Source organism: Natrix helvetica (assembly GCF_964273705.1).
Source record: "Natrix helvetica genome assembly, chromosome: 3".
Lineage (NCBI taxonomy): Eukaryota > Metazoa > Chordata > Lepidosauria > Squamata > Natricidae > Natrix > Natrix helvetica.
The window spans coordinates 32,064,238-32,186,133 of NC_138549.1; the positions used below are offsets into that span (position 1 = coordinate 32,064,238).

Sequence of the window (121,896 nt, forward strand, 5' to 3'; positions counted from 1 at the left end):
ACATCAAGGGATGTAATCAGTTATGAATAAAGGTGTATAGCAAGGGTGTCCAAACTTGGGAACTTTAAGACTTGTGGACTTCAACTCCCAGAATTTTGGGAGTTGAAGTCCACAAGTCTTAAAGTTCCCAAGTTTGGACACCCCTGGTGTATAGCAAGAACCATTCTGTTCCAGAGTTGAAGGGAAATCTAAGAAACAGAGGAGGGATGTCCAACCTTGGCAACTTTAAGACTTGTGGATGGCACCTTCAATGGACACCCTGCAACAGAGCATTTCTAGCCCAGGCTTCTATAATATACAGATTTTCCTTTTAAAAAAACTTATTAGCAAAAGGTTTTGAGGAAACACATTTTGGATGTGTCAGGTTCAATAGTTTATCTTCAATGGGGCAGTTGGGAATCTAGCAATAATATCTCTTGGAAAACCATTCTTTGAGAATGTTGTGTCTCTGATATATCTCTGATTTATATTTCTAGATCTATTCCAGGAATCAGTTCTTTTGCAAGCATTATTATATTCTTCATTGCATTTGCTTTGTTCACATTCTGTGCTCTTATGCTATAAATTCAGTAGGACAGTGGTTGTCAACCTTTTCTTCACCACAGACTCCCCTTTAAATAGCTTTTGTGGCCATGGACCATGACCATAGACCCCCAAGATTTAACCCAAGATTGAAATCATAACATTTCTTCAAGCCTTTGCAGACCCCCTATGATGACATTACGCCCCACCCCTCCCCAGGCGTCTGCAGACTACAGGTTCAGAACCACTACAGTAGGATCTTACCACATGATTCTTACCATACTGATCTCCCTGATTTTCCTTAGTTTGGTTGTGTCATCATCATTTCTAAAGCTTCACCCGATGCCTCCAAAACAAAATTATTCTTGTTTGTCAGAACCTATTCTTTCATCTGAAAGGTTAATAGAGGTTTACCAATCTTGCTTTAGTTTTTCCCTAAATGCTTGTAATTAACTGCTAATTAATCTTCATTGCCTTTTGCAGCTTTCTGAATAAAGTATGTCTTTCTTGTGTTCTTTTTCAGTCTTCCAACTCATTTCCATATGCTAATGTAATATATTGCAAAAATATATGTAATTTTGTTTTACATTTTCCTGACCTCTAATGTATATTATTTTTTATTTTATTTTTTTGCAGAACTTGAAACTGCCCTGTTTTCATTCATTAGCCATGTCAAAGAGTAAGCCAAACGTCACTGGACCCCCCAAATAAACTTGTATATATATTATTTATAACATAATTCAATATAGTGTAATATAGATACACTATGAGAGACTTAAGAAAGTCCTATAATTGTGTGCATCCCAAGTATAAATATTTCTATTTAAATATATTAGGAAAATAAAATGTGTCTTCTTTTTGGACACATTACAAAAAATAAAAATAATTACAGTGCTAAAGTGTAACACAAACACCATCGAAACTGAGCATAAGCATGTTTTAATACCACAATGTTCTACAGTTTAGTGCTCTTACTCTAACTTTTCATTTTAAAAAAGCACCCTGATAATTGTTTCCTGAATAGTAATTGCAGATGCATATCTTATTGTACAGCAATGAAAAGATCAAGAAAACTGAACTTAAGAACATTTCCCCTAAATTACCGCTTACATTTTCCTACAAAGTAGTTTCTGTAATTGATTTGACTTCTTTTGAAAATAATTATTAAGAGAGTAGAAAATAGAGTCCCAATTCTAATATAAGAAGTGAATATATTTCCTTATTCACCAAATAACATTTCTGTTATGTTGTATAAAGCATTTTAAATCCATACTGACCAACAGATTAACCAAAGAAATGCCCTACAGCAAGAAGGATTCTCAATGCACGTAACAGTTTTGTTGTGAGATGATGAGTTATATCCAAGTCTTACAAGATTTACCACTCCAGATCAATCTGTTATACACCTCAGATGTGAGGAAGGGCAAAGCAACCATGATGACTGTTTCTGTTCGCATAATTCACTATTTAATTTCTTAAATTTACACATATATCTAGAGTCATAAATAATCAATAGGCTGTCTCATATTCAGGTTTGTAGAATTTAAAAATTAACTAAAATGTACTCAAAAGCTTAGAATTGTGAAATGTTGAAATCCAGTGACAAAATGGAAACATTCCATTATCTGTAACTGTGTTATTTTTGATATATAAATCACATCAACACACCTAGAACCAGTAGTTCCCACTAAAATCAGGATGCAAATACACCCCAACCCCCGAGCAGCCATGTTTTTACTAGCTTCTGGAAGCCATAAAATGGAATGCTGTGTGTTAAGTAAGTAAGCTCCCCGTTAGGAGAGCGAGTGTGCAGAGAAGCGTAATGAGAGTGGTATGGAAGAACACGCACAAACCAGCAAACAGGGACACCGAATAGTATAAAAATATAGTAGTTTACTATGTGGAAATATAGAGGTATTCAGAGTTCAATTTACAGTCCAAGTCATACACGGTTCAATCAGTCAGTTATCAATGTTCTCAGTTAAGGAATGATCCTTCGAACACAGTCCAGTATCAAATAATCAGTTTAGCTCACAAAGCAGCTAACAGTAGCAAAAACACAGTAACTCACGATACATCCAATCAGCATCTAACAAACAGAGAGCTAACAGTCATTCTGGCTCCCTCTTATGGCTGCGTGGGGTAACAGCAACCAATCACATTTTACAGCAGTACTTAAAGAAACAGTACTACCATCCTGGTTTATATATTGCTGACCCAACTGTTAGCTTACATTCCTAACACTGCGTATTTGTGTTTCTCAATTTTGACAACTGCTCTATACAGAACAGGAGCTCTCACAGAAAATGTCCCTTTTGGGCTTATCTGCTGCCATATTTCTTGTAAGGTGGAGTCCTTCCGTATATGTCTGTTTCCTTGCAGTACATGGTAAGAAGAAAGACAGTTTAGTCTAGTGGTTAGGGTACCAGATAGAAAGCAGGAAACTGAGTTCAAGCCAGGAAAACTAGTTGGGTAAATTTGAGCTGGCTACAGACCCCCATGGGGTTTTTTCCCCCTTCAAAACATTTTGCTCCTTATTCAAAAAGTTTATCCAGTTCTTCAGTTCAGAATTGAAGAAACTTCTTGGATGTGAAGCAAAATGTTTTCACGGGGGGGTGGGGGGGGGACCCAAGAAAGTCCTGTTTCCTTTTGAACAGCACTTTTGAGACAACCATAACATGGGTGAGTGTAAATTTCCATAGACATTTGGGCCAGTCACTCTGTCTCAGGAAATCCACCTCACAGGTTCTTGTGAGGAAAATAGGAGGAAAGCATATTGTGTGTGTTTTCCACCTTGAGTTATTTGTAAAAACAATCAAGGCGGAACTTAAATAAATAACACTCAGTCATGGGAAGAATCTGGCTGGAACAGTTGGCCTTGTAAATATCCAGGTCATGAGCAATTTAGATTTTAGAAGTACTAACAGGCTCTATGACGGCTATCTTTTTACTTTTGACAAATAACTGCAGAAATATTGGGAAAGCCACTCCAGCACAGATGACCACTTGAGGGACCACAGTTAGAGGTAAGCAGCCTGTCTTCCTTCTTCATGGTCTCTGTGCATTATATATATGGATGACTGATGAGTTTACTGATGAATAGTGGTGGTTGGAGCAGGAATCTAATCAGATGGGAATAGAAGATAGCCCTGCCCTGCCAATAAAGGCAGGACTCATTGCTGTGACATTCAAACAAAGATGCTGGACAATGAAATGTTGTACTCAAATGAAGGCCCCATGCAAATCATGTAAATTAACATCAATAGCAACAAAGCTGAAAGTGTAATTGCCCTGAAAAATGGGACCTGATCTGAAAGGAAGATTCACAAGCATGAAGACATCTTTTTTTTTGTACAAAACACTGATATCAGGACTTTCCACTTTAAAAATGGACAAATTGATTAGGGGTGCAACAGAAGATAGCAATACAATCCATGTAGAAAACTAACCCACTGTAAACATAAAGTGGGTACAAACAGCATGTTCTATAAATAAGGTAATGGCTAGATAAAAGAAGGTAAGACCAAATATTTATTAGCAGAAATGTCTCAGACAAGGTTGGAAAGAGTTCATACAGGCTTCAACACATTGTGTGAAGAAGGAGATGGATGAACACTCTTTTGATTAGCAGAAATGATGACTATCAAAAAGGCAACTATGAAAAATAGGAAATGATAATTTGCCTTTGCTAGAGGCTCAAAGGTCTTACTGTTTTCCCGGTCAGGGATGCAAACTGGTTTGATTACAAATATAATTATTCCAAATATACTATATTTATGCATGATGTGCAGACAGAATCCCATGTACACAGAATTTCATGTATACACATTTAAAATTTAAATAACTGTATATTCTGTATTAACACTGAATGAAAGGTGCCAGGTTTTTGTTGTATTTAACTGGTTGTGTCTTATATAATCCTTTAAAATGATTTTACATACCTTTTAATCTTTGATTGGGAGCCAACCAGATTTGGCTGAAAGAATGGTGTTTAACTCTCCAATTGTTGTAATCTTATTTAAATGATCTCAGATTTGGAAAACATAATAGAAATTAATTTAAATCAGCAAGACATAAACTCTTTTAAAAGGATGAGGATGATCTGTGGTATAATAGCTGTCTTTGGTGACATGGCACAGATGTTAACAGATATTGGATACCAAAGCAAGGATAGATTTTCATTCTATTTACCGGACTTACAATATAATTTAATATTGCACAGTATTAGGGTATATTGATAGAAATATTCAATTACCCTTAGATGTATTGTTTTACATTTGCTTTGATTGTTAGAATCATATAAATGAACACTGAATTCTGGAGTTTACAACACAATAGCAGAGTTGGAAGGGACCTTGGAGGCCTTCTAGTCCAACCCCCTGCCTAGGCAGGAAACCCTATACTGTTTCAGACAAATGGCTATCCAGCATCTTCTTAAAGACTTCCAGTGTTGAGGAGTTCACAACTTCTGGAGGCAAGCTGTTCCACCCTTTGATAGACTCTCTGTTGTGTCTCTACTATAGCTCTGAATTGTATTTCTAGGACAATTTTAGAAACCAATTCTTTTGCAAGCATTATTCTACTCTGTGCTGCATTTGGTTTTTTCACATTATAGACTTTCATGCTGTAAATGCAGTAGGATCATCCTTACCATGCTGCTAAAAATCCCTTGATGAGTTTTACTCACCGTAGTTTAGTTGTGACATTATCATTTCTAAACCTTCATCTGATGCCTTCAAAACAAAATTACTGTTGCTTATCAAAATCTGTTCTTTCATTTCCGTGGCCTTTCCATGGCCTTTTCCTACTTTCCTGACTGGAAATATATGTCGTTCCATCTTGCTCTTGCTTTTTTTCAGCCTTCCAACTCATTTTATAATTCCGTATGCCAGACCAGTGTTGTGAATAGATATAATGAATTCTAACAGACTAAGAGTTAAATGGTTTATGAATAACTGGTCTCTCAAACTATAGGTTTCAAGGATGGATAACTCAGATATTATGTAATTCTATATTACTTTATTTATGTATAAATCTATTGTTTAGAAGTGCTGGTTAATGAATTGGAACTTTGTTGCTGCTTGTACATCTCTAATTAAAAAAAGAGAGAACAAGATGCTGTCACATGTGAAAGTCAGTTGGATGTTTTGGACCAGGAGCAGGGAGATTCAGGTTCTAGCCCACTACAGTTATCAAGTCTTACTGGGTGACTCTGGGCCAGTCTACTACACAGAATATTGTGGGGGAAATATGCCATCTATGCCAGGCATTGTGGCACAGTGGTAAGAATACAATATTGCAGGCTAATTCTGCTGACTGCCGGCAGTTTGATCCTCACTGACTCAAGGTTTGACTCATCCTTCCGAGGTCAGTAAAATAAGGGCCCAGCTTGTTGGGGCAATATGCTGACTCTATAAACCACTTAGAAAGGGCTGTAAAGCAAAGTGAAGCGGTATATAAACCTAAGTGGTATTTCTAGTGCTACGTTGAGTTCCTTTACAAAAAGCAACATATCAGTATAAAAAATAATTGTGTAAATGGCTGTCTATGTGTTAATCTGTAACATTTTAATCTTATATTTTTATGCAAAGACCTTGAGAATATTATTGAATCACGGAGTTCTCATCTTCAACTTGCTGTGATGGTTCCATTGTGTTATTATCTTTATCCAATGAGCCAAAGTTTATTGAATAAACATCTCTTTCCAGAATGCATACAGACAAAAATGGTCTCTAGAGCACAAGGAGTATGTAGGATTTGAGAGCCAATGAGTTCCCAGAACAGGAGGGAGATAAAACCCAAGTACTGCAGTCTTCTCTCCAGTTTATTCTTAAATCTAAAGCAAGAGTCTTCATAAGACCTCTCCCCATTGGTTTGCAATACTAATACAATATTAAGGACTTATCCTTTACTATAGCTCTGAAGGAACTATTTCACTATTATTTGAAAACTCTCTAGGTTCTCAAACTATAAAATGTAGCCCAAGCCTGAGGAAATATTTTTATGGAAAAATCATATTTCCCTTTCCATTAGGGATTGGGACTGCTTTTCAGATAGGCATAACTCTGCAGGGATAGCATATTCCCACTACTACATCTGAGACTTGTAGGACATCTCATCGGATGCTACAAGAGTGTGGAAGAAGGTTAATAAATCATAAGCAAAGATTACAAAATCATACAGCTGGAAGGAGATCACTGAGGCTACACTCAGAATAGGACTCTAAAAGAAAGTATCCCTGACCTATACCTGTCTGGTCCATCCACCACTTCTTTTTAGTTTCTATGTTTTTTCTAATGTTATCCATGAAGCCTATTCTGTAACTTAAACTATTTCTGGAATAATAGCAAATAGGTTATGGCCTCATTTTGTGTCATACAAAATTCCTTATATCTGATAAGCATAGTCTTATCCATTCCCGAGACTTTTCTTCTCATACCTTATACATACACAATTCCTTCATTCTGACTTTATAGTGTTTGCTTTTAACCTCTACTTCTCCTCAGGGACATTCTCTGAATCTGAACTATCACCACCATCTTGTCTGGATTTAATTTCAACTTGTTTCCTTTAATTTCAAAGAAAAGGAAGAATAAAAGTGGATGTCACCAGGAATACCGATGGGATCTCAGTTCAAAGATCTGATCAAAATCCAATGTGCCCTAGACATTTTCTTATAGATGTTAAACAGTAATGAAGGCCAGACATTGCTATGGAATATAAAAGGACAGAGATATAGATGCTGAATTTTAATTCTGGGTATATCCCAAAATTAAAGACCAGGTTCATTTCAAACAAAGTCCCAAAGACCAACCCTACCTGAACATCCAGAGGGATTCATGGTTCATGGTATTGTAAGACACCAAGAAGTTCAAGAGGACTAGAACAGTAGGGTCACATTCAGCCCATCTTGTTTCCAGCAAAGTCATCCAGAAAGGCTACTAAAGCAGCGCAGTACCCTTGGAGCAATGAAATGAAAATGCCTTATTTGCTCAGCTGACTGCCAGTGATGTTCTTCAGGTTCAGAAAAAAAATCTACCTTGGATCCCAGCCAATCATTCAATTCAATTCAATCTCGAATTGAAAATAAGCATGAATGAAATGACTGAATGGTGAACTCACGGTTATGTTGCAATGCGCTATTTTATAACAGGAATTCAAGTTTTCCAAACCATTTAAGACATCAACTATTTCTGACAAAAGCTTAGAATTTGACCATTTAGCATTCTATCATACCTAACTGTGTGGCCCTGAAAAGATGAGATCTTTTTAGTATCCAGCTGTCAGAGATGCACTGTGACAGATGCCTTGCTAATCTTTATTTTCACCAAGAATGAAGAATTCAACATTACATCTTATTGGGAAGAAGCTGCCAAAGTCACACACACAATACCCTGATGGACACTAGGGAATTAAGTGAAGTGATTTGTGTTTCATTGTTCTGTTTCGCTCCTTGTACTATGTGAGCATGAAACATTTATTAGTGATCCCACAGGAAGTTCTTTAATAGTTAGTTTAAAGCCAGAGGCAACGCATTCATATGGCCCATTAGTTGAATACTGAGCAACTAACAACATGCTCATTAATGTATGTATAAAACACACGCAGATCATTTTATGGCGAAGCAACTCATTCTCAGCAGGTGAAAATACAAAATTTAATCCCAAAAGGAAAACAAAGAGATGCATGTAGTTTCATATGTCACCCACTGATACATGGAGTCTATGCTCCTTAGGTTGTACATAAAAACAAACAACCAAAACAAAGAGAACTCCATTTCCTAATCTGAATGTGAGCTGGAATAAATACTTTCCACCATCATATAGTAGGTAGGACAACCTCACAAGTTTTGTTGAATAGGAAACCAACAGGCTGAAATATACAACACACACAAACACATGGACACTTAAAGTTATTATAAATCATCCTCCCAAGACTTCATTTTCTATGTAGATTTCTACCTGTTTTATTCTCATATAAGAAATATCAAATTGGGTTAATCTAAGTATTTCTATGACTGTGACAGAGCATGTCAAGTTATAATTTACATAACAGAGCAGAAAAGGCAACAGAATCTATTTAATTAATTTTTTTTTATTTTTTGGCTCATTCCATTGCTTTTTAAAATTCTTCTCATGCTATGTATGTTAGCTTGTAATGAACCTTCCATTCCTTTTAGTGGATCCCTTTCATATCAATTGCTATTCTCAGATATAACTGAGAATAATGTTTCTATTGACTTTCAGAGAAGTCCTGTGATTTGCTATTGTGACTCTTTCTTCATTTTAACATGAGCTTTTTACACACGTTTTTTGTTATGTATGTATTTACTAACTAACATGAATTCTTTTAAAAATCATTTTATTTTATTTAATTCTTATTTTAATTCTTGCGTATTAATTTCCCTAGGATTTATTTAATGTTTACCACTATTTGTACTTGAGAAAAATATTTGTATTAATATTTTAATTTAATTTAAGTAATAATCAATCAATCAATCAATCAAATCTGTAATATATTAGTGTTTGCATCATTGCAAACATGTAAATTGTTTAAGTCAACCAACAAACTCTATGGCAAATTATTTATGACTGCATTAAAGTTATTGGATTTGAATTTGTGGCAGATTTCTTTTATATTTCTAAAACAATAGTCCTATTCATAAGAGCTACTGTAGGCTGGAAAATCTGACTTATTAGCATAAAATGAATGTTATCTGAAATGTTAGCTATGCTCCATTCTATAAATAGATTAATAGCCTGTCTTCCTCCCTCTCTCTCTCTCTCTCTCCCTTCCTTCCTTTTTTCCTTCCTTCCTTCCTTCCTCTCCTTCCCTCCCTATATACACATTCAGTGATCACATTTTGCCTTCTTTAAAACAAATGTAGCTAAAACTAAGTCTTTCCAATAATGGCAAATATATTCTCGAACATTTTTCCACAAAGATATTTCTACCACCTACTATTTAAACGATTGCAGTGATAAGTATTGATGATGAGCTGCCTTTCAAAGAGTATTTCAGTCTGAAAGAATTTTATCATATACCTTAGGTACTCTTCAGTGTTTTCTTTTTTGTTTCTTCTATCTGCTCACCCTCAATGAAATGAACGACTATTTTGTGCAGATCATGTTATGACTACATATTTTAATAAGCACTTTTAAAATTGACTTGTAAGGCCTTTGCTGGTTTAAGAAGCAAGATAAAAACCAATATGCAGCATAAAACATTATCTGCTCTGCCTGGTTTTGATGGAACCAAGGATAGAGGAATGGATCGTTGGAAGTAACCTGCAGAGCATAGAGCTAAAAAGAACCAGTAATCACAGCAGGAGTGATCTTGTTTAAGTAAATGCATGGATTTGTTTTTATAATAGGGAAAGTGTGAACCATAATCATGAAAGTCAACTACAAAATAAGACTCCTGCTGTGGACTTTTTCACTGTGAAGAAGAGACCTAACCAACTTCTTCACTCATACTGAGTTAATTTAGAAATTCCACACAGCTTTGAATTAAGCAGATGCTCACTTATCACAAGATGTGGGGCCAATGGCTATGTTAATTGAAGTTTCTGTTTTCTTCCAGGACTGTAAACTTCCAATAAATACTTTGCTGCAGTCGGTTTCCTCGAAACAAGGTTTCACAGTTTGTAATCAACAATATATTTCAAAAGTACAGCTTGAGTGGATAAGTAGCATGAAAGCAAGCAAGCAAAAGGTGAACAGATACAAATAGTCTCAAAACAATTATAACCTGAGGCTCAACTTCCTGTATTCAACCATGTTACAATTGTTGCTAATTTTTACATACCATTACTACCTTTGTAGCATTTGTTATCTTGGCTGTTCTGTCTGGGATGGTCACTGAATAAAAGAAAGGAATCTAGTGGATTTAAAATGCATTCTGAGAAACTAGCATGCGTGTGTAACTAACAATTATTAGAACCTTGAATTACAAATATTATGATTACTAACTTCCTTCAATTTGATTTCTTAATCTAACTTTCAAGGGTACAAAGCAGAAAACGAATGAATAACCTTGTCTTGTTTATTAGTCTTACCAGTACAGCCTGGCTCAGGGATAAATTCCTGTTTCATCAGAACAGCAATCCGTGAAGAAATTTATAACGTTTTAACTAACTGAAGGGAGAAACCGAAAGGAGATTTAGGTTGTGTTAATAGAAAAGGCACTAGGGAATAGAAATTTTCCTCGTCATTCAGCCTTCTCAAGGAATTCAATTACAAGTATGTAACAATGATCTAGAATCTATTACTTGGATAGTACAAAGGCAATCAATAAAATATATTAGAGAGTATCCACACTATGTCATCATTTCTGTAATAGACAAAGCCTCATTATTCCACTTGTTTTGCAGCTGCTGTAACCTAATTTTCAAGAGTTCCATTGTGGAATCATATCAAAGATTATTAGGTTTAAATCTCCAGACATGGGTTATATCCACAGAAAAGGAAAAAAAAAGATCAAGCCAATTATGTAATAGCAGAAACCTGATTAGGTTGTGCTCAGAGATCAAATATATCATCTGAATCTGAAAAGGTCAGAATAGCCCCAAAGTGACCTCTACATTTTATGACAAAGAATGAACTTGTTACTCACCCTCTAATGTGCATATAAGTTCCACTGGATAGAAGTAGATGACTGGATGTAGATATAGGATCTATACTGCAGCCAGACTTCCTCTTAGAAGCTAACTGTGCAACTTCTTGACATGTTATACATGGAGAATTGTCCAGAGCTATTTTATAGAGATCAATATTCTACATAATATTTACTATTTGCAGAATGTCATCATATCAAATTATCATATGAAAGCTATTAAACAAACTCTGGGGTTCAGCTCCTTATTTCCATATTTTCTGCAATCTACTGTGGTATCTATTTCTATTAAGCTTCTAATTACTCCAATCCCTCTTTTACTTTTTAAAAAAAATTCTACCTTTTAAATGTTCTTATGTGAAGATAAGAAAATTTCTCCAGCATTCTGTATGGTAGTATCTACAGCAGGGGTATCATGTTGCATTATCATGTTGTCATGTGACATATTGTAACTTCCCCCCCTTCACTAACACAGGTGGGCGTGGCCAGCATGTCACACATCTGGCCCACACACTGCAAATTTGACACCTCTGATCTACAGTATATTGACAACAACATAGAGACAAGCTCATATTTCTTTTTTTCTCTACAATTAAAATCTCTTCATTTTACAATAGAGAATAAATTTGTCCAGTTATTTTTTTTTAAAAAAATGAATTATTTACTTTGGACCTCCTACATCTATGCGTGGATCATCACTTGCCATTCAAAATCTGCACTTTGGAGAATTTATTCTGCCTTTATAAACTCTACTTATGGAATTTCCCATCTTTGTGGTATTAACATCTTAATCCTTTTAAAATGATCTCAACCTGAAAGGGCTGCTGGTTTTAAGTGAAAATTGAGGCCCCCTCCCCTTCAAGGATTGTAATGTGCAGCTTTTTGTGTAAAAATGAACCAATCTATATTAGAGGGATACTATAAAGCCTTGCTATAACTCATGGAGCACAGATTGCTTCCTTTCCACTTTATTTTTTTCCCAGGCCATAAATCTGTTGCAATTTATGATCTGTGGGTATCTCTCTGCAGCTAAAATTGAAGCATTCTTTCACGTTAGTGCTGCTTTATTATTTACCATTTCCTTTGCTCTTTTTGTAGCATAAAAATCTGGCTCATTTTGTTTTTTATGAATATCCAAGGATATCTCCTTCCACACATTCACTGTCACGTCTTTCATAAATCTTGGCTTGTCAACCCTTTTGTATTTCTGGATTATGTGCTTTAATTCTGATTTCCAATGGGTTCATGGGGAGGGGGAGAGAAGAAAGAGAGACAGACAGAGAGACAGAAAGACAAAGGGAGAGAGAGAAAAAAACTGATATGTTATCAGGCTTTTTCAGATCTACCCTATAACCTTGTAGAACTGCTAGAAAGTTTTCTTTCTCCCAGTACATAACACAATCAGAAATATTTGATGGAAAGCTGGAAATGTTATATCACAAGTGCTTCAAAATTATTATTTTTCCTTTATATTCCCTGCTGTAATCTTTGATCTGTGACTTATGTGTATAGATGCATCTCACATATGGGACTGTGGCAGAAGAATTCTCTTTGATGCTAATTCATGCCTTTCCCCGTTCTCTTTTAAAATTGCTGGATTTTGTGCCTTGTGGCTGTCTTCCTTAGGCAAAGGAATCCGTGGCTTGGGTAAAAAAAAGCAAGAAGTTGGCTATCACTATTTGACTTATGATCCATCCCTTTTTACATGCTTATGATTATCATGAGATTTAGTGACTTCAAAACAACACAACACATCGTATCACAAATGTAACCATTATCTTTTTAAAAAATCCTAGTTTAAAATAAATGGATTAGGCCCCCTGGGCAGACATCTGATAATAAACAGTTGTGCTTTTTGGCTTCTAATCCTTACCATTTTCGGCCTCCAAATCATTTGAAAACTGAAAACTTTTCCTTATTTCCTTTTTAAATTATTTATGTGCCTTAAAACACGAGGCCACGCATGCTTCAACTTTACAACTTCTATCCCATTTTAATTTTTTTCAATTTGGAAGTTGGCACACTTCGGCTGTGCTGCTTGGTATTAAGCATATCGCCTATAATGTAAAACATAATGAAAATTAAAATTGCCCTTTCATCAAAGAAAAAAGACAGAAGCTGTACCTGCTAACTACAGCTGTAATATGTTCTGTGGAATTATAAGATATGGTAGTTTTCAGAAACATAAAAATAGAATTTAGCATGCTTAAGATTACTTTTCAGTTGTTCCATGCTCTGTTCTACATAAAGCAAAATGAACAGTGCATGGCATGACAATCTTATAGGACTCTTGTTTGGTTTCTCCTGTCCAGTTGTGTCTGACTTCTCGAGTGCAGTGCTCATCTCTGTTTCTTGGCTGAGAGAGGCAGCATTGTCCAAAGACATTTCTGTGGTTATGTGGCTATGATTATATGCCGAGGTGCACAGAATGCTGTTAGCTTTCTACCAAAGTGGCAGGGATGAAATCCAGCAGGTTCTGACAGGTTCTGGAGAACCGGTAGTGGAAATTTTGAGTAGTTCAGAGAACCGGTAGCAGAAATTTTGAGTATTTCATAGAACCGGCAAATGCCACCTCTGGCTGGCCCCAGAGTGGGGTAGGAATGACGATTTTTCAGTATCCTTCCCCTGGAGTGGGGTAGAAATAGACATTTTGCAGTATCTTTCCCTGGAATGGGAAGGGAATGGAGATTTTGCAGAATCCTTCCTCTACCCCACCCACCAAACCATGCCTACCAAGCTACACCATGCCCACCAAGCCCCGCCCACAGAACCGGTAGTAAAATATTTGGAATTTCACCACTGCTAAGTGGTACCTCTTTATCTACTGGTGCTCTTCCTGTCAAGCAGCATTCCGGGTCAAATGACTGTCAGCTTTTCCGCTGATAAGCTGAGCATCTTTGAATGCTGAGCCACCACTCCCCCTACAGGACTGTTATAGATGCTTAAAGTAAATGCTTGCTTGTTTGAGCATCTGAGGTCTGAACCATTCAAGTCGTGAAGAGTGAAGGCAAAACTTAAATTTCAGCGACATTCTAAAAAGGGTGATTTTATCTGCTACTGTTGTTTGACAAGCTATATTGTAATTCTTACAGATATACCAGTCTTCATTTTTCTAAATGTCCGGTTAAAGAAAGCAACAGAAATATATATTTCTCACTCCAGTATCTTTTGCTGTACCATTAGCAATGCAAAACAATAGCAGTATTGTGGACTCATAGTACGTCTTTTAATTTTTCCTTAATTTTGGAAGTGAGAAAGGGCATTAAAAAAAAACTTGTGTAAACAGGGAGATTAATGCTGAATAATGCCAATGAATAAAGATAAGGAGAGAAAGAGCACAATGGGATATCTTGTGTTATTGGAAAGATTAATGTATTTGATAGTGCAACAGATAATTGATTATTGTACACAGGCAGACTTGAACATTTTGGATGCAGATGAGATGGTTGCTGTAAAAAATGAGTCACGTTTAACTGTGACTCTTTAGTAAGCAAAGTAAACTGCTTATGTGCAGTTTAAGTACCTCATGAAACCTCTCAGACTCCAGCTCTGCAAAATTAGTTAAAAGAATCAGAAATATTTTCCACCAAACTCTTAGTGATTGCAGAATGTTTCAGGTTTCATAGGAAAAGACAGATTCCACTGCAACATACCTAACAGACCTTAAAGTGATGTTTTAACAGATCCATGCAAAATGGAGCTACTATGCAACATTACTTGAACACTTTGTTATAAGTAGAAAAGGCCTTGAAGGGGAAGAGCCATGCAAACAAGTTTTCACAGAAGCAAAAAAAAAAAAAGATGACATCAGACATTCCACTTATCAATCAAACTGGAATTGATGAGGCTGTGGCACATGTCACAAAAGGCCATAGTGAACACCCAGAATGTTTGCATCACATTCACCGATAGCTGAAGAGTAAAATTATGCACAAATAGATAGGAAGCTGTAAGGTTGGCTCAGGATGTGAACATCTCAACCAGAATCTGTTTAATTTCATCACCGATCACCACCTACCAATAGATTAGCTGAAAGGTTTGCTCAAAGGCTCAATGACATGTTGCAGTTAATGATTCAAAAGCTTGCAAATTGTCTATTTGCATATCACAGGGCAGGAGGCACAACAACAAATCAAATTCCTTAGGCTGTACTTTAAGTTCACGTTTGCACCTTCTCAAACTTAATTTGAGAAGAGGTGATCAGGTCAAGCAATAGAAACAAGCTGAGTAATCTTTTCATGCTGAAATTTGACATTTATCCATGGACAAACTGTGCTAGCAAGAGACTACAAAGGGGAATAAAAGTGGATAAGTGTGGATCAAGCAGATCAAAGAAAAAATAATCTAGATTATTTTTCTCTGTTGTCAAGATTGCCCATGATAACATTTGGTAATGACATATTGACCAGTTGAAGAGATCAGAAGAAAAAGTTGTGCCTGGTGTGATAGGAGATAGTACCTGGTTTTGCTTCCTTTTTCTAATCTGATTACATTGTTATTGTAAGTTTGACTTCTATGCAAGCTGAAATAACTTTTAGAAAGTTATGTTTGCACAATTTTGTTTTAATATTTATTAAATTGCTCCAAATTGCCAGCAATAGTGTCTCCTATTGTAAGTGGCAGACCTTAGCTGCCCTAAGCTCCCCTTCGGGGAGAGGGGGCGCTCTATAAATTCAATAAATTCAATTAAAAAATTCAAATTCAATTATAGAAATGCTGTAGAGCCCTTTCTTATGTAAAAACAGCTACAGAAAACTGCAGAACAGATTGCTTTTCAATTATACATTTGCCTTATTTTTCATTAGAGAAAATTATACACTGCTGGATATTTTTCAGATTGGATCTATCATTCTGGTTTTCAGCACAACTAATCAAGGAAAAAGAAAGTTTTCAGGGGAATGCACCTGGCCTTATAGTCTCTATTTTATCTGTGTACAAATCTGTCCATTCCCTTTTATAATTATCCAAGATAGTTAAGTTTTGTGGCCTTAGAGAAATTTCCTGTTAGCTCATGGAAGAGGGATAGGCCCATAGAAATATAAAATTAGCTGGATATGCCAATTCATGGCCATGTTAAAAATGATTGAATTGAGATTTCTAGTTGATTCTAAATCTCTTTTCATTGATACACATTGGCATAGCTTGTTCATAGAGAAGGTTTCTCACAACATCACTGCTACAGTCCTTGGAGATGCAACAAGGTTATTCTGGTGGCATACATTTCATGGTTCTAAAATTATTTCAATTGCTCCATAGTAAAAAGGTGTTTTCATACAGCAGTCCCTTCATCCTATCTCTAAAATGGGATTTCAGGCTTAGGGTAGGACTTTGGTTAGCATCAAAACCATAAGTCAAGGGTTACCTTAACGTCACAAACTTGAGACTTAACAGCAGTTGTCTTTTTGTAAGTCAACAGTTCTCCTTTTCATAATGATATCTGATTGAGTCTGGCTGAAAGAAAAAGAATCATAAAAAGATATGGTATTGGTAACATTTGTGGTGTGTTCCTTTTGTCTTCTGTTTATTGATGGTGCATTTCCTGGGAAGACAGAATAGTTAAAGGCAAACTCCAGACTTTTTCTAGCAGTCACCACCCAGGGCAGTAAAAGTAGTTTTAAAAGACAGGTGGCAATCAACCAGGGCAGAGGTATCACAAACAGAGCCATTTATATAAGAAAATTATATTGTGCACAATTGGCATGAAAAGTATTTGGAACATCGCTTGCACTGCTCCAGCAAAATGTAACACAGACATGATAATCATTTTCTGACCTGGATGTAGTCCAACACAATATTATTTCACTTAGCTGAACATAAATTCTATTACACTCAGTGGAAGTTAATTTGGGGCCCATATAGTTTCTCTGAAATGAAAGCAATCAAATTGAGTATCCACCTTGCCAAGGAGACTAGGTAAAGGTTCCCCTCGCACATATGTGCTAATCATTCTCGACTCTAGGGGGTGGTGCTCATCTAAGTTTCAAAGCCGAAGAGCCAGCGCTGTCTGAAGAAGTCTCCATGATCATGTGGCCGGCATGACTAAACACCGAAGGTGCACAGAACGCTGTTACCTTCCCACCAAAGGTGGTTCCTATTTTTCTACTTGCATTTTTACGTGCTTTCGAAGTGCTAGGTTGGCAGAAACTGGGACAAGGAACAGGAGCTCACTCCATTATGCAGCACTAGGGGTTCAAACAGACGAACTGCCGAACTTCCTGATCGACAAGCTCAGCGTCTTAGCCACTGAGCCACTGTGTTAGAGATATCTAAAATGACATCCACATTATACTTGTAAAAATATAAAGAATTAATATTGCAGAAGTGAGTTCCTACCGGTTCAGACCGGTTTAGTCAAGTAGGTAGTAACTCAGCTGGTCACGATCCCGAACTGGTTTTATCGGCACTGCCATAGGCACTGCCATTTGTTTTTTGCTTCTATGCATGCGCAGAAGCAATTTTTCACTACTGTGCATGTACGCATAGCACACATCAAGCGCCTGCGCGCTCAAAGTCCCTGAGTGGACCAGCAGTAACAGAAACCAGAACCCACCCCTGTAATACTGGTTCATAGATTATCATGTATTTTTGTTTCTCTCACTACCAAAGAAAAGAACTGCTCTGATTTTCCTCCAGATCAACTCCCCTGCCTCTTTCTTCTTTGGCCCCTCTTCAATTCACTCCAGATTGCTAATCCCAATGTAGCTTTGTGGGTCTTTGCTGCCTTTCTTTCTTTGCCCAGTTGGTCCTGTGCACAGCAGCCTTTGGCTGAAGCTCAGTTTGGCAACGTAAAGGAGCCCTGCGCTCCAAATGCCTGCAGCTGAGCAGGTGGAAGGTCAGCTTGTGCTGCCAACACTGTAAACAGTTCCAGCATCGGTGCCACTTTGAATAAAGACGTCAGTTCCCATGCCTGTATCTCAGAAGGCCATACAATTACTGGATTCTTCCACTTTCCCCAACCACTCTGTATTAAACTTGCTTTAAAAGATACGCTTTCTTTTTTAACAGTAACACTGATGAAAGGGTTAGTCCATTGGGGGTTCAGGATGGTGATGTTTTAAATAGATTAAAACTTATTTCCATATCCGTTTTCCGTCCACAGTCTTTCCCGGTGCAGAGATTTATTGAATGCAGCTTACCCTCCTGTAAGCACTTATTAATATAAATTCCCCTTTTTTTCAAAAGATTTCCCACACAGGCTTCTTTATGAAGCCTTTTAAAACATAAATTTCCCCGGTGTTATCTCTCTTTATTATGTCAACACCCTGCTTTATATGCAATGTTCTGCGGGAGGCTCTGTGCAAAGGAAATCGCTAGCAGATTCCATGCAGAGCTGCTGCTCATGCTGTGGGAGAGACGATTCTGGCAGGTTTTGAGAATTAATTCGGTGAAAATCTGTGGAGGATTTCTTTTTCATCCATGCTTGCAACTGCACAACTCTCTGTACACATATAGATCAGTGACGTGCAGTCAGGTGAGGCAAGTGAGGCACAGCCTCACCACTCTCATCATGAAAAAAAAAGGAAAAGGAAAAAGCTGAGCTAGTTGCTGCCTCACCGTGGATGACTCTGCTTAACCTCACTGGTGCTCTCCCTCCCCAAGTGTAGTGACTTCCTCCCCAGGCCCCCATTCATTTCTCTCTCTCACACACACAGCTGGATAAAACTATATAAAAATCTAGCCCAGCTTCACTGATTACAAGTTTGAAAAGGCAACGTGGCTCCGCCTGCAATCAAACTATACTTGGGGAGGGAGAGCACAAGCGAGCACTGAGGAGACCACAGGAGGAAACAGGAAGCCAGGCAAAGAGCCATGCTGTAGTACACACACTTCCCCCCAGCCTCTTTCTTTTGGAAAGCTCGGCTCGGCTCCCCTCCGGCTTCTCTGCCTCTCCTCTCACCCCAGCCTGCCAGCAGGAGGTGGTGGGTGGGCTTTATTGTGTTCCAGGCATTTCCCACCCAGACAGCAGGCTGCATTTGCAATGGTGGAGGTGTTTGGGAAAGGCAGCAGGGGAATTGGGGGGGGGGATGGCAGAAGAGCTGCTTTCAAGCCACTGGAAAAGATATCCAATCCAACTTTTGTGTGTGTGTGTGTGGGGGTTTGTTTGAGAGTGAGTGAGAGAGGGAAGGGGAGGAGAGATAGTCCAATCCAACTTCTGTGTGTGTGTGTGTGTGTGTGTGTGTGTGTGTTTGAGAGAGGGGGAGGAAGGGAGAGAGGGAGGAAGGAGGGGAAGGAGAAGAAAAAGAAAAAGAAAGAAGGAGCAAAGGAGAAAAACAAATGCTGTCGCTTTAAATTGGAACTGAGCATGCCTGGCTGTGGAATTCTGGGAGTTGAAGTCCACAAGTCTAAAAATATTTGAAACCCAGCACTGTGTCAGTGCCTCACCAGTCATAAACCTCACCGCACGTCACTGATATAGATAGTCCTCAAGTTATTATCATTCATTTAGTAGCTATTCGAAGTTACAACTCAAAACTTTGCTAAAAAAAATGTGACTCCCAACCAGTCCTTGCACTTACGATTGTCACAGTGTCGCCATGGTCATATGATCATGAATTGGCTGCCTGGCAACTGGCATGTTTCACAACAGTTGCAGTATCCCAGGATCATGTGATCTCCATTTTTTTAATCTTCTCAGCCGCCGTCGGATAACAAAGTCAATGGAATACACAAGATTTGCTTAACGACTGCAGCAAAAAGAGTTATAGATTTGGGGATAACTCGCGTAACAACCACATTATTTAACAAAAATAGTATTATTTTGTTAAATAATACTATAAATAAAAATAGTATTAAAAATAGGAATATTTTCCTGGGCTCCACGATCACTGCAGATGGGGACTGCAGCCAAGAAATTAAAAGACACTTGTTTCTGGGGAGGAAAGCTATGACAAATCTAGACAGCATACTAAAACTCAGAGACATCACCTTGCCAACAAAGGTTGTATAGTCAAGGCTATGGTTTTCCCGGTTGCAATGTATGGCTGTGAATGTTGGACCATAAGAAAGGATGAGCGCCAAAGAATTGAGGCCTTTGAACTATGGTGCTGGAGAAGGCTCCTGCGAGTTCCTTGGACTGCAAGGCAATCAAACCAGTCAGTCCTAGAGGGGATTAACCCTGACTGCTCTTTAGTAGGCCAGATCCTGAAGATGAAACTCAAATATTTTGGCCACCTAGTGAGAAGGAAGGATTCACTGGAGAAGAGCCTAATGCTGGGAGAGATTGAGGGAAAAATAAGAAGGGGACGACAGAGAATGAAATGGCTGAATGGAGTCACCGAAGCAGTCGGCATAGCTTAAATGGACTCCAGAGGATGGTAGAGGACAGGAAGGTGTGGAGGAACATTGTCCATGGGGTCACAATGGGTCAGACACGACTTCGCAATTAACAACAAAAGTTCCAGGTCCAATTGTGGTTGTATGTTGAGAACTACTATACTGTATATAAGAAAACTAGCACTGAAGATAAAATGCTTGCTCCTGAGTAAGGTCTGAGGAAGAACCTTATTGTTTGCAGGATCAGTAAGTCTTCTGCTCTTTATTGTATCTTAGACATTTAGGAATAAATGTAGCAGAAAAGTGACAACTACAAGCAGAAAATTATTTCCCCAGTCTCTTCTCTTAGATCTCCCAACTTCCCTTTGTTATATATCTATCAGTATTATTAAAACCTGACTGAGACAGGTAACTTCTGATCTTCTTAGCAGCAAAGTTCACTAGTAAGTAAAATATAAAACAACACTTCTATTATCAGAGGGGAACTGAGCGGTTTAAAGAAAAACAGTTTCACTCAATTTTACGCTTTGTACCCACCCATAATTTAATAAACTATCTTATCTCACATTTCTTAGTTCCTTGATTTGCAATGATTAAAATCCCTTACTAAACATTAGCATTACAATACATGCTGGTATCTGTATGTCAGAGCCAAAAAGGAAAGAAAGGAAATCATATTAACAAACAAAAGTCAACTGGTTCCAGGGTGTGAAGTGGGAATGAAGCTGCCACTGTCCCATTTTAATAGCTTTTTTGGTCTTATGACCTCTAGATGGCGCAGATTAGTTTTCGTGTAAGAAAAGCCCCTGATGAATTTTCTACTCTTCAGATCTTTCAAACCGGTTGGGAAACAACTCAAGACAAAGTTGCAGAGAAGACTTCTAAAGCTGAGAAGTTGACGCAAGATTAGCAAAGTGGAGCCTACAAGTGGACCTTGGCTAAGCTAAAATACTTAACGCAATAGATATTATCTACTTAAAGCAGCATCTGACAATGAAATGACCAATGTCAGCTGGAAATATGATTTCGGTAGCTTGAAACTGGATATTCTCCACATGTTTTTAACCTACTGACTGCTCAGAGGAGTTGAAGTGCTGGCGTTTAGTTCTGTATAAGGTAAGGTGTTTTTTTTTTAATGAAATAAATGTAATGTTTGGAGACAATCAATCATATTCAGGGCAGAACTGCGTTTTAGCAATCTAGTAAAGTTTTGAAAATATTAATATTTCGGGGTGAAGAAAGACTATCGTGTGAGGACGTTGCTCTGAAAAGCATCATGTATCTCCTGTTTTCACTTAGACAACTGTCTTACTATTCGCAGTTGAGGACTTGTTCAGGATGAGTTTTTTTTTCTTTACAGCACATGTAATAAAGCATGAAATTTATATCAAATCTGCTTTCTCTTTGCCGTATAGGTTTTTACAATGGTGTGCAAGTAGCTTTAGTGGACTTTAGTGGACCGTAATTTCAGGGCTTCTATGAAGGAACTGCGGTTTAATTATTTGGATTGTACAGAACAGTAATTTAATATTTATAGTTTTTATGCCGCCTGGAACAAAGAACATTACTGCGAGGCAGTAACTTGCTGAGATGAGGTTGATTGAATGTGGGGAATTACATGCCTGTAAATACAAGTTTAGCAGCTTGCACAGTTTTGCTTCTAGAGAAAACTTTCTAAGTATTGCTCATCCGGAGCAATAGAGAACCAATCACTGGTGATAAGAGTCTATGATCACATTCTGTGGATCCCTGAGTGTATCAATTAACTTAACTGGTGAAACAGTGAAAAGATATATGGGGATATTTATGAGTTGAACTGGAAATATTATACAGTCATTCAGATTAGCGAAATGTCATTAATTTCCTACCATTTCACTAGAAAGGATGAGAACCCAAACTTTTGCATTCAGCAGCCTTGGTTGAGGCTGAACATTTTTCAAGGTAAAAAAACATTAGAAATTTGTGTGTCTCTAAGTGACTGGCTTTTGGATAGCAGTGGTGATTACATGACTGCAAAATAGAAGGGGCAGAACCAGATTGAAGTTTGTTTCAATCTCTTTCAAGATTTAATTTGATATTGATCATGAGAAACGAACTTCAAACAGGTAGGCTCCATGTTGGTTATTTTGGAGTGTAGCTTCCATCTTTTCTAGTTGTTGACTGTTGATTGTTACTTAAAATTGGTAATCCCTTTGGAAGGAACCGTGGACCGTATCCTTGATATGAAACACGTCTCTGAACATTAAGAGATTGGACTTTGAATGCATATGTCTAATAATTTGTTTGAAGTACTTGATTAAGAATAGTTTTCCTTTGCCATCTCTCTGACAAAACTATAAAATTAGTTTTCAATATTTTTGATGGCTGTGTGTTTTTCACAGCATATACTTCCATAAAAAAGAAATGCGTGGGTCAATTAATCTCCTAGTTTATGCTCTGTCCTCATCCTGAAGATACAAACAACCTAAGTTATTGGTAGATTTCAGTCTTAATAATTGAAAGCTTTCAATGTTAACATTATTAGAGGCCTTAGTCAATGTAACATAAAGAAAGGTGCTATCCTGATCCCAAGTCAATCAGATTCTGGTCATAAAAAAATTCTTCCTGATGTCACTGAACCCCTTTGATGACAATGCCAAGAAGTTCAGGTCCTCCTTAGTCATGACTGTGAGGTTGGTTGTGAGAGCCTATTATAATTTTCTTCCAGACCAAATGGAGAGAAAACCATTTTGCATGTTGAAATAAATTATCCTTAATTCTATGACCTAGCCTACAATACCTAAAGATTTTCTTTTGCATAGTCCCAGGTTAATTTAATATTTCAATTTCTGCAATATATTATTTCTCTTTTTGTTTTAATTATTGGTATTTAAGGTATTTTCTGCTGCTAAAACAATTGCAGTATTTTAATATTCCTTTCAAATCCGCTATTTTTATTACTCACTTAGAATTGTTAGATTTTTTTTTATTCTGTCATGGTTGACTGCAATCATTTTGCTCTCTCAGATGGAACATCAACTCATCTCACCAGGTTTCCTCACAGGTTAAGGTACACGGTAGCTAAGACATGTCATATTATTCTGATGAGTGAAGTATCCCAGAATTATATACTGTCCATTCTAAAATGAATAATAGATTTTAAAACTAAAAATGTGCTACTTTTTATGACATTGAAAAGAGGTAAGACGACTGCCTCAAATGATGGCACTGGATCCTCTTATTAATCTTGTTTTTCTTCCAATCTTTCCTGAGAAAGATTAATTTTGATTTCTCTGTGGGAACCATCAAGCTTTTTCTAAATTGTTTTCTGTTCAAATGAAACACTGAACGGGGTGACTTCAATTGTGTAAATGTTGGCTTATGCATGGACATTATGTACATCTGAGCCAATGTGGTGTAGCTTTTAATCGTTAGACTTGGATTGGGGGGACAAGGTTCTAATTTGTCCTCATCCATGAAAGGTTGGGTGATTTAATGTCTATCAGATTAGCCTACACATCAGATTTTGCTTAGTGTAACAGCATATATACACTGTATACATATTACATACACACACGCACACATACAATATCTGAAGCTCTTGTGGCAAAAAAAGAGCTAAAATCTAAGAAATAACAAATTCTGGCAATTTTATTCTAAGATAAACCAAATGTTTTTAAAAGATCTGTTAATTGAATGATGTTAATTAAATAATATTTATTCTTCAAAATCTGGATAAAAGGGGTTCCATATTTTTTATGCACCTGGGAAAAGCAGTGAATGCTATTATAGTCAGTTAAATTAAAGGCATGATGCTGTTGGAGAGTTTAATTGTTGAACTAGATAAAACTATGAAAACTACAAAGTTAATTAGTTCAGGGGATGATATGAACTTTGCTAAATGACTACGATTAGGAGTATTTAATGTAATCTTTCTTGGCTGAGATATTTTGCAATCATTCATTTAAAAAGCAGCCAAAGTGAAAATAATTATTAAATGTTAATCTTTCCAAATATTTCCCCAAGGCATTTTTTAAAATTCCTGAGCACACAAGCAAAAACTCTAAGCAAAGCAAATCAATTACCCCTAGCACTAGTCTCTCTGGCTTCAAACTGTATTCTTTGTGCCAAAGTCTGACCCGAATTGAACTGATGTAAATGAAACCTGGACTTCAGTCAGTCTAATAGTCCAAATGGGAAAAGCCATAATTTTTTGAGTGGCAGGAGGGCACAGCAAACAACAACAACAACAACAACAACAACAAAAGTATTTGTGAACGTCAGAAGCTGCACAAGTTATTCAGAAGTAGCCCACTCTGCTCACTAGGTTTATTCATATGTGTATTATTTCATCATTTTGGATTTTACTAATACTCAGTGTGATGTTGTAATAACGTGAACATGGAAGAGTGTGTTAAAGAGCAAGAGTGATGCTACCTTCATGTGTCCAATTTGTTAAAATACTGTAGAAGAAGAAAAAGAAGAAGAAGAAGAAGAAGAAGAAGAAGAAGAGGAGGAGGAGGAGGAGGAGGAGGAGGAGGAGGAGGAGGAGGAGGAGGAGGAGGAGGAGGAGGAGGAGGAGGAGGAGTTATTAATGGACTTGCTGCAATAATCTAGGCTTAGTTTTCTAGCAGAATACACTAATTAGGAATACATCCATGATACAGGCTTAGAAGATTAATATTAGATGTATTTTTAAGATGAATGCATTCATTTTCCCGCAAAGCAGAATATTGTTAACATTCTTTGCTTACTGATTCCAGCATCAACTAATGAATGGGCTTTATAAATGGGCTTTACGCAACCTTCGTTTAACATCAAATCATCTCAAACACCATGCTGTTTCATGAAACACAACATCCGGAAAAGTATCAAATAGCTATTTCAAGCACATAGACAACATGAAACCAATAAATATGACCCACGATATTTGTGAGGCCATCTCCACTTTTGATCAAGGGAATATAGGCTGAGTCACATTTTCTGGGATTCTGTTATATTCATAGGATCTTAACAGATTTCCAACCATCACAAGATGCACAAGAGGATTCAACAGGCAGCACTGAGAATAAATTCTAAAAGTGTTTCTTGGCTCTCAAGAACTGGAGACATTTGTGTTAAGTGCAAATGTCAAACATTTCAGAAGTCCACCCACTACCTGTCTGATGAAATAATTTAATCTCATTTATCACTCATGTAATATATTTCCTGTTTCTTTTCTTAACAAGGAATTCTAATTAGAATATAGTTATATAGGAAGTGGGAAGGAATGAAAATATTGCAATCTTTTCACCAAAGATCTGGGCAAATGAAAGAAAGTTTATTTATTTCATGTAGAACAGCCTACCCTTTTCATCTGTCTTCATGCCCTTGACATGTGTTGGATTGCAGTTCATATAATCTCCATCCAAGAGACTAAGTACATCTGGAGGGCATTGGATTAAAGAACCTAGCATACAGGTCTCCAAACGGCAACTTTAAGACTTGTGGACTTCAACTCCCATGCTGGCTGAGGAATTTTAGGAATTGAAGCCCACAAGTCTTAAAGTTGCCCTGGAGACCCTGACATAGACCTACATCTATAGAATTGCTAGGATGTCTACAGTTTAAACAATTTAGATTAATGATCACCAGGGATATAGATTATTTTAATGAACGCACACATCCCTCTGCCCACACCAACAAATTGTTTTGAGGAACCCTTTTGCATTGAATGTTGACTGCTCAGATAGATTCTGAAAATGTTTTTATTCTGATTAATTTTTAAGATTAAGGTAAAATTAAGATAATATTTATTGTCATTTTTACTATCAGCACCCTGGCACACATTTAAAATGAAATTCTGTTGCCTGCTCTCAAAAGAAAGTATATATCTACCCATACACATACAAAGCAGACATATACACTTGCTATATACATACATAGTCTGACTCTCTATGTTTTAATCTATATTATAAATCTTTTAATCCTAATTCCTTATTTTGTAAAGTCTCACAGAAAATCAGGGTAACAACTGCATAATAATAATTCAGAGATAGATGTTGTAAATGCTGTTCTGGAAACATATCTGGGTTTTATTGTTCCTATTCAATAATTGCTGTGATGTGCTGTGTTTCTGTATCATCTTTAAATCATCTAAAACCACCTTCATCAATATGGACCATCCAGATAGATTTGCGAAATCTCTCATATTATGCAACGACCAGGTCATTGTAGTTTAGCACATCTGAAGTAAACTGAGTTGGGAAAAACTGCTTTTGGTATTTCGATATAAGGGATTCTGTTTCAGAATCATTTTTCAATAATGCCATTAGAATATCACTTGTGTCATCTTTACTTTTTATTTTTAAACCACACAAATGCTCAATCCTAAAACAAGTCATCCCAGTTCTTGAAATAAATAAGAATCCTTGTTCTCCTTACTTTGAAATAAAAATGAGTTGTTTGTTCAAATGATTGCACAAGATTATGGAGTTTCTATTCAACTAAATATCTGCTATCAATAGGTTACATAAGCCAACATTCCTGGCTGATTCTATTAAGGCTTTTGAAAGAGGCATTTTATTAAAGGGATGAAATATCCCATTTTGCCTTAAAACTCTTTTATACAAATCCATTATCCAGACAACTCTCTAGAACTATATATTGGTTTATGACGCCTTGATAAACATATTTTCAGTCTCTCTCTCTCTCTCTGCACCCTCTCCTATGCGACAATAAAATCATGCAAATTTGCATAATCCTTCCCAAATTGCCTTGAAATTATCAAATGGTTTTACATGCAGAAATAATCCAAAAACAACTGAGTTATTTGATAATTTCCATTATCCACAACTTAATATCAATTATCTATTAATAATCGTGCGAGTTTAATTTTGCTTCCGCTCATCATTGTTTCTAAAGCATATTGTCTATTGTCTTTTTTTAGAACTAAAACTGGAAGCATTTTAATAAATAGAAAAAAGGGTTAGCTGTGCCTCTGATAATTTGTCCAAAGTATATCTCATTAGATTGAGGTTTAATCATTACAACAAATGGAAAATCCTGAATAATAAAGTAACAGTTGGGCAATTGGTGTAGATTTAAATGTTACAGAATAATTTAAAAAATCGACTTTCAATGTAAATAGAATCATGTCTGCAATATCTGTTGTGTATCCACACAGTCTTTACATAAAGTTCCCTCATATTACTCATGTATTCCATTCTCTTAGGACTCATTCAAGGTATTTGGATATGCATATATTTGTCACACACTTCACCTAACAATTATTTATTGTTTGTAATTTTTCTCTCAGGCTAGAATGTTAATGAAAATGCATAATCTTCATAGCTGTTCAGGCAGGACAGAATGAAGGATTTATTGTTTCAGCAGTATGAAATCAGGTCTCCTGCAGCCAAAAATATAGGACGTTTACTGATAATGTAGCCTTCATGTTTTTAAAACTTCAGCTTGAAGTTTTAAAAAGTTGGATTTCTATAAGTTGAAAGTGTGACTTATGACCAGTTCTCACATGTATGGCCATCACAACATCCCCACAGTCATGAGAACAAAATGTGGGTGTTTGGAAACTAACATGTAGTGTCCTGGGATCATGCAATTATTTGTGATTTTCGCAGCCAGTGTCTGATAAGCAAAGTCAAAGGGGAATCCAGATTTACTTAATGACATGGAAAAAAAGAACATAAATTTGGGTGTGACTCATTTAACAACTGTTTTGCTTAGTAATGGAAATTTTGGTTCCAATTGTAGTCATAAACTGAGGATAATCTGTACATACACTATTTTATATGCTCTTACTTTGGCTGTAATTGTGTCTTGCCCATACATAAGATAGCATTCTTACATTGCAGATATCACCTTTGTGCGAAGTGAGGTCAACCCATCCAGGTTAAAGTGTCTGTTTGAAACTTGTATTTTTTACATATAATAGAAACTAAAATGTTTTCTTTAATCAGTGTGTTCTAATCTCAGTTCTGACAATCATTTATTTTTGCCAGGGTCTAAATTTTGATCACTACTATAATTTCCGAAGGAGCCAAGTTCCTGATTGCAGTTCCATTTTCCCCCAATTTAGAAACAAAATGTTATTCAGGCATTCTAAACATTATTTGCTTCAGTGTGTGATACTGAAAAACAAGAAAGATAGCTCAATCATGCTCTCTTCTTTCATGCTGCTATCCTTGTGTATAAAGCCAGAATTTAAAGCAGGGCATTTTTTATCCATGTCAGTTCTCTGTCAAGTGTTAAACTGCTCTCAAACCACATTTTACACAAGTGTTTCTCAACCTTGACAACTTTATGGTGCATGGACTTCAATTCCCAGAACTCTTTGGCTAACATGAATTCTAGGAGTCCACACATCTTAAAGCTGCCAAGGTTGAGACAGACTAGTCTACACTATACAGCAAATAACAGAGACAAACACTGTGCTCTGATTGAACTGTTAGTCTTCACAAGAGAAGGGCAACAAGAATGGGGAGCAAAAGGCCTTATTCTCTGCTTTACACCTATGGGAATAATTTTGCAAAGCCCAAAAGATTATGGATCAATATTATTGTGAGATTTACGCCTTATTTGAAAAGTATCAAACACTGACTCCACTAAGATCTTCTGTATGGTTTGCAATTCCTTAACAATTTAAGATGCTAGTATATTGCTTTGTTGTCTTGTTTTTGTGGCCATGTGCTGTGTTGTCACATGTTGCTCAGAAGAACTAAAAAAAATAAGGCCCATCTAGAACATGAATCCTGTCTGATCTCCGCCTCCATGAGAAGTGGTATATCCCAGAATCAATTTTTAGAGATAACTTTCCTATTGACATCACCATTTGTCCATGCTAGTTTGCATCAGGGGTGTGTGCAGGATGACACAGTGGTGAAATGGGGGCAACAGAGAGGCAGAGATTGCAGCCATGGCAATGGAATGGTAGCTTTTACAAAAAGAAGACAATTGGGGAATGTTTTATCCATATCTTCTCTGTTATGTCTGATGGTGTGAAGTAATATTTTGCATAATTGTTCTACCCAAACAGAGAAAAAATATTTTGCAAGATTTAATGTGATCCACTTATTTTTATTGTCCTCGGTGGTAAAATGAATACCTAGACACCAATGCAAAACAAAGACAAACCTACCCAAAAGGAACTATAGAAAGATGTGTTTTTAAAATCCAGCTCATAGGTGTCCTTAAATCAAAGAAATACTGTCGTTTCTTCAGTTTTGTGTTGTTCCTTTGACAAAAGCTAAAGACATTCAGAACACCAGATGTGCTTTAACAGTAAAATCAGTTCTATGTAGGCTTTTAAAATTATTTGTATTCATATTCGTAAAAGCTTCCTATAATTGGTATCAAAGATGCAGTTTTCTGATAAGGCTTCTAGCAGCTCTAAATTAGGGAAATGTCACCCCAGATTTGCAAGGAGAAAAATCCTAACAATTTCCTTATTTGTTCATAGCTGGAACATTCACTTTGAAAAATAGAGAAGCTGACATAGCATGACACATCTAGCCACCAACACATAAATAGAAAAAAAAAAGAGAGAGAATTGCAATATATAAAGTTTCAAGTGCTGCTAGAAAAGAGGTCAAAGTACTTTATGAAATTATAAGCCTTTTGTAGGAAGATTGGAGTTTTGATTACTTGAGATGGAGAGAATCATACTGAAACTGCTCAAATCTATTACAATGGGACTCGTAATAAGGTAGAAATATTACAAAGACTCCTGAAACTCCACCATCATCCCTTCTTTTCAAATATGCAATTCTATTTTTTTTTAAAGTACCGGTAGGCTTGTTCATCCCATCTACAACCTAGAATGAGAGTGCAAGATGAGTAATGATTCAAGGAACAGCATATGTCCACAACTCAATTGAGGGTATTGAAAAGGAGGTTAGTAAAGGGCTACAGTTGAGTCCTGCTTAAATATTATTATTTTTTTAAATATTTTATTAACAAACGTATAAAATACACACGCACAAAACTTAGACGTAGAACACATTTACACAGTACAATACAAACAGGAGCTTCCTGTTCTTTCTAGTAGCAATTGTCAATTGATAGCATTCACCTTATATTATTTCCCATTCAATTGTATTTTATTTGAGTTTCACCATTCTTAACTTTCTTATTTTACTCATAACTATTATTTTTGAGTTTTGTTACATTCCTTCATTGATTCTTGTTTCTTTCCTCCATCCTCCTATATCATTTATCCCATATCTGGTAGAATTCTGATTCTTCTTTTCCCTGAATTTCTTTAGTTAGTTTGTCCATTTCAGCACAGCCCATAACCTTTCTTATTATTTCATCTTCACTTGGGGTTAGTTTGTTTTTCCATTTCTGGGCAAAGGCAATCCTTGCCGCTTAAATATTATTTTTATTTCCAAAGAGAACAATCCAACAGTATCTCAAAAAGAGTTTATTGTTCTTTCAAAAATGAAGCTGCTCCCAACCATTAGGAAGTAGGGAATGAACAACACCTTTTGGCTGTCAACTTCAAATCATGATTTGAGAGCTAGAGAATAGCGTCTTGTGCAGGTATAGTTTTCGTGACCCACACAGTTGCAGGCAAATCTTAATAAAGTTTGGGATGAATGTATTTATTTATTAGCTTTATAGATTATTTGGACCTGAATGCCTAATTTTACACAAGAACCCCTCACCCACCCTACTTGGATTTCCTGTAACCTTAGATGTTACTGCAATAATTCTTATAGCCTTAGTTAAGACTTGAATTAAATTTCTACTAGTCTTAAACTGTGAATGAAATTATAGATCACCAGCACATAATAATACAGGTAGTTTTCAATTTTCATCCCGTAATGGAGACTGCCAATTATTGCCATAAGTTGTGATATTTTACATCCTTTTACATCCTTTTTTGTGGTGGTCGTAATGCAAATACTGCAGTCGTAAAGCAAAAACTGTGGTTATAAAGAAAATGTCATGGTCATAAAGCAAACCCATTGTTTGCTATGGGGTATTTTTAGGCAAAAAAATAGTTTTCATTAAAACTATTATAAAATGTGGACCCTGAACAACTGCAAACAGCTGCAAACAACTGTAAATGGAGGCTAGTTGGTGAGTGCCTAATATGTTGACACATGACCACGGAGGGGGGGGGGCGGCTGTCAGAACCTTGGAACCAAGTCTGAACTTGGAGAGTATTGGAGAGCCAGTTTGGTTTAGTTGTTAAGGTGGCAGGCCACAAAGTGGGAGATTGGGAGTTCAAGTCCCACCTTAGCCATACAAGTCAACTGGATGACTTTGGGCCAGCCATTCTCTCTCAGACCACTCCACACCACAGGATTGAGGAAAATAGGTGGTGAAGAAAATAGGAGGAAGACAGAGTATATGTGTGTTATTTGTTAAAATAATAAAAGTGGAAAATAAGCAAGCAAGCAAGCAAACAAATGATGCAGGCTAGTCCCAGCATGCGGTCACATGACCATAAAGGTAATGGCTGTGGCAACTTCTGAACCAAGTCGTAAGTACTTTTTGGGGGGAATTGTAACTTCAAATGGTCACTAAATGGCCAGTTAAAAGTCAAGGACCATCTGTAATAAATTACACTTGAATGCTGCCTGAATCTCAACATTGATTAACAGGGGTGTCCAAACTTGGGAACGTTAAGACTTGTGGACTTCAACTCCCAGAATTCCCCAGCCAGCATGGCTGGCTGGGGAATTCTGGGAGTTGAAGTCCACAAGTCTTAACATTCCCAAGTTTGGACACCCCTGGATTACAACAATCAAACAAAGAAATTACAGTAAACATAAGGACCATATCCAGAAAATAAAGACTATTAAAAAAATTAAATGCCGCTATCACAAGCCAGCCTGCATGACAAAATCTGTTTCAATCTGAAGGCAAATCAAACTTGGCATCTTCTAAGCATGATGGCAAAAAAAGCTGAGATTTTTGCAGAGGTTTCAATAGACGGGTTTGTTTGTTTGTTTGTTTGTTTGTTTTATTGGATTTATATGCCGCCCTTCTCCCAAAGGACTCAGGGCGGCGTACAACATTAAAAAACACCTATCGCGAAAGTTAAAAAGAAATTAGATACATATCCAAAAAACAAATCCAATTAATAAGACAATAACATTTTAAAATGAGATAAAATTTGTTATGTATATAGTTTTCCCTCTGGTCCGCTGCACTAGGGGGCGCTGTGCTAAGCGCTGATTGGCTGACTGCTCGGACAGCGGCATATATAAAGGCTGTCAGAGCAGAGCTCAGCTGTTGCCTGTTAGCGAAGCGCGTGTATTGTGAATTGCCGCGTTGGCAACCAGTTAGCAATAAATTGTTAGCATTCTGTTAAGTCCTGGCTCGCCTCCATTTGTCCACCTGTGTTCTCCGCAAGATAGAACATTTGGCGACGAAGGTGGGATCCTCTGGAGGAGCCCAGGCAGAGCTGTGAGTCACTAACCACGAGCTGAGTCACCAAGAGCTGAATTCCCTCAGGGGAATCACTCGACGAGAGGTCGAGTGAGTCATTGTCCTCGCAGACTACGTTGGCTGAAAATCTACAGAAAAAGTTACCTCAGAGATGGCATCCATGAATACTTTTGCCGCCTTCAACGCGGCCACAGAGACTTGGGTCTCATATATTTCGCGTTTTGAATGTTTTTTAGAAGCCAACGGCTTCACAGATTTAACTGAGCAGCGAAAAAAGGCTTGTTTTTTAAATTTGTGTAGTACTGAGATGTTTAATTTGGCTGAAACCTTAGTTGCCCCACACTCTGTCCACGACATAACCTGGGACGTGTTAATGACCAAATTAAAGAATCATTACGCCCCATCGCTTTCCCGCACTACACGAAGATTTGCCTTTTACCGTAGGGTCCAGCGAGAAGGAGAATCCATAAATGATTACGTGGCTGCGTTACGAGCCGCAGCTATACATTGTAGATTTAGAGACCTAGATGAGGTTTTAACAGATCAGATTGTGGGAGGTGTTAGGGACCTCCGCATACAACGCCATCTACTGGCCAAACTCGAACTTGATTTGCAAACAGCCGTTGATGAAGCCAGGGCTGTAGAAATGTCAAATAAGTCCACAAACGAACTCCAGAGATTCTCAAACCCTCTACCTGTTGAAAAGACTACCGAGGTTCACCATGAAGACACTCTCGAGGACGCCGGAGCTGTCGGAAACGATGAAGTACATCGTCTGCGTGGGGAGCAACAAAAAGGGCGCCAGGGTAAGGCTGCATTCCGTGCAAATTGCCCTGGGTGTGGGGGTAAGCATGATAGGGCAGACTGCCGTTTTAAGAACGTTGCCTGTCTCCGTTGCGGGAGAAGGGGCCATTTGGCAAGAGTTTGTAGGGCAGCGGCGCCTTGTGCAAGCGCGTTAGAAGGGAATTCTCCCAGCCCTAACCAAAGTTTCAAGAAGCCCTCTAATTTTAGCAGGAATGCTGGGTCTAGGAAACAAGATTCTTGTTTCACAGTCAATGATGACAGGGATGAGTCTGCTGTAGATCAGATCATCCATGCACCCAGGGGGAAAATATTCCTCAATGTCAGGATAGAGGGTAAACCATGTCAGATGGAGATAGATACTGGCTCAGCCGTGTCTATCATCTCATGGGCAGGAATCAGGAAAATTGTGCCAGGTATTTCACAGGCACGTCTATCCCCGTGCCCATTGAAGCTGAGGGACTTCCAAGGGAATTCCATTCCAGTACTAGGAAAGTTTTACTGTAAGGTATCATTTAAACAGTTTCACAAGAGGCTTCCCCTCATTGTAGTCAAGGGCCCCAGGCCAAGTTTATTAGGGTTGGAATGGTTTGAAGCTTTAGGTCTAGCCATAACTGGTATAGATCAGATTCAGACCACTCCACACCTTGATGCACTGATTAAGGAATTTCCCGAAGTTTTCGGGGAAGGTTTAGGAAAATATACTGGCACACCCATATCTTTCAATTTAGACCCCCAAGTGCCACCACGGCGGCTCAAGCCGCACAGGGTGCCGTTCGCGTTAAAATCTAAAGTGGACGCTGAAATAGATAAGTTAATAGCTCAGGGGGTGTTAGAACCTATTGACCATGCCCGCTGGGAGACTCCCATTGTCATACCAGTGAAGCATGATGGGTCTGTGCGCATATGTGGGGACTTTAAATGCACACTTAATCGCGCATTACAGCAGAGTGCATACCCCTTACCAGTAGTGCAACATTTATTGCACTCACTGGGACAGGGAACAATATTTGCTAAACTCGATCTGGCTCAGGCATATCAGCAGTTGCCTGTGGATGAGGCAACTGCTGAAGCCCAGACTATAGTTACGCATAGAGGCGCTTTTAAGTGCCACCGATTGCAGTTTGGGGTCAGCGTAGCGCCAGGGTTATTTCAGAACCTAATGGAAAGGCTTTTGCAAGGGATACCAGGCGTCGTGCCTTATTTTGACGATGTCCTGGTATCAGCCCGTTCGCTGGCGCACCTTATGGCCCGTCTACGAACCGTACTTCAGCGTTTCCGCGGTGCTGGGTTAAAACTAAAAACTACCAAGTGCCAAATCACGGTTCCACAAGTTGAGTTTTTAGGTTTCTTAATCGATAAGAAAGGAATCCGTCCTACGCCTGCTAAGGTGCAGGCAATCAGCCAAGCCCCCTCACCAACAAACAAAGCCGAACTCCAAGCTTTCTTAGGGCTGCTCAATTTTTACAATATTTTTCTGCCTCATAAAGCGTCTATTGTGGAGCCCCTCCATCGATTGCTAGACCGTTCCGCAAAATGGTTTTGGGGAAAGAAAGAGGCCGCTGCTTTTGCTAATATCAAAAAGTTTTTAACCTCTGAGACTGTTTTGCACCAATACAGCGAATCCCTCCCGGTGACTCTGACTTGTGACGCATCACCCTACGGGGTCGGAGCGGTTTTAAGCCACCGTCTGCAGTCTGGTTTAGAAGTGCCGGTCGCATTTTTCTCCCGCACCTTGTCTTCGCCCGAACGAAACTATAGCCAGCTCGATCGTGAAGCTTTGGCTATAGTAGCTGGGGTGAAGCGCTTTCATTCCTATCTGTATGGCCGTCATTTCCAAATAGTGACGGATCCCAAGCCCCTGTTGGGCATCATCGCAGGGGACAAGCAAACGCCCCAGATCTTGTCTCCACGATTCACGAGATGGACGGTGTTCCTGGCAGCCTATGACTACACCCTGCTCCATCGACCCGGGAAGCACATCTCCCATGCTGACGCGTTAAGCAGATGCCCTCTACCCATTGCTGTCCAGGATCCTGCTCCTGCCTCCGACGTGCTCCTGATCGACGAAATGCAGTCGCCCATCACAGCAGCTGACGTGGCCTCACACACGCGGCGAGACAAGCTGCTCTCCAGGGTGCTGGCTTGGACTGAGCGTGGTTGGCCAGCCAAACCTCTGGGCACCGAATGGCAACCTTTTGCAACCAGACAACACGAACTCTCTACCCAGCAAGGTTGCCTCCTGTGGGGAAGCCGAGTGGTCGTTCCTGTTTCGCTCCAAGACGCGGTGCTGACTACGCTTCATGAAGGCCACCCCGGCATCGTCAGAATGAAATCACTCGGCCGCAGCTACGCTTGGTGGCCGGGCATGGACCAGGACATTGCACGGTGGGTCTCTGGCTGTGAAAAGTGCCAGGAGTCCCGACCTGCGGGTCCCAGAGCTCCCATACAAAACTGGGAGCAACCCAGAGCTCCGTGGTCCAGAATCCACATGGACTTGGCGGGCCCAGTAAAGGGCCAGGTTTTTATTGTTATTGTTGATGCTTATTCTAAGTGGGTAGAAATTGCTTTATTGTCTAGTACTACTGCCCCTGCCATTATTAAGGTTCTCAGAAGGGTTTTTGCTACCCATGGGTTACCGGATCTGGTGGTATCTGATAATGGTCCCCAATTTACTGCTGCCCTACTCAAAAAATTCTTTGACCAATTGGGAATCCGACATGCATTTGTGGCACCCTTCAATCCGGCGGCCAATGGCCTAGCGGAACGCGCTGTCAGATCTGCTAAAGAAGCGCTGGCTAGGTTCGGTCCACTCAACTGGCAGGAGGACATAGACACTTATCTCTTTTGGCAACATGCCACCCCATGTGCCACAACTAATAAAAGCCCCGCTGAGTTATTAATGGGTCGGCGCATCAGAACAACACTGGACAGGCTTCACCCTGAATATGCCCCAGCAAAACCTCTTGACTCACACTGTCAATTAAAGGGTTTCTCTGTAAACGCTACTGTATATGCCCGGAATTACACCGGCCACCCACTTTGGGTAAAGGGAATCATTAGAAGAATCACGGGTCCCTGTTCGTACTTAGTAGAACTAGAGGACGGCCGAATATGGAGACGCCATATAAATCAATTGCGAAATCAGCAAGGGGAGGCAGACACAACTGGGGAACAACCAGGCCAAAATTCCGAAAACACACAAACACCTACTTCCAGGCCTACCACCCCAGAGCCACCTCAAAATAGAGCAAGGAGACCAAGGGACCTACCTTGTCTTCCCTGTGAACTTCCAGCGGTGGCTGAATCAGTTGGGATAAGGCCCGGGCCGTTGGAAGCCGCGGCCACTAACTCTGAAGCAGACGTCACTCTGCGGAGATCAGGGCGGGTCCGTCGCCGCCCAAGGTATTTGCAAGATTACGCATGCGCCTTCTAAGTGTGAAGGAGTGTTATGTATATAGTTTTCCCTCTGGTCCGCTGCACTAGGGGGCGCTGTGCTAAGTGCTGATTGGCTGACTGCTCGGACAGCGGCATATATAAAGGCTGTCAGAGCAGAGCTCAGCTGTTGCCTGTTAGCGAAGCGCGTGTATTGTGAATTGCCGCGTTGGCAACCTGTTAGCAATAAATTGTTAGCATTCTGTTAAGTCCTGGCTCGCCTCCATTTGTCCACCTGTGTTCTCCGCAAGATAGAACAAAATTAATTTGATTGGGATAATTTCATGTGCTGCATCTGCTAGAAAGGAAAGACATTAGTTCTACATATCAGACAATGCGCAGAGGGCAGTTTAAGAAAACATGTGAAAGTGATTCCGCTTCTCTAAGGATACAAGTATATGTTCCTGGGAGGGGATATCATTGAATGTTGCTTCCAACACTTTAAAATAGAGCATCATATCTTATTGAGGTGAAAGGTCTTCTAGGGGGAGCAGAGGTAATATTATAAATTTATATGATTTAATAATAAATGAGTTTACGCTATAAATTAATTATAAAAATTTTCAGGGATGATGTAAAACGGGTGCTAAAGTTCAGGAAGCAATAATAAAAGCTTTTTGATCTGTTGTTTTGTAGCTATCAGTCTCTTTGCTTAATTTCTACCAAGCATTGCCCAACATAAGTAGAGAGCGGGTCGACAATCCTAATACACAATACTGGTTAGAGACTATGCCCTTCTTCCAGGAAGAAGTATTGCTGTCAATCAAGATAAGCTGGACCAGGGACGCAGTCCCAAATGGTTGTTTCTTTCAGTACTTCTTAGAGCAGGGGTCTCCAACCTTGGCAACTTTAAGACTTGTGGACTTCAACTCCCAGAATTCCTTAGCCAGCTTTGTTTCTTTCAGTACTTCTTAGAGCAGTACAAAGCTTTGCTGGCTGAGGAATTCTGGGAATCGAAGTCTAAAAGTCTTAAAGTTGTCAAGGTTGGAGACTCCAGTCTTACAGCAAAATTTCATGCAGGTTACAATTAGAGTTGCAGCCAAGCAATTAATCTTCTGTGAGTGGAGAAGCTTGAGCGTGGTTCTCATTAATTTAAACTGGATTACTTCTGAATGAGTTAAGTGCAAAATGGGTGTAACACTTCAGCCTTAAATAAAGTGTCTGCTGCAGGCACAAAGTTATTGCTCATAACATTTGCAGATCTGATTATTGCATTGATGGACGATGTTGCGAATTCACAGGCTTCGTGTTTCTAGGAAGCAGAAGACTGGAAATTGATACCTAGATATTTAAATACTGTGATCTGCTTGATTTGGTTTTCATTATTTTTCTAGTTATAGAGATGATGATTGTGATAACTAATAAATGCTATCACTTTTTTAATACAGTTCATTTGTGACTATAGTAGATTACTAGCCCTTGAAATCTTTACTGAAGGTGAACCTGATGTGTAATGGTACCATCAACATATAAAAGGGTGGGAGTTGGACAGTGGGATTCACATTTTGCAAAGAATGACAATGTTATTGACATAGAAATTAAATGGCATAATGCAAGTGTCAGGTCATCACTAACCATGTTTTTAACATATATGAAGCTGTTCTCATGGAGAATCATTATTGTTGAAGGAGGAGGTGATTGATAGATGAAATTGCTAATTTCTCCCAGAGAATTGAATCAAAAGCCATTTTCGGATCGATGAAAGCAGCATAGAGAGAGAATCTACAGAAAGCTGGAATAATATTTTATCAAATATTTATTTAATCATTCAACAATTTTTATAGCTACTTGAGTCAAAAGCTTCTGGCTGGGTTACACATTTATGTTGTAATGCCATTAAAAAATTAAAAAGTGATAAAAACAAGGGTAACTGTAAATCAATAAGGTGGACATAAAGCTTAATGCAAATAAAATATACATGCATGGTAAAATATAACCATTAACATTTGTTTCCTATAAAGACACACGAGAGGGAGCTTTATGACTTCTGGTGGTAAGGAGTTGATATAGGTAATACAACTGAATGGCCTGTTTAGTAGCCTAGAACTTGCTTGTTCCATGACTAAAACAGTCTGATCAAGGCCCTTGGCATATTGCTTGTTGATGATACTTAAGTTGATTGTTTCATAATTGGTGGAGTAGACTTACATTATACAATGCAACTTTTTTGTATATTGGTGCTGTTATGAAATTGTTCCTCTCTTTAGGTATCTGCAAAATGTCTTCAGTGTGAGTGTCATCAAAAAGAATGTCAACAAAGATCCAACATTATGGATTGGATTCAGAGGTGGGTTCCTACCAGTAGTGGTTTGGCGGCTTGGGTTGCTGGAACTGGCAGCGATCCAGGCCTGCCATGCCCCCAAACTGGTTCTCCGGATGGCGCCATAGGTGCTGCCAGCTTATTTTTTGTTTTTGCACATGCGCAGAACAAGTTTAATTGTACTGCATATGCGCACACAGCGTGCATCAAGCGTGCATGCACCCACGAGGGAACCAGCAGTAGTGGCTGCCAGAACCCACCCCTGATTGGATTAAAGGAATTTTGATGGATTTAAGCCCACCCAGATACTTTGCCACTCTCCAATTAGGCAATCAGTTTATTTTTGTAGAGAGCCAAAGAGATGGTCTTAGAGAAACTATGCAGAAACAGTTATGGAAACAAAATCACCTGTTAAGCCTACGTGAAAAAGAGAAAACAATTATGCATAGTTTGTCCAGAGTCATCCTCTGAGGTTATCTTTCTTGATATTGTGATGTTTCTTTCTTTTAATTTTCAAGTTGCCTAAAGTTGTTCTGGAGTTCATTTATATAATATAAATGAAATACACAAAACAAATGAAAATGATGGATAACATCAAGGAAAGAACATTTGAGTGTATGTAAAGATGGTGGGTTTGACTGCCAAACACAGAGCATATAAGAAGTAGAATCAGAAAGTTAACTGGTAAAAATAAAATATAGAATGCTGTAGACTGATCAGTTGGAACAAACTAGCAATTTCCAATCAATTTCAAAGTAGACAAGATCTTTATTGATCACATGTGAAAGCAGTCTTTTTTATTTTATTGCAGAAAGAAATGAGATCCTAGAGTGCAGGATCCAGAATGATGGATTTCATTTACAGGGCAGCAGATTCTGAATGAATGGTAGAAAACCTTATTAACAGTAAGAGAAGCTTAGTATTGGAACTGATTATGCAGGAGGAGACAGGCTGCTCCCCTTCATCAGCTTTGTTCAAGAAGAAGAGACTAGACAGTCATCTGTCAAAGATGCCTTAATTGGATTCTTGCACTGAGCATCAAGTTAGACTTAATGACCTCATAGTCTTCTTCCTATCCCTTCCTTACTACATTTTATTCTGTGGTTCAAGAAATTGCCTTTGATCTTTTCATTTGTAGCATAGACTGTACCATCACCAATAATAACAATATAACTTCACCATTTGTGTTTCTCATAGTGTTTGTTATTGCATATCCACCAATGGAAAGCACATTCCCATTTATATTTATTCAGGTGGAAACTTCAAGATATTCAGTGGAAGTTATTCTCTAGTGAGCAAGCGTTTAGATGTGTGAATAGGCCTATTATTCAAGTTTATAATCGTATCCTCAAACAATCATCCCAGAGGGTCAAAGAACAATTTAGAAACATAAATGTTCAGAGATTTCACTTTCTTTGGAAATGCATCCTTTACTTTTGTCTCTTCTAAAAAAGATTATATTCCATATCTTTATAACATAAGTATCTGCATTAAAAAAAAAGATAATGTCGTAGGGACCAGATCTGAAATGGAACCAGCCAATTATTCTTTTGTTGTTGCTTTTGCAGTTGTTATTGTTGACAAAGAACATAGACGAGGCTGAAATACATCACTGTATTTTATTTTACCCTTTATGTTATGTTAGCGGAAGCTTTGAGGTAAGGTTTGGGGTAAAAAAGTTCATTTATGAAACAAGATGAAAGTTAAGCAATTAAAGGATAAGTCTGATATTTAATTCCACCACCACCCCCAAGCCTCTGAAAGTACCATTTTTCATGCAGTGACAACCTCAAGCTCTTTTCAAGTTTTATGGCAATTTCAGATTTGGCAGAAAGAACAGGAAGCCATCTGTAGCAGACCAAGATCATTGTAGACCTATGCGCAGATGAGGGGGTGGGATGGTGGAGATATTAAAAGCAGAGAAATGTTAACTTTAAATGAAGGCTTTGAAATTGTGAGAGCTAGGATGCTTTTTTCTGCCCAAAGCCATGAACTTTAGAAAGAACAACAACAACAAAGAGAAATGGCGTAAATGTTTTTAAGCGTTGTAGTAAAAGGAAACAGTCAAAATATCAGGACTAAATGAAATTTATCCTTTTGTAGCACATTTCTGTGTATGTTTTAGTAGCAAGAACAAGGTCAAAGATACTGCCAGACATTGATCAGTAGATCTTCCATACACATTTGGCAGAATGTTCCCTTCTACTCCTTCTTCTTCCTGTTTTTCTTGCCTAGAGGCTCTTTAGAGAAAGGAAGAGAAGAAAGAGTAGGTGGAGAGGGGGTTATAGTGATATTGAAATTAGGAAACTTGAGTATAGAGTGCATAAAGGAGTGTCCATCTTGCCTTCCAAATGCTAAGTGCACCATTGGGCAGAACAATACTAATATCCAAAGATGACCATCAGAACACTGGTTCAGGACAGGATGGAAGAACTGCCCATCCACTATTGAACACATCAGCTGCAGATGTTTTCTGGACTCCCATGGGAAGAACTATGTCTTAAAAGTAGAGTCATTGGTGTTTCTGCCAGGGGTGGTCTTTGGCCAGGTTAAAAGAAGGAGAAAGTTTTCAGATTGAGAATAAACAGTGAACTAAATGGCTACGATCCCATTGTGTAACTAAAGAATTATCTTTTCTCTCAAGTGGCTTCATTTGCCCACATGACATTGTCACTTAGCCAAACATTACAGGCTGTGTATGTTACCGACTCTTTCCTCATTCACTCTGAGATTCAGATTTGGCTAATTACTCTTGTAAGATGTCAAATGTTTCAAGAAAAAGAAGCACTGAAGCAGTTTCAGGGAGTGGAAAACATAGTCTTGTCATGTTCACAGTAGGAGTTCCCTCCGATTATGTTGGCTATGCATTCTCCCAATATGGCTTCTGCTGGATCTCCAAAATGAAGCCTTCTGCATTGTGCCAGCAAAATATTTTGTGGCCAAAACGTTTGTGTGTGTGGCTCCTCAAGGAATAATAAATATAAATGGGACTTTTAAAAAGTAAAAACTTAAAAAGAGATTGGAAAATATTTTCTCCTAAGCTCAGAGACAAAAGTGGATCATAGGAATGTTGGTACAGAGGTCACGTCTTTTATGATAAGCAGTTGGAGAAGTTTGCTCTACTTGGAAACATTCCATATTTTAGGAGTGAAATATATTTTTCAACCACAAAGTTGAATGTGGATCTTGAATGAGTTAGACTCCAAGAAAAGGCAGAGACAGAACAAAAACTACCTTGATTTAAGAACTAAAATTAAATGTATTTGTTTATTTGGAAAACTTATTTACGGCCACCTGTCTTATACAAAAGAATCCTAATAAATTATTATTTTGGTACAGCAGATTTTAGGACTGGGTCATCAACTTTGTGAATGTGACATCTGGTACTAAAAATCACATTCTGCTGAATTGCTTCCAGGGGATTCCACATCTAAACAAAACACTGTTAATTATTTTTAGTTGCTTGCAATTGGCAGTTTAGCGGTTGATGTTATTATGGGTGTCATTCTTCTAATTTAGAAGAGTAAAAGTTTATTAAGTAAAAAGCACGTACTTGCTAGGTTTACATGAAATATTATGTTCCTAAAAGTCCAAGTAGCATACCAAGTAATTCTCCTAAAATGAGAATGACACCTGTAATAATTCTTTTCTTCATGCAATTAAAATGAACAGAACAAATGTAACTTCAGGGTAATATTGAACCTAATCCTTGCCTCAACTCACAAGGGGTCAATGTAAGTGGTACTAAAGCTGAGAGAAAACTAAAATGTTTTTGAATTGGTCATGGTTTTAGTAAATTTACTGAAATTAATGGAACCCATTATTTGTAACAAACCTTAGTCCCCCAGTTTCAGTTGATGAAATGACATAGTAAGGTTGGGACAAAAATGTAGTTTTCTTCTCTTCTTGCTTAAAAAGAAAGCATTATAAAGCAAGACGATCACATCCACCATTTCTTTAGAGACGGGTACATAGTACAAGGTGATAGTGGGAATGGAGTGTGTCTTGTTATTAATGATGTAGATTCCATGTCCTGCCTGTCTTTGAAAAACAATATATACAGATTCTCAAGATGGCAAAAAATAAGACTAAAAACTTTGAAACATGAATAAATTCTTTAATACAAGGCAGCCTTGATTCTGAATGAACTAATATTTTGGAAATCCTATGAATTGTTATCTTAATTTCTGGGGCAGATTAATACAACATGAAGACTGTTTGATAGGCATTGATTTCAATGAACTTTTGATTTTCGTATCTATAACAGAGTCCCTAGGTGAGGGAAATGGACAGTAAATAAGTTTGATATATAAATGAATACATTTTGTATCTGGGGCTTTCAGAAAAAGCAACAAGCTGAATTCATTTGTTTCATTAGAGATTGCTACTACTGTTAAAGATGGCATTCAGTTAAATAAAGCAATAAAAACGGGGATTGAAGATGTAATATGAGGGAGGATTCCTTGTATGTTTTATTTATTTTCAATTTAAAAGTAAAACAATTTATTTTTTGCAAGTTTTTCATTCAAGTTAAGAAAAAGAAATAGCAACAAGTCATTGTCACAGTATTTCTGAAATGTCTGGAATTTAGATTTATTGATAAATTGCAGCAGACAAATATATTTCTCAGCATATATAATGTGATGAATTGCAGTCAGGGAGTTGAAAGGAGTTGTGTTTTCTCTAGCTTGTCACAGAAATTGGGTAGATATTTAAGAGTTTAATATCTTGGTACTAGTAGTTGTATAGAACCAAGATTGCATCTGAAAGGCATTGTTTTGGTGATATCAAGATCAGATTGATTCCAATAATATGCTTACGTTACTTTTGTATTTCATTCAGCTATATGTTATTGATCAAAGAAAAAGCTCAAAAGCTGTTATAAAGTCTTGTAGACGTTTAGCTAAGGTATTGTTTTTACTTGTATATTGTTTTTCAAATAAATCACAAAATAAAGGTTCTGTTGCTTTTGTCAATAGCTCTCCAAAATTATTTGAAATCAATCCTTGCCATAAAAAAACTAGACAATACATTAGGATCCAATATGTAATATCTCTATACCACCTATTGGTAATGATTTTTAAAATGCAAGTATCTGCTGGCAAATCCTGCAAAGCCAGTCAATTTTCCTTTGTTTATGCTTGCAGAAGTCTATGTTTCTCTGCAGGGTATAATTTCTTATTGCAAAGTGGCCAGATTCATTGAAGTCACTGCCAAATGCTTACTGATTTCCACAGATTACAGTTGTCTCCCTCAAGCATACTGGAGCCTATATCCCCATGGCTTTTAATAAGAAATGTCTTTCTTCTTGACCTAAGGCTCAAATTATTGAAGTATTATGTCACCCTATCAGAAGATTTGCACCCTGAAAAATTGGATTCAACGTGAAAGATAGCAGTTCATGCCACAGAACTGTTCCCTCAGATGACACTAACCAAGGGACATTAAAGAATGCAGATTATGAAATAGTCTCTCTTCATATGATGATATATGGAAAATCTATATTATTCGGGGAAGTATTTGTACTGTATGTATTTAGTGAGATATGCAGCATAACAATTTAATAAATAAAAAAATAAAATATACCAAATTCTCTCAGAAATACATGCTAAGTGCCACATGTGGTGGTACTTGGGGGGAAAAGTCTACATATAGAAGACATTTTCACTATTTGCCTTGCCAATTTTGATGCCAATAATTTTCTATTGGGATTTAAATAATTCTAAAGTGTATGCATGCTCTCTCTCACACACACACACATATGTAAACATCAGCTTAGTCCTTTCCTTCTTCATATATTATAAATGAATACATTCCAGATCTTACATGAAGTATTTTTCAGTCAGTGAATGATCTATGTATATTTTATCCAGGGATTTCTGAATTCAAGTAAAAAATGCAAAATATAAAGTGACAGTTGCTAAGACACAGTTTTGTAAAGTTAGCACTTAACATTATAATAGCACGTGAAAGAAGTATTCTTCTTCCAGGGAAGATTGCCTTGATTGTCATAGATTGTGTAGTACAAAAAGAGATATGTTAAAACTAAATAGAGCAGCAGACAAGACATTTCAGTAAGATATAGCAAGAATTATCAGTTAAGGACCATATCAGGCCTTGAGCCAAAATTGAGATTTTAAATGGTGACTCAAAACAATCCATGGAGACCATGCTATGCTATGCTATGCTGGTGATTTTGGGCTCTCCCTCAGTCCTAGAAAGAAGGTAAAATAATAATAACAAATCACTTTTGAAAATGTTGTTAAGAATAGTGCATGGATTTTCCCATGTGGCCTCCAGGAATCAAGACTGATTGCAAAGTGTGTGTGTGTGTGTGTGTGTGTGTGTGTGTGTCCTCACCAAGAACCGGTTATAGAAGAATGCAGATATTCTTTTTATGGTGATTATTTAGCATATATTTCAAAGTTTCCATGACCTTGGGATTCTAAACCAGTAGCATATAACATGCTTTACATCACGGGTCGGTTCCAGATTCTTTTACTGATGGTTCGCTCAGGGACATGCTTTGGGCATGATGCGCATTAGGTAAAAAATTGCTTATGTGCATGAACAGAAGAAAAAAACAAGATGGCAGCGCCTATGGCGCCATTGATAGAACCGGTTCGGATGCCTGAGCGGCCAAGTTACTACCTATTCAACCGAACCAGTTCGAACCGGTAGGAACCCACCTCTGCTTTACACTTTCACATCAGTATTTTGTTCCACCTTGGGATCAGTTTTGAACCCAAATTGATCTGTCAACGTTGTTTGGGGTGATCTGTTTTCCCATTGGTGAGATTCCCATTACTTCATTTTGTTTTGGTCTTGGCCTTAGGACACGAACAAAGTGGCTCAGTGGCTAAGACGCTGAGCTTGTCGATCAGAAAGGTTGGCAGTTTGATGGTTCGAATCCCAAGTGTCGCATAAGCTCACAAGTAAATGGTAGTGAGCTCTGTTACTTGTCCCAGCTTCTGCCAACCTAGCAGTTCAAAACCATGTAAAGATGCAAGTAGAAAAATAGGAACCACCTTTGGTGGGAAGGTAACAGTGTTCCGTATACCTTCGTCGTTAAGTCATGCTGGCCACATGACCACGGAGACATCTTTGGACAGTGCTGGCTCTTCGGATTTGAAACAGAGATGAGCACTGCCCCCTAGAGTCGGGAACGACTACCATATATGTGCTGCTTTTTAATGCGATAAAGGAATGGTGGCTAAGGAACTTGAAAGCCTTTGACAGATTCCAATGCTCTGGTTCATATTTTACAACTAAATCCTCCTCACATAGTTTCCCATCACATGAGCTGTCCTGATTTGTTTTGTTTTGTTTCTTTAAACTGTCAGACAAGGCAGATGGGCTGTTTGCTTTTGGCTTTAGTTTTGAGTGAAATTGTGGATTTTTGTTACTACAGGACCAATAATAGCGCAGGAGACTTGACATGATTGATTGCATTCTTTGCACTTTCTTTGGCCATTTGGGAAGAGAATGACCATGAGCACCCATAATAAGTACTCATTATTTTGACACAAGTGAAGATAACTATAATTTAGGGTCCTTGCATCAGCATGCCAATCAGATTCTACAGACCGTAAAGCTCTGGCCAGCTTCATGACTGGCAAGCTCTATAGATACTTCCTCTATTTTTGACATATCCAAAAGTTTTATTAATGCAAATTGTCTTCCCATTATAACTGCACTTATTCTATCATTTGGGAAGGAAAAAGAAATGAGAAACATACTCATTTTTAAAATTATCTACAATGTACCTGGATTATTTTTTTAAAAAAAGAATGCATTCTTCGATTACATTTCTTGGCACAAAATGTAAGCAATACCATACAGATTAACAGCACACAATTTACCTCTGTCTCCAGTATTTTAACTGGTATGAGTAGGTATGTGAATAATAACTTCACTGGCAAAATATTTACAATAGATCATCAAGAATATTTGAATATTTATGGATTTAATTAAATGTCACTTGCAATATAAGATGGAAGACAGAGAACCTCTGTCAGGCTTTCAGTTTTCAATTATTTTACTCTTTAAATAGTGGTGTGTTGGTGTACATTTTAGAAATGACTCTGTCAGCTTCATTTGCATTGTCGCACCATACCACTGAATAGCCATGGAACAGCTCATTGATGTGCAAGCCATATTATCACAGTTCTTCTCTCAATCAGCTTGAAAAGTTCCAGAAAATTAAAAAACCAGCTCTCATGAGTTGGTTAACTCCAGCACACCATGGCCTATAACAGGGGTGTCAAACTTGTGGCGTTACATTGTCATGTGACTTTCCCCCCTTCACTAAAATGGGTGGGTGTGGCCCATGGGCCATGTGTTTGACACCCCTGGCCTATAATAATCAAGTTCCAGTAGTTCATGTGTTATCTATTTCCTGCCTTGGTCTTCCTTGAAGAACTGATGAGCCCCTGTCCCAGTTAAAGGGAAGAGAGATTCCATCTGAAAAAGCATATTGCAGCAATAGTAAGTATTTTTTTTTAAATCCAAATTCAGTTTCATCTTATTCTTCCAAATCTAACCTCTTATGGCCTAGAAGCTAGGCTCACAAAACATTCAACCTATGATTTGGGTCATTAGCATATCATTAGCACCTGAGTAACATTGCATCATAGCATCAGTTGAGTCCAAACCTTCCCATATGACTACATATAGATACCATACATTTTAGAACTCTGGGTAGAACTCTGGAGAATCCTTCCAGAATATTCTCAAGAGGTCTAGGAGATACCTCCTAGTGCCATCTTCTAAGAATAGCCAAAAAACTAAGAGTAGAATCTCAGCAAAACAGATCTTCCAGATCACAGCTCCCTCAAGATTTCAAAACAGTATTAACTGTCAATAGGAGAAGAGAATTACATTGCCCACCTCTCTCTATTTACAGAAACGGCCATCAACAAATCCCTAGCGGTTGTTTATATAAAGATGTGCTTATTGCTGATGGGGGCGAATGGAAGTTAAAAACTTTGGAACAGCTGTTGGAAGAAGGAATTACTTTAAATTGGTTACATTACATACAGTTACAGAAGAGATGGGAAGAAGATCGTAGGGTCGGTTTTATGGATAAAGAAGTGGAACTGATTAAGCAGATAAAAGAGACTGGTCCAAAACAAGTTAAAAGAATATATAATGTACTGTTAGAAAGAGACTCAGAAAGTGAATTGGTTAAGGATTGTATGATTAAATGGGCTCAGAATTTTGGTGAAGTGGTTATGTTGGAAACGTGGGAAAAAATATGGGTTCAGAATGTTAAATTTACACAGTCACAGAATTTAAGGGAGAATTTTTATAAAATGTTTTACAGATGGTATTTAGATCCTAAAAAATTATCATGCATGTACCCAAATGTTCAACCAAAATGTTGGAGATGCGGGTGTCTAGATGCTACCTTTTTTCATGTTTGGTGGACTTGTAACAAGGTGAAAGCTTTTTGGTTAAAATATGGTGGGTTATGCAGAATGTATTTAAGAAAAGAATACAATTCACTCCGCAAATGTTTTTATTGGGTATAGCTAAGGATTTTACCAAAGGGGAAACAAAATTGGCCTTGTATATGGTCACAGCAGCTAGGTTGTTGATTGTGCAACATTGGAAAAAAGATTTTTTTACCGACAATTGATCAATGAATTCAGAAGGTGGCGGGGTTCGCTGAAATGGCTAAAATTTCAGCTTTCTTAAAAGCTCAGAAACAGGAGGATTACACACAGGAATGGGCAAAATGGATTGATTATATACAAAATAAATACCAGACTAGGAGTTATTATGTAGCCTTTAGGTAAGAATGTTTAGACCGATAGATGATCAGAGTAAATAGTATATGGGATGTTTGGAATTGTTAGAGTGGTATACAGCGGAAGTCAGGGGGGTGGGTTTGTGTGGGAGGTGGGGGAGGGTTAGGGTGGAGGGTGGGGTAATATATATGTATGAATAAATTAGAAGATGGGATTAATGAAACATTGTTATGCTAGGAGAAATTTATATTAAGAGTTATAGATGTTAAATTAGCTTAGAAAATGGGATCAATGTGTTATTATTAATCTAAGAGAAATTTATATTGTGTTTGTTGGGAGGAGAGGGGTTACGAGTAATCTATTTTAAGATGGGGGGGAGGAGGGGGCAAAGTATTTGGTATAATATTTGAAAGTGAATTTTTGTGGGGGGGTTGGGGGGGTATAGCATTTGTATGAGATTTATATTGTATGGTGGGGGGGGTGAAAAGGGGGGAAATTGTTTGTACAAAACTCTTTTAATAAAAAAAAAAATCCCTAGCAAAAATAAATAGATCATTTTGAATAGGATGGCCTCAAGGAAACAGTTGATGTTGCTGGATAGAAAACAATTTTCCCACAGGTTGAGGCCTCTCTTCAAAGAGGGCAAATGGTAAAATCAACTCCAACGGTCTTCCACCAGATCATATAATCTGCTAACCTACTCTGTGATGTCTTCTAAAACAAGTACACAACATTGTAGAATGGGATGTATGCAGAATGTGGCTTGATCAATGTTATGAACATATTGTCTTCTCCCTTGCACTGGAGAAAGAAAAGAGGTCATCATGAATGGAGAAACTGCATTACAAAGAGTTATCCTCTGGTAAATTGCATCATGCAAGATGATATTACCAGTTCTCCTCAAACTCTGTCAGGCTATTATTAATATATTGCTTGAGGGTTAGGTAAAACATGTCCAGAAAGCACATCGGTCAGGACTCTGTAACTAAGCATTATGGGCCAGAGGTAAAACATCAAATCTTCCATCTCTCCTTCCACTTTAGAAACAAGTGGTCTAGTGACTGAGAGTAAATTCCTGTATTTTGGCAAATATGCCATCCTTCCCCTTAAGGGGAATTTGCTAAAAATGGAAAGTATTTTTTCTTCTCTCCATCTGCGTAAAATCAACAATTAATGTGCTTTCAGAAAGAAAGCCATTGTTTTCTGTGTTTGTCAAAACAGAGGCATTAGGAATACACATAATTACTTCTCTTTAAAGATCTGGTAATTTCCAGCAATTTTTGTAAGGTACCGTAAAACCTGAGCCGTTTGAAAGGAAGTTTATTTATTTATTCTTCCTTCTTTAGTTGTTATAGTACAATCAATGAACCACTTTTAAAGGGGAAAAGGTTGTAGTACATTTTCTATAAATATTTTTTAAAAACCCTGTAGCATTTCATATCACTGCAAATATTATAACACCACAGAACAGCAAAGGGTTGCAAATGAAAATTGCTATTTTCCTGCATTCTTCATCTAGGCCTTGGGGGAATATAAGCTGAGAAAGGTATCTGTTGCTGCGTGATTAAAACTAATGCCGCCTACTTAAGATCTGTTCTGGCTCAGAAGCAAAAATATTATTTTCAAGTTCATACATAAAAGTAATAGCAAAAGAGGAAGTGTAGTATCATATTATCTGTTACATTATAACAATTATGTTTAGACCACTAAGAATTCTATAACTCTTTTCACGTCAGCATCATTTGGAGTGCAAATAGCATGGAGTTATCTTTGTTTCAGGTGTTTAGTTAATACTTTGTGAAATAATGCTGTGTTAGTTTTGAAAGCTAACATTTCTTTTCTCTCAAGTTTCCTTTGGATGCTAGATGACAATAAAAAAATTGTATCCTGTAATTAGAATTTCTCCCATATGTGGAATGTACTTGACAGAAAGATTGTTTTCATAGCCAAAATTGGGTACAGTTGGATTTATTTTAGATTGCTTGTTTCACTGAATACATCACATATCAATTGTATAGGCCACTTTCTTCTTAATCAGTGCTTTTGAGATAAATGCTGGCAATTCATATCATTTTTTAAATGTGGAGTGGGTCTTGGCATTTTGCAAAATCCAGTATGGATTTCCTTTGTAGGTATACAATGGGAGAAAAGATTATAGGAGTAGAATAGAAAAAAGTTCAGTCTTACCCTATTGATAGATTATATCATTTTGTCAATTTTGACAAATTATAAGTACTTCTCATATCAAAAACTGAAAAAGGATTCACTTCCAAATCCTTGTCTTTAGTCTCTGAAATTGAACACCTTCATCACCTGCAAAGTTTATATTCTACCTGCCAACTGGATTGCATTTTGTGAAAAAATAGAAACAAATTGCCATAGCCCATTTTGTGTTTCTGTATTCGTAACAGCTTCTCATATAGAAGAGAATTCTTTATTGGCCAAGTGTGATTGGACACACAAGGAATTTATCTTCAGTGCATAAGCTCTCAGTGGACATAAAAAATACATTCATGAAAAATTGTAAGATACAACACTTAGTGACAGTCATAGTATACTAAATAAGCAATCAAAATCATACTAGGAAACTAAATAAAAAATTATCAATTGTAAAGATATAAGCAACAAGGTTATAGTCATAAGTAGAAGGAAATAGATAATATAAAAGATGAGAAGAAGAATAGTAATACAGTCTTAGTAATTTGACAGTTATGGGAATTAGTTGTTTAGCAAGTCATGTCAAATCTTTCTGCTTCTCGATCACCACGTTGAATCCATACTAAGCCTAGTTTGGGCTAAATTCCATGTAATCTGTTTTAAAATGTTTTTTATGATATCACAATAGTCTTGAAAAGTTACTGCATTCTTTTTTGAATACATTATCCACCATATTGGGTTCCAAAGTGTAATGGACATGCATGACTAGAAGGTGGTGATATAATACCTCTGGCTTTGTTGATTGGGAGTTCTAATCTTCTATTTCATCTTCCCGCACTTTTGAAAGAAGCCTACTCAGTCCACTTGATTCTCCCCATTCAGTGCACATTATGAGAAAGATGGGGCAAGATGAATCAAAAGTTGGAATTAAGATTGCAGGGAGAAATATCAACAATTTCAGATATGCAGATGATACCACTCTAATGGCAGAAAATAAAGAGGAGCTAAAGAGCCTCTTGATGTGAGTGAAGGAGAGTGCACAAGTTGGCTTGTAACTCAATATTAAGAAAACTAAGATCATGGCATCTGGCCCACTCAATTCTTGGCAAATAGATGGGGAAGAAATGGAGGTATTGACAGATTTTATTTTCCTGGGCTCCAAGATCACTACAGATGGGGACTGCAGCCAAGAAATTAAAAGACACTTGCTCCTGGGAAGGAAAGCTATGGCAAATCTAGACAGCATTCTAAAAATCAGAGACATCACCCTGCCAACAAAAGTGTGTATAGTTAAGGCTATGGTTTGCCTAGTTGCAATGTATCGCTTTGAAAGTTGGACCATAAGAAAGGCTAAGCGCCAAAGAATTGAGACCTTTGAACTATGGTGCTGGAGAAGATTCCTGCGAGTCCCTTGGACTGCAAGGCGATCAAACCGGTCAATCCTAGAGGAGATTAACCCTGACTGCTCTTTAGAAGGCCAGATCCTGAAGATGAAACTCAAATACTTTGGCCACCTAATGCTGGATGGAGTCATTGAAGCAGTAAGTGTGAGCTTAAATGGACTCCAGAGGATGGTAGAGGACAGGAAGGCCTGGAGGAAAGTTGTCCATGGGGTCATGGTGGGTTGGACAGGACTTCACAACTAACAACAACAATAACAACATTCAGTGCATAAACATATCCATGTCGACTTCCATCTGAGGTCAATGAGTCTAATTTCTAGAATAGTGTTTAAAACTGCAAAGTACAGTGTCCTTGATGGGATCACAGGCATAAAAAAGTGATATTTGCAAAAATCTATTCAATTACAGGTCCTATAATCTCACTGTTTAGTCTTTATGAAGATACTAAGAACTGAACTATTCAAAGTTTCACATGCAGTTTTATCCATGTCCACCGAGAAAAAGAATATCCTCTTAAGTTAAGTGGGACTTATTCTAAGTCTATGTGCAGAGGACTATATTCTAAATACACTTTTCACTTGATGAGACCCAGATTTTCTATTTTCTATTCTATTTTCTGCTATCACATTATGGAAAGTATTTTTGGTTTATCTCTTCTAAAGTAAAATAGCCCTTATCTCTGAATCACCAGCATGCTAAAAAAGAACAGCGACAAAAGTACAGGAGAGGATTTACAACAAAGTGTATTCTAATTCTTTTGAAAATGTCTTTCCATTGAGAAAGGTAGATTGCTTTAGATGCTCTCATGTCCCTGATGGCATGCTGCTTTCTTGGTGGCATTATAGAATCTTTCTGGATTGATGGATGGATGGATTAATTTTCCAGCCTAGCTAATAAGAAACGTAATATAGTGCTGTTCTCCTGGACTATGATAAGCCATTTTATCTTCTCCTATGCCACAAAAAGTAATCCTAATGTGAAACACAGGTAGCAGTCCATGTTTATAAGGGTATTATTTTGCAGCTGCTGTCTTTAGGGCATTCCACTATGTGAGATGATCAAATGTTAATAAACGCCTATCCCTACCCAGTGAGAAATATCAATTGTTACCACATTCGGTTCATACTTTGAGGAAAACTCTTCCCTGAGGAGAAAGCTATGTTAGATCTAGTTTGGTTTGCTCAAACTTTGGCTTGTTTTTGAAGTGTTGGCTATTGGGAATCATTTCCATGGATATCCTGAAAGTCATTTGTCCTTGAAATAACTTGTATTATCTTGAGGACCTCTATTTATGTGATAATAAAAATGAAATTATCTTCCAAAGACCAAAACTACTACAGCTCTCCTAAAGGGGATAATCCCAAAGTTTACATATCTAGAGCATTTCACATCACTGGATTTTGAGCATTTGTGACATTGTAAAGTTTTCTGTAATTCCACTAATTACTAAATGATATGACTGTTAATCTGTTACTGTGGTTACTGTGGTTTCAGATATAACACAGATGAGCCAGGAAGAAATTGGCTCCACTTCTGAAATGGGGTTGACCTCATGGGTCACAGTGATCTCTGGCAAAATCTGCACTTGACGTGCCATGGGTCAGATGTTATCTGCATGTGGGGATGAGGAGGATAGTCCCAGGTGGAACAGTATGGACTCTATGAAATAGATCAAATACATGATTTGAAATGCAAAGTTCTCTTCTGAACAGCTATAGAATTACTGCAAAATATTGTCTGTAGATGTTTACATCTCCAGATTTCAATATCACCAACTAGGATGTTAGGTTGTAATGACTGATGGGAGTTATAATCCAAAAGATGACATTTGGGGAAAGCCACTATAGCATACCTTTGTTTTCTCATAAAATAAGAATGAAACGCACAATGCAACTTATTATTCCTCACAGTTTCTAGAGTGTGCCCAATTGCAGCCATTCTTTCTAACTATTTATATTTGCCAAAATTGACAGGTCTGTGGTCAATGAGAGTCAGTTTGGTCTAGTGATTAAGGCAGCAGGCTAAAAAGCATGTAACCGAGTTCAAGTCCCTTAGTCATGAAAGCCAGTCAGGTCACTCTTTCTCATCTCAATCCATTTCACAGGGTTATCGTTGTGGGGAAAACAGGAAGAGGAATTTGTGTTGGGTGTGTTTGTTGCCTTGGGTTATTTGTAAAATAATGAAGGCAGATGATGATGATGGTAGGTAGGTAGATAGATGGATGGATGGATGGATGGAAGGAAGGAAGGAAGGAAGGAAGGAAGGAAGGAAGGAAGGAAGGAAAGAAGTTTGTAGGCTCCTTCCTGCTACCATTGCCTCTTTCTTTGCATGTTCTATTTACCTTTCTTTTACCCAAATTCGTTGTACTTATGAACTGTGTTAGGGACCCAATTCCTCCCCTTCCGTTCATTTTGCCACACACACCTTTTCCTAACCTGAAAAGTTATCCAGGCCTTGTGCGTTTCTCCTGGCTTATGCGGTCGTCATAAGATGAAGTACTTCAAGCAGTCAGTCTGCGGTTGATTTGAAAACAGACGAGTCTCAACAACAAGCTTAGGGAAAGGTGTCAGGTATAAATCAAGTCTTCAAACAAGCAGGGTGCATTCCAAACTTCAGAGAGATTTCTTTGTACAAAGTGATTTCTCTCTCTCTCTCTTCTGCTTTTCCTTGTGCCTGGAAGAGGATGAAAGGGCAAGGGTGGGGGGTATCCATTTAGTCTAATAATGAGGGTGAAGCTCACAGGCACAGTAATTTGGCAGCTGTTCTGCTTCCTGTAACAGTTCAACTTTGTCTCTCTCTCTCTCACACACACACTCTTTTTAATCCAGGGACTTCTCAAGAAAAACACCTTTTGTTGTTAACCTGCTGGTGGTTCATTTTATGTAGGAACCATGCAATTAATCTTGTTTGTCTTTAAAAAGACAGCTTGCCTCAGAGAGCTTTCTTGACCTATAATTAAGGAATATCAAAACTGTTACAAAGATGTAATGTTGAATGTGGTAGGGAAGGTGAGTTACGTTTTTACCATGGAAAAAAGTTCCCATTATATTTCATTTGACAACGTGTCTTATATTCTTTGCTATATTGTTCTCTTTGTTTAAAGGAGAAAGATAAAGGTTCCCCTCACACATATATGCTAGTCGTTCCCGACTCCAGGGGGCAGTGCTCATCTCTGTTTCAAAGCTGAAGAGCCAGCACTCTCCAAAGACGTATCTGTGGTCATGTGGCCGGCATGACTAAATTTCAAAGGCGCACGGAAGGCTGTTACCTTCCCACCAAAGGTGGTTTCTATTTTTCTACTTGCATTTTTACCTGCTTTCAAACTGCTAGGTTGGCAGAAGCTGGGACAAGTCGCAGGAGCTCACTCCATTACACGGCACAAGGGATTCGAACCACCGAACTGCTGACCTTTCCGATCGACAAGCTCAGTGTCTTAGCCACTGAACCACTGTGTTCCTTGTTTAAAGGATAGAAATGCCTAAAGCTCTAGTCTTTGTTACAGAAGAGTAGAGCATCAGATGTTATTGACATTCATTGGTTTGATCCCATGAATTTATTTTGGTTTCATTTGGCTTGTTTTGCCTTTTTAAGCAACATGTTGCATTTTTCTTATTGTCTATGAAAGAGTTTGTTGATATTGAATGTTGGGGACTAAGGATAGACTGTGTTAGATCTGGGCAACGAGAGAACAGACTGCGGACACGAAGTGACTTAACAGCTCTTTATTAGTAGTAGTAGTGATCCAGCTTGCTCTGTGGTCGGAGGGTTCCCCTTTTATAGGGATCGGGTACGCCCCTTGACCAATCAGAACGATACCTGTTTCCCGCTGTAGCAGCGGACCAGAGGGGAGACTTACTACGATATATGCTAATATCTAACACCCCTCCCCTCCTAGATGGAACGTTGCGGTAGGTAACATAGTCTTTTAGGTATGTTGGTGTTTGTCTTGCTCGGGAGGAGCGTCGTAGTTCGGGTTGGTTAGAAGTGGTTGCAGGATCGGGTGCTTTTCCTGTTTCACGTTCGGGAGGTTTTGTGCCTTCGTTGCTAAGGCGTTCTGGAGTCTGCTCGGTTGCGTTGTCTGGGGTTTGCTCTGCTTCGTGCGTGTTTCCTTGTTCCAAGCTTGGTTCGCAGGTGTCGTAGTTTTCTATGATGGGGCTCTCGCGTGGCTGACTTTCTGTAGGCAGGGAAATCTCATCTTCGTTTCGAAGGTCTGAGTGTGCTAGGTGACCCCGAAGTTGATCGATGTGCCTTTTCCAGTTTCGCCCATCTTCTAGTTCCAGCAAATACGATCGTGGACCCGTGATGCCAATGACCTTTGCCGGCATCCACAATGTTCCCCCTGCATAGTTGTGGGCGTATACGGAATCCCCTATGCTAAAAGACCGAATTTTGCTTGTGGAGTCTGGGGGAGCTGTGGCAGAGTAATTAGGGTGAAGACGGTCCAGGTGAGACCGTAGACGGCGGCCCATGAGTAGTTCAGCGGGACTCCTACCCGTCGTTGCGCTTGGGGTAATATGCTGAATTAGGAGGTAATGGTCAATGCGTGTTTGCCAATCACCTGGACCCATCCTAGCGAGGGCCTCTTTTGCGAATCGCACCATTCTCTCCGCCTGTCCGTTTGATGCCGGATGGAATGGCGCGACGAGGGCATGCCAAATTCCCTGACCTGCTAAAAACGTTTTGAAATGCATGGCCGTGAACTGGGGCCCGTTATCGGAGACTAGGAGGTCGGGCAGGCCATGAGTGGCGAAAAGTCGCCGTAGAACCTTAATGACTGCCTCTGCCGTGGTTGAAGTCATTAGGACTACATCTAGCCATTTTGAGTATGCATCCACAACTATAAGGAAAGTCTGACCTTGGAATGGCCCTGCGAAGTCGATGTGTATTCGCGACCAGGGTGCTTTAGGTTTCTCCCATTCTGTGGCGGGTGCTTCCGGGGGTGCTGGTCTCGATTCCTGGCATGGGTCGCAAGTGGCCACCCACTCCTCTATTTCTTTGTCCATGTTTGGCCACCAAACGTAGCTTCTTGCTAACGCCTTCATTCTAACAATCCCCGGATGACCCACATGTAAAGCATCTAATACATTCCTACGTAAAACATACGGAATAACAACTCGATCCCCCCACAATAAACAACCTTGTAACACTGAGAGTTCGTCCCGTTTTGACCAAAACATTTTGAATTCCGGGCCCACGTTTCCTTTCGGCCACCCCCTCCAAACCCAAGTTTGAACTTGCTTTATTACATTGTCTTTAGAGGAGAACCTTGCAACGTCGTATGAAGAAACCGGTCCAGAGTCCAAACAGTCAATGAGCAATACCGGTACTTCTGGAGTGGGGTCTGGCAGAATGTCAGGTAATGGGTAACGGCTGAGTGCGTCTGCGTGTCCAAGAGTGGAGCCCGGTCGATGAATCAATTTGTATGAATACGCAGCCAGGAAAACAGTCCACCTGGTCATGCGTGGAGAAAGGGAGACCGGGGTGGGGCGGTTTCCCGCCAAAAGTCCCAACAACGGTTTGTGATCTGTAATTAGTTCAAAATCGCGGCCGTAGAGGTATTCGTGGAAACGCTTTACTCCAGCTACAGCAGCCAGCGCTTCCCTGTCCATTTGGCTGTAATTCCTTTCGGCCGATGAAAGAGTTCTGGAGTAGAAGGCGATGGGTGCTTCTTTTCCGTCGGGCATCCTGTGGCTGAGGACTGCTCCAACTCCGAAGGGTGATGCGTCGCAGGTCAACACCAGCGGTAGGGTCTGGCTGTATTGCACAAGCAGTGAGTCAGTGGTGAGCAGGCGCTTTACCCCGGCGAAAGCTGCAGCTTCGGATCGTCCCCATTTCCATGGTGCGTTCCTCTGGAGTAGACGGTGTAGTGGCTCAGCAACGGTCGCCTTCTGCCTCAGAAAAACGCTGTAGAAGTTAAGTAGTCCGAGGAAGGCCTGCAACTCGGTCTGATTTCGTGGTGTGGGGGCGTCCTGGATCGCCTTAATTTTCTTTGAAGTGGGGTGTATTCCCTGACCATCGATTCTATAACCCAGGAATTCTACGCTAGGCACGTTAATTTGGCATTTTTCCTTTTTAAGGCGGAGACCCTTTTCTCTGATTCTGGCCAAAACAGTTCTGACTCTTTTATTTAATTGCTCCTCGTTTGCAGCGGACACCAAGATGTCGTCAAAATAGGGGACGACTCCCGGTATCCCTTGCAAAAGTCGTTCCATGACGCTCTGGAACAATCCTGGGGCAATGCTCACGCCGAATTGTAGCCGGTTGCATTTGAATGCTCCTCTATGCGTCACTAGAGTTTGGGCCTCCGCTGTGGCGCTATCCACTGGCAGTTGCTGGTAAGCTTGTGCCATGTCTAACTTAGCAAATACCTTTCCTGGCCCCAACGAGTGCAATAAGTGCTGTACTACAGGCACAGGATATGCGCTCTGTTGTAGCGCGACATTAATTGTGCATTTATAGTCCGCGCAGATGCGGACTGATCCGTCTGGTTTGACTGGGGTCACGATGGGTGTTTCCCAGCGCGCGTGATCCACCGGCTCAAGGATTCCTTGCTCCACTAACTTATCTATTTCCTTATCTATTTTTGGGCGGAGTGCAAAGGGCACTCGTCTCGGTTTAAGTTGGATTGGCGCCACTTTGGGGTCTAAATTGAATGATATCGGTTTACCCACATACTTACCAAGACCGGGGCTGAACACATCCTCGAACTCCTTAAAAATCTGTTCAGCGCTGCTGTTTCTCACGGCATTGATTCCGGTGACTTCTAACCCCAGGGCTTCAAACCAATCAAGCCCCAGAAGGTTCTGTAATGGCGCGCTGGCGATGGTCACGGGCAGCTGGGCTTCGATGTCCTTGAAACGGATTTGGAATGTGCCTTGGCCCACGATGGGGACTTGGTTCCCCTGGTGATCTCGTAGCAGGACGTCTGGAGTGCGTAGTTGGCTCTTCCTGAGGCTAGGGATAGCCTGTTTCATGGATGCCCATGAAATAATCGTCAGGGTTGATCCTGTGTCAACTTCTAGCTCGCAAGGTGAGCCCTCCAAGAGGACTGTGACTCTCAGCCTTTTTGGCCGCTTAGGGCGGACCTGATGTATTGTGGTGAGATACGTTCGCAACTCCTCTCTCTGGGTCAACTCTATCTCATCGTCTACATCCTGAAAATACTCTCGTTGAGCGTCTTGATAGAACGCTCTTTCAGCTCTTTGTGTGTAATCTCTCTGGGGATACGTTCGCTCAGCTCCTTGTGAGTAATCTCTCTGGGGATACGCTCGTTCAGCTCTTTGGAAATTGTCTCTCTGGGTAAACACTTGTGGATTTCTCTCTGGGCGCCCTTTTTGATTTCGCCAAGCCCCTGGGTTGGGCTTCTGTTGGCGGTACATGGGTGGCTGCCGTGAGGCAGGGACTCCGCTCCGGCACACTCGTGCGATGTGCCCAAGTTTGTTGCATTGCGAACAAACAACGTTCCTGAACCTACAAGTAGACCTGGGGTGATTCCCTCCGTAACTTGCGCAGGGCGGCAAACGGAATCCGGGTCTCCCCCCAGGCCTCAAGTGACTGCTCTGCATCATGTGACTGTCCTTGAACTCGGGATTCTCGTAGTCGGGGCTTGTGTCCTTGTAGTGTACTCTGGTTTGCCTTGGTGCTGGCTGGTTTACGTTGGCCCCTCGTTGTATGGTCACCGATGATTTCTCTGCTGACTCTGACGCTCTTGCTTCGTTTAGCGCTATCTGTAGGGTTAAATTCGGGTTTGCCAACAGCTTCTTCTGTAGTGAAATGTCTCTTAACCCACAGATGAGCTGCGCTAAGATGTGCTCGTCCAGATCCCTGAACTCGCAGTGAGTTGCTGCTTTTCGCAGGGCTGCAACATATTGATTGATGGATTCTCCCGCCTTCTGGTTCCTCGTGTTGAATTCCTTGCGGCAGACATGGCGGGAAGGTTTTGGCGCGTAATGAGTTTGCAGGGCTTGTTGCAACGCCGTCCACGATACTGCCTGTATTGGAGTAGGCGCGGTGAGGTCTCTGGCCGTATTGAAGACTTCCTTTCCGCAGTAGCCGAGGAAGATGTTTTTCTTCCTCGCGTCGGTGATCCCCGTGTATTCGTTCGCTTCGAGGAAACACTCGAAACGAATCATGAAGGCTTCCCATTCGTCGTTTGCTGGGTCGAACAGAGCGGGGGGAGCATGCATCGCCATCTTCTCTGTTTGAATTTACCGCGCTGCGGTGATCTGAGATGGCTGCCGGAATTTCTGCCGAATTCCTGGGCTGGATCAAATCCGGAGATTCTGGAGGTAGCGTTCTTCGTCCTATCTGTCTCTCAATCCCACCTTCGTCGCCAATGTTAGATCTGGGCAACGAGAGAACAGACTGCGGACACGAAGTGACTTAACAGCTCTTTATTAGTAGTAGTAGTGATCCAGCTTGCTCTGTGGTCGGAGGGTTCCCCTTTTATAGGGATCGGGTACGCCCCTCGACCAATCAGAATGATACCTGTTTCCCGCTGTAGCAGCGGACCAGAGGGGAGACTTACTACGATATATGCTAATATCTAACAGACTGAGGTTCCTCTTACTATGTCATTGTTCTGTCAAATAGTAGAGCTAAAAGTAGTCTCAGAGCTGGTCTTGAAGTCCTCCAAAAAACATGGCATTAGACCTGGTTTAAACTGAGGACTTGGGCTAGAAAGGGCCCAAGTCCTTTTTTTTTGATGGGTGACACATTTTTTTGATGGGTGATTGATTTATCTCAATGTGTCTCCCTCTGCATCCTTTAATATTGTTTGCATTATATTGCATCATTTTATATTTGCTTGTATTGTACCCTGCCCAGAGTCATGGTGGACTCATGATGGATTTAGTCAATGAATAAATAAATGTTTGGAGTTCGGTGACTTCAAAATACAATTTGAGGCAGATTTCTTTGGAATACCTCAGGGGTTTATCCCAACCAGGAGAACTATGGGCATGTCCCAACTGGTTTCAGTGCCAACAAATGATGTGGATCATAAACTCAGTGTGGTCTATTTTGATAAACTATTCTGTAGTAAGGATGTCCCAGGTTTTCTCACTGTTATGGACTTAATAAGATTAGTGCCACGTCTCACCTCTTTAGTGGTATTGGAATGAGCTTCACAGTTTAGAGAAGTGGGATGTAAATGTTCATTTTCTTGCAAAAATATTTATATCCAGGACAACAATCTTAAAATGGCTTACAAGCAATAGAATTTAAACAAAGCACAATAAATATTACTTCAAAACAACCAAGTTCTGTTTTAAAGGGCAGTTGATAATAATCACCTACAGTCTTAGGAGGGAAGAGAATTCAGCGAAACAGATATCTGTGGTGGTTGTATCATAACAACAATATGGAAAAAAATTGTATTGGAATCTACAGAACGTGAACCTATTATGTTTACAAAGTCATATTTATTTTTTTATTTTTTAAACGAAAAAGAATACATCAGGCTTTGCCACTCCACATAGTTTTGTGGGTTTCCATTACTTTGAACTTGTTTTAGAATGATTACTTCCAATAAAATATCAAATCAGCAGGCAACCAGCATGTTCCTTACTAATGCACTTTTCAAATGTTATGCAGTACTTATCTCAGTTATTTTTTTTTAAAAGAAGGCATTCATAGCTGAAAAGTTGGGAACTGATACTTTAACTTTGTTCAGCTAAGACGTGGTGATTATGAGGCAATGCAAATTTTATTATTTTAACATTGTGATAAACTCTGTTTTTCTGAAATGCTAGAATTGTAGCCCAAGTCTGAGACCCAGATGACAGAGAAAATTACACTTAGGGCAAATTCATTTGTGTGGCTTCTTATAGCTTACATATATGGTAATAAGGCAATTATCTGAGAATGTTTTACCTGTTATTTTGCTGCATGGTGAATAAAGATATATGGTCCTCTATACTTGGAACTGGTACAAGTGTTTTTTTCCCCCAAGTGTTGCTTCCTACAGATATTGTTTCATAAAAAATGAAAGTCAGATTTACAGGTAGTCCTCGTTTAGTGACCAAAGTTGGGACTGGCAACTCAGTTGTTAAACAAAGCACTCCTAAGTGAAACTATGACTGCGCTTATGATCTTAAGGTCATAAATGTGGGGATTGGTTCCAATGTTATTTATTTATTTGTTTGTATCAGAGGTGGGGTGCTGCCGGTTCACCCCTGATCAGGGGAACTGGTAGTGGCGGTGGTGGGAGGCTCTGCCCACCCGCCGGGACGCTTCTGCACTTGCGCAGAAGCATCATGCGATTCCATGAGCATGCACGCGCACACGAGCAAACCGGTAGTAAAATAAATTGCAACCCACCACTGGTTTGTATCCTGGCCTTCATTATTTCTATAAACAACACAAGGTGATGGACATATTCAACACACTTTCCTCATCCTATTTTTCCTATAACAAAAACCCCGCGAGGTGAGTTGGGCTGAGAGAGACTGATTGGTCCAAGGTCACCCAACCAACTTTGGGTTGGCTAAGGTGGGACTTAAACTCCATGGCTCCTGCTTTCTAGTCTAGTACCTTAGCCGCTAGAAAAAAAAGGTGCCTTTACTGTGTAACTATGAATAGTCATGAAATGAAGCAGTTCATAATGAGGACTGCCTATATAGTTCCTACGATATACAGGACCATATGGTATTTTGTATAGATTCATGAATAGGAACTAAGCCATTGTTTGTTGATCAAGCCGCAGTTAGTTGGGTTTAGTTGGGGTGGGTAGTTTGTAGACTCAATTTTGCAATCTCTTTTTTTCTCCAGGTTTTCCTGATTTGCATAGTTAAAAGACAGTCATTGAAAAACGGCAGCAAAAATTTGGTGCATCTCTTTATTCATGGGATTTTTCATCTTTTTGTTCATAAATTAACCCCCCCCCCAAAAAAAAAGTGTTCTAAGCACCTGTGAAGATGAATGTACATTTTCTGTGCAATCTTCCAGTTTCCAAAATAGAGACTAAAACGTTAACACTTCCTCCTCTGCTCGTTGCCACATTTCAGAGGTGGGTTGCAAATCTTGGCGCTACCGGTTCACTCGAGTTTGCTCATGCTCACTACCGGTTCGCTCATCAGGGCCGATCCAGGAGCTACCTATCTCTGCCATTTCCCCTGTAATTCTTGGAAGACAAGGAGCAAAACATAACTGCAGCTCATAACTGGAAAAAAAGTTGTTTATTCTCGGGTAACCACATATTAAGCCAATATATGAGAATGCAGCTTTGAATAATCAATGAAACCATTGATCAAGGTAGCACCGTGTCACTTTGTCACTCTGTAACTTAGTTGGTCGTATGAACCCACAAGAGTGTTTTATAAGCACCTATGATTTCATATGTAAAATTCTTTCAGTAAGGTATCTTTTCCTGAGCCTAAAAATATGTAGCTAGTTTACAAGTCAGGAAATGAAACTCCTTTTGCTATATGGTGATCAAAGCAATTGCCAAGATCTTAACAGAAATAAATAACAATTTTCCAATAAAGCCCATAAAGAATGATATACAGTTAAATTCTCATCCCATATACACATGGACTATAAAATAAATGCCCAATGATATATTTGAAAGTCTGGCAAATTAAAATCTCCTTCGTTAAAAGATAATCTCATTTTAGCTGATGAAATTCTTGGTGGTCTATCTTCCCATTTACATTTCCTCGGTAGTGTATTGATCTGAATAAAATACCTATTTGGAACTAACAGTAAAATGCATCTTAAAATATAAATCATTTGAGGTTAATATTCATTTTAATAATCCCACAATAGAACGATAAGACATCTATTAATATCCATTACAATCTTATCTGAAATACTTTTGTTTTATATCATCCTAAATATTCAATACGTTGCGTACAGATCCCAACATCTTACATTTATCAGTTGACCAGATCCCAAAGGAAGTAAATTAGATTTTCCCCAATGAATCCTATAACTTGAAAATTTACCAAATTGTTTAATTGCCCATTTTAAGTTATACAAGAAAACAGAATAAACATTGCCAAAAGATCACCCATCCATAATTTATATTCAGAATCACGAATAATACAAGTAATATCATAAGATTGCCTAATACTAAAAGCCATCTACCACAGATGAACAGCCAGTAATTGGATCCAAACATATATTTAGGGAAGACCTTGGAAGATGAGAGGAAGAAAATATCTACAGAAAATAACTACAGACCTCTCACATCCTGAATGTAAACTGTTTCAACTCCTCCTCTCAGGATGCCATTATAGAGCACTGCATACCAAAACAACTAGACACAAAGACAGTTCCCTTTCCCCACATACAATCATACTTCTAACCACCTAATTCCCACAGCACCATCTTATACTATTTACCCATGTTGTATGGCTGTAGCATTATTATTATACTTCTTATTTTTCCTATTTCTCCTATTTATAACTTATGATTATATTCCTTTCTTGTTTATATGTACACTGAGAGCTTATACAGTGGCAACAAATTCCTTGGGTGTCCAATCACACTTGTCCAATAAAGAATATTCTATTCTATATTCTATTCTAAAGAGATGCTGCCTAGGGAATGGTTAGATAAGAGACAGTGTAGCCTTCAGCTGGACAGCGGGCAGGGAAAGAGGCTCACGTCATGTCCCCTGGTTTCTCAGGCTATAAAGGAGATGGCACAAAAATTATACTTTCAGATTTGCAATATTCAGGGAGCTTTCATAATTTGGAGTGGAAATGGCCCTCCTGTGGGTAGTGCTTGTTTATGTGTGAGATTGTTTTTGTGTTGCATCAAGCTGTTCATGATTAATATTTACTGTGTATTGTTTTGACCTTTGCTAGGAAGCAATGTTTGCTACTTGGATTCAGCAGTGATTGAGGAGGCCCACGAGTTAGTTAGATAAATAAATAGAATACACTAACATTCCTTGGAGAAAACCTCCAAGGAAGGGACCTTGGAGGTCTTCTAGTCTAACACCCTGCTTAGGTAGGAAGTTCTAAACCACTTCAGAGAAATGGTTATCCAACATCTTTTTAAAAATTTCCAGGGTTGGAGCATTCACAACTTCTGGAGGAAACGTGTTCCACTGATTAATTGCTCAACTGTCAGGAAATTTCTCCTTAGTTCTAAGTTGCTTCTCTCCTTGATTAGTTTCCACAAGGGATGTGCGGTCAGGGGAGGCAGGGGAGGCAGAGCCTCAACTCTCTTCATGAAATAATAGTATATAATTATACTATTATACTATTATAATATTATATACATCCGTTCAGCTGCGCCCGGGAGCTGCGGAGGCAGAAATGTTGTCGGCGCTCCCGGATGACAAAGGCACGAAAGCACTTTCGTGCCTTCGTCATCCGGGAGCGCCGACAACATTTCTGCCTCCGCAGCTCCCGGGCGCAGCCGGACAGATGTAGCCACAGCGACGCCGAGGCGGTCCGGGCGGACGAAAGAGTGAGCGAGGCAGCCTGATCCTCGGTCGCTCACCGGCCGGACTGCCTCGGCGCCATTCTGGCTACTCCGTCCGGCCGCGCCCAGGAGCTGCGGAGGCAGAAATGTTGTCGGCGCTCCCGGATGATGAAGGCACGAAAGCGACTGGGGAATGACGAGAACGTTCCTGCCTCTGCTGGATTTCGTGCGCTCCTTGCGACTGTAATATGCAGTCGCGAGGAGCGCGCAAAGTCCAGCAGAGGCAGGAAGGTTCTCGTCGTTCCCCAGTCACTTTCGAGGACTGCGGAGCGTGAGCCGGCGGAGCACGCTCAGGAAGGCGGGGAATGGGATCACGTGTGCTGGAGGCTGAGGCAGTCTAAGCCTCCAGCACATGTGGTCCCATTCCCCACCTTCCTGATGACGTCACCAGCCTTACCAGCCATAAACCTCACCGCACGTCACTGGTTTCCACCCATAGCTTGACTCCCTCTTCTTTGGGGCAGCCTCAACAAACAAACAAACAAACAAACAAACAAACATTTGTAAGATTTTTCTTTCTTTTTCCATAGGAGCATTTAGGATGTTTCGGTTATGGAAATTTGGCATGTATATGTTTGTATAAGATATAAGATTGTGGCCAGAGTAACTGCTTACATCACATGGAGGAATATATTTATTTGTGTAATTTGTGCATTTAAATTTTCCACATAAAATGCCTGCTGAAGATCAAGTGAGGTACATATTTAAAAAATAAACATGCCACAATTCTGTCAGAGTCCTTGGGGGAAGCACATATAAACTGATTCTGAAGATGTGATATTAGCCCAGCCAAACTGGTATTCTTTGAAGGTTAAGGAGTAAAATCTAAGACGGGATCTTAGGTTAAGGAGTAAAATCTGAAGATGGGATCTTAGCCCAGCCAAACTGGTATTCTTTGAAGGTTAAGGAGTAAAATCTAAGACTGAACCAGATGTTATAAGCTCCTGTTCTATGTTTCCTAGAGTTACTCAAAACCATCTGATTTCAATGAGAACCTGTTAATGTGGAACATGTGGGTAATAAATCCTAAAAGTTGTACAGATTATAAAGAAAGATTCAAAATTGAAGATCTAAGGGCCAAACAAAACTCAGAAAAACTGTTCCTTTTTCATCCCTTATTCAATTGCTCCAAGAAACAACAAATACATCTGAAGTTGGACACATAAAATTGGTCATTTCTCATGTAAATAAACTCCAAAATAAGCCCTATTGGATCCACTGGGACCTACCGCTTGGTAAGCAAGCGTAGTATTGCAACTTTGACAATTCTACATTGGATTTTTGAAAGCATTCAATTTTTGTTATATTTTACCTCTTTGTTAAAAAAAGAAGAAAATCATTCACGTTGATTTTGACTCTGACTTATGCCAATAAAACCATTTTTGTTCTTTTATCATACCTTTGCATTATTCAACACAGCAGTGGAAGAAAATTTGTATTATCAGAGTTAATGGGCCCCTGTTAAGAAAGGAGTTATTCTCTGCTTTCTGTATTTGATTTCACTGATTGTAATTATCCTTCCAATGTGAATGTATTCTGAAAATCCAGGAAAAACAGTTCATGGATTTGACGAAACAGATTCTAGTCCACAAACGCTGATACTACAGCAACAAATCTTTTGTTATTCTTTCTTTCTGATAGTGCATTAAAATGTCTTTATTTTTTACAACCTGAATTTTTCAGATCTCATGCCCACCCCAGTCATATCACTCCTTTGATGTTTTTCAAAAATAAGCTTCAAATATATATTTATGACAGAAAGAGACTACCATGAAACTATTAGTAATTACTATAAGAAATAAAAAGTAGCCTCTTTTTATATTGGGGCATTTACTATATTTAGTAAAATATACTAAATGCCCCATTGATATGCCGATATAAAAGCATTCCTACTTCCCAGTATGAACTTAGCACATCTACTTATTAGGTATAACATCGAAGCATAAAAGCAAAGTTTAAGTTTCCTGATCCAAGCATTTTTAATAGTGCTTTGGATATGAAAATAGAATTATATTGCCATTCAATGAAAAGAACTTTAGCTGTAGGTCTGAAAAGTACCTGGGACTAGAATCTATGTATCACCTCAATCCTTTTTTTTAAAGGTATACAATAGGTATACAATATACAATACCCTGTTTCCCTGAAAATAAGACCTCCCAAGCTAATAAGCCCAATTGGGCTTTTGAGTGCATGCGCTAAAATAAGCCCTCCCCTGAAAATAAGCCCTCTTCAAAAATAGTGCAACACAGCAGCAGCCATGAGGTAACCATGCTCGCTGCCTCTTGTACCCCACCAATAATAAGACCTCCCCGAAAATAAGGCCAAGCGCTTATTTCGGGGGCTAATTATTTTTGGGAAAACATGGTAAACTCAAAAGAACAACATTTAAGAACCTTTTAAAGCAGGTGCAATGAGGGCAATTACCTCAGTTCACAGCCTTGGATAGAGCCGCATCCAAAGGAAATATGGTAATTGAAATAAGAAGGATCCATGTTCTTTCATTCCAACTAACAACATTAATCATGTAAAAAATAATGGCAAGGATTGTTTCAATATTACAGTTTCTGTATTGGGGTATTACAGTCGCAAGGAGCGCACGAAATCCAGCAGAGGCAGGAACGTTCTCGTCATTCCCCAGTCGCTTTCGTGCCTTCGTCATCCGGGAGCGCCGACAACATTTCTGCCTCCGCAGCTCCCGGGCGCAGCCGGACAGATGTAGCCACAGCGACGCCGAGGCGGTCCGGGCGGACGAAAGAGTGAGCGAGGCAGCCTGATCCTCGGTCGCTCACCGGCCGGACTGCCTCGGCGCCATTCTGGCTACTCCGTCCGGCCGCGCCCAGGAGCTGCGGAGGCAGAAATGTTGTCGGCGCTCCCGGATGATGAAGGCACGAAAGCGACTGGGGAATGACGAGAACGTTCCTGCCTCTGCTGGATTTCGTGCGCTCCTTGCGACTGTAATATGCAGTCGCGAGGAGCGCGCAAAGTCCAGCAGAGGCAGGAAGGTTCTCGTCGTTCCCCAGTCACTTTCGAGGACTGCGGAGCGTGAGCCGGCGGAGCACGCTCAGGAAGGCGGGGAATGGGATCACGTGTGCTGGAGGCTGAGGCAGTCTAAGCCTCCAGCACATGTGGTCCCATTCCCCACCTTCCTGATGACGTCACCAGCCTTACCAGCCATAAACCTCACCGCACGTCACTGGTTTCCACCCATAGCTTGACTCCCTCTTCTTTGGGGCAGCCTCAACAAACAAACAAACAAACAAACAAACAAACATTTGTAAGATTTTTCTTTCTTTTTCCATAGGAGCATTTAGGATGTTTCGGTTATGGAAATTTGGCATGTATATGTTTGTATAAGATATAAGATTGTGGCCAGAGTAACTGCTTACATCACATGGAGGAATATATTTATTTGTGTAATTTGTGCATTTAAATTTTCCACATAAAATGCCTGCTGAAGATCAAGTGAGGTACATATTTAAAAAATAAACATGCCACAATTCTGTCAGAGTCCTTGGGGGAAGCACATATAAACTGATTCTGAAGATGTGATATTAGCCCAGCCAAACTGGTATTCTTTGAAGGTTAAGGAGTAAAATCTAAGACGGGATCTTAGGTTAAGGAGTAAAATCTGAAGATGGGATCTTAGCCCAGCCAAACTGGTATTCTTTGAAGGTTAAGGAGTAAAATCTAAGACTGAACCAGATGTTATAAGCTCCTGTTCTATGTTTCCTAGAGTTACTCAAAACCATCTGATTTCAATGAGAACCTGTTAATGTGGAACATGTGGGTAATAAATCCTAAAAGTTGTACAGATTATAAAGAAAGATTCAAAATTGAAGATCTAAGGGCCAAACAAAACTCAGAAAAACTGTTCCTTTTTCATCCCTTATTCAATTGCTCCAAGAAACAACAAATACATCTGAAGTTGGACACATAAAATTGGTCATTTCTCATGTAAATAAACTCCAAAATAAGCCCTATTGGATCCACTGGGACCTACCGCTTGGTAAGCAAGCGTAGTATTGCAACTTTGACAATTCTACATTGGATTTTTGAAAGCATTCAATTTTTGTTATATTTTACCTCTTTGTTAAAAAAAGAAGAAAATCATTCACGTTGATTTTGACTCTGACTTATGCCAATAAAACCATTTTTGTTCTTTTATCATACCTTTGCATTATTCAACACAGCAGTGGAAGAAAATTTGTATTATCAGAGTTAATGGGCCCCTGTTAAGAAAGGAGTTATTCTCTGCTTTCTGTATTTGATTTCACTGATTGTAATTATCCTTCCAATGTGAATGTATTCTGAAAATCCAGGAAAAACAGTTCATGGATTTGACGAAACAGATTCTAGTCCACAAACGCTGATACTACAGCAACAAATCTTTTGTTATTCTTTCTTTCTGATAGTGCATTAAAATGTCTTTATTTTTTACAACCTGAATTTTTCAGATCTCATGCCCACCCCAGTCATATCACTCCTTTGATGTTTTTCAAAAATAAGCTTCAAATATATATTTATGACAGAAAGAGACTACCATGAAACTATTAGTAATTACTATAAGAAATAAAAAGTAGCCTCTTTTTATATTGGGGCATTTACTATATTTAGTAAAATATACTAAATGCCCCATTGATATGCCGATATAAAAGCATTCCTACTTCCCAGTATGAACTTAGCACATCTACTTATTAGGTATAACATCGAAGCATAAAAGCAAAGTTTAAGTTTCCTGATCCAAGCATTTTTAATAGTGCTTTGGATATGAAAATAGAATTATATTGCCATTCAATGAAAAGAACTTTAGCTGTAGGTCTGAAAAGTACCTGGGACTAGAATCTATGTATCACCTCAATCCTTTTTTTTAAAGGTATACAATAGGTATACAATATACAATACCCTGTTTCCCTGAAAATAAGACCTCCCAAGCTAATAAGCCCAATTGGGCTTTTGAGTGCATGCGCTAAAATAAGCCCTCCCCTGAAAATAAGCCCTCTTCAAAAATAGTGCAACACAGCAGCAGCCATGAGGTAACCATGCTCGCTGCCTCTTGTACCCCACCAATAATAAGACCTCCCCGAAAATAAGGCCAAGCGCTTATTTCGGGGGCTAATTATTTTTGGGAAAACATGGTAAACTCAAAAGAACAACATTTAAGAACCTTTTAAAGCAGGTGCAATGAGGGCAATTACCTCAGTTCACAGCCTTGGATAGAGCCGCATCCAAAGGAAATATGGTAATTGAAATAAGAAGGATCCATGTTCTTTCATTCCAACTAACAACATTAATCATGTAAAAAATAATGGCAAGGATTGTTTCAATATTACAGTTTCTGTATTGGGGTATTTTAATTGGTTTTAATTGGTTTTAATCATTAGTTAATTTATGACTATTGTACAGACTTTGTGCTTAATTTGTTTGTCTGGGGTTTTGTATCTTTGTTGTTTATTGTATATTTTATTTCTGTCTGTATACCGCCCAAGTCCCCTTGGGGAGAGGGGGCGGTTTATAAATTTAATAAACTGAAACTGAAACTGAAACTGTATGCTTCTGATTACTGACCACAATCAACAAAATAATAATGGAGAAAAAGATGGTTTTTTTTTTTACTGTAGCATGTAGCAAGAAGACAGTGTAGAAAGTGTTTCAATGAGAGTCATGCCGTGTGAACCTCTCAGAGTTTTTAAAAGTAATGCTTATAAACAATGTTAATATAATAAACCAAAAGAAAAAACATTCAAGATTGTAATCTCACTGTACAGGATTGTAGCATCAACAGATTTTAAAAGATTTATTCAACAGTTCTCATCAACAGATTTATTCTAGAACTGAGCCTGGTATGATTTAATGGGGGAATAACCTATGTAGAATTGCAATATGACCCTCTACAGAAGCATAAATAATAACACATTTTCCTTTTTGTCCAAATATAGGCTATATTCCCCACCAGGGAGAAACAAACAATGGTTTTAAGATTTTTCCTAGAAGCTATAACATTATTGTACGCTAATTACAAATCCTGCAGACTTAAAAAAAATGTTTGGTTTTGTCTCAGATACTGTATGGGCCCCTAAGGCCATAATACTCAATAAGTTGGTAAAAATTCTGTAGCAGAACAAACTTCTCGTTCATTGTCTACACTTAGGCTTTGTGCATTGCATTGCCTTGCCTAAAGTGGGCACAACAGGCAATCCTTGATTTCTAACCATTTGTTTAGGACTGTTCAAAATTGCTATGGCACTAAAAAAACTTACAACCGATTCTTGCACTTACAACTGTCGCAGCCAGTCATGTGACCAAAATTCAAGCGCTTGGCAACCAGCATGTATTTACTAATGGTTGCAGTGTCCCAGGGTCACGTGAATACCATTTGCAACCTTCTCAGCTGGGTTCCGACAAGCAAAGCCAATGGGGGAAGCTGGATTTGCTTAAGGACTGCATGGTTCACTTAACAGCCACAGTGATTTAACAACCGTGGCCAGAAAGGTTATAAAATCAGGTGCAACTCACTTGATAATTGCCTTGCATCGCAAGGGAAATTCTGGTTCCAGTTTTGTTCATAAGTTGAAGTCTACTTGTAGTGTAAAGTTTCTAAGTTCATAGATGCATCTTAAAAACCCTGCTTTGGAGCAATGCTGAAAGATATTCCCATAGCCACTGTCAAACTGCTCCTTATGTAGAGGAATCAGATATTCTTCTGGTAAACATCCCTATGTTTTTAATCATGTAAAAGAAGCATCCCACACTTTGAAAGACTCAAGTTTGAGCCAGGAAAGGAAGAATACATAAATGGGAGCTGGGGTATAAGTTACCTGGATTTCAGTTGTTTGAGGGCCTCTGAGTTGTTATGAGGAATGGAATAGTCCACAAAGAGTAGGGAGAGTGAGAGATTGAGACCCGAAGTAGATTCTGCAGAGATTTTGGATCAGAGATTCCAGTTTATCTTAATTATGGAACATAAGGGTGATTGCCTTAAAAAAAATACTGTCAAGAAGACATTTGGGATCTGAAATCTTCCTTCAAATATAATACCCATTGATAGTCCCCTCCCCAAATGTTCTTCCCCATTCCATGAGTGAATTAGATATAAAAAGCAAGCTCCCCTGAGATCAGTTGATGGACAGATGTGCTGAAATGGGGAAAGTGGCTATGCTAGGGCTATATATTACTTGGAGGTAAACAAGCATATATCATTGTTAGCATGGAATTGGACTCAGACTCTGAAAAGAGATTCTGAGAAGAAAAAGGGACACGAAGGAAAGTAATTATCAGGAAGATAATGTGGAGAACTGAAGTAGCAATAGCATGATTTTTCTCAGCCCAATGCGCAGCAAGATGGGTTTCATGTCCACTCTTGTGGTTTAAAAACTCATTTTCCCATCTGCAAGTTATTGTCTTATTTCATCTACTCACTTTCTTGATTAAAGATCCCGTTGTTTAAAAGTGTTCCTCTTACACATTTTATTCTTAAAACTTAATGAAACAATGTTTATTTGCACACTGCTCCCTCCCTTAATGCCTCAGGACAGCTGAGCTATTAAAGGAAGAACCACTGAAAGCAGAGAAATACAATTAAAAGGAACCATAAAACATTGTAGAAACAACCCATTTAAAGCCATGAAACAGTAAAAATTATTATCAGAAAGTTTAGATAAATAAGTATGCTTTGAGCTTTCTCCTAAGGTAATTAAGAATGATGTCGCTTGACATCACCAGTGGCATTTTCTCCCACAACATAGTGCTTGCAAAATGTCAAATGTATCTATGGTGGTACCCAAAAATGTTATTTTATTGAACATCAAATAATGCAGAGCAGAGCAAACAACAGTACATAACTTGCTTCCTTCCTATTCTCCTTTAGCTGAAACGTTTACAAATCATTGGCCAGCTACTTATTGTTAGCTCATGGGATTCCTATCAGGGAAGGAATATCTCTATAACGTTGCAATAATTGTAATTTTATCTTTATAGGAATGAATGGCGCTTATTCCATTTTGTGGAAGCAAAGCAGTTAAACAAAAACATATTCAGTGTTTCAATTTCAGGGGTGTCTCACGCAGAATGATTTTTAGAAAGGCAATATGGTGACTACGATAGTGCAACTAAAACTTTGCCTCTGGTTTATCCATGTCAATTCCCACCATTGTGGCCACCATTTTGATTGTTTTTGTTACAGCTTGAGGTTATCCCAGATTAATGTTAAATTCTCAGATGAACAGTTTTGCAAATCTGTTTACAACTTTCTTCACTTGGTTCTGTCGACATGCGTTGAACTCAGTTACTGCCATGTGAGTAAGAAATGGCAGCTATGAAATTTGTAATCTCTAATTGGCCTTGGGTTGGGAAAGCTACGTTATGCCAGGGATGACAAACCTTTTAGGCACCAAAGAGTGCCCAAAGTGTGGGTGGGCACCCAAACTGCAAGGCATGGGTACCTGCGCATGTTTGCCCTGCACATGTGCCCCCACCCTGCCTAAACTGTAAGGTGTGGGTGCATGTGTGCCTGTTCCATGCGTGGCAGAGACCAGAAGACCAGCTGGCTGGTGGGAGACACATGTGCATGTGCAGCAGAGACCCAAAATAGAGCTGGGGCAACAGCGCACATGCCCACATAGAGGGCTCTGCGTGCCACCTCTGGCACACATGCCATACGTTCACCACCACTGTTATATGCAGAGCTGCACTCCATAAGGGAGTGAGTCCATATACATCTGATGAAGTGAATTGTAGCTCATGAAAGCAAATTCCTTTTAATAAAATTCAGTAGATGGATAAGTGCTACCAGACCTCTTCTGTTTTCCAATGATGTATTGTTTTCTCAACTAACAATTGTTCCCTATTTATGCCTCACTGCTAAATGTTTGGATTGAATCCATATAAAAAACTGCATTTGTGATGATACAAAAATCCCATATGCTGTATATATGATTGTTTATTATCCACTTGTTCAAGCTACCACTTGATCCTGCAACCATCAGGATGTTGAATCTGCATGTGAAAACCAGCCCTATCATTATTTCTTCTGCTCCGTAAAGTAGATTATTTTTTTAAGTTGCCAAGAAATCTCTCTCCTTACTCAGTGACGAAACACCTGAGGACAAACATTATTTGATTCTAGCAATTCTTCCAGAGTTCTTTATATTAATGCCGCCATGAAATCTGCTTGCTTTAAAATAATGCTTATTCCTTTAAAAATATCCATATTATGCCCTTTAACTGCATTTGTAATACTCAGGCTAACTTGGAACAGTTTAAAAATCAATACAATTAGTGAAATAAAATCAATAGCAACAAGTGAGCATGAGTAAAGGGAAAGACAGCTCCAGCAGACGAAAGAAGTCTAAAAACAAAGGGGCAAAGATAGGCCACGAGAGGCATGTGCACTAACATTACAAGATAGTGTTTCGGTGATAGCAAGATATTTTCTACCAGCTTGATATGATCTTTGGAGCTTAAAGGTTTTTAAAACAATAGTAATGATCATAGGCAAGAGAAAGCAGAGTAGTAATGGGTGCCATGGATGCAATCCCAAAATAACTGGAGTACCACTTGCACATCACTGGCATTCACAAAATCACTATCAGTCAATTGCAAAAGGTAGCTTTAGTTGGAACAGCTTACATCCTGCAATGATTCTCTTAATACCATCAAATAACAATATCTACCTATCTCACATCTTTGGGAAGGACTCGGTAGATGCCAAATCCAGTCTAACCGTCTGGCTGATCATAATAGGAATTTGTCCAATCAATCCTACTTCAATTATCCATGTAATAGGAATATTTCTGAATGAAAGCAAAACTTTCACTGCCATGGCCAATACTCTATGTAACAATTACTTGTTGAATGAAATGGAATACCTGTTAAAAAGGCCTTTTTGGACTTGCTGGCATATAGGATACATGCAACGATACATCATTACATTTCAGAGTTTTAACTTTTCATGAGTGACCATGAACATATGCATCCTGATGGATCCAATTTAATTTTGGCCAGTAGGAGAGGTAACCAAAGCAGGTTACTCAGTTTATTGCTTGTTGCAAGTTATGTGCAAAATGCATTTCCTAGCTTGCTTCTTTTCTAACAAACCAGAATCATAAGCCAAGAAGAAAAAGTGCTAACAGAAAAACATGCCAAAGCTTCTTTGATGAATCAGAATTCTCAGTGAGATGTATGTTAGCTTAGCAGTTGCTTTTAGGCAGTTTTATTTTCCATTTTTCCTGTGTGGCTTTCAAATCATATTGGACCAAGAGTATATAAATCCTTTTTTCGGGATTTAAATATAATATTCCTTTGTTTTCGGTGCTCAGGGTCTCAGTGTTTTTGTATACCTCTTACACACTAGAAGAGTACAAACCATTACAATTTTGAACTCCCAAATTAATACCCAAACTGGCATGAAATTATCTCTCTATGTTTGCACTTCATGAGCTGCAATTTCCTGATTTAAAATATGTAGGTATTTCTGTGAATTGTATATAAAATAAATATACTGCATATAATGATGCCTATATTTTAGGTAAAATTGCTGGGGAAACAGGTGACACGATAATATATTAGAAAGAAAAGCTGTGGATATCAAAATAGGCGTATTCATCCATTTTTAATAGTTTAATAGCTCCTAAGGCAGGGGTGGGTTCCTGCCAGCATTACTATGCACATATGCACTTTAAAAGATCTGTGCATGTGCACAATATTAAAAAAAAGGGGGGTTTACATTTTTTTCAATTAATATTGTTCTGCACATTTGCAGAACAGAAAATCAAGATGGTGCCGCCGAGCATAGAATCGATATGGTCATGTGTCCGGCCGAGTTACTATCTATTCGGCTGAACCGGACCGAACCAGGAGGAACCCACCTCTGACCTGATGGAAAAGAGCTGGTCTAGTCCTGGACAATAGACATCAAGATTAACACTGATTCACTGGGCCAGTAACATTGCAAAGCAAGTTGCTACGTTGAAAAGAACAAGGTAAAATATTGACAGGGAATGGAAAATGACATGGTGCCTTTGCCGTTGTGTGAGAATGGTCTGCACCTGAGTAGCAGTAGATCTGGCCATGTCCCCACTATGCTGGCATCACTCTCTGAAGATAGAACAATTACATTTCAAAGACACGCACATTCTTCGGTGACCCAAGGCAGAATTTTTGCAGCACCATGGTTGCAGCAGAGTCAATAGGCTGGGACACGGCAGAACATCTGCAGGGCTTAGCTATTGTATATAGTTGATTGAGCAGAAGAGATCTTTCTTGGAGAGCTTATTGGAAGCAAATAAAATGTACCCCAAAGTGTGATTTTATCCACATTTTGTAACAGCTCGAGCAAAATAAGAAATAATGGATCCAGAGGGCCAAAATTTACCTTGTACAGCTCCTTTCCCTATTAGTATGAAATAGAAAAGTAAGAACAGAATATTGTTTTTAGGTGATATCAAGACTGCAAACACCAGAAATATTCCCCCAGTGCAATGTAACACACAGATTTTTAATTCTTGTTTTACTAGACATCTTGGCAGCATCTTTCCAAAATTCCTGAAATATTATTCTGAAAGTACTTTGAATCAATTAATGCCTTTCTGTCTCTTCACAGACTTAGACAGTCTGATGACTGTAAAAAAATTGACAACACATTTTTACCTTCAATTTCAATAGCAGTAATCCTTACTTTTGAAATTAAGACATTAATAAAAGGATTAACTCTGAATCCCAATAACTCCTATGTGTTTCCTAGCTCCTGTCCTTCTGTAAACACCAAGTGAAAGAGCTGGCAACCTAAATTAATAGCACAATGAAAGTTTCCACTCTTAATTTTGCTGCACAAACCCCACATGTATTTTTATATTTTCCAGGGGGTTGGTGCAGGAAATAATTGATAACACCATTCCCTCCAGCTGCCTGCCACCAACCTTACACAAGAAATCACTTGACGGGGGGGGGGGATGCAGATTTATGCCTTTTTCATTCATGTTGGACGGGAATTTTTACTACAGTCTCTTTAAGGAAGGACACCACATGGTTATGTATAACTTCTGAATATCTCAGTCACCTCTGTGATCAAATAACATCTGTGACTAAGTCAGTTTGGTGGTGTCTGTGCATGCAGGAAAGAGTCGTTTCCTTAATCCTCTGGATTGGAAAAGACAACTTCAAAATTAATTTATGAACTGGATTTATAGCTTCCTACTCCTTTAGAAGAATAAAAAACCCCTCAAATTCTCATGCTCTGTTTTAAACACAGGAGACCATTATATACTGTCCATTACCGCAATAATTTCATACTTATTTATCACCCAAACTTTCAGTTTGCCTGGATTAATCATCCAAATTATTCTCCTATTGATCTTCATGGTAATACAATCCAATGAATTTCTTCCCTCTTTTTTCCTCCAGTTATCAATTATTTTAGAATCTAATATTTAGACACTCAGTGATGTGCTCCAACACAATTTCCCCTTGCTACACGTATTTGGTTTTTTCCTGTCTTTTGAACTTTTTCTATCAGACAGCACCAAATTAAAACTATATATAAGCTCTTTAATACTTAAGAGCCAAGTGTTAATTAAGACCAGCCCCCGTATTTGTGCTGGAATAATAGTCGAAGTAGGAAATGAGTGCACAAAATTTGGAATCAGCACAAAAAGCTAATCCTTCATTTTAAAGTACATTTTAAAATCTGGGAGCTAGGTTACCTTTGTCAATAGCAAATATTCTGGATGCTAGAACGAGATTTACATATAGCACTATTTGTGCAAAGCAGTGTCTGCAGGAGGAGTTGTGAGAGAAGAACGACAAAAACAGCAATCTGTAGTCACAACAAAAGTCTCACACATATAAATGGTTGTAGGAGGAGAGCTGTGTTAGTCTATGGTGGCAAAAAACCCTCAGAAGCAGTCTGGTTTTTTTAAAGCACCTTTTCCGTCTAATTTTTATTAAAAGGCATCAGGTTTTGTGAGCTGCAGCTCCCTTCATCAGATGCCATCAGCTTCCGCTTTTCAATAAAATTTGTTAGAAAAGGTGCTATCAGACTCTTCCTGGTTTTTTTTTTTTTTACATAGAAAAGTTATGGACTTCGAGATGCAATTTCATGTGGCTGCTTTCCTCATGATGACAAAAAGTGTGGATCCTCTAGATCAGTGGTTCTCAACCTTCCCAATGCCGCGACCCTTTAATACAGTTCCTCATGTTGTGGTGACCCCCAACCATAAAATTGGTGTTTCAGTTCCTAAGACCATTGAAAATATGTGTTTTCCGATTGTCTTAGGCCAACCCCTGTGAAAGGATCATTCGACCCCCCCAAAGGGGTCCCGACCCACAAGTTGAGAACCACTGCTCTAGATGTCCAGGACAACACTTCCTTAACTGGTGACTGCAAACACAAGAGTTTGTACAACTTTGCCCCTTAAAGTAGTAGCATTTTACCGCTTGCACTTGGTAGTCCTGGTGCATAAACATGGCCTTCTGAGTTTGAAATAGCAGCCCAGCTTGCTCCAGCGAGATTCAGAAGCCCTATTCAGAACTAAATTAGAGGAGAAAATGGTATGTAATGGCTCATAAATAATCAAACCATAGTTTAAAACATTAAAACAAGAGTGTGCCTCAGAGAAGGACAAATATAAGATTGCTGAGATACTCACCAAACTTGATGCAGGTAAGCAGAACAGATGGGGCCTTTGTTATCTGATCATTCTCAATTATTCTTGTTGTTTGAGTCAACTGCCACCACATCTACCTGGGCACCTCCAAAATTAAACCACAAAGAAATCCTGAACAAGGACAGTTATGATCCTGCCTTCTAGTTGCGCTCACAGGATGTCCAGAATGATCACGATTCAGATGATTGGTCAGGATGGTTGCAGCTTCCCAGTGACATGGTTGCCATTTGCCACCATCAATAACAGCTTCCAGGAAGCAAAACGAATGGGAAAGCTGGTAGGAGGTTGCAAATGGTGATCATTGTGACTGCAAGATACTGCGACCATGTGGGATTCATCTTAACAATGGCAGCTGGGTCTACTGCAGCTACTGTCCTAAGTTGGCACGGTTACATGAGGTTGTACTTCAATGTAATGGAGTTGCTGAGCAACAGAGTTGTTGGTCCCAATTCCCATTTTTTTTAAGTAGGACTATATATTCTTCAAAGTAGACTAAGAATTCAATGCCATGTAAGTCAGTGTTACTTTTATTGTAACAGCAACAGAAACTTTCAAGTCTCACTGACTTGGAAGTCATTCCTTCCTTCCTTCCTTCCTCTTCAGGTGGACTAGGACTGGCCTTTCTGAGACGTTTTCTTCTTGCATAGTCTCAAGCCTCTTTCACCTGCCTGTTGCCTTGATAGTGACGCCTGTCCTTCAGCTCTGTGCAATATCTATTCAGAAGGAACCCATGCTGGGTTCAGTGGAACAGTATGTATTTCACATTTAAAAGAAAAACCATGGGAATTGAGAAAGAAAACCAGAGCTAAATTATACATTGGATCTGTTCTCTTTGTTTCAATTTACATCATCATTGCATATGCAACCATTGGTTCAATGGTACAAGATAATCTATTTATTTTTATTTACTATTGCATTTGTTAAGGCCACCCAGGTCCAAGAAGACTCTGGGTAGCATACAATAGATCCAAAAGATATAATATAAATATACAATTGTATAGATAAAAGCCAGCCTCCTTTCATCCTATTTCAGGTGATCTGGTTAATTTACTAAAATGTTTCTAAAAGAAAACATCTCAGAAGGGGTGCTGGTTATTTCCCTGGCATTTGGACTCGTCCTAAGAAAAAATATTTGCAAAACTAGTGTAATTTTTTTTTTAATAAACTGGCCGTATATCCAACCAGCATACCAAACCATCAAATACATGAATATTGCTTTTTGTGGGGGATGCAAAATCTAAGTACTAAAAATCCAGTGAGCAAAACTATATCTATCTGTTCAGAAATATCTCCCTTTAAATTCTGTGGGGCTTCCTTTCAGATTAATAGGTACTTTAAGACTACGGCCTTAAAATTTGCATTCAGTGGATCTCCAAGATCAGAGGTCTCCAAACTTGGCAACTTGAAGAGACTTGTGGACTTCAGTTCCCAGAATTCCCCAACCATTATAGCATAGCTGGCTGAATAATTCTGGGAGTTGAGGTCCACAAGTTGTAACGTTGCCAAGTTTCGAGACCCATGCCCAAGACTTCAGATCAATCCAAGTACAGGTAGTCCTCAACTTACAACAGTTCATTTAATAACCATTCAAAGTTGCAACGGCACTGAAAAAAAAAGTGATTTATGACTGTTTTTCACACTTACAACCATTGCAGCATTCCCTTGTGTCACGTGATCAAAATTTGGAAGCTTGGCAATTAGTTCGTACTTATGACGGTTGCCGTGTCGTAGGGTCATCTGATCACTTTTGCGACTTTCTGACAAGCCAAGTCAATGGGGAAGCCAGATTGACTTTAACAACCGTGTTACTAACTTAACAACTGCAATGATTCACTTCACAACTGTGGCAAGAAAGGTCGTAAAATAGGGCAGGGCTCACTTAACAAACGTTTCACTTAGCAACTGAGAAAGTTTGGGCTCAATTGTGGTCGTAAGTCGAGGGCTACCTGTAATGAAGAAAAATCCTTTTAGAGACCAAAGTTCAAGGATAAAAATATGGCTTCTGTTTCATCTCTCGCTCCCAGTTTTATTACAGACAAGTCTGTGGCCCCGATGTTCCTTTTCAATTAAAGGATAGCCAAAAGGAGCATAAGCGGACACCCCTCCAGCACTTTTGAGTCTTCTCTCTCACGTTTTTATAGACTAAGCACAGCATTCTCATTAAAAAGCCCAGTTTTGCCATTTACATGGCCCTAAATTAATTCATCTGCAGTAGATTAACTATGATTAACCACAGCATGTAATTCATTTTAATATCCATTCAATTGTGTTGAATTTTTAAAAAGTATGCCAGAAATTTCAGCAATATTTTATGTTTCCCACTTTTTGTCCAGTTCTATATAGATTTGATTAATATACACTCTTAGTTTATAGACCCCAACCCCCAAATTGCCACACTGGAATACCTCCAAGCAATAACCACCCATGTTGGCAGTCATTAAACTGCTGTAAAAAAATCTTGACAACTCTCCAAATGAACATCAAATCTTTCCAGAGTTCCTCCAGGGCTGTGGAGAGATTAACCCTCTCAAAATTAATATTAAGAAGAAAAGAAGAAGAAGAAAAAAAACCCACCACCCCGAATACTTCATTACTCCCTGCAGCTTTGCAACTAATTTAGAATCTCTACAACCTTGTGCCAATACATCAGCTCTACTTAGCAGGGATGTTTTTGCTTTCAAATTAACATCTTCTTTGACTACGAACATTGGCCTGGGGGATTGTTTTGTGTATGTTTAGAAGTCTGTCTTACATGAAACTGAAAATGTCCTTCAAGATCAGTGGGGAAGGAGAAGGTTGGACTAGAAGTGGTATTGTAATGTCTCTGTTGATTTGCGACTCCCCGTAGAAACAACTAGTGGAACAATTTTCTTCTAGAAAGGTTGAAAGACAGGTGGCCTTCTGTAACACTCTCCCTATGCTTAATGTCCCTATCCCCCCCCCTCCCGGTCTCCCTAAGAATGAGATTCTAGTCATCTGGGAAGAATGAATTAAGTAGCTTTTGAGTTCATATTGAAGAATAATATCCATAAAGTTGCCATTGTAAAGCCCAGATGATGTGTGACTGCTGTGTCAAAGAGTATTTAATGCTCTGCAAGGGTCCAGGTGTGCTTGCTCCCTACATTTCTTCTTTACTAAATCAGATTGATTTTTTTCCACCACCACCACCCCCTCCTGGTCTGCGTCTCCAGCATTTGCCAGCCCTGATTTACAATCTCCTTGACAGCCAGCTTGTGATTTTTGCAATTAGCTGAGCACGTGATCAAGCTCAGCCAAGGGAACTACCTCCAAAGCTCCCCCGCATGTATGAATTCTGCCTGCAGCTTGTGTGGCTTCAGATTCCTGGAGAATCCTGCTCGGGCCTGCGAGTTGGCACGGGAGCAGGATCACATGCTGCAGTCCTTCCAAAGGCTGCAGCTCCTTCTCTTGACTGCACACACCCAGCTTTTCTGCTGAGTTTGCAATATGACAAAAAAGCAAATCCCACTTGCTATCTTTGCCCTCTCTCCGTTTGGACTGCCAGGTGGCGCAGGGTTCAGCGCATGGCATGGCACAACGAGGGGGGGGAGAGGAGGCAAAGAACACCAGAAAAGCTTCACAGAGAAATGGCTAGAATGAATCAATAGCAACTGTAGTTGTGATATGAATTTATTAAAAGCGTGAAGCATTCAGAATGACATTGAAATACCAACCTAAAGTATTGTAAGGTTCATCATTCCCTATAATCAGTGGTGGGATTCAGCCAGTTCTCCCGAACAGGTGGTTAACTTTGTAAGCAGTTCAATACAATAATACAATACAATACAATAGTAGAGTTGGAAGGGACCTTGGAGGTCTTCTAGTCCAATCCCCTGCCTAGGCAGGAAACCCTATACTGTTTCAGACAAATGGCTATCCAGCATCTTCTTAAAGACTTCCAGTGTTGGGGCATTCACAACTTCTGGAGGCAAGCTGTTCCACTGATTAATTGTTCTAACTGTCAGGAAATTTCTCCTCAGTTCTAAGTTGCTTCTCTCCTTGATTAGTTTCCACCCATTGCTTCTTGTTCTACCCTCAGGTGCCTTGGAGAATAGTTTGACTCCCTCTTCTTTGTGGCAACCCCTGAGATATTGGAACACTGCTATCATGTCTCCCCTAGTCCTTCTTTCTATTAAGCTAGACATACCCAGTTCCTGCAATGGTTCTTCATATGTTTTAGCCTCCAGTCCCCTAATCATCTTGGTTGCTCTTCTCTGCACTCTTTCTAGAGTCTCCACATCTTTTTTACATCGTTGCGACCAGAACTGAATGCAGTATTCCAAGTGTGGCCTTACCAAGGCATTATAGAGAACCGGTTGTTGGAAGAAATCTCATTTTGTTTTTTTCCCCACTTTACAGACCTAATCCTGTAAGGAAGGCAGGAAGGAAACATTCTGGTGTTGTTTCTAGCCTAATCTTTATTGCCCTGCTTACAGAAACTGCCTCTCCAGTTAACCCTTATTACATTGTAACAGCTAAGACGAAGTGCCCATCAATGTGAGTGACATTGAATTGGCCACGCCCACCCAGTCACTTGACCACCGATCCCAGCTGGTCTTTAGGGCAGAGAATTGGTTGTTAAATTATTTGAATCCCACCACTGCCTATAATCCCTGTGATGGGCACAGCACAGCCTTTTCTTTGAAGAACACGGCATATTTGCAAGGATACCCGCTGAGTCTTCTTACATATAGAAAGAATGAAAGTGGTCCATGTGTGCATAAAAAAGTCAAGATGACAGCCACAAGCATATGATGCCTCTGTCGGATGCCCACAACCCTAACCACATTTTATAATAATACTTTATTTACAGTCACAGACCAAAACATGACCACTACAAAAGAGACACAGCAGCCAGTCACCAAAAGCCCAACTAAGGGGGGTTACAGCTCTCTCCTCTAATGGTCACAGCTCTCAAGAAAAACCTGGAAACCTGAGAGGTGATGTACGAGGAAACATCCCCAAGGCAATGCACAAACAAATCACAGCCATCAGGACCAGAAGGGACGATTTCAGGAAGAGACAGTAACCTAGACCAGTCCGCACTATACGCCCTAACCACATTTTGTTCTCACATCAGTTTTCAGTTCAGGAGGAAGAGAGATGGAACAATCTAATAATAATAATGCATAAGAATTTATTCAAATAATGGGACCCACATCCCCTTTGCACCAGTAGCACATTTGTTATGATGGAAGTATCTTCAATTTTGCAAATGTCAGAGAGCGTCCTAGTGGATTTTTGAAGGCCACCTGTTTGCAAAACTAGACACAATTGTTTTTTTTTTTTTTTATTAAAAGAGTTTTGTACAAACAAATTTTCCCCCTTTTTACCCACACAATATAAATCTCATACAAATGCTATACCCCCTCAACCCCCCCCGCAAAAATTCACATTCAAATATTATACCAAACACTTTACCCCCTCCCCTCCCCCCATCTTAAAATAGATTACTCATAACCCCTCTCCTCCCAACAAAAACTATATAAATTACTCTTAAATTAATAATAACACATTGATCATTTTCTAAGCTAATTTAACATCTATAACTCTTAATATAAACGTGGGAAAAAATATGGGTTCAGAATGTTAAATTTACACAGTCACAGAATTTAAGGGAGAATTTTTATAAAATGTTTTACAGATGGTATTTAGATCCTAAAAAATTATCATGCATGTACCCAAATGTTCAACCAAAATGTTGGAGATGCGGGTGTCTAGATGCTACCTTTTTTCATGTATGGTGGACTTGTAACAAGGTTAAAGCTTTTTGGATAAAAATATGGTGGGTTATGCAGAATGTATTTAAGAAAAGAATACAATTCACTCCACAAATGTTTTTATTGGGTATAGTTAAGGATTTTACCAAAGGGGAAACAAAATTGGCCTTGTATATGGTTACAGCAGCTAGGTTGTTGATTGCGCAACATTGGAAAAAAGATTTTTTGCCGACAATTGATCAATGGATTCAGAAGGTGGCGGGGTTCGCTGAAATGGCAAAAATTTCAGCTTTCTTAAAAGCTCAGAAACAGGAGGATTACACACAGGAATGGGCAAAATGGATTGATTATATACAGAATAAATACCAGACTAGGAGTTATTATCTAGCCTTTAGGTAAGAATGTTTAGACCGATAGATGATCAGAGTAAATAGTATATGGGATGTTTGGAATTGTTAGAGTGGTATACAGCGGAAGTCAGGGGGGTGGGTTTGTGTGGGAGGTGGGGGAGGGTTAGGGTGGAGGGTGGGGCAATATATATGTATGAATAAATTAGAAGATGGGACTAATGAAACATTGTTAGGCTAGGAGACACAATTGTTTTGATAGGGGCATTTCCCCCCTTATTTCCCCCTTACAATTTACATACAAAAGGCATTCCTGAATCAGAAGTGGTGTGTTTCAGGAGCATCCTACACAGGGGCTTTGCAGGGAATTCAAATTAGTATCATGTCAACATGTTTCTAATGTACAGCAATCCTAGATTTCCAAAATAGACACCATAGCAAAATGCAGAGGTGGGTTTCCAATTTTTTTACTACCGGTTCGGGCGCATTCCCCTCCCCCCCATGCATGCTACTTCTGCGCATGCACAGAAGCATCTGGGCAGGTGGACGGAGCCTCCTGCCGCCGCTACTATCAGTTCGGCCAATTGGGGCCAAACCAGCAGCAACCCACCTCTGGCTAGATGCAATGGTATGTGGGAATGACCTTAGGCGAGAAGAGGAAGAGCCACAGCCCAGACAAAGGAAATTTCCATACAAAGGAGGAAGAGTAGCAAAAATGCCTCAAAATGAACCTTTCCTAGTTTTCAGCAGAGTACAAGTGAAGGGAGGGAGGGATACTTATAAGATTGATGTCGGTCTTACAAAGTAGTCCGGACAAGAAGTACACCCAGAATTATTTGCTCTAACTTTATTGTAAGGTTAGATTAACAGAATCTTGTGTGATTTTCATTAGCTGGTAATGCTGAAATATAGGACCCTTTTCCCACACTACCTATAGTTAGCAAGGCAATTGCACATTTTACTTTCTGTTACAGTTTCTAAGATATTTTTCGCTGAAATGGGAAAATCTGAAATTATGGCTCATGTGGGGGCAGTTCTTTCTTCCTTCTTCCCAGGCGACCATAATAATAAGCCTGCAGAATGAAATGAGATAATAGAATTAGCCTGATCCTGTACTGAAGCAGATTCTCTACATCAATTTATTTTCAGAAATTGGTATGTTTAACCTAATGAAAAGAAGAACTAAGGGTGACATGATAGCAATGTTCCAATTTTTTAAAATTCAGAATAGAGCTGGAAGAGACCTTGGAGATCTTTTATTCCAACACCCTGCTCAAACAGGAGAACAGACTTCTGGTTTGCCCATTGGGCCATTTTTCACCCTCCAGAGCCTTCAGGGAAGCCTCCTGAAGGCTCCGGAGGGTGAAAAATGGTTTGCCTGTAGGGCCGTTTTTCACCTTCTGGAGTCTTTCAGAGGCTTCAGAAAGCCTCTGGAGCCTGCGGAGGGGAAAAAATGGGTCCATCGTGTGTCAAAAGCGGGGGAAGGGTCACGTGCGCATGCACACGTGGGGTGGGGGCTCACCCCCTGCGCTCCCCCCCTTTTGGCACGCAAATGGAAAACAGGTTTGTCATCAATGCCTTATACCACTTCACACAAGTGGCTATCCAGGTGTCTTCTTAAAAACCTCCACTGATGCAGCACCAGTGGTGGGATACACCCGGTACGCCCGGTACAGGTGTACCAGTGCCTGCTGGGAAAACCAGGTACCATTCTGGTACGGTGCTCCGGAGGGCCCACCCACCGCCCATGCTCCTTACATGTATTTCAGCTGGTTGGGGCTTCCATGCGTGCACACAGAGCGTACAGCACCTGCGTGAGGCTCCACTGAGCAGCTGGAGCATCGCGGAGCATTGCAGGCGGTAAGTACACATGCGCGCACATGCTGCACAAGTTCATGTGGTGGACGCCTGGCCCCGTTGCACTGTACCAGTTGCAACGGGATCAGGAACCCACCACTGTGCAGCACCCACAACTTCTGAAGGCAAAAGCTGTTCCACTGGTTAATTGTTCTCACAGTTAGGAAATTTCTCCTTAATTCCAGGTTCCTTCTCTCCTTGATTATTTCCTGGAATTTGTGAACCTGCCATAAGGAAGAGGGGGTTAACCTATTCTCCAAAGTACCTGAAGTCAGGAGATGGCTGGAAACTGAACAAAGAGAGAACCAACCTAGGACTAAGGAGAAATTTCCTAACAATGAGAATAATTAACCAGTGCAATGGCTTGCCTCCAGAAGTTGTGGATGTCCCATTACTGGAGATTTTAAAGAGGAAATTGGACAGCCATTTGTCTGAAATGGTATAGGATCTCCTGTTTGAGCAGGGGCTTGGACCAGAAGACCTTCAATGTCCCTTCCAATTCTGTTATTCTGTTATGTATTTGTATTTAGAATTTCAGTTTAGAAAGCAACCAATTCATCACTGACTCTGAGTGGGTGTACTGCATTGTGCTGATACATTATCTAAAAACAAAACAAAATAACACTAAAATAAATATTGGGATGGGGAGAGATAACCTAATCAAAACTGGTACTGACAGATGGGCACACCCCAAATTATTCCAGAATCCAGAGTGGGGGGGATTTTCAACAATTATTTAAAGCAGTGGTTCTCAACCTGTGGGTCAGGACCCCTTTGGGAGTCAAACGACCCTTTCACAGGGGTCGCCTAAGACCATCGGAAAACACATATTTTCGATGGTCTTAGGACCAAGACACCAATTTTATGGTTGGAGGTCACCATAACATGAGGAACTGTATTAAAGGGTCGCAGCATTGGGAAGGTTGAGAACCACTGATTTAAAGGCTTGCAAGGTCCCACCAGTCCTAATCTCAGATGTGAAGGGAATTCTACTCCAAAAGAACCACAACAGAGAAAAGGCTCTTTGTACACCCGTCAAATGAAATTGCTTAAAGGATGGGACAGAAACACTGGTTAGATTTTACTAGGTGGGCAGAAACAATGGGAGAGATAGCCGGTCCCTATGCCAAGGGGGGATTTATAGGTAATAGTTCTTTGAATTGAACCCAAAAGCTGATTGAAAAGTCACTGATAAATCTTAGTTTCAAAAGAAACTAAATTTACATAATACACTAAGCAAGAAAAAAAAATCAAGGATAACACAAAACTACCTTAAGGCATCTGCTGGGTCTTTCCTTGACTTATTTAATCAGATTCTGTGAACATGGCTAGAAAGATGTGATGAAGGTATTCAAGAAAATGTATATACTTTCACCTTGACTGCTTAGCCTTAGATCATATTAGTGGCAAACATGATGAATACAAGAATGCCTGCTTCTTTCTTATTAACAATATAGGAGGATAGTGAAGGATGAGAGCTGAATTGTTAACTCTAGCTATATCTTTCTGCTAGAAGCAAGGTTGCTTCAGAATAATTTATCCTTGGTTATAATAACGCTGTGGTACAGTCTTCATCAAGTCTCATTTATTTTTGAGACAAATCAGTGTTATTTAAGTTAATAAAGGTTAATTTGCTTGCTTTCAGTCAGATAGCTACATTTTTTATGAATGAAGCCAATGATCCACAGAGATAGAATCTAGAATCAGACTAGAGCTGGAAGGGACCTTGGGGGTCTTTTCGTCCAACCCCTTGATCAAGCAGGAGACCCTGTACAATTTCTAACAGGTCGCTGCCCAGTCTTTTCTTAAAAACCTACAACTTCTGAAGGCAAGCTGTTCCACTGGTTAATTCTTCTCACTGTTAGGAAGGTTCACCTTAATCCCAGGTCTCGATTAGTTTCCATCCATTGTTTCTTGTCTTGCCTTCTGGTGCTTATATGAAGAAGAAGAGGTCAATAAGTTGACCTCCTCTTCTTTATATAGTGTACATGATATACATACACTATATAAAGATACAGTATATATAGTGTACTTTATATAATAGGGTAGAATCAATCTTCAGGACAATGTTTATATACAAGCCTCCACACCTGGGCTACAACTAAAGAATAGGTAAATGAACCCTTGTTGGGAATGGTTTATTGGAATGTGTTTGGTGGAATAATGTATGGTTGTTAGAAAACTTCAACACAGAGCAAGCTATATGAGGCATAAGATTTTTCCTTCCATAGTTATGAATACATGATTCTATTCTCAAAAGTATAAGAATATAAGGAAATAAGAAAAGATATGATTGTGAAATGGTATTCTTAATACCTCTATTTAGGCAATCTAAGTTTTTATGTTTGCCCTTTGATAAAGCAATTTTTAGAGGCATTATCTAATCAAAATTGAGAAGTTTTAACTGCATCGGTTTCAAGTGAAAATATAATGTGTATTTCATTCATTTCCGGAGAACTCAATAAGACTTTTTTTTTTAAAAGGCTGACGGGTTGATTTGTGTTCTAAAGAAATTATGTATAGATAGATCAGATTCTTTGCCTTCCTTTCCCCATCTATACAGTAACTTGTCTGAGCTAGTCTACTTGCTAGAAGGAACATATGCGGGGAGTTTACTACTTAGTAGTTCAGTAGTATACTTATGACATCAGCTGTATTGATTTTAAAAGTAACATCTGTATGTGTGCGAGAGAGAGAGAGCCATTATTTAACCGGACAAGGTAATGTAAACTGAAACTACTGTATGCTGCCTTAAGATTCAGAAAATAACTTATAAGATATGTGTTCAAAATAGATGTATAGAAAAAGAGTTAATGCTTTCTGCAAAGACCACACTGTTACAGCCACACCTCAAATATCAGAGATATTTAATTTGTTAAAACCCTGAAGCATAAACCTTTTTTAGCAAAAGCTTGTTCTTTTTTTCCCTCATCTGCTGAAGGGCAGGATTTTACTCCCTTTCTCCCAACAATTTCACTGGAGAGGGGGAAAAAACAATTACTGAATCCAATCAGTTGTCTCTCATGCTTTTGGTAAAAAAGGGGGTATGTTTTTGAAATCTGGGAGTTCTTTTTGTTCTTCTGACTGTACTTTCATGCTAGAGTCTGCCTGCCTGCCTGCCTGTCATGTTATTTATTTAGCAATTCATACTTTGATTGAGCTGCCCATCACCTCTCAAAAAAACTCCCCAAGACCCTATGAAAATCCAAGACATCCATTAGATGCTTGGAGCAGGCCTCTCTAACAGATCCTCCCCTCTGCAGAAAAGCATGGCACTTCAGTCAAGCATCGTCTGTCCATAACAAGGGGAGAAGTTTAGTCTCCTCCATCTGTCCCAAACCAAAATTCAGATCTCATATGTTCCCTCAGTAAAATGGTTTATATCCAGGTTGCCATTGTTGCCATGAATACCTGGGCTAATTCAGATCTTTCACCAAGGAAGACAAGTTAAAACTTCCAAGCACAATCAGATTGGGGAACTTTACTGTCACCCAGCATTAATATTATATACATCCCTCCCTGCCAAGGATAACACAATGGAACAGGAAGACTTAATCAAAAAACACAATCCACGTCTGATCCTTCAAAAACCAGGAAGCATTTGCAATGTTGTGCCTTTGATGCCAGGAGAGTTTCATGGATGATAACAGCTGCCCCCCTCCCCTCCCTAATGGGATTGTGGCTAATGCCACATCCAATATTTGGGTGGGCAGAACTCTTTCGTTTAGATTTTAATAATACAAACCAGGTCTGCTATCTCATTCTGTGTTGGAATGTATGAATGATCTTGGGGATAAAGGAGAAGAGATGCTACCTGGAAAACAATCAAATAAGACAGGGAGAGCCTTCAGCAGCTTAATGGTGAGACAAATAACTTAGGAAAGACTCACTTTTATGGGTCAAGAGGTTAAAAATGGTGGCTAGAAGTTTATATCTTCAGACTTGCAAGAGTCTGTTAACGTAGCCTTACAATAAAGTAGGAGTAGCACATCTAATTGTGTTTCCTGCCTACTTTACCCGGGAGGGCTGACACATCCACAGTTAAATTGGGACCCTGCCTCTTGGAATAAGGAGAGACACTTCCCAGTCTATTGTGCTTTTAATTAAAAGCGTCCTCTGGAAATAATAACATCCTTTGTCTCTGAAGCTTCTTGTTCAGAACAACTTAGCTTTAACTAATGAATTGCTTAACCATTCTTTCCTATAAAAACAAGAACTTTTTATAGCAGCTTAGTATTGTGCGATGACAATGATTTCCAAGTAATATGCATAAGAAAGCATTCTAAATGTGACCTTTTTTCCCTGGCAATAACAGTTAATCTTTCTTTTCTTTTCAGATAAACTACCAAGATAATATGGTGTATCTGGGAGAAGGCAGATGGACTCATATGTTCCCTTTTCTCATAGTAGGTATTTTGAATGCATAAGCTGCAGGTCCATCCATTAACTGTAGCAAATTGTCAGAAAAGAACCATTCATTAGTGCTTTATTGATCAGAACCAAAATTTTCCACGTCGCTACTTCAGAATATTTCATTTTAAAAATACCTTTTAATGTCTTAAAAAAAAACCAAACCCATAAATGTCATTAATATCGTTGAATCTCAAGGAATTAGGTTGATCTGATTGGCAAAGTACATGTAATGTTTATTATTTTTACAAGATCCAGGGTTTGTGTTGGATAGAGATGGAGAAAGAAGAGAGCAGAAATGTCTAGCAGCTCCTGTAGTTTTCATTCTTCCACTCTGTGAAGTAGGAGTGGAAAGGGATGGAAGAGATTTGGTTTCTGGGACCATGGTTTGTACAGTAGTGAGTTTCCATTTTTTTTACTACCAGTTCATTTGTGTGAATGTACGCGAGATGCTTCTGTGCATGCACAGAAGCTTCCAGGGGTCTGGGCAGAGCCTCCTGCAGCTGCCACTACTGGTTTGCCCAATCCGGGCCGAACCAGGAGCAACCCACCTCTGGGTTTGTTTTACCGGATGATAGACTGCTATGCCAGTGACGTGCGGTGAGGTTTATGGCTGGTGAGGCACTGATCCAGTGGTGGGTTTCAAATTTTTTTAGACTTGTGTACTTCAACTCCCAGAATTCCACAGCCAGGCATGCTCAGTTCTGATTTAAAGCGACAGCATTTGTTTTTCTCCTTTGCGAAACAATTTTGCTTCTTTCTTTTTCTTTTTCTTCTCCCTTCCCCTCCTTCTTCCCGCTCTCCCTCCCCCCTCTCTCAAACACACACACACATATACACACAGAGAGAGAAGTTGGATTGGACTACAGTACACACACTTTCCCCCAGCCCCGGAAGGATCCAGCCCAGCTTCACTGATTACAGCTTTGAAAAGGCAACATGGCTCTGCCTGCAATCAAACCCTAGCCCTTCCCTCCAGCCTTTGCCCAAAGCCCCACACCAGGAGGATAAAGTTTGAATTCCTCCCCCTCCCTCCGACCCACATGTACCTTTTCCAGCTGTTTCAGAGAGGATTTCAACTCTGCTCTTGCCTCGGGTCCTCTGAAGAAGCCCCGCCCAAACGAGCGCCCACTACTATGAGGCAGGAGAACTGCTTGCCTCACCTACGTCAGGAATTTTTAGGCTTTTAACCATTGCTTAACTCTGCCCGAGTGATCATAAAACGCCTAAAGTCAGACTAGATGAGGCATGCAGTTCACCTGCCTCATAGTAGAGGGCTCTTTTTAAGAGGCTTTTTTAAACAGTTAAGCAGAGTCATCCACGGTGAGGCAGCAACTAGCTCAGCCTGACCTCAGCTCTCGCCTTTTTCCTTTTGCATTTTTTTTCTTTTCATGATGACAGTGGTGAGGCTGTGCCACCCCTGACTGCACATCACTGGCTATGACAAGATGGTTTGCCTCTCAAAAAGACTACCCAATTTTTTTTTACAGTATCAAGTCCAATAAAGGGACTCATTAAGCTGCTCAAATTAAAAATGAAGGAAAACATGGATTCATAAAGTTCATTGTCTTCAGTATCTAGATAAAGCAAGGTTCACCGCATGGAAAATAAACAAGGGGGAGCCTGAACTCATTACAGGAAAGCAACCAATAGACACAATTCACACAATTACAATAGTGCTTAAAGAGCAATGGAAATGAAGGAGGAGTTCTGTGTGAAAAATATGCATCATTCAGATAGATGACCTTGGTTTACTGTAGAAAACAACTGGATTAAATGAAGCTAGGAAAACAAGCAAAAGCAATAATGTTGTTGGTTTACGCTACTGACTACTCAACCAAACAAAATATCTTTCGAATGGCCTGAATGTAATAGCAATGGCAGATTAATTGGGGATGACCTCTGCGGAGTTTAGGAGGAAATCTACAGGGAATTTCCAACATAATCAGAAAGTTCCATCATTTCACCAATTGGTAAAAGAAACAAGTTGCTTAAGTATTCTTGTCTTGACCTCAAGCAATAGAGAACATATAGCAGATAAATATAGCAGATCAATCTTACACCCTGCTAGAGAATGTAGTCATGTGCAAATCTTTGTCATCAAGAAAGAAGATTTGAATAAAATCAGGGCAATTTTAAGACCAATTCTGTAATTCTATGATCCTCTGAACCTGGAATAAGCTTAAAATCACCAGCTTATAAACTTCAGCTAACAGAAGGGGAAAAAAAGGATTTGGGAATTATCATTCAGGGCTTCAGCTTCTTCACTCTTACTTTGGGGATCAGCAAAGTTTATTAAAAAAAGAAACAAATGAAAAATAAGTTCTCAAAAGAAAATAATCCGTTTAATTTTGAAATGCTGAAATTGCTAATATAGCCCAAGCTATCTTATGTTCAATGTAATATTTGCTTCAGAAAAGTTCTGAAAATAAGTGGAAATGGACTCCTTTGATCTTGAGAACAATAGCGGCAGATAGCTAATTTTAGAAAGCGTTACTAAGAAGGCATACAATATTCAGTACTTTTATGTTAATAAAAGCATTTTTGCTTCATTTTGCTTTTGGGACAGATTTGAAATGCCGGGAGCATGAAATGGAAGCTCCCTCAAAACGCAGTGAGGCTTTGTCTATACACAGAATGGCTGTCATACTATCTGACCATACTCTCATGGATGATTGTCTGTAATTAAGCTGAAAATACTAATAAGTCAATAAGAATAAAGCAAACTTGGGTCTCACTAGCAATAGCAATAGCACTTAGACTTATATACTGCTTTACAGGGCTTTACAGCCTTCTCTAAGCAGTTTACAGAGTCAGCATATTGCCCCCAACAATCTGGGTCCTTGTTTTACCCACCTTGGCAGGATGGAAGGCTGAGTCAACCTTGAGCCTCATAGGATTTGAACGGCTAAGTTTCAGGCAGCCAGCAGTCAGCAGAAGTAGCCTGCAGTACTGCACTCTAACCACTGCGCCCTTGAGGCTCTAAAAGGACTGATGAGTGTAAAAAAAACCCACCCACCCCAAATTCCATGGTGATGACCCCAACCTCTGATCTGTATGCATAGAGGACTTATAAACAACCTGCCTAAGTAATGCAAGGGGAATTTGGAACTGGATGTTGTAAACAGTGTTATAAAACTGTTACGAATCCTTCGTAAACCACATAAAATAATTCTGCAATTTAAACATTACATATAAAAGTCCTATCCTTTTTACCTTTTTTATTATGCCAAACAGATAACTTAACAAAATAGTCTTTGTTAAAGGAGATATCCATTCTGAAGAAAAGTTGTTGGTCATTTTTGCACCTGTATCGTAGTTTCATAGCATCACCCAGCCATTGTTGAAGTGATATAAATCTTGTATGCCTTATTATTATTATTTTGGCACAATGATAAATGAATGACACTTACAAGATATTATAAGCCATTAATGTGGAAATAACCTTAGGCATCTTTTTCAAACAATCTTGCCCTTTATATTGCATGTATGGACAATTAAAATGCAATGTTTCTTTATTAGATATTTTAGACATAATGTATTCAAACAGACCAGCAGTTTCTTATTTCAAATCCACAATTAGCATGCAATAAATATAAACTTATATGGCATTGATTAATATCCAAGGCTTTACATTCTATTTAAAAGGGATATAATTTTATGAAGAAAGCTAAATTCTGTGCTTATTTTTGAAAAATGGACTCCATTTTTATATTTATTTTATTCTAATTTTGAAGTCTACCTTACAACCGATAATCTAATTTGCTCCCTTTTTCACTTTCATTGTTCTTCATATATGACTTCACACATGCCTTCAATTGTAATGTCTCATATTTTAACAAAATAAGATGTGGACGATTTTTTTTAAAAAAAAATATTTATAATTTATAATTTATAAAATTATTGCTCCCATTACTACATTCTTCATATTTCTGCCTACCTGCTAAATAAAGAGTAGACATAAATGTATTTTTAGTTTTTTCTATTCCAAGAAAATGTGAAATCATGGAAGAAATTCAAGGTCATCTGGTTCAGCTCATAAAGATTAGAAGATACATGTCAAGTTTTGATGGGAGGTAGTTTCTTCAATGTCCAGTAAAGGGGGGCAGGGGGCGGGTTGTATGTTTTAAGCCCAGTGATTCAGCAATCCATCATGTCTGCCTTTAAATAACTATGACAACCTGGCAATAGAAATAACCAAGCTTTATTTTTTTGATACAGGCATCTCTTGTGTATTATGGTAATGCTGAATATTCTAACTGTGGTGAAAATGAGTATTACAATCAGACAACTGGAATGTGCCACGAGTGTCCACAGTGTGAGCCAGGAGAAGAACCTTATATGGTGAGTTTTCCACATTGTGAGATATAAGACCCAAATAGTTTAATACTCACAATACAGAAACAAGTCTGGTTAACAATTCAAAGGTTTATTGAAGAAAAATGAAAAGTGGTTGCAAGCGCCGCCTCCCAAATGGATTTAATATGAGAGGGAAAAAAACAGTTTTCAAGCTATGCAATTTATAGTCCCTAAACATTGCACGTGACGCCTAAGAAGAAGCCCTCCCCTTCTCCTAAGTCATTCTTTAAATCATTTTACACTATAAAGGGTCAGCATGACCCTTCCTGTAGAATCCCAGTCATCTTTGTTTCCTTGTGGCTTCACCCTAGGCAGCGAATGTTCCTATGTCACCAAATGGTGGCCTTGCCTTGGGAGTATGTTTCTGTTTTCAAAGGAAGTTAGTTTTAGCAAGTCATCACACACTGTTTTACTGAGCACATTTGGTGGTTAATTAGCAACAGGAAGAACTCTATAGCTTACTGATACATTTAACACTTTTATAAAAGAGTAACTTATTATTTATTTCCTACAACATCACTGTGATGTTCTTCAGATCATTTCTTCTAAATTTGAAAAATGTCTCTCAGAAGATAACAATGTTATTAAGAAATGTGTTCAAAATACTATAAAACATCTTTTTAAAAGCATTGCTCCTTCTGTCTTCATGTAGCTGTAGTGAATGTGTTTTCCATGCAAAAGTTGAAAAGAGAGATGTTCCATAAGGAGAAAGGCAGAAAGACCATATATTCTTCCTTGAGTGAGTGTGTGTGCACGTGCGTGGGGATGAGAAATCCTGCCTCGTAGCCAGAGCAGTAAATAATACCAGACTAAATAAGTTTGGCCTTCTTCTATAAAGGCAATTTCTGATGTTCTTATTTGTCCAAATAAAAATAGAAATCTGTACTGAATCATATCCATAGGCCAACAAAAGTACACTTTTTGAAAAGTCTTGTTCGACAATGGCCATGAACAATGTCATTTTCCCTGTGGTGCAGGGTATCATTATTCTAAATTTCCTCACTGTCAGGAAAATGGCCTTCACAGGACTGCTATGAAGTAAGAAAATAGCCGTTGTGTTCCTAATAGGATTTCAGACAACGTTGGTGAGTCCAGCAAAGTAGGAACAGTTTCTCTCCAGTGCAATTTCCCATAATTACTTTGCCTTGGAAATATAATTATCCCTGGCAGCAATTCTTTTAATGGGCACCATATTTTGACTAAGAGAGAATGAAACTCTGGCCTACATAAACCTAGTCGTACGTAAGAGATACTTAAAACCCCTCCTTCAGACAAACAGCAGTAACAGAGGATTTCCCCCGGTATTTCATCCTTTTTCATCCTTTGTACTTCACCGCCTTTCAGTTTTTGAATGCAAATAAGCATGCCAGATGCACAGTGCTAGGGTCTCTTCATGTTCACACTGAAGCCTATGATAAATGCCCCTTGCCTGAGCTTAGGTAACTGTGGTGCTGAGTGATTAGTGAACTCCTGGGCCAATACTGACAAAAAAACGCAGAGCTAAAGAATATTTTTAAAAGCAAAGGCTAGTCAACTTTATGATTAACACGAGATTAAATGTGTGCCGTAAAAGCTTAGTGAAAAAGAGCAAATATTACTGTCTGCCAGAAACAAGAACCTAGCCGCAAACATCTGGGGGAGGAGGATAGAGACACCTTCCTACAAGGTGTTGGAAGAAATGTCCATCTGGGTTCAGTTCCAAGTGGGGAAAAAGATACTGGATTCATGGAAGTTGCTTGGAAAGAAGGTTTATTGACGAATAAGATCACATGGTTTGAGATCCTGGGCAAAAAAGAGCAGAGATACCGAGAGTGTCTGGGTTTTATTCCTCTGTTGGACTTTGAATTTGAACTTGTATTCTGATTGATTGTCAGACTCCCATGAGGCCATGTAGGGGTACCTTGGTAGGTTGTCTGTGTCCCAGGCTTGGTTGAGCCTTGCTGGATGATGTAATCTTCCCAGGTGCCATTTGGTGAGTTCTATTGCTAGATGGGTCCTATTATGTCCTGGAGGCCATGTCTTTTCTATTGTGGATGAGCTGGTCCAGGCCTTAATGGCCCATTAACAAAGGGAGGGGGTGAGTTTCTGCCTCCCTTTTAGGGGAAATATTTTGCCCTTTTAATATTTCCTAAAATATCTCATTTTCCTAGGAGAGGGGTGGGTGCTAACTTCCTACAAAGGACTAGGTGCCACCCCAAAGAAGGCTCCTCTTTTTATTAAACTAGTCACAGACAAGGAAGGTCTTTTTCACTGGATAGAAGGCACACTTCATATTTCTTTCAAAACTGAATATGGAGAACAATACAGTAAAAAGATCCGGTATCTCTGCTCTGTTCTAGATTCTAGAGTTTAATCCTATCAGGAATGCAAAGCGGAGACTACCAAAGTAATCTTCAGGCAATCTGCAAAGGAGGACAGTGGGGAAAAGGAGGAAGGGCCATCAATTCTGTCTGTTTGTAAAAGTCATTGGAAAAAAAAAATCAGATGATTTGAAATGTTCTTGTTCTCACAGACATGTGGGTATGGCACTAGAGATGAAGATTATGGCTGCATCCCATGCCCATCAGAAAAATTTTCTAAAGGTGGATATCATATTTGCCGGAGACACAAAGATTGTGAAGGTTTCTTTCGGGCGACAGTGATGACACCTGGGGATAAAGAAAATGATGCCGAATGTGGACCTTGTCTCCCTGGGTAAGGATTTAATTACAGTCTTAACAGTCTTCATTCTGTGCTTGCTTCATTTTTCTGCATTCACTTAAATGCATGATAGTGATCCAATGATAAAGGTGGCCCCAAAGATTTGTGTTCACGAAAGAAACAAGACTATTAAAGCAAATGAAATATCAACTCAAATGCACACCTGCTTGTTTCTTAAAATTAGAAGCCACTACTGATTCTTGGATCTGAAACTTTTACATAGCAAGCAATGTGAAAAGGTAGTCATGTCTTAAATCCTGATGATTTTAAACTTAATTTACCTACCCAACTGAACTAAGAAATGAAATGAGGATTTTCTGTGCTTCTGGGGCCACATTTTTGAATAGAATAGAATAGAACAGAACAGAATTCTTTATTGGCCAAGTGTGATTGGCGCACGAGGAATTTGTCTTTGGTGCATATGCTCTCAGTGTACATAAAAAGACAAGATACATTCGTCAAGAATCATAAGATACAGCACTTAATGATAGTCATAGGGTACAAATAAGCAATCAGAAAACAATCAATACCAATATAAATCGTAAGGATACAAGCAACAAAGTTACAGTCCTGCAGTCATAAATGGGAGGAGATGGATGATAGGAACGATGAGAAGACTAATAGTAATAGTAATGAAGCCTTAGTGAATGGTTTGACAGTGGTGAGGGAATTATTTGTTTAGCAGAGTGATGGCATTTGAGAAAAAACTATTCTTGTGTCTAGTTGTCTTGGTGTGCAGTGCTCTACACCGTCATATTGGGGGTATTTTTTGCAGATATGAGGGTGGTCTTTGCATGAACCACTCTTGTCAATAAAACTCTTTTCCGCCCAGTAGAAATAGACCAGCCATAAATCCAGATGACCACTAGATGTCATAGGAATTAGTTTTCTGTATACCTTTTGCTGCCCTCTGATGGCTATCCAGAGTTTTGCAAACCTAAATACTCTCCCAATTCTTAATTGACCTTTTCTAATTCTGGGTCAAACCCAAAGCAATTAGTAGAGCAGCAGTGTTTCTTTTTTCCTAATTACAAATCAATGACTTTTTGCTTAGCATTCATCATAATGTTATTTCAGGTTTTGCTTCCTAAAAGTAACAGAGGAACAGTTGAAGCTAGAGGGAAAGTAACATAAAAGCACATGAAACTTGTTTCCCAATCCACATGAATGCATTGATGTCTTGCCTTGATATAATTATCATCAGCAAAATGGGAATGGCATATGGGGTAAATCTTAAGTTGCTTCCCACTTAATTTTTGTACAAAATCCAAACTGAGGCTTGGCAAATACATTTGTGCATGCCCAGCTGAACACAGGATATTGCCAAAGCTCCCAAAACTCATTGGGTGTTTATTTTAACTATTGTGTTTATCCTAACTAGGTTACACCCTTGATTTTTTCAGTACCTAAGGATATTATTTTTGTGTCAGTTAAGGCCAGGAGCTGTCTGGAAGATTACCTCTGCCAGAAATTTCTAGTGCAGAAAATATTTAATTTTAGAAACATATGTTGAACTTTACTGCAAGTTTTATGTACAAATGTACGTTGGATTAGCGTCATGCCATGGACCTTTCAAGCTTGATTTCACTAATCTTATGAGGCAATGGAGAAGGGACCTTTTCTAGTCAAGCAAGAAAAAAAGATAATATTGAAGCATTTAAAGTAGGGTGTTTATATAGTAATTAATTATTTCAACCATAGTCAATATCAGTAAACCCAGTTTTTTTAATTAGTTTTGCCTTGTCTTTTCCCCCCCCCTTTTTTTTTTTACAGTTATTATATGTTAGAAAACAGGCCTCGGAATATTTATGGAATGGTTTGTTACTCATGTTCAATGGCACCTCCAAACACTAAAGAATGTAAGTTGGATTCCATTTTAATTTTACTTTCCTTTAATTTAACCTACATTTTAGGCTGTTTTAAATACTGTGATGTTGTACATAGAATCTGTTGACTGGGTAACATTTTGGATTGTTCAGAATTGTCTTTTATAAGAATGCAGTTTTGAATTTTCCATTACAAAAAAAATAAAAAGTTCCAGTACAGAAAACATCAGGTATAATACTTAAATGTCCATATATCAAATCACATTCACAAATCTGAACCATATTTCTTTTTCCAAAAAAGAAAACTGAATTAACAAACAAACGGATATTAAATCCATAATCATATGTTAAGGTCCCCTCTATCATTTTACAATTCCTGCAAAATGATCAGAATAGCCAATCTTTTGGGGGTGAGTGGATATATAAATCTCAGCTTAAGAAAAAAGAAATGATACCAGTTTTGTCAACATATCTCAACCATTATTTATCTTTTTTTAACCATTGCTCTTATTTTTTTAATTAAAATAAGATAGTCCAATGGTTTATTTGGAATTCCTTCCTGCAATGGCATCATTCAAGTTCAATGACAATCAATTACAGTCCCAATATCTTTATTCACTAGACTATTGCCCTATGAATTTGCTCTGCCAACATTGTATGTGTGCATTGGTTATTTTGACTGTAAATTTGGACAAATTGTTAAGGGATGTGATCTGGCTTGGCAGGAGTATGGAGGCAGGAGTAAAGCAAGGCATAAGCAAATAAACAGATTGAAGACAACTAACTTGCCATGGAATGTAATACAACTTTTTATTTTATGGAGCTCTATTAATTCAACTTTGGATGCAAGGGAGAAAACCTGAATTTAAATCAGACCAAACCATTTTTCATATCATTTATATCGGCTCTTACCGTGGCAAGTTTAAGACTTGTGCACTTCAACTCCCAGAATTCCCCAGCCAGTATAGGTAGCTGGGGAATTCTGGGAGTTGAAATCCACAAATCTTAAAGTTACCAAGATTGAACCCTGATTTATATAAATGTTTCAGTAATTTATGCTACAATTATGTAAATTATGTAAACAAAGCAGCGAGTGATTGAAAACCTATAGACATTGTGTGCCCTTGGCTATAATGGGATCTGGTTTTATGGCAGATGTGTGGAACTGTGGCTTTTTTATGACTTGTGGACCTCAACTCCCAGAATCCCTGAGCCAGCATTCTGGGACTTGAAATCCACGAGTCATAAAAAGGTCATAGTTCTCCACCCTTGTTTTATGGTGTAAATTATTGCAAGGAGTGCATCAGTGAACTCTCCTCACCAGACAAGGAGGATGGGGATTTAATCACTGAGAAGGAAAGAGTGTTAAATATGTTCTACCCCTTGAGTTATTTATAAAAATAATACAGGTGAAATAAAAGTATAAATAAATATTTTAAAAATGTCCTAAAGGAACACGTCACAAAATAAAAAATTTTAAAAAATGGGGGAGAAATATATTTACCCTGCCAGGGAAAGACTCAGTAAAAAAATCTCAGGGAACTTGCTCCGTATTCACTGGATCATCAATTTAATTCACAGCAATAAATGTCAGCAAAAAAGTCACGTTTCAGATAGTGAATGCAGGCACCGCTGAAACAGGCCAGCTAAATAAAACTAGTTTATTAACATTGCATGAATACCATTTGGATTTCAAATGAACTTCCTTAAAATTTAAAGGTACACTATATTTCATAGTTAGTATTGCTTGGAAAATGCTTCCCAATGTTTTAGGAAAGACTTATTCAAAATCATGGGCAAATGAAAATGGATGTCGTTTTCTAAAGCATTTTTCATAATATAGGGTATAAAATGTTATTTAATGCTACATTTTATTTAATCTATAAACATTACTTTGCCTCATGAGCTGAGAGATATTTCTCTCATTGTACGAGAGAACCGAATTCCCTGTTCAATTTGCCTGGTGTCTCTGAGCTAAGCTAAGATTCATATTCCAGAACTGCAGAATAGTAATCATTTTTTCACTACAGAATGATTTGACCTGAATATAGATATAAATTTAATAAATAAATACATAAAATATTAATTCTAACCTGTAGGAGCCCTAGGATACCTTTTTCTTTCATAAGGGATGAAAAGTTCAATTAAAAATCAATTAGAAATAATAATTTGCATTCTATCTTCAACAATACATTTTTTTCCTTCACTGTCATGCAATTCAACTATTTCCATATTACTTTTCACTCCAGCACTGATATATGCTTATCAATACGTATGATATATGAAAAGCTGCAGTACATTGTAGCATACATTTCCTCTAAAACTGGGATGTCAAACTTACATTGTCAAAGTAGCATCACACGATGCATAGGGACTCCCCTCTCTTTGCTAAACCGGGCATGAGTGTGGCCAACGCATGACACATCCGACCCATGGGTCGGGAGTTTGACATCTCTGCTCTAAGGTATTACACATATTCAGACTAAATTGCCCGAACCGGTAGCGGTAAACACGGGTGGCTCCGCCCATCCGCGCCCAATTCTACGACATCCCATTTAGGGCATTTTTTCACCAAAAGTCCATGTGCAGAAGGATCTTATATGGTGAGTGTGCAGTCACATTTGCGAACCAGTAGGGAAGATAAGTATTTACCACCCCTGGTCAAACCCATGCGCATGGTATAGAGTTGGGCACGCACCAAATTAAGTTACCACAAAATAATAATAATAATATATATATATATATATGTGTGTGTTTGTGTTACAACCCCTGGTTCGAATCCCAGTAAGGGTATGGCTAGCTGATGAGAGCTAAATAGCTCGAAATGGATCTATACTAGTCTCCCTTTATTTTATCAGCACAAATACAACACACATATATATATATATATATAGGTGCCATAAAACCCTAGGTTTACAAGTTGTGAATCAGGCTCAGTGCCTTGGCATAACCATATCCATGAGGGTTACTTTGTGCTGTTGCAGCATGGATTGAGTGGGAGCTCTTGAGGAGAATGCTTTGCACAGGGCAGTGGACAGATGGCCCTTTTCTGGCCTTTTGCCGTTGCAATGGGCCTGTCTGGAATGGGCCCAGCCAGAGTCACACGGTATACGTCTCAAACTTTCTCTTGAGAGCAGGCAACAAAATTTCATTTTTAACGTAATGCCAGTGTGCTCATGGTAAAATAAAATGATAATAAAAGTTCTCTCCTCTCCTTTCATTTTATCTTAGCTTCCTGTGAATCAGACCTCCAACAGGGTACTGATCCGTGCCCTAATTAAATCATGAGCCTTGAGCCAAGCTTCAAAAGAAATCCAGTTATTTATTAGGAGCTTCATATCTGCACGTTCCAAGTGAAGCCAACTCTGACCTCACTTAATTCACACCCTGACTCTGGCCCTGTTCCCCCCTCCACCCAGTCTATTCTACATAACAAAGATCTACCTCCTTTGGGCAGAGCTATAGTAGGAATTGCCTAAAGCCCTTTCATTACATCATCACCCAGCAAGGCTAAACCAAGCTTGGGACTCAAAAAACAACCTACAAAATTACCCCTGCATGGCCCCATGGGAATCTGACATCCAATCAGAATACAAGCTCAAATTCAAAAGCCCAGAGAGTAAGGTGACCAACTTTTTTACAATGAAAAGGAGGACAAAACACGTTCTATTGTCCAAAATGCTAAGGTGACCAACTTTTTTACAATGAAAAGGAGGACAAATAAATTGGAAAAAATATATCGTAAATAAAAGAAATATTTTATTCATTGCAACAATAATACACTAAAATATGATATATGCATAATAAAAACATTTGCAACATTTTATATTGTAATTATGCTTACATGCCTGTTAATTATTATTTAAATGAGTACTTTTCCATTGAATTAATATTTTTTGTCAATGTATCATCTTCTAACAATATATTGGAAATATCGGAATAAGAAATATCCTTCATATTGAATTTTACAGCAAGTGCTGCAGCTAGAGTATCAACATTCAATCTCGATTTATCACTTTTCGAAAAATCATTGGCAATTGAAAAAAACTCTTTCAACTGCTGCATTAATTCCAGGGCAGCACAACGTAAATTGAACAAGTATAAATAAATGTTCACATGGAATATGTTCATTTTTGAAATGGCTGAAAATATCCACCCATCTTTTATCAATTTCAACATGTTGATTTTCCCATTGTATTAATTTTTTAGAATTTAACTATACATTCAGTCTTCTAATTTCTTCAAAGAGACAATTGTTGTCAATTTTAATGTCTAGCATTTCTTTAGATAAAAATTCAACACACGATTCAATATCTGTTCAATATACTTGCGATGAAGTAAAAAAAAACACCATTAAAAACTTTAATAAAACGTGAATTGTACTTACCTCTGTATAATTGAATATTCACTGAGAAAGAAATAATTACCATGAGTCATTCAATTGCCAACGTGCCGTGAGTCTACTGCGTGCGTATGTGCCGTGTTGTGTTTCGGTAAGAAGTAAACAAAGCCACTTGCACGTGCCTCTCTCTCTCAAGGTCTCCCATGCGGAGCGCATGCGTCTCATAATCGCGTCTTATACCATACTATACCAAGTCTTGACGAATTGTCATGTCAAATACAAATACGTCACATAACGCGCAACAGATTAGTCTTCAAATATCGAAAAGGAGGACATGTAGGAGGACACTTTTCGAGGGAGGACAGAACTTACAAAAGAAGAACTGTCCTCCCTAAAGGAGGACGGTTGGTCACCTTACAGAGAGGGCATAAAACCCAGGCACTCTCAGCATCTTTTCCCTTTTTCTTCGCCCAAGATCTTCAAGGCATGTGATCCTGTTCATCAATAAACCTTCTTTCCAAGCAACTTCCATGAATCCAGTGTTTTCCCCCCCACTTGGAACTGAACTCAGATGGACATTTTTTCCAACAGTGGGATATAATTAATGTTCAAAGGAAGCAAACTGCATCATTTGTGCAATAACACTATGCATGTATAAAGTCTATTTCTCTTGGATCTCCACCTTGCACCTTTTTCCAGAGATGCCTCTGCCTGTTTTATCATTTATAGAAATATCACTCTAAAAAGACAATTAAATTGGAGGTTTAATAATATTTGTATTTCTCCTTAGGATTATAGAAGTATTCATATGCCAAAGTTTCAGTTCTTTGTTTTTGTACTTACCTTTGGCTTTGTCCTTAATTTTTAAAAAGCTTTGTTTCTGATCTTGTTTTAGTTCTTCAGTAGCCATATAGCGTTACAATTTTTAAAAAAAAACAAACTCAAATTTTATTATAGCAAAAAATTTTGTCAACTAGACTCTACTTCATCCAATGCATAGAGGATAATACTGATAATACTGAAATACTCCTATTTCAGCATAAAATAACATATTGCTGATGTAACAGATCACAATCTAAGAAAATGTGTATTATATATATACTTTAGTCCTCTGGCTAGCATGTCTTCTTTAAATCAATCAATAACTAATTTCTGAAAAAAATGTTTGGAATCATAAATTGCTTCTCTGCGTCAGATAAAAATGGGCAAACATCTCCATTCAGACACAAAAATGTGCCAACTCTCTATTTCACATCTCAGTGGGATAAATTGAATTGTATAAAGTCATCTTTTAAATGTATAGGAATCTCAAATAATTGGTCTCTGTTCATGAAAAAAAAAGCAGTTCAAAGTTGAGATTTTGCAAGTAACCATCAAAATGTGTAGCAAAATTGTTTCTCATTACAGGCACAGGCGTTACTTCTGGTGTGTCAGCCAGTTTCCCAAGCACTTCTGGCACAAGTACTCATTCTCCTTTTCAACATGTGCACAAAGGTAAGAAAAGCAGCGCTTGATTTAATTCTTCTTTGTAGTGAATAGCAGGCTTTGGGCCACAGTAGCCTTTGTAATGTCAACTTGAAGGAAATTTGGCAAATGCAATGACACAGTTAGGAAAGATCAAGTGAATATTTAGGGTCTATTCAGGGGTGGGCTTCAAAAATTTCAGCAACGGGTTCTCTGCCCGGTTGCTGGGTGGGTGTGGCCATGGTGGGCGTGGCCTAGTCATCCTCCTGCACCACGGCGGGGGCAGGGCGGTCTCGCCTTCCCTAGGCTCCAAAGGCTTTGTTCGAGCCTCTGGGAGGGGAAAAATTGCCTCCCCTAGGCTCCGGAGGATGGAAATGGGCCTGTTTTCGATCCTTTGGAACGTCTAGAAGGCCTGTTTTTCCCCCTCCCTGAGCCGCCGTGTGGGCCCTTCACTTACCTCGCATCCAAAATGGGCCACTTGGAGACTCCTGGGAGGGGCGGCGTGGAGTGAGAGGGAGTGGGCAGGGTGAGCAAGGCCAGCCAGGGGTGGGATTTGGAAGTTCTCCAAACTGGCCATAACGTTAGCTACGGATTCTCCCAAACCCGGGCAAACCCTTATTTATTTATTTTCATTCATTCTTTCCATTTCTAGAACCGCCTATCTAGCTAAGTGACACTGGGAGTTTATAATTCTAAAGCTATAAAACTGTTAAAACAATTGATAACAATAAAACATTGAAAAATACATACATGTGGCAGCCCAGATAGTTAAACAACTAACAGAAAAGCCAAGAAACAGGGCCCTTAACACAGCTTCAGACCCAGGTAGCTAGCCAAATTTTTAAGCATTACAAAAGGCACACTGGATGGGGACTGTTCTAATTTCCAATGGGAGAAAATCCCACAAAGCTACAGGAGAGTGTAAAATTGCAAAAGAACAAGCTGCAAAAGGACAGCAGTCGACAGACAATCCTTCACAATGGCTTCTTTTCTCCAATATGAGGAATCCTCAGAATTATTCTTCAGCACTCAGTCTCCTTCAGTAAAGATGAATTATATGACTTTCATTTGCAATGGATGTGCTATTCAGGGAAATTAATTTGGTTGCTTTATCTCCTTGAGTGTAACTGACTTGGAAAGCAGAACTTTGATGGAATGTAGTCAAATGAACAAGCTTTGGGCTGCTTTGGATCCTTGCTTAGGAGACATATATATGGAAATGATATGCAGCCTAGTAATTGGGGTATGTGGTTTATGAAATCAGCTTTTTGTTCTGATCCCAAGAGTAATCATCATTGTAATGTGTGAAGAATGCCCAGCAATTTCATTAGTTAATTGCAAGGAGAGGGAAGTATGGAAGTAATTTACCAGGCATTTAGTGAGACTTCTACACTAGGGTCTTTTATGCACGAATGGGGAATACTCGCATACAATAAGTCTTAGTTTACGAATATAAAAATTGGGGATCTTCCTGAATTGGAGCAAGTTTACCTTCTTTGTCAGTTGCATGTTTCAAACTGGCACAAAACGAAAACCAACAAGCTGCAGAAAAATATATTGAAATGCCAGAAGGGCACAATAACCTTGTTTGTTTGTTGTTTATTCATTGAAATTTATATGGCTGCCCAACTCACTCTCACTGACTCCAGGTGGCTTATACAGTTATTCAAAAGGTAATTTGCTAAATCTAAAATAAGAACACTTATTTTATAATAATGCCAAATCCCAGTTGGAACCTCTGGCTGACTGTGTGATGAACCATATAATATTAAAAAATAAATAAAATATAAACAAACAAACAAATAATAAAATATTCCACCTAGTGTAGCCCTACAGTGAGATATGTAGCAAATAAATTTAACAAAATAAAACAACCAAAAGAATCCATTCTGAAGGGTCAAGGAACCAAATGGCAGATCCATTACTATTGAAAATTCAAGTCTTATTTTTAAGTGACTATATCTATATGTGTGTGTGTGTGTCTGTGTCTGTATTTGTGTTACAACCCCTGGTATGCCCAAATATGGGAGGGAGCTCACTACTCTTATATATATATATATATATATATATATATATATATATATATATATATATATATATATATATATATATATATATATATATATATATATATATATATATATATAAACATTTGTGTGTGTCTGTGTGTGTGTGTGTGTGTGTGTGTGTGTGTTCCAGAATAACTCTGGAATGCCTCAAGCAATTTCAACCACAAATGACTTACCCTCTGGGGGAAAATAGTGTGGGGGTAAGACACCCCTTAAACTCCTTGGGGGGGTGTTCTGTTAAGATACAGCCTGTTGTGCCTTGAAATGGCTTCTACTGTACTGCCAGAAAATGGCTTCTACTGTGTAGTGCAATGGAGTTGCCATGGTAACGGCTTCACAGTACTCCACAAGGGGGCTCCCTCTGGTAAGGGGGAACAACATTATAAATTATGTTTGGCGAGATATAAAAATGATGTAATGGAATCTACATGGAATTACAACAAATAGATGAAATTCTAACAGGCCTGGAAGATAAATTTATAACAAAAATGTACAAATATCTATTAGAAGTGACATTGGAAGAAGTAGTTAAAGTTTGCATAATAACGTGGGCCAAAAATTTTGGTCATATTATAGATCTAGTGGATTGGGAAAGAATTTGGAATACAAATTATAAATTAACAAGATCATTAGCATATAAAGAAAAAATGTACAAAATGTTTTATCGTTGGCATTTATCACCAATGAGATTGGCCAAAATGTACCCGAACATGAATCCGATTTGTTGGAAGTGGGAAAAAAATGCAAGGGACTTTCTACCATATGTGGTGGACCTGCCCGGAAACACAAAAGCATTGGATTAACATTTAGAAATGGATACAACAAATTATAGAGGAACGAATATAAACCAGAACATTTTCTGCTTGGAATAACCAAGGGGAAATATAGAAAGAAAATTAAATATATATTAATACACTTGTTGACTACAGCCAGAATAACATTTGCCCAATGTTGGAAACAGAGTAATATTCCCGTAGATTAATTAGTGATTCAAAAAATTCTAGATTGCGCACAAATGGATAAATTAACATTAAGTTATTTTAAAAAATTACTTTGGTCTGGACATTTTCCCCATATAAATAAATACCCGGGCAACGCCGAGTTATACTCTAGTTACAAATAAAAATAGATGGTAGCTGCAGAAGGATTTCAACTCCAGCTTTGATTTTTTCATGGCTAGTACTAAAAAGACTGAATAGACAAACTGGAGTAGTCAGTGAGCTATTATAAAATGTCCACAATTTGCAATGAATGTCATATTCTGAGATGGGTATTGACTAGTGAGGATAGAGCACCCAAGACTACATTTTCTCTTATTGTTATTTTCTGAATGAGCTCTGTGAACAATGCTCTGAGGTGAATGGAGGGTGAAAAAACCATTGAGAGAGTGAAGATGGATTGCAATCTGAAACATAGAGGTTTATAAAGGCCACCCTTTTATTCCGCTGCAAGCAAAGAACAATTCAGTTGACTTAAATTAAAATATTATACCGTATGGCAACACAATCCTAGGTATAGTTACTGTACTGTATATTATTAAAATGACATGAGCTCTCCATGCTAGACATGATGGAATGTAAGAGACTGGCTGCTTAGAAGGGAAAGATTTGACCCAGGAGACTAAAGAAACATTTAGTTCTTCATCTTTGTTGTAAATACTTGGTTGGTTGACCTTAGTGGAATTTATTTCAAACCGGTAATAAATTACCTTTACATTTAGTGCTGATTGCATTCGATAAAGATGTGATGTGATTTTATTAAAGCTCTTCTATTAAAAGAGTTAGGGATGCAGTGGCTCAGCGGGTAAGACGCTGAGCTTGTCAATCAGAAAGGTCGGCGATTTGGCAGTTCGAATCCCTAGCTCTGCATAACAGACTGAGCTCCCATTACTTGTCCCAGCTTCTGCCAACGTAGCAGTTAGAAAGCATGTAAAAATGCAAGTAAAAAAATAGGGACCACCTTTGGTGGGAAGGTAACAGCATTCCATGTGCCTTCGGTGTTTAGTCATGCCGGCCACATGACCAAGCAGATATCTTTGGACAGTGCTGGCTCTTCAGCTTTGAAACGGAGATGAGCACCATCCCCTAGCACAGATGTGCGAGGGGAATCTTTACCTTTTAAAAGAGTTGACTATCACAGATGTGTGAGGGGTACCTTTACCTTTTAAAAGAGTTGCTTTCTTCAAAGCTAAGAAGGATGCTCTTCGTCTCCCTCGATAGCTTTAGAATCTGCTTTGGCAGATTGGGAGCCTTCTTAAATCCTTTTTAGGAAGTTGGATGGGACAGTGGAGAATTACATTTCATTTTCATTAGGGAAGTTTACCTTTTAATTGTGTTTAGTTTGATTATATTACCCTCAGTTAATTGTTTAAGAGTACATATAAATGTACTATACAAGTACTTGTGTTAAAGACAAATACTTTGAGTTGAATTTCATTCATTCTCAAGGAATTGTAAATTATAGACATGGCCAATCTACAATCTCTAAGGTGTGTTCAACCTTCAATTCCATTTTTTATACTCCCATTTTCAGCACATACAAATCTAAAGACAGTAATCCCCCAATATCTCATATCCCCTCACTAGGGTAGGATCACTATGCCACTGCTGTGTGCACTACAGTCCTTAATTAAATGAATAATAATAATAATAATTTTAAAGCACTATGAAAATTAGGTTAATAATTACAAACTTAGTAGATTAAAAAATTACCTCCAATGAACTGTTAGATGAGTTTTTAAAATTGTTGCTTATTCAGTCACTGCAGCAAACAAAGCACCGTCAAAAAGAAATCATTGCTTTCTTCAAGCATACGGAATGGCTCCCTGATTTTAAGATGATGCTGGTACTACCTATGAGATAATCAGGGGTGGGTTCCAACCACCATTACTACCGGTTAGGTAGTAAAAAAAATTGCATGCATGCACTCGGTTTGCTCGTGCGCACGCCAGATGCTCACTCCGCACTTGTGCACATTTTCATTTAAAATGATCTGTGCATGCACACAGCATTAAAAAAATGAATAAAAATTGCATTTTTAATGAAGATTGTTCTGCACATGTGCAGAACAGAAAATCAAGATGGCGTCACCAATCATAGAACCACGTGTCTAGGTCACGTGTCATCCGGAGTTACTACCTATTCAGACAAACCGGAGATAATAACAAAACATTGGAAGGATTTTGATCTGCTTTAGAAATATTGAGTTGATCCTAGATCAGTGGTGGGATTCAGCCAGTTCGCACCTATTCAGGAGAACTGGTTAGTAACTTTCTAAGTGGTTCAGAAAACTGATTGTTGGAAGAAATCTCCTTTTCTTTTTTTCCACTTTACAGGGCTAATCCTGTAAGGAAGGCAGGAAAGAAGCATTCTGGTGTTGTTTGTAGCCTAATCTTTATTGACCTGCTTACAGAAACTGCCTCTCCGGTTAACCCTTCTTACGTTGTAACAGCTAAGGCAAAGCACCCATTGACTGAGTGACCTTGAGTTGGCCACGCCCACCCAGTCACATGACCATCGAGCCCCACCTACCCAGATGGCCATTAGGGCAGAGAACCGGTTGTTAAATTATTTGAATCCCACCACTGTCCTAGATGCATTTAATCAATAATTAAATGAAGTAGTTGATGGTTAATTATATTTTCTCTCTCTCCCTGTTTATCATTCTAGGAGATCTTTCTGGACAAGGGCACCTGGCTACTGCCCTTATCATTGCCATGTCCACTATTTTCATAATGGCGATTGCTATTGTGCTGATCATCATGTTTTACATTATGAAAACTAAAACTTCAGCTCAAGGTAACTGTCAATCAATAGCAAAGATTACAGTTTTGAAATGGGGGGGGGAGGAGGTTGCAGCAGAATAAAAAATGGGAAAGCTGACAGTTGCAACGACACAATTGGAGTGCCACCCCTTTTGTTGATGCGACACAATGAAGTATGAAAAGAATGGAGTTTTGATCATGCTGCTGCGTTTGCCATCTTGTATTCAACATGCTTGGTATAGGTAACTCTTACGAGTTAACAAGGTGTGTATTTTGATCTTACAGCATGCTGCACCAGCCAGTCAGTGAAGACCGTAGAAGCCCAGGCCAACATACAGGAAGAAAAAACAGAAGCCCAAGGTTGGGACCGTTTTGTAATTTCTGCTATTTAGACATCAGTGCCCATGGGGCTTACCTTGCTTTAATATAACTGCATAAGCTCCAATTGTTAGTGGAAGAATAATTGGAAAGGCATCGAAAACTAATGAAAATTCAGCTCTGCATTTGGTTATTTATACATTCTTACCTGCTTGGAGACGCTCCAAGGCAATTGTATTCACAACTCCAATGCCAGATGGTTGTTGTATCTGTCTGTTTTGCATTTTTGCCACTTTGTTCTTTTCACATTCTTTTTCCATTGCAGAAAATGGAAAGATTTTCTCTGAAAAAGATGAATTTGAAAAATTGACAGCAACTCCAGCTAAGGTTGTCAAGAGGTACGTGCTAGCTAAACAGCAAATCTTGTATGTGTGAGGGTGTGTTTGTGTGTAACATGACAACAATTGCAATCTATTGGGGCGGGGAAATGTTTGTGCCTAAACTGAGCCCCATTGAATCCAGTGGGTGAATTGCTAAGCAGTTTTCATTGGCAATGACATGGCTGGCATAATGAGAAAATAAGATCAAATAAATTAGGAGGGGCAATAATGAAGGCTCAAGCATTGTTTAAGAGGGAACAGTTCCCATTACTTAAACTCTTCAAAATTAAAACTATAAATAAGTAAAGGTGCTCACATGCAGATGTGGATCAGCCCCTATTAAATGAAATGTGAGGAGTGGATCTATATGCACAGAGAATTCATTCATAAATATTCAGTGGAATAATTCACGAGGGCTGGACTTGGGCATGTAAGTTCCCTTGGAAGTGGAAATGCACAGAACACTACAGTCCTACGTTGCTGAAGAAAACCAGGATTACTTTTGAATAAATATACTGCTAGGCATTAATTTGCAGATACAAGTGAAGAGTGTTAATGTTTTGCCTCCCCTTTTTTTGCAGTGTTTACTTACTCTCAATCTAGTATTCACCGTCTATATTAAATAAACATTTAACAAGTATGCAATGTAAATCCAAAAGGGCATTTCTGGAATTGTGCCTGTCGCTGTTTTAGAAAAGCTATCCCAGCATATTAAATTTGTGGTTTTGTTGCTTTTCAGTGAAAATGATGCTTCTTCGGAGAACGAGAGGCTTTTAAGTCGCAGCATGGACAGCGACGAAGAAGCTGCAATTGACAAGCAAGGATCTCCAGAATTGTGTTTGTTGTCTCTGGTACATTTGGCTCGAGATAAATCTTCAACAAACAACAAATCAACCGGAGTAAGTTAATTGGAAATCTTGTTGAATCAGTGACCTTTTTGATGATGTGTTACAGTGATTAGTTGCACTTTAAATGGACAGTATCCAAAAGAAGAATGTACGAAGGAGTCTTTGTGATGAGCTGATCAGAAAAAGGCTAAAAATGGGGTGGAATTATATTATTTCCGTCAAACTGCTAAAGCAGTGTTTCTCAACCTTGGCAATTTTTAGATTGGTGGGCGTCAACTCCCAGAATCCCATAGCCAGCATTAAGTTCACCCTTCTCAAAGTTTAAGAAATACTGTGATAAAGGCTACTCGCAAACCAAAAAGACAATTTTCACAAATCCCTGTGCTTTTCCCTGCTTTCCAAAATGTTTGCACACCCGGCTGCCTTCACCCTCTGTTCCTCTTTCCCAGGTGATCTCCTTTGCACTAAGACATACATTTGCTTTTTTATTTTATTTTCACAGTATCGTAGTTCTAATGCTACAATTAACATAACCATAGGGAACACGTTCTTTCACCCCTACTTTCCTCTGTGGGTTCATAAAAACTTTACAGCAAGGAAAAATGGAGAGTTCCAGTTTATAGGAAAGGAATCACGTTGCTATATTGCAACTTAATGATGTTTTAAAAATCAAGAAAAAGGAAGTTTAGCAGTAATGTGGCACAGGTGGGAAAGGAAATATGAGCTTCTAAGGGAGAAGATCATTGTCTTAACAGGGCATTGTTGGATCAACTACAAAATTATATATATCAAAAAGCATGGAGAACTGAGCAGCCCAATATGAAACCTCTACATGAGGTAGTGACCAGCTGCTGGAGGGAAGAAACATGCCTGGAACTGATCAGAAAAATATGCCAGCAACAGTTAAGGACTTGATACTACACAGCAGTGACGTGCGGTGAAGTTTATGACTGGTGAGGCTGGTGACGTCATCAAACCGCGTGGTTGCTCCGATCGCACGGGCGCAGCCCAAACGGAGAAGTTTCTCTTCTCAGAAATGTCAGAAAGGGACAGACAGGCTGCCGCAGCTCCACTAAGAAGACATTTCTGAGAAGAGAAACTTCTCCTTTCTCCTCCTCCCCCCCCCCTTCTAGCACTGATGATGTTACCTAGGCATTTTTTGCATCGGACGAGCCCGGGATCCTTGCAAGGGGAACGGGACCACCTGTGCAGGAGGCTCCTCAGCGCACAGCCTCAGATTAGCACAGCCACGATCCCCTTCCCCTGTACACGTGGTCCCATTCCCCTCCTTCCTAAGCCAACATGAAGGGGACCGCAGCTGCGCTGATTGAGGCTGGAGCTGAGGAGCCTCCTGCACATGTGGTCCCATTCCCCTTGCAAGGATCCTGGGCTCGCCCGATGCAAAAAATGGTGAGATCGGCACACTTGGGGCTGCTGCTGAGATGTCCAGGGAGGCTAAACCAAGCTGCGCGCCTCTCCCAGCCACTTTTGCGGCTTCCCGGAGTATTTTTTTTTTATTTTCATGATGAGAGTGGTGAGGCTCTGCCTCCCCTGCCTCCCCTGACTGCACGTCACTGCTACACAGTGCCCTTACAGTTTGATACAGGGGCTTTTTCATTAAATGTATTCAAGTATATATCTGCTTTAGAGGCAAAGTTGTTAATGGCAAGGATATGATTGAGAAACAGACTGCAGTTTTATTATTGCCTTTTTAGCCAACCCATCTTCCTCTTAGAAGCAAAAAGTTCTTGCAAGAATCATTACTGCATGTTTGTAGGAGGAAGGCTGTTGGCCCCTTCAGGGAAATCTGTGATGCATATAAGTCTGGATGAAGGGATATAGGTCCTGGGCCTCTAAGAAGACTGCAGTATGTTGCAGCATCATTCTTCCCTTTACAACTTCTCAGAGAAATGATGTGTTAACCAGGAGCAAAGGCCCCCACTGATGTTCCCAGTTGCAAAGTGTAACTGTCCACTCCGTAAGGCAGAGAGGAAGAAGGAATGGAGGCTGGGGTGAGTGTCCGCAGCTTCCCAAATTGCAAGCATAAACGCAGATTACAATGCCAGGTAAGGTATTCCCAAGTCACTCACCCAAAGGACATGAAGGGGTAAGGTGTGAACCCCCAAAGGGCTCCGGAGAGAAAAGGTCTGAGACCTCTAGCCTCCAACTCTGTGGGCTTCACCATTCCAGTGCAGATGACTTCAAAAACATGTCACCCCTGCCCATTGTGACACAATGTACGAAGAAGGAATAAAAGGGATCTCTCTTTGTTTCTTTTTAAAGGAGAATAATAAATAGGTTGCATACTGGGCAGAGAAGCAGTAATGTCAAGGAAGCCACATGGAAGAATCTTGCCTAAAGCTGCCTCAGTTTTGTCAACGCCAATAATAATCTTGATATTTCCTCCCCGTTTTCCATGGACTCAGAACGAAGAGTTGAATAGTTCGTCCAATCCAATATGAATCTCTGGAAAAAATAAAATCCGGAGAGCCAAATTACAGGAATCCAAGCCAGAGCAGTGTGTGCTTTGAACAAAAATAAAAAGAGCAGATTTCCATTTAAAACACAAACAATTTGACACAATTCCTTCTTTCCAGCTATGTATGCACAAATATATGTTTTTTTTTAACTCTACAGCCAAGATTTGTATGTAATTTATGTTCAAACCAAAACTACTGTATATACTGAATCCAGTTTTGGTCTCCACGATGTAAAAAAGATGTTGAGACACTAGAAAGAGTGCAGAGAAGAGCAATGAAGATGATTAGGGGACTGGAAGCTAAAACATATAAAGAATGGTTGCAGGAACTGGATATGTCTAGCTTAAGAGAAAGAAGGACTAGGGGAGACATGATAGCAGTGTTCCAATATCTCAGGGGTTGCCACAAAGAAGAGGGAGTCAAACTATTCTCCAAAGCACCTGAGGGTAGGACAAGAAGCAATGAGTGGAAACTAATCAAGGAGAGAAGCAACTTAGAACTAAGGAGAGATTTCCTGACAGTTAGAAGAATTAATCAGTGGCACAACTTGCCTCCAGAAGTTGTGAATGCTCCAATACTGGAGGTTTTTAAGAAGATGTTGGATATCCCTTTGTCTGAAGTGATGTACAGTTTTCTGCTATGCAGGGGATTGGACTAAAAGACCTTCAAGGTCCCTTCCAACTCTGTTATTCTATTCTATCATACCAAATACATAAGGAATGCCATTTTTTCCTCTGATTCTTCACAATCCTGAATGACTTAGGTCAGTTTAGTCTTGAAAGATAAATGTTTTTGTCTTTTATTTTCCTTAGATACAAAGCCGGAGAAAAAAGATACTCGACCTATATACTAATGTATGCAGTGTGGCAGAAGGTGAGTGAAAAGAAATAAAATATAGAAACTGAAACACAAATGAATTGCTTTTTTAAGTACACATCTTTATGGAGCTTCAACACTGCCAAGGAGTCACAAATTCTAGATACAGATTAATCCCATTCTAAGGATTTTTTTTCTTAAAGCTTATTTTGGAAGAAGTAAAGCTGAATATTCTAATGCCAGAATCAGGTTGGCATTTGGTACATTTGGAAATTCAACAGGGAAAAGTCTTGAAAACTTCTTTTGTAAGCAATCTCTGTGGAAACACTCCAGTAATAGGATTTGTAGTCCCATAGGCATCCTGCCTTTATCTGTGATGTTTAAGAATCAATTCAAGAGTTATTCTAGAAGACAGATGGCACATGGTGGAAAGTGTTAAAATAAACTTATATTGTAGGGTTCTTTAAGCTGATTAATTATATTTGTACACAGCCAGACTCAGAAAATAACTGTCTGTGATATACTATATATTATTTAAAAACTGTAAAAGAGGCAAAACATATACACCCTATATACAGTAACTTACATATTTGTGGATATAAGTTGTTTCACGTCTGTTTTGTTTGCTTTATCTCAGAAGAAGCTTTGGAAGAAAAAGAAACTTTCAGAGCTGGATTTGTTCTTAACTGTAATAAGAAGTGGGAAGTTAACTAATACAGAGTGCATTGCTCCCAGAATAAAGAGATTTTTTTAAAAAAAACACCCACACACAAATAAAAAAGAAAATATTGCAGGAAGGTTCTTTTGAATTTCTCATAAAAGGCTGTGGAACATGAGACCTTTCAGATGATTGCATACTTCCACCATCCTTCATGAAGAGCTGTGTGGGCTGAAACAGTTCAAACATGTAGTTCAATGAGATCCAAATTCCCAGTTCTGGTACAAATGGACCATTTCTCCTGCCTTTCTTTGAGGCTGGAGACACACATCTCTTTCCTTTAATTAAATTTTGTTGTTGCTTCATGTGAAGGTTGACAGAAGGTTATGTTGGCAAGTGTTTAAATCACAAGGGATAGAGAAGCAATGGATTAGTATATATTCCAAGAGAAAGTACAAATAAAAATGCTTTAAAATATAAAGTAAGAGACTCAACAATCTTTGCTGCTGTACCTTCTATAAGATGAAATCAAAGCAGTGAAATAGAATATATGTTGTTGAAGATATAGCATTAGTGGGTGAAAGTACTATGAAGTAGAAATAGGGATGAGCCAACATATCCTGTCAACTCTGTAAATGCATAATGTGAATATATGTTTTCATTTGGAATATACAATGTAATATTATCTTAAGGGATAGATATGTGAAATAGTAACAAGGCAGATCCAATCATGTGACTGTGAACTTCCTTCCAGGCCTCAGTCCCACAGAACTGCCCTTTGATTGCCTGGAAAAGACCAGCAGGATGCTCAGCTCCACTTACAACACTGAGAAAGCCATTGTGAAGACCTGGCGCCATCTTGCTGAGAGCTTTGGATTGAAACGGGATGAAATTGGTGGCATGACAGATGGCATGCAAGTCTTCGACCGCATCAGCACAGCTGGCTATAGTATCCCAGAACTGCTGACAAAACTGGTTCAGATTGAGCGATTGGATGCTGTTGAGTCTCTCTGTGTAGACATCTTAGAGTGGGCCCAAGTGATGCCAAAGCCTGATCCAGCTGTGACCTCCTGACTTGCATCTTTGTGATATTCATTTTCAGAGGATGATGGGGTGATTGAAATAACAAAGGGATTGAGAAGGAGATAAACTTGTGAAGCTTCTGTAGCTTTTGTTTCAGTATCGTTTTTGCTATTGAAACAATTTAATTGTTTTGGGTTTTTGGAATCAAATACAAAGTGCTCAAACGGAAGACTTTTACAACAAGACTTGTTTATGTCCCCAAAAGATATTACAGTTCATTTACAATTCCATTTACAAGCATGAGTACAGATCAATCTACTAGTATCGTTACTTGTTTTGAAGAAATATGGGTTAATTTTGTTTTGGTCCTGGATAATGAATATGTCACATCAAAAATAGTGATGTATATGAAAATCTGTGCTGCTACAAGAAGTATTTTTTGAATTATAATTTTTCTCCCATATATTATGGATTTGGGGAGGAAAAAATCCATGCCTGTAGGTGAAGTTGGCTGAATTATCATTATTATAAGATCTATAGCTTTATTCCAATTTACTCAAATTGTAGCAAATAAGAGTTTGTACATGTGGTCCACGCAGAAATTTCAGCAATATTTTCATAGATACTAGTGAAAACTTAAAACTACTTATAATATAAGCAGAATTTATTTATTAATGTATTATTGCATTTTATAAACATCTGATCAGAGCCATCTTTTATGCACTAGAACAAACAAATGGGAACATTTGTTAGTTCTTGAAAAGAGATCATTAACAAGAGGAAGAAGCCTCTAATAAATCTACCAAATTGATCAACTTTAGATGCAAAGGAAATTAATGACCGTTGAAACACTTTTATGGAAAGCATTTAAAAATATTACAGATTTCTTGATTAGAATTGTTGCAGTCACCAACAGAAATGTACATGGTATGCTTAGTTTTCCTGTGATGGCTTTTACTTTACCCAAAGCCATTTTTTTCTGGACAGCTGTAATAGGAACACTAAACAAGAGTAGTTAATGAGGAAACAGAAATATCTACTTTTGATACAAGCACAGCTCCCTCTAATATTTGAATGTAGTGAATCATCATTCTTATGATTATTTTTAAAATAAATCTGGTTTATAATATCTGAGCAAATGAGAATACACTATTCCCAATTTGTCACAGTATCTGAATTTGCATGGAGTTGGGGCATGTTTGAAGATGTGTTTCATTTAATTCATCTTTTCCCCAGCTGATAGGCCATCTGTCAGAAGGACCTGTTTGCCATGTGAATTAAATATCTCAGAATCATCTATGATGGATGCAGGTTCCTCAGAAGTGGATAATTTCTTTTCTGCCTATAGGATGTTGGACTAAGTACCAAATGATAAAACTGTATTGCTGTAAATTATTTTATTTAATGTAAAGGTACTGATTTTTCCAATATTGTTTAAAATAACTGTATAACATGTTTTAAAATGAAATCCATGGAAGAACTGATTATAGGAATATCATACGAACACCTAATGTTTGCTACGATGGTCTACATCAGGGGTGGGTTCCTGCCAGTTCTAACCTCTTCTATAGAAGAGGTTCCACAAATCTACAGTGCCTTTTAGAACCGGTTCCAGCTCCCTCCCCCCACCCGTCCACACATCATTAAGATGAAGAGCGAGAGAAGGAATTCTAGGAGATGAAGTCCACAAGTCTTAAAGCTGTCAAGTTTGAACACCCCTGGGGGTTTTTTTCTAAAGGGTTAGGGGTGCAAGGGTCTTGTAACTTGACAGCTTTAAGACTTGCGTGCTTCAAATGCCAGAGTTTCTGAGCCAACATTTTGGTTGCTAAGCAAGAGTGTTGTTAAGTGAGTTTCACCACATTTTACAAGTTGGACATGCCCACTCAGTCACATGGCTGGCAAGCCACCCCTACCCAGTCACATGGCTGGCAAGCCACTCCCACCTGGTCACATGGCTGGCAAGCCACTCCCACAAAGCAGGCCACACCTAGAGAAGAGGTTCTAAAAATTTTTGAAACCCACCACTGATCTACATTATATAGTTATATATAATTATATAGTTATTAGGGCCTTCATCCATTCTTACCTATCATCAGCACTTGAGAAATTTGCATTTGGATCAGTTCCTGTGACCCATTCTGATAACCCGCTTTGTGCAAAAAAAGAGCGGATAGTAACTATTGAGTTTTATCATAGCACATCCCACTTGGGGATACTACTTGGATACAATGGCCTGTGGTCTTTATTTATAGATTTGAAAGGAATAGTCCCTCTTTTTATGCCAGGAATCATAACTACAGAGCCCAAGAGTTGGTAGAAATTTAATTAGCAAGTTTGCTAATATACCTATCAGAAACTGCTATGTTGACAGATTTCAGTAAGTTATTATTATTAAAAGAAACAACATGCCTTTAAAACATTTTTAATTACAAGAAGCATGACTGAATGAAAATGCTATAAAACTATAATTCATGTTCAGGAAAATAATAACTAGGCCAACCCCCTAGTGCCTTTATTCCAAATAAGAAAAATCAAATTCTAGTCTAATGGGGTCACCGAGATGAATATTTAATATTGGTATGTCTCCATGCAGCATCCAGTTTGTTAGCCCATGAGTTCTTGCATTAAAATATATTTACTACCCGAGCTGTGTCCTTTCTCCTCTGAATAATGATAGAATTATTTCCTGTACTTAATTTGCAAACACAATATTTGTTACAGTTGCTTTTTCCAATGCAGCTGGAAGCCACCTTTAAATCTATTTTCGTAGACACAAATAAATAGAAGTGTCAGATTAGTACCTTGAAA

General features: G+C 38.9%; 1 protein-coding gene across 1 annotated transcript; it reads left to right on the top strand.

Annotated features, from left to right (window-relative positions):
• The first annotated feature begins 21,263 nt into the window (after positions 1 to 21,263).
• Positions 21,264 to 120,573, top strand: EDAR (ectodysplasin A receptor). The gene is made up of 12 exons (XM_081945963.1): positions 21,264 to 21,525; positions 91,970 to 92,038; positions 96,264 to 96,386; positions 98,914 to 99,095; positions 100,875 to 100,960; positions 106,677 to 106,763; positions 112,471 to 112,599; positions 112,851 to 112,925; positions 113,209 to 113,281; positions 114,003 to 114,162; positions 117,404 to 117,464; positions 118,820 to 120,573. Exons 2-12 carry the CDS (start codon positions 91,988 to 91,990, stop codon positions 119,137 to 119,139), a joined length of 1,347 nt encoding a protein of 448 aa, XP_081802089.1. The 5' UTR covers positions 21,264 to 21,525; positions 91,970 to 91,987; the 3' UTR covers positions 119,140 to 120,573.
• Positions 120,574 to 121,896: the final 1,323 nt, after the last annotated feature.

What these genes read in the sequence shown, in the direction of transcription:
- EDAR (XM_081945963.1), top strand. Translation starts at nt 91,988, where the DNA reads ATGGTGTATCTGGGAGAAGGCAGATGGACTCATATGTTCCCTTTTCTC. An exon ending in CAGGAGAAGAACCTTATATG is followed by an intron (nt 96,387 to 98,913) that starts GTGAGTTTTCCA and finishes TTGTTCTCACAG; the next exon opens with ACATGTGGGTATGGCACTAG. An exon ending in CAAACAACAAATCAACCGGA is followed by an intron (nt 114,163 to 117,403) that starts GTAAGTTAATTG and finishes TATTTTCCTTAG; the next exon opens with ATACAAAGCCGGAGAAAAAA.